At 42.2% G+C, this 141,232-nt stretch overlaps 10 protein-coding genes across 12 annotated transcripts in view; 6 read left to right on the plus strand and 4 right to left on the minus strand.

The window, feature by feature from the left end:
- stra6 (signaling receptor and transporter of retinol STRA6) overlaps window positions 1-15,938 on the plus strand; it is an 18,791-nt gene extending 2,853 nt beyond the window's left edge. Inside the window, exons 3-17 of the mRNA XM_036535556.1 lie at window positions 377-462; window positions 782-921; window positions 2,337-2,503; window positions 3,882-4,007; window positions 5,556-5,620; window positions 7,021-7,100; window positions 7,236-7,297; window positions 7,723-7,885; window positions 8,805-8,880; window positions 10,412-10,545; window positions 11,886-12,003; window positions 12,190-12,291; window positions 12,736-12,899; window positions 13,747-13,884; window positions 15,676-15,938. Coding sequence (XP_036391449.1) covers window positions 377-462; window positions 782-921; window positions 2,337-2,503; window positions 3,882-4,007; window positions 5,556-5,620; window positions 7,021-7,100; window positions 7,236-7,297; window positions 7,723-7,885; window positions 8,805-8,880; window positions 10,412-10,545; window positions 11,886-12,003; window positions 12,190-12,291; window positions 12,736-12,899; window positions 13,747-13,884; window positions 15,676-15,938 — 1,884 coding nt within the window. The remainder of the gene's footprint in view (window positions 1-376; window positions 463-781; window positions 922-2,336; window positions 2,504-3,881; window positions 4,008-5,555; window positions 5,621-7,020; window positions 7,101-7,235; window positions 7,298-7,722; window positions 7,886-8,804; window positions 8,881-10,411; window positions 10,546-11,885; window positions 12,004-12,189; window positions 12,292-12,735; window positions 12,900-13,746; window positions 13,885-15,675) is intronic.
- Window positions 15,939-18,577: 2,639 nt separating this feature from the next.
- LOC118781569 (immunoglobulin superfamily containing leucine-rich repeat protein 2-like) lies at window positions 18,578-22,876 on the minus strand. The gene is made up of 2 exons (XM_036534533.1): window positions 22,668-22,876; window positions 18,578-21,741 (listed from the first exon to the last, which is right to left on the minus strand). Exon 2 carries the CDS (start codon window positions 21,730-21,732, stop codon window positions 19,588-19,590), a length of 2,145 nt encoding a protein of 714 aa, XP_036390426.1. The 5' UTR covers window positions 21,733-21,741; window positions 22,668-22,876; the 3' UTR covers window positions 18,578-19,587.
- A 13,478-nt stretch (window positions 22,877-36,354) lies between these two features.
- sema7a (semaphorin 7A) lies at window positions 36,355-52,757 on the minus strand. Its single transcript, XM_036535793.1, has 14 exons — window positions 52,604-52,757; window positions 51,735-51,871; window positions 49,564-49,605; window positions 48,994-49,089; window positions 48,275-48,377; window positions 47,533-47,643; window positions 46,664-46,806; window positions 45,190-45,368; window positions 44,588-44,696; window positions 43,473-43,668; window positions 39,536-39,651; window positions 38,971-39,116; window positions 37,710-37,768; window positions 36,355-37,378 (listed from the first exon to the last, which is right to left on the minus strand). Exons 1-14 carry the CDS (start codon window positions 52,692-52,694, stop codon window positions 36,984-36,986), a joined length of 1,923 nt encoding a protein of 640 aa, XP_036391686.1. The 5' UTR covers window positions 52,695-52,757; the 3' UTR covers window positions 36,355-36,983.
- Window positions 52,758-54,567: 1,810 nt separating this feature from the next.
- Window positions 54,568-57,481, plus strand: commd4 (COMM domain containing 4). The gene is made up of 8 exons (XM_036535658.1): window positions 54,568-54,635; window positions 54,970-55,041; window positions 55,327-55,392; window positions 55,587-55,626; window positions 55,986-56,105; window positions 56,475-56,555; window positions 56,812-56,988; window positions 57,434-57,481. Exons 1-8 carry the CDS (start codon window positions 54,633-54,635, stop codon window positions 57,472-57,474), a joined length of 600 nt encoding a protein of 199 aa, XP_036391551.1. The 5' UTR covers window positions 54,568-54,632; the 3' UTR covers window positions 57,475-57,481.
- Window positions 57,482-59,111: 1,630 nt separating this feature from the next.
- On the plus strand, window positions 59,112-62,864 carry neil1 (nei-like DNA glycosylase 1). 2 transcript variants are annotated; one of them, XM_036535656.1, is made up of 10 exons: window positions 59,112-59,170; window positions 59,917-60,390; window positions 60,500-60,619; window positions 60,730-60,823; window positions 60,922-60,997; window positions 61,252-61,373; window positions 61,634-61,661; window positions 62,034-62,110; window positions 62,404-62,602; window positions 62,756-62,864. In XM_036535656.1, the coding sequence occupies exons 2-10, from the start codon at window positions 59,939-59,941 to the stop codon at window positions 62,809-62,811; spliced, it is 1,224 nt and encodes a 407-aa protein (XP_036391549.1). In that variant the 5' UTR covers window positions 59,112-59,170; window positions 59,917-59,938; the 3' UTR covers window positions 62,812-62,864. The 2 variants fall into 2 exon arrangements, with proteins under 2 accessions (XP_036391549.1, XP_036391548.1); XM_036535655.1 differs by lacking the exon at window positions 59,112-59,170 and adding an exon at window positions 59,404-59,619.
- A 646-nt stretch (window positions 62,865-63,510) lies between these two features.
- Window positions 63,511-78,187, minus strand: man2c1 (mannosidase, alpha, class 2C, member 1). Its single transcript, XM_036535216.1, has 26 exons — window positions 77,982-78,187; window positions 77,443-77,568; window positions 72,757-72,880; window positions 72,484-72,554; window positions 71,722-71,899; window positions 71,372-71,561; window positions 71,050-71,156; window positions 70,848-70,958; window positions 70,531-70,623; window positions 69,998-70,114; window positions 69,295-69,390; window positions 68,869-69,014; window positions 68,432-68,555; window positions 67,804-67,925; window positions 67,280-67,365; window positions 66,753-66,908; window positions 66,458-66,540; window positions 66,123-66,217; window positions 65,918-66,022; window positions 65,620-65,776; window positions 65,235-65,378; window positions 64,692-64,801; window positions 64,411-64,490; window positions 64,057-64,199; window positions 63,867-63,970; window positions 63,511-63,761 (listed from the first exon to the last, which is right to left on the minus strand). The coding sequence occupies exons 1-26, from the start codon at window positions 78,080-78,082 to the stop codon at window positions 63,647-63,649; spliced, it is 3,084 nt and encodes a 1,027-aa protein (XP_036391109.1). The 5' UTR covers window positions 78,083-78,187; the 3' UTR covers window positions 63,511-63,646.
- A 111-nt stretch (window positions 78,188-78,298) lies between these two features.
- aph1b (APH1B gamma secretase subunit) lies at window positions 78,299-84,156 on the plus strand. Its single transcript, XM_036535218.1, has 6 exons — window positions 78,299-78,639; window positions 79,845-80,015; window positions 80,297-80,370; window positions 80,629-80,751; window positions 81,442-81,569; window positions 82,495-84,156. Exons 1-6 carry the CDS (start codon window positions 78,527-78,529, stop codon window positions 82,660-82,662), a joined length of 777 nt encoding a protein of 258 aa, XP_036391111.1. The 5' UTR covers window positions 78,299-78,526; the 3' UTR covers window positions 82,663-84,156.
- A 5,042-nt stretch (window positions 84,157-89,198) lies between these two features.
- ca12 (carbonic anhydrase XII) lies at window positions 89,199-111,778 on the minus strand. Of its 2 annotated transcripts, XM_036535493.1 has the most exons (11): window positions 111,634-111,773; window positions 110,374-110,394; window positions 104,414-104,593; window positions 102,109-102,251; window positions 98,409-98,504; window positions 98,219-98,282; window positions 97,458-97,615; window positions 96,964-97,090; window positions 93,365-93,388; window positions 91,586-91,670; window positions 89,199-89,468 (listed from the first exon to the last, which is right to left on the minus strand). In XM_036535493.1, the coding sequence occupies exons 1-11, from the start codon at window positions 111,704-111,706 to the stop codon at window positions 89,390-89,392; spliced, it is 1,050 nt and encodes a 349-aa protein (XP_036391386.1). In that variant the 5' UTR covers window positions 111,707-111,773; the 3' UTR covers window positions 89,199-89,389. The 2 variants fall into 2 exon arrangements, with proteins under 2 accessions (XP_036391386.1, XP_036391385.1); XM_036535492.1 differs by lacking the exons at window positions 89,199-89,468; window positions 91,586-91,670; window positions 93,365-93,388 and adding an exon at window positions 93,506-95,783 and having other exon boundaries at window positions 111,634-111,778.
- Window positions 111,779-119,899: 8,121 nt separating this feature from the next.
- si:dkeyp-73b11.8 (BPTI/Kunitz domain-containing protein) lies at window positions 119,900-122,764 on the plus strand. Its single transcript, XM_036535567.1, has 5 exons — window positions 119,900-120,071; window positions 121,325-121,492; window positions 121,596-121,640; window positions 121,766-121,841; window positions 122,686-122,764. Exons 1-5 carry the CDS (start codon window positions 119,900-119,902, stop codon window positions 122,762-122,764), a joined length of 540 nt encoding a protein of 179 aa, XP_036391460.1.
- A 2,701-nt stretch (window positions 122,765-125,465) lies between these two features.
- Window positions 125,466-141,195, plus strand: usp3 (ubiquitin specific peptidase 3). Its single transcript, XM_036535868.1, has 15 exons — window positions 125,466-125,888; window positions 129,031-129,091; window positions 129,899-130,036; window positions 132,522-132,605; window positions 133,750-133,831; window positions 134,458-134,540; window positions 135,156-135,269; window positions 137,061-137,174; window positions 137,813-137,959; window positions 139,006-139,112; window positions 139,204-139,284; window positions 139,449-139,567; window positions 139,912-140,025; window positions 140,126-140,193; window positions 140,824-141,195. The coding sequence occupies exons 1-15, from the start codon at window positions 125,798-125,800 to the stop codon at window positions 140,990-140,992; spliced, it is 1,572 nt and encodes a 523-aa protein (XP_036391761.1). The 5' UTR covers window positions 125,466-125,797; the 3' UTR covers window positions 140,993-141,195.
- The last annotated feature ends 37 nt before the right edge of the window (window positions 141,196-141,232 follow it).

The raw sequence follows: 141,232 nt of genomic DNA on the forward strand, positions 1-141,232 counted from the left end.
ATAAAGATGGGGGGGGGGGGGGGGGGGGGAGAGTTCACATCATTGATTGCAAGTATTTTATATATTTTTATGTGTTACTACATGCCATACCAAATTCTGGGGGCAACAGTGTGGTGTATTGGTAAGCAGGGATTGCCACCAAAAGATTGCTGGTTCAATTCCCCACTGCCATTCTGCTGTTGTACCTGTGAGCAAAGTACCCACAATTGCCTCAGGAAACATTTTCCTGTATAAATAGATATAGTTGTAAGTTTCTCTGGATAGGAACATGTGCTAAATGGCAATAATGTACTGTAATGTAATGTAATTTTAAGCAGGTGGTGGTCAGTAAGAGAGGGTGCCCCACAGGTTAATCTCAATGTCTTCTGTCTCCTAGATTGTTGTCATGCTGGTCCTAGCAGCCTTCACCAAACGCAAAAGGTTATGTCAGGGCTTCCTGAAAGGGGTTCCAGGTTTACTCAGGTAAGACCTATTTCTGACCGCAAACTGCTTGATGTCTCTGTAATATTTGCCCCGTAGCTATGCCATAAACAGGTGGGCTGGGTGAATCAGGGAGTCCACGCAGAACACCTACCCTTATGTTACAGATACAGAAAATAGTAACCCACTGCTACTATAGTTTGACCCTGCAAGAAATGCTATCACCTGTAGCCATAGTAGTTAGTTTTACATTGTACCAGATGTATTTTGTAGAAGGTCACACTCCAGTGATGTTGGTTGGTCAAGCTAACAGTGCAAACTGGTTCATATGGTGGTTGTTGTCTGTCCCCCTTTCCTGCAGTCCAGTGAATTTCCTGGACCACACTCAACACAAGGGCCTAGCTGTGGCAGTGTTTGGAGTCCTCTTCTGCAAGCTCTGTGTTATAGTGCTAGCCCCAATCCCCCTGCCTTTTGTCCAGAACCCTGAATCAGACTACAAAGGTAAGGCGATCACCTGTGCCAGATCAAAGCAATGTTCTGTTGTCTCTGTAAACTACGGTGGCCTGGAAGGTTCTTTTGGGGACCAGGAGCTTGTGCTTTGTTAATCAGTGGTCCCCAGCTGGAGCTATGAGTCATTTTCCACAGAAGGGTGCAGTCTTCTGGAAATGTGCAACAAATAAGACGTTAATTAGTTAGTTTAATTAATGTGCCTCTTAGGGAGAGTAGATAAGTGTCAGATGTTTCTCATGATATTCTGAGTTTGATTAATGATACGGTGCAGTGTTACATGGAGTGTCTAGGCTTTCAATAGCATAGAGGTGGTCCACGAAAAAATTGAAAATAATTGTGAAATAACTGTTTTAGTGCTGCTTTTCTGGATCAATGACATCTGTGAACACACAGATAGAAGAATCTGAGTCTAATTCCATTTGATTTTGCAGCCAATGGCTGCACCAGGACCCTAATCTACACGCTAATCTCTCCCCCTGTCTCTCCTCCAAGGTCAGCATACGACCGAGAACGAAGTTCAGTTCAAGGCAATCAAGTTGAACAGACAGTCATTCACAGATTGCACTTGTTTCCTTTTACTTACATCATAACAGTCATCCCATACTTGATGTGTTATGGAATTTGATTTATTTTGCCATCAGTTTTTTTATAAATCTTTTCAATTTGGGTCTGCAGTGTGGTATTTCCTATAATTAAACTACATAGCACTCTGGCTGGTAATTAAAGATCTGGTTGCAACAGGGCCCATGAATGCTGAGAATTGTGTGCTCAGACTATTAATGAGTAAAAGCTTTTAGCTTGGCTTTAGCTTTAGCTCGGCTGACTGTCTGATAAACGCACATCCCAAAGACCATCGGGTGGTGCTTGCACAGAGCTGAAATCTGGGCTTATAGTGTGCATCCTCTCAGATTGCTCAGTTAATTGTTAGGATCCAGGACTCAGCTGGTCGGTCTGTCTCTCTCTCCTTAGCACAAAACATCACTGACACCCTTGCAGGGGTGCCCCTGACAGGTAGGGCCGAACGAGAGGCCAGGGCTCTGGAAAGGTCCTTTGTGCTTCTTTCCTCTGGGCAGCAGTGGTTTTTCTCCAGCACTTTCCTTTTTTTCATGAGCAAGCAGGGTGTTTTCTGGCATGGTGACCGTCCACTGTCAGCACTCAGACTTGGAGCTCATGCATGGCTGATCGCCTGTCCACACCATCATCCCCAGTCCTGCCATACAGACCGCTCTCCTCCTTCCCATCTCAACAATCACTGTCCTCACTCTTTCATTCTCTGTGTGGTCACTGTCATGTGGTTCTCTGGTAATGTTGTTTCAACATTAATTTCAAAAATGTTTTCAAGTGTAATCCACAGCAAAGATGCATTCTAAACCTATATTCTAACTCCTGTCACCTGTTACCCTCAGAGTACTGGAAGATCCTCTCCCTCTTCTACTACCCCGCTCTGTACTACCCCCTGCTGGCCTGTGGAACGCTGCACAGCCAGGTGGGCTATGTCCTGGGCAGCCTGCTCTCCTGGACACACTTCGGTGTCCTTGTGTGGCAGAAGGTTGACTGCCCCAAGACCCCCCAGGTAAGAGGAAGAACAGTCTTCTCTTCATACATCATCATCTTGAGCTTGTGGGTCCTTCAAGGACACTTCTGGTGTATCTGTTGAGATCTCATTTAGCTGATAACATCCCTTCATTATCATATTGAGTTAACAAAGTCAGTAGTAGACACAAGCAGGAAATTATTGGCTGTGATGTTAGGCAGAATTTAGTTCACTGGTATATATCCCATGGAAGCCTGTACCAGCCATGTTATGACAGACCTTATAACCTTATATGGATTCCAAAATATCTTCAATATGTGCAATGATCACAGTATTACACAGTGTGAAGCAAGTAATTGAAAGCTTCTCTGAATGACTACTTGTGTTTTGAATAGAGTGTTTTGAATAGAGATCATCTAGAGATAATCTAGCTCTTCTTATCCTGTTCTGACTGGAGGTGGATGAATACATTTTTCCTTGTCTCAGAGCAACACACACACACACACACACACACACACAGACACACACACACACTACACACAGAAGTGTAGAGCAAAGTGCACGCAAATACATGCAAACACACACACTGAATTAGCTTGTCTGAACATGATCTTCAGGGACAATGAAAAAGCTACTCCACACGTGCTATCCTCAATTAGCTGATACTGTGGGTATCTGAAAATGCTACCAAACACTCAGTCAAACAGTAGACATACAAGCTACACAGTATACCTATTCAACTACTGCCCTTATGCTCAGAAGTCAAGGGACTGTTTATCTTAGGACCACAATACAGCCTCTGCATGGTAAGATTGGCAGGCTCATTGTACAGTCTGCCTGCTCTACCTCCCTACACAGTTGCTCTGCTATAGTAGAGCTGGTGAAATGAATGGTGGACCGTCGAAAGAAATTTGTTCTGCTGCAGAACCGTCTCAATCAGGAAAACCCTCCCACCTCTCTCTCTCTCTCTCTCTCACTCTCTCTCTCTCTCTCTCTCGCTCTCTCTCTCTGTCTCTCTCTCTCTCTCTCTCTCTCTCTCCCCCCAGTTAATCACTTTATTTGTTTTGTCAGTTAGAGAGTATAAACTTTCAGGTTTCATGTTGTGCAACTTATTTTTTTTATCTCCTTACACTAACCCAGAGGGATCTTGGCACAGGTCACTTGCCCCTTCAGACAAAAAAGCTCGAAGGATCACTGGAAAAGCTTGCTCCATTGTTCTTTTAGTGACAATAAGGTGTGAGTGTATGCCTAATCTGAATAGATTCAAGGGTAGAAGTATAATTATATGTAAGGAACGACAGTAGCCTTGTAGTAGAGTTTTTCTCCTCCCAGCTGATGAGGATTAAAAGCTGGGTCAGAGGAGGTGAAGTGTGTGAGAATGATCCAAGTTTGACTTAAACCTCTGCTCTCATGGCAGATCTACAAGTACTACTCGCTGCTTACCAGCCTGCCGCAGATCGCCTGCCTGGCCTTCCTCAGTTTCCAGTACCCCTTGCTTCTGTTCAAGGGCTTGAAGGGTACAGTGAAGACCAATGCCTCTGAGGTTAGTGGGTTTGAGAGGGCTCTGAGTGGTGGGATGGTTCAGTGAGGAGACCTCTCTGCCATATGTGTATGTGTATGTGTGTGTGGGTGTGTGTGTGTGTGTGTGTGTGTGTGTGTGTGTGTGCGTGGAGGGGGGGGGGTTAATGGATGCCAGTTTTCATGGTGGCACCATGCCTAACTGTAGGGTAACTTTCTGTTAATGTGCTTAGATTCCAGCATTGAAAAAAAATATAATGAAACTAACATAAATAATGAAAACAGAACATTCTTGCATTTGAAGCAGATCAAAAAAAATCTGTATAGTCCTGTTTAAAATGCAACCTAAATAGTCGTTCAGCATTTTGCCCTCTTTCAGCAATTGCTTATGCTTAATGCTTATGATATCAAACAAGCTCAAAGGGGATGTCATTTTAGGTTGTGATAGCCAACAAGCGGGCCGCTTCTATTTCATGTATGTGTATATGGCAGACTGTTATATATACGCATATATGTGTATGTTTCTCTAAAGGAATAGGGCTGAAGCAAAACAAAAAGACAGTAAGTTATTTTTGCTCATACAATCAACATCACATCGACGCACTTACATAATATTGAAATTGCTCTGGAAAAAAATCACACCTAGTTCTCAATGGAAGATTCAGCAAAAGCATTTATGCTAATAATACAGCAACTAATATGGGATAAGACCACTCACCACCCCCTGCCCCTACCAGCACCCATCCCCTCACCCATGAAGTGCACGTGCGGGATAATTACATGTGAGGAAACATCGTGCAAGAGCCACTTAAGAAGAGGCCCACAGTGTTATGTTAATACAATCAAGGCAGGCGAAATATGTAAACTCCGAAAAACAGCATACCAGAGGCCCTAATCATTGTAAGCAGCTTTGATATAATTGGGTTTGCACAATGTTCTTGACCAGATTAAGGGGGGACGTTGTCTCCTCTTTTTTTTTCCCACAGGGAGCGCACAATGCAGTGTTTATTTGATGGTAATCTCTGGGAAAGCTTCGTTATGACGTAGTAGCAGCGCTCCTAGATATCACGCGAGGCTCCTCGTCTCCGTCAGTCCCCCTCATGTGATCCGAGCAATCCTGAATGATGATCCGGGATTGCCGCGTGCAATGTTCCTGATGCTACAGTGTAGACAGTGTGTATATAATATAATATATAATGTCATTTCATGTCCATATTAAATCATACATCAACAACAAAGGCAGAGATAATTGGAGGATAAAATGAAGAGAAACTGGAATTTAAAAATGAATCATTTATTCTTTGCTCATGTTCCAGTAGATGGTCTGCATCTAATGGAAGTTACAAACATGAGGGAAAAGCTGACGCCTATTAATGTAAATTTATTTTTTTAGCCAGAAATGTTTTGACGTGTGGTGTTTTGCAAACACAGTTGTTAGGCACAGTGTGGCCTGGGCGTAATCCGCTTCAGTATTCTTCATACATGGTGGGTTCCTGCAGTATTCATGTTGTATCAGAGATGCTGCATTCTCTTTTATCTGTGGCTCCTCACATTCGGTTTGATTTTGTTCAAGGACCTTGATAGCAGCTACTACAGGGACTATGTGAAGAAGATTCTGAAAAAGCCCTCCAAACCCAGGTGAGGACTCTCAACAAGAAAAGTAAACTTACACATTTTTTTTTCCAATTATTTCAAATTCCTGCAACACACAAACAGAATTGCATTAGACATATTGAATTCGGACGAGTCCTACAAATCTAATGAGGAGGGATTTCATGCAGTTTAAAGCATTGGAACATGTATTGCGCTGGGTCTTCCCTTTTAAACCAATACTAAATAATGTGTATCTCACTTGATTGTTATATTGTTTCATTGTGGAGGAGTTGTGTTGGGGAGGAGAATAATGCACAAAGTTATGTATCCTAGAGCTGCACTCTCAGTAGTACTTTGTTTTGTTTTGGGAATCACTGCTCATCATGTTGCGCTGTCTGATTTTGTATGCACTACCACCACCCACCAATGCCAGTAATCTAAAGACGAAGTGCAATGGTAGAGAGTAATCCACACAAAATAATCTCTAATTATAATCAAAGGGTTAAATGTGGCTCTGCACAGGTGGGGTGTCTACAATTGCCGTCCTTTCACCTCTGTACAGATGAGATAGCACTTGCTGTTAATTGCATGAAAATGCAATGTTTAGGCTTTAAAAATACACATTTCTCTTGGTATCAGTGATTAAGATGGTAGCCCTGCTCTCCCTTGAAAGATTTCCATGTGTTTTTTTCTCTCCACCCAATATCCTGCACGAATGAGAACCTGTCTCCCTGTGGAATTCTATCCTGCTTGTCCTTTCTTTAGCAGATCAACTGAGCTTCTCTGTTTTCTCTCTCTGGTTTCTGTTCCAACCCATTTTCAAAGTCTGGCTAAAATTAGGCTGGGGAAGCCATATTTTAGAAGCTGAAACCCAGCCGTGAACCTTCAGGAAAGATTTATTCAAAGATGAGGCTCCTCTGCATGCAGAGCTCTCTCCCTTTGACATTCCCCGGCGAGATGTTCATCCCTCCAACGCAAACTAGCAGTGAGCAAGCAGAAAGGTCGCTTCCCCATGCTTTTCAAAGCTGCTGTAGCTTCAAGTGACTCATTGGATTTCCAGTAGTATTTCCTGCTGTACGGAAAGGTGTCCTTTATCTGTTGATGAAGTCACAATTGAAAATGACAGTGCTGTACTGGAAAATGTGAGCAGTTTGTACTGTACACTCTGAGGAGGCACATGAGAGGCGATGGCTAAGGTGTTTGGGAGGGAAGAAGATAGTCACATGGGGGCATCATTGTTTGTGTCACCCGGAAACACAGGTTCCACTTCAGATCGCATTACAAAGAAACAAATGAGGTGGAGAGCTACGCGCATTGAAAAGTGGTCTCTTGAAATGTTCCAGGGTGCAATGTCGGTAAAATCTATAACATGGGTGAGAAAGCCGTTTTTAGGAGGTCTTGGAAACTTTATGGCGTTAAGGAGCTCATGGCGTTTCTTTCCCCAGCACCACCAGCACAGCAAAGCCCAAACTGTCTGAGAGAATATATGATGCCGTGAAGTCGTACATCTACACACCAGAGGAAGGTAAGGTGGCTACTAATGCTCTCTCAGCAATGTTAGGGCTATGACCGCTTTGTTGAGGCATGATTGACTTATCTATTTATTTCTTGTAATTTTGACTGGATTGTGATTGTGGATTTTTTTTTTCCCCTTCTCTAGTGTTTCGCTTCCCCTTGAAACTGGCGATCTCTGCTGTAGTGGCGTTCATTGCTGTTTATCAGGTACCACCAGATGACTTGTCTTTTTTGGCATTGCATCATAATACTATGTGCTGTACAGTTGATTATAGACTGAAAACAGTCAGGTCCGTTTTCACGTTTGAAATGAACTTCTGATCTTCGTCTGGAGAATGACTGTAGCCAACATTAGGTTAAATATTACTACTGCGGTGGCAAGTTTTCATGAGATAGCTGTAGTCTGTTTCCATCATGGCTGGATAAAAGTTATGTATTAATACATCAAGTGGGCAATGCATTGGGAAATACATTTAAAAATTTACTTCCAGTTTAATGTGAAAATTAATATATATATTTGTACGAAATTTGGTGGTTGTCATTGTGTTTGTTCAATAACAACATTACTGCCATATACCCCAGCATTTCACAATTTCCCACTAGTTCTAACAACTATGTTTTCTCTCCTCCAGGTGGCGCTCTTACTGATAGTTGGATTGGTACCTACTCTCCAGATTGTTCGTGCCGGAGTCACTGAAGAGATTGCTTTCCTGCTGGCTGGCTTCAAAATCATGTTATCGGAGGATCGTGCAGAGGTTGTCAGAATCGTGGTCCATTACATATGGAGTACGGAGGGTGAGTGTCTTATTCCTCTGTGACTGTCAGAGACAAACCTCTTAAGCCCAGCCTTACATTTGCACGGTTATGTCTTGGAGGATTTATAGATGTATTTCTGGCATTAACTACCAAAGAGCACAGTATAAGTATATAGTATGGTCCACTTTCTGAAATTCACATTAATTAACAATCTCCATCACCATTAAAGACTAATCTGGCATCCCTACAGTTGACTAGTTATGGGTAATTTTCTGTGGGGCATTGTCACAGGAAATTCCTGCAGAACACCAGCAGAAGCTGATGAACGATTACCACTGAGTCTCTCAAGCATCCAGTATTTTCTGTCTGTGGAAGAGCTTTCTGTGCTTGCTGATCTCATTAGAGAAAAGGGGACATTCTAGGAAACATTGCTTTGAGCGATCAAATAAATGCCCTATGTAGTACGCATGGCATCTCTGTCGCACCCACTTAATTCCACATTTGTAGAAAAAACTCCAAACATCACAAAGGGCCAGGAAGGATAGTGGGAACATTGGCACAGTGCACCAATTTAATATCATTGCTCTCATTGTTATATATATTGCTAATGTAATTTTTATTTTCTGAAAAGAGTAAATCTAAATTGCTTTGTTTAATGGTGTCAACCAAGCAAAAACAAAAAATCTTGTTATGTATCATAGATACATAACAAGATCACAGATCATCACAAGATCATAGATCACTGAACGTAGAATGCAAAGACCTAGATTACAGAAAGCATAATGTAAAATACAGGCCATAGGAGACAAGGACTGCAGCATGCGGGCAGGTCTTTGCTCAGAGAAAAGGAGACAAGGCTGGAACAGAGAGAATTGTTGAAGGCTTATGGCAGGCTGGTCCGTGCACCTTAACCTCCTTCAATGCTGATGTGCGTGTCATGCGACTTTGTGTTTTGTAGTGTGTTACATCTCTGCGACGATCCTGTCCTGCTTGGTCACCCTGCTTATGCTAATGAGATCCTTGGTCCTACACAGGTAAGAGCTCTCTCTCTCTCTCTCGCTCTCTCTCTCTCTCTCTACCTGACCTCAACCGCCCACCAGCACCCACCTTGTCCTCAGTCTACCTTCACAGTCACTATCTTCACCATCTCTCTTACCTCTGGCTTAAATTTCCATTGACACCTTCAATAGCTGCCAAGTCTCATGTTCACTATTGGACATACATGATGCTGATCCAAAATAAAAGAGCTTAGTTGAAAGATCTCAGATGAATGTATTTTGTTTATAAATTCTGCATGGAATTCAAGCAAATGCTTCTTTAGAGCATTCTGACAAACCTTCCTGTTTCTTCTCTGTCCTGATAATCATTCGGTAAGGCATGCTTTCTGCTAATATTAAAGCATTGATGAAACACTGTCAGTTTGAATTTATTAATATACCTGCTTTATGCGCAACCCATCCGTTTGTGTCTTGATGTTATCAGTATGCTCAGGAATGTGAGGATGAAAGTAATATATTCGATGCTATTCTGCTGTCTGTACAAGTTCCCTCTCCTGGGGATGTACTTTATTCTAGCCTCATTAATTTATCATTAGCTGAACCCAATAATGGTAATAAGCCATGAGAGCCAGACGTTATTCCATGTGAAATACAATTTGCATTACCTTTGATTGGCTGGAAAGTGTCTATGTTGTTTGGGTGCCTGCTCTCCGAGCATGAATTCGTCTCTGTCTGTCCCTGTCTGCACTGTTTAAGTCAGTCTGCAGCACAGGGATCACTGTGCTTTTAATCACATCCCCATTTCCTTAAGTAAAGCTCTTGCTTTAGCAAATAAAGCTGCAGGGCACCTAGTGTGGGAGGCGAGCAGTGTAATACCGAGGAGGAACCCAAGCAATTGAGATTGGGACTGTTGCATTTTCAGCTCTGCTGCACAAACACCTGTCTGGACTTGAAGGAGTATGTATGCAGTGGAGCTGGCATCCTAATCCCCACTCAGCCAGCCTGCTGTTCCACACACATGCACACGTGCATGCCCGTGCACACACACACACACACACACACACACACACACACACACACACACACACACACACACACACACACACGCACACACACACACTCACACACACACACACACACACACACACACACAAACACACACACACGCACACACACACACTCACACACACACACACACACACACACACACACACACACACACACACACACACACACACACACACACACACACACACACACACACACACAAACACATATACACACATACACACGCCTTCTCTCACACACACAGACATGCACGTACACGCTTTTTCTCTCTCACACACACACACACACACACACACTCTCTGCAGCAGCAGATAATGGAGAATGGAAATGAAGTGGATATAAGACAAAAGAAATTCTTAGGACTGCAGTTTACATTAGCACTGTATGTTACATTACATGTGCGCTATACATGTGCATGCATGCGTCCCACAAATGATCATCACGCAGAGTGTACTGCAATCAGAAGAACATGATTGTAATTCCGAATGTATGTTCTTAGGGCCAACCTGAGAGGCCTGTACAGAGGAGATATCTACAATGTCTACAATCGGCAGAGGAGTGTCCGGCCATCCCGCCCTGCCCTGGTGTGCTGGATGGGGTTCACCAGTTACCAGGCTGCCCTCGTCTGTCTAGGTAACCGTCAGGAGCTTTTCTGGGGAGTGGGGAAGAAGATTATGTGGCAATCCAGGTGGACATGCTCACAGCCACAGCCACTCAGAGCCACTGTATATATCACTGTAGTCAGTGTATATACTATATATACTCTGTGGATACACCAAGGGCTTTTGCTTCAAATACTGCTATCCATCTGTGAAATTCTGAAGAGGAAGCTAAGCCTCTTTTATGGATCACAGCAGTGAATACAGTCATTAACATTTTAACATGACATCGACAAGCATAACATTCCTGCAGCATTCGCTGTTAATCTGTTCCAAAAGCCAGACATGTAAATATTAGTGATAAAATCAAAGGAGCGGCTTTGTATAGTTTAAGGGGAAAATGACACGGGAAGGGAAGATATTTGCTGCTGATGCATTTCTAGAAAGAAGACATTTTCTTTTAATGATGTGTGTTTAAATTTGTGAGAATGTCATTCTGTAGTAGGTTATAGTACAATGTTGTTTTTGTGGGTTTTGATGTATGTTTCAGTATTTCAGTATAGCCAAAATATTTCAGAAAATATGTCCAGATAAAACAAACAAAAAAAAAAGTACCTAAAACATTTGGAGATATCAGAATTTGGTAATTTCCACAAGGTCTTCGGATAAATAGCTCCCATACAAGGGCCTGAGCAACCCACCTCATAAAACAGTGCTACCTATATTATTTTGCTCTTTGTCTTTAGTTGGATCAATGTGAAATTAATGCCACAAAAAGAACAAGTATCTTCCATCCCAGAGAAAGAGGTCTCTTTTTTTATTATTTAAATTCAGGATAGCCTCATCATATAGTGAGAGATATATAGAGAATATTCACCACAAAAAAGAAACACCAAAAGCAAAGAATTTTTAAAGGATTCTGGTTCCATCTCAGTGATATCCATACTGTATTGGGATGTTTTCAACTTTTCAACTATGAATCCTGCAACACTGGAATAAGATGACAGTCATAACACCCTAGCTGTTAGATGCAAAAGAGGATAAAAGGTCTGAGATTGCTTGACCCGTCCAGATTCCTAGTGAAAAGAAAAATATCATCATCTGAAATAAATATTTTTGTGATTGTAATTTCAGAAAAGAAGTAAAAAAAATGAGAATATCTTGGCCAGGGGCCCTAGCCAGCCCCAAACAGTAATCATGAACACAGGCAGTATCAATTAATAACATAGAGTATGTTTCAAGTTAAAACAATGAAAATCAATTAAAAGTCATTGTCTCCTTATTAACCTTTCTAGTATGGCAGGGAATTTTCTTTGCCATTCCAGAGTCCCATAAGTGCTGCTGTAGGTCTTCATCATCTTGCTTTTCCGGCAGGGCTGGTCATCCAGACACTGGTGTTCTTCATCTGCCTCATGTTTGCTGTCTTCCTCGTCATCATCCCCATCCTGTACGGAAGGAACCTCATAATCTTCCACATCATCGGGAACATGTGGTGAGTTGAGTTGAATGGAACCATGCTTCACGTGACATCATCCCTGGTTCTGTCTGCTGGCACGTGACTATGACATCATCAGGCAGAGTCTACTTTGAAATACGGTTTTTCCTCCAGTCTGTGCTTGAGATGTGCTTGTGAATGGTGAGTCATTGAGTTTAACCTCATGTTGCATTTCTATGACAGGCCATTTTGGTTGACACTGTTCTTGGCTGTGCTTATTCAGCACATCACAGCCAAGTTTGCCTTCATCAAAAAGGATGCAGGGACCAGAGACCTGGATAACAGGTATGGTCAACTACATTTTGATATTGCATTATCTGATATTACCTGATATTTACAGTGGTATCGCAGCAGAACATTAAATGACACATGCCACATGAGTACTAAAAATATATTATGTGTTCTTTTAGACCATAACACCTCTATTCAACCTGTTCTATTGAATGTGCTTTGTCTTTAGATTAGGGCATTGAATTGAAGCATGTTTCTTTTTTTGTTACACAACATCATGAATTCAGCAGTAGTTGAATGAAAACTGTTGCTCATGGAAATGAAAAAAATTATAATAAATATCATAAATATAATAAATTAATAACAAGTGGCATGGTGGATAAATGGAGACCACAGCTGGAAAGAAGCGGCACAGTTTACACGCCCTGTTTAGATTATATACAGAAGATGGAGAGTTTTCAATGACAATATAAAAGGTGGCACTCCCTCCATCAACAGGAGCGCTCTGTTCCTGTTGACCTACTTCCTCTTCCCGGTCAACGTCCTGGTGGGGGTGCTGCTGGGGGTGTGGAGGATGGTGATCACAGCTCTCTTTAACATCATCCACCTGGGCCGCCTGGACATCAGCCTGCTGAACCGTGGAGCAGAGGCCTTCGACCCGGGTAAGTCCAACCCTAACCCTCCTGTACACTCCACAGTCAATGGACGGAATGACTAGGATTTCTTCCACAAAGCAACAGGCTGTTTGAACTACAAATGTGCATGACAGAATAGCTGCAATAATGTTTTCACTCTGTCTTTCTCTCTTGGGTGCATCAGTCTTCATTTTTATTTTTTATGTGCAGTTGTTCTACTTTCTCTACATTGATTTTATATTGTGACAAGACTTGGATTTTTTTAATTAGGTAGTTAGTAGCTATATTAACCAAGATAAAAGTGTGTAATGTTTTCAGGGACTTTTTGTTCACCTGATCTCAGACACATTATCTATAAATGAATACTACATAATTGTCCATTTGTGAAATTGCCAAACTAGTTGGAACCTTAGTGTTAATGAATAGCTTAGCTAACTGTGAAAGCTCCATGCTGCCAAGCACTTTCCCTGCATCAATTAAGTAAACGTATCACAGAAATTTACACATACTGTTAAGAAATGTGCCTCATGCCCTCTTTGAAGAAGCTGTTTAAAAATCTAACTCTAAGTGACAATTCCATTTACTCTTTATTAGAGGTCTGTCGTTATCCCATTATACGAGACAGACAGTAATTACGCTGCCCTGAAATGCATGTGGGTGTAATTACAGCAAGCAAAGCTCATGAACCTAAAGTGACGGAAAGCTGGCTGCTGACAAGCAAAGATTGAGAGTTATCATTCAGAGCGGTTTTGCCAGTGTTCTCGTCATAATCTAAATGTATATTGCTTTTCCCCAGTAGGTCTCACATATTTTCCACCTCCCCCCCCCCAACCCCCCAATCTCTCTCTGTCTCTCCTGCTCTCTGGCTCTGCAGGATACCGCTGCTATGCCCATTACCTGAAGATTGAGGTCAGCCAGTCTCACCCAGTGATGAAGGCCTTCTGCGGAATGCTGCTGCAGACTGCCAGTCAAGAGGGCGGCGCCGGGCAAAAGATGCGTGATGTAGAGGAAGGTCAGCCAATACACACACACACACACACACACACAGGCACACACAGGCACACACACACACACACACATACACACACACAGGCACACACACATACACACACACATACACACACACGCACACACACACATACACACACACACAGGCACACACACACATGCACACACAGGCACATATGCACAGGCATGCACAGACACACACACACATATACGCACACACAGACACACAGGCACACACGCATGCGTGCTCGCACACACACACACACATGCACACACACACACACACACACACACACACACACACACACACACACACACAGACACACACACATACATACACGCACACACATGTTCATCTCTCTGAATCAGTGCGCCTGTGCTACATTGCAATACCAGTCAATGAGGTCTCTTTCATTAAGGATTCTATCTCCCAGTGTCTGATTGATCAGTGGTAAATAGATAGTGAGGTTTTCAACTGGACAACCATCGCCAGATACAGGGGGGGAGGGTACGGTGTTCGATGTCTAAGTGCATTAAATAGTGTGGGAGATATTACTTTGCCTGGTCTGTTGATAGCATAATTACATCATTATGCAGTCTGGCGCATAGGAGGACATGTTTCAATCTGAATTATGTTTGACAGAATAAATCTGACACTGATCTAGTATGAAGTGCTGCCGCTTGTTCTACCTTATGTCCATGCTATTCAGGCAATGCTGTCAACACTATCTCAAAAGTAATCAGCTGTGCTGGAAAACGTTACCTCCCGCTGTTTGGTTCCCAAGCATGACAGCTTCCCACTGTTCACTACATAGGACAAAACGTGAGGTGAACTAATGGCCACGACACACTATCAAAGCTGAAAAAGCAACGGGGAGGCCAGCAGCCGTGCGGCCTACATGCAAGCCAAGAGGATACTGCACACTTCCATCGCTGCTGTGATACAGGATAGAGAGGGTGGCCAAAGACTGAGCCATCTGAGATTAAGTGAAATGTACCCTCAGTTATTAAAAAACAAGTTGTTATGTTTGGAACATGTTTTTATAATGAGGGCCATACAGGACCAGTAAGGCACAAACCCTAACTGGATGTGACAGGGTGCTACATTGTAGTACAGTGCGGGCAGAAGTGGCAATTATTTTTGTGTGCAGAATAGTAACTTGTGTAGATGCAAAGGATTCATATTACTGCTGACTGAAAAAGTGAAGCATTGTGTTTAGAGCAAACTCAATTTGTACTGACTGTGCTTGAGGATTGGAATATGATTGATTTCCATTATTACAGCCTATATTAAACACCTGTTTTTCTCTCAGCTGTATATGAAGTTGGAGTATAGGAACACACAATATCATCCATAACTAAATGAAGATAGGAAGTTAATAATCAAAAGGCTGAGCTGCTGGTACAAGATACAAGGGATAGGTCTGCATATGATGGAAGCTCTGTTGAGTATCACTTGGGTCAGCCTCTTCTGAAGCCCGAGACTGTACTTTGGAAGTCAAGGTTGTGGTCTGATGTGGTAAACTGGTTTAGTGAAGGGCTAAACTGCCACCACCGATTCCAAGCTCCATGGAGTATTATGCCAATTAAAAGACTCCTAAATCAGTATCCACCTCCTGAAAATGAGGTAGTGTACCAATTGACACCCGGTGACAGAAAATTTGATTTGGACCTTTTGCCATATGTGTAATCAATTTAGAGCTTGAAGCAGCTCAACCCCCCAGTTTTGGATCTTCCAATTCCATAATACACCTCTCTCTGGCTTTGTTCCTGATGGGGTGATTCATTATTTCAGGCATTCAGCTGGTGGCCCAGGAGAAGAAGCAGAACAAGGTGTCCAACACCAGGCGGGCACAAGCACGCTGGCTGCTCCTCTTCACCCTGGTCAATAATCCCTCCCTGGTGGGCTCCAGAAAGCACTTCCAGCGCCAGAGCTCTGAGAGTTTCCTCAACGGGACGCTCAACCGCACCACCAAGGAGAGCAGCAGGAGAGACGCCAGCCAAAAGGACGAGGGCAAAGAGGCGGGAAAAGAGGCAGACGCTCCCGCCACCAACTGATGGCCGAGACGAGAATGCGAGAATGGGTTATATGTAGAGGTGTGCTATTGCCAGTGAAGACGGTGCGTTTGGTTTAGCCATATTGTTACAACAGTGTTAGTTGTCCATGAAGAGAGAGAGAGAGAGAGAATGCAAGTGTGTGAATAAGTGCATTTACTGGCCAGTGCCTTAGGAAGGTTGAAACACAGTTCTTGTATGCAGAGCAGTTTTTGGCTTGGTTTTTGACTTCTGCTCTGTGTGTGCTGTCTTATATGTTTACTCACATTTTCACTTGGAATTACTAGTTAAGCACGCACCACTGAACCCCTCTCTAACCACACTGCCAGGTTAGAACGTTTGCATATTTATGAGTGTACAGAAAATGCTTTTGTGAGAGACCTAGCGAATGTTACATTTTAAGGTCAATGTACACACTGCTGGTTGTAAGTGACAGAACCAACAGTAACACAATTATAATCCATACATACAGTATATATGGTCTTTTTTAATTTCACATGGTTTAGAATGGTATTTAAATTGTAATGTTAGAAGACGAAACCCTCTTATTTGTTTTGAATTTGTCCGTTTCGGCTCAGAGCAACAGATGTTGTTTTGCTGCCATTACTCTATGTGTTGCCTTGTTTTCCTGTACTGTATCTTAAAAGCATCCCATGTTGCTTTTGAATAACAGAAAGTAATATATTTGTGATTAAAGTTTTAAAAGATTGAAAATGAAACGAGTGGTGTTACATTGGTGTTAGTGTGCAGCACCGTGTGCCATGAGCATTTCCTCTTGGTGTGTCAGGCCAAGCCACGCATGAAAACAAACATCTTTTGAGATGACGCCATTATCCCCAGAATCAACAAATAAACAAACTGAAAATACCTTACTTTTACTCACCAGTGCAAAAATCCATAGTAAATTTTAGAGTTCTATCTTCAGAACCTGCCAATATGGTGCCTTCAGGGTTGTGTAACTTGTTTCCATCCGCCACCGCTGCATAAAATATTACGACGAACATTTAACCCTTATGGTCCTTTATTGGACCTATTCAGCCTTATTTAGACTTTATATTGCTAGTCAATTCCAAAAAGCTTCATTCCGAGTAGAAATGGGCCAAAGGACTTTCTACCTGCCTCATCACTGTGATATTATGATAAAAAAAAAAAAAAAAAATTTGCTTGGAATTAGTTGCCTACGTTCCTGAAAATGTATGAAAACTGAAATATGAAACGTGACGTACATTAAATATTTAGGCTGTGCGAACATGCGGATAGTAACAAAGCATTGAGGTATTCGACTCAACCATAGGTTGCATTTTCATGAAGTCCTTGCAGGCTATTGCCAATGCAACTGGAAACGACACCGTCGGTGGCTCCATACCCTGAAGCACATTTCGCTAAGCATCACGCACGACCTGCGTGAGCGCGCGAACCAGGAGAGCCTGCAAATGCCAGTTACTCCCAGCTATTCCAAATGCACGACGTTACCGTTACTCGCGTGTTACGCAACTCGGAACGCAAATGTTAACCTTGCTTTGAGATGTCTCTTTACATTTTAAAGTTGTTGTAAAATAGGCCTTCTGCATGCACAATGGCTTTTTTTTAGTTCTTGTGTCAGTTTTCCTTTGCCCGCCCGACAAGTGCGAAGAATCCATAACGAACACACAGATGTCTTTGCTCCCTCCGTTCTTTTTAATAGACGTAGAGAAATAATTAAGAAAACAGCCGAGTTACCACGGGTGTTGCAATAGGTACAAGCAAACCAGTGCTTTATTTTAGTGTACATTTTAGCATTGATATTTGTAAACGTTATATATGTAGCAGAGCTAATCATAACGATAATTATGGCCTATACATAAATAACATGTTTATTTCGTAATATTATTTATTTAAAATATTAAAAGGGAAAACAAAACTACAAGTTCCAAATCACTGTACACCAATGGACAGGAACACTGCATATTTAGTTAGTTAGTAAGGGTGGCAATATATATGCCACTAAATTTAAGTATAACCTTTTTCCCTCGTTTGAAAATGGATTGTATTATTAGCCACATATATTTAGAACAAAGAAAAGCCAAACCACTGAGATGTCACGTTTGCTGCCATCGCAGGCGTTATAGTCCTTTTGTGATTGGTAGGGAAATCAGCTCTAGATCTGGAAAAATAATGCAATATCGACAGCCAGACACTGTCATTTCGGGTCGGGCTGTTGCACTGACAATTCTCAACGCAGAGACATCAACAAACTAGAATAGGCTACGCGTTATCAATACCGTATGAACCGATGAAGTAGATTTAAGAACGAAGTAAAAGAAAAGTTTTTCATTCTTTATGTCAGGACTTGTACCGTAGATCCTCTTGATAAAAATGAAATGCATCGCCCACATACAAACCTGCCAGCGACCACCAATAATGACTCTTCATGCATAAGTATTCAACACAGTTGTCTTCTTTGAGATCCAGTAATTGTAATTCTGTATGTCTCTTTTCAAGTAAAACTAAACTACGACGTTACAGCTCAACACTGGACATATAAAAATATAATGAATCAAAAACTTACACTTAAATTGACCAATGAGGACAAATCTGACTGCAAAGATGATTTTCATTAGGTAGTTTATTAACTCCACGTACATAAATCATATCAAAAGAAGTAAAAGGTTTGAGGGAACTTTACAACATCGTTAGACAGTTAGCCACTTAAAATCCACTATGCGTCGATTTACAGGACACTTAACGCCATAAGACGTTCGGAAGAATAACGCTGTTTGCAGACAACGGCCATTCCTTTCATGAAAAAAAACATAGCCTACTTTTAATTTACCGGGCTTACATCACATACTGACATTTAGAATATCTAACGTCCTATACGCTATTAAAAACACACATGAAAATACTTATGTGTGACATGCGATCGACGAGTATCTCTAAAAAGAGAAAGTACAAGTTTAAAATCTTTGAGAAAAGCGAGGACATAAAAGCACCCATTGATGTAAAGAGGTTAAGGTCACACATTTTCAGAACTCAACAGTACATTTAACAACCGTCTGTTGAAAGGGAACTCAATTTTCCAGCACTTATACATACCTGACTACAGTAAAAGTGATTTTCTCTTTAGATCTTAGAAAAAATGAAACAGTCAATGCACAGGCGGATTTGTACGTGCCGCTGTCCAGCAGCTCAACTGCTGAAAAGGACGCGTGAAAACCAAAGTGAGATTATCCTAGCCTACTCCCTGCATGAAGGATTTCTCCATGGCTTCCGCTATTGTTTCGGAGGTTTCTCTTTCCCAGCTGATGAATCGTCAACTACAATAATGCACTGTGAATGACAAAAGTGCTTTTACTTTTTTAAAAGTTAGGCGTAAAAGCTTCTGTGTAGGTGTCTGTCCAGTCCTTTTTGAACAAATAAACATAGTGGTCCTTCAAGGGAACAGAACGCCCACACTATGGCAATGGTCGCAAAAGATGTCTAAATATTTTATTACAATGAAAGTGTACAGATGTGTAATACTTACTTTTATGGTTTTGATTGCATTTTACGGAGGTTAAGAACCTCCATCACCAGGACTCTGGAATCACTTGAAACAATGACCGATTAATAACCTGATTTAAAACCGAGTTGAAAGTAATTATCTTACACAGAACTCCATGGCTCAAGCGACTCAACGCCCTGGCTGTTTGTAGTTGCCATTGATTTCCTCCGAGATATTTACTGCCTCTGCCCCCAATGGTAACCGATCGCTATACTCAGAACCCACTTCGAATTCCTCATGATTTGTTTTGGACTGTGAATTGGGAATAGATTCGGTCACCACGCTGCCCTCCGCCTCACCTTCATCCTCCCCCGCGTCACCCTCAGCCTCGCCTTCCCCATCGCCTAGTTCACTGGGGTTAAAGTTCTTCTCCGATTCGACAAATGAGGCTCTGGGATCGAAATCGGCAGCCATGTGCTTTTCCATCTGATCGGGGTTTTGCGTTTTCATGATCAGCTTGTACGTCTTTCCTTGATATTTATACATTAAATGACAACAGGTGGCGCCCAGCAGCGGGACGGTAGCCAGAGCCAGCAAAAATATGCTAACTACAACAATGATCAGCAACGAAGGGATCCTCTTTCTGGTTGTGAAAACAACTTGGACCTGACAGTCATCCCCCCCATAGGTGAGACAGAGTGTATAATTTGTACCAGGCTGCAGACCCTGGAAGCGATATGCATTGATGCCATCCTCAATCTTGGACCACTGAATTACTGAGTGTCCATTGCCAGTATTCACACACAGATACAACATATCCAGGGGAACCTTCTTAGTCAATGTTTGGTAAAGGTTTATAGGTTCCTTATTAACGGTTTCCACATTCTGTGAGGAGCTGAGGTGCAGGTTGGCCTTGCTGTTGGAAAGCTTGACAGGGTTTAGCTGGACTTTGGCCTCAGTCTCTGACACTTCCAGGGCAATGACTCCGAAATCAAAGGTGTACTGCTTCAGCTGTTCTAAGCTCATGTTGAAAGCATGGTTAGAGATATACTGGGTGCCATCATTTATGCCACACTTGCTGGCAAAAGGCAGGTCCTTGGCATCATGGCCAGCCTGCTCAGTGTCCACGGTGATGTAAGTCGACCCAGTTGGAATGCCCTTGCTCTTCTCCTCAGATTTAGGCCAGCTGATAACACTGTTCTTGGAGGTCTTGGGTCCAGACTGATGTCCAGATGGACGGACCTTTTCCACTGTTGCATCCAGCATAGAATTGACAGCATGCTTCTGGGTGCCAGCGACCGCCACTTTGACTGTGCTCTCTGCTTTGCCCAGGTCGTTGGAGGCCAGGCAACTGTAATTACCATCTTCCTTTTTGCTCATGCGAGGTATGATGAGGGTGCCATTCTGAAACACCAGGAATCGATTGCCAGACTTCTTAGTGTCCACTGGCAAGTTATTTTTTTCATTTGCCGTGTTAGGCAAACTGAATTCGACAGCCTGGTTTCCTGTGTGGATTACCCACTTAACATCTGGCAGAGGGTTCCCCTTGGTTTCACAGTTCAAGATCAACATAAAGCCCTCATAAAGCTCCGTGTTCTCAATGTTGGGTTGGTAGGTTATGCTGACAGTTGGTGCCGTGCAGTCTAACTTGGGCATCGCAATCACTAACGTGCCTTTCAGATGTGCTGGTGCCTCACAGACGATGGATTTCTGTTCAGGGACGGATATCTTAGACCCTGTTATCCAATCTCTCAGCCACTCCAGTGCACAAGAGCAGGTGAAAGGGTTGTTGTATATCTGCAGGTGGGACATGGAGGTCAGTCCGTCGAACGTCCCCTGCACAATCGTAGTGAACCTGTTGTTGTTGATGCGCAGTGACCTCAGGTCTTTGAGGGTGGAGAAGGCATCTTTAGGCAGGTTTATCATTTCGTTGTTGTTCATTTTCAGCAGCTGCAGGGCAGTGAGGTTGTAGAGGTCCTCCCAGGGGAAGTTGACGATCTTGTTGTTGCTGAGATCCAGGTTGCGCAGCTGGATCAAGGGGGCCAGAGTCCCCTTCTCTATGGCCACAATTTCATTGTGGGCGAGCCACAAAGATGTTACCTGGGTGACATTCACGAAGCTTTTGGACTTCAGCGAGGTGATTTTGTTGGCTGAGAGACTCAGAGTCGTCACGTTGGATGGCAGCCCCAGAGGCACCTCTAGCAGTGCTTTGTAGGCGCAATCAGCAAACTGGTGGGCATATCTATCCAGACAGCTGCAAGGCTCTGGGCAGCCCTGCGCAAAGCCAGTTACAGCAGTCCACAAGGCAAGGTAGCCCAGGTACACCAACGCCATTTTCTCCACCTACGAGAAATGAATTCGTCAGTTGACGGACCACTTGCAGAATTGAGTGCTAAACCTAAATCAGAGCATTTCCATTATGGAAAAAAACCTCAAGAACTGCCGTTGGCTCAGGAATAATATCGTGTGACAGCCTGCTATACTGCTGGCTTGAACAGTCTAAACCTTATTGTGTCTGTTGAAATATGGGACACTGGGTGTTGCAAAGATGCACTGTTGCTTATAGCTTAAATAATAATAAAAAAAGTACATATTTCTTAAGCAAATGTTTTCGAGTCAAAATATAATCTAGGTCTGTTTCTAACAAATGTATTAAATTTATAAATAACTTTTTTTTTACTAGAAAACTATCAGAGCTAGATGTGTTACTCTCCCTTGCACGAAATTCTTTTTTAATTTTCTTAAAACATCAAACTGTGTTGGTCTCTACATTATGGTAGATTGCTGACACAAAGACACGATCCGTACAAACAAACCAACACTAACACAATTATCCACACTAAATGGACTACCTTAGACAAATGTATTTTAGAATACCATCAGATGCTGATGGAGCCAACGCTTCAACAGCTTACTACAGTAAATTTTCTATCCTGACTGCGGAATATCACCTCTATTTACCAATTCGTTTTCAATATATTACATTAAACTATCATTTGTTCAAAAACTCGCAATAAACGTCTCAAATTTTTATACTTGAGGGTCTAGGTATAGTCACAAAAAGAATTACATGTAAGGTGTTATTTGAAGTTATTTCAAGAAAAATGATGCTACTGAAAAGTGAATAAAATTTATTATGGTATTCTACAAAAATGAGATAGCATACTTAACTGAATTTTATACAGTTCTCGGTGATTTTCATTGGGTAATTTTACAGTGTATAGCCAGCAATCGTAATACAACACCTGATTTCAAATTAGTGTACTTACCTGTATGATAGTTTTTCCTAATCCTTGGAGTTTTTGTCAGCGTAACCAAATTATCTCTCTCTTTTGTAAATAATGATTAATTGTCAGAAGAAGTATTTTCCCCAACGACAGTGAATCCGGTTACATGGTTTTGGCAGACGTGCAACGCGAGAAGCGCTGGAAGAGACATTTTTCTTCTAGTGTGATGCTCAGCAATACGGAGGACGTTTTCTGCTCTCGGTCGAGTTTGGCAAGGATTCTCTGCGCGTTCCCGCCTTCGCAGGAAAAGGGGAGGGCTTGCGAACGCGCAGCCTCTCCCTCCATTCCCGTATTAAAGCTACAGGGGCTTTGCCGTCCACACAGAGTATTCATTATTTAGAGACAATAATGTTTAATTCATTATTTTGTCTTCGTCGTCATCCTCTCTGACCTCCTTTTTGTTTAATTCCATACCATTCAGAAGGACCGAAAGATTTTCTCTGAGCTGTTTTTTACATGTACAATATCTCAAACAGTGAGACAACAAAGTGTGTAGTTGAAAGTGGGTTTCAACATTACGTTGTGTATTGTTTTTTTTCCGGAAACAAAGAATATCCTTTGAGGCTTTTCTTTACATTAATAAACTCCAGATTAAATGTCTGTAACTTTTTCGTTATGATAGTTTAACCTAATACATTACATGGACATTCATTGAAATTATTGCTTTAAATTCTATTTTCAACCCCATGAAACATGACGATTTAAGATTAATTTAAGATTTAAGATTTCATTATGCAATATTTGGGTTCTTATTTTACAACACTTCGTAGTGCAGCCTACACAATGAATTTATACGTCTAGAAACTAAACTGGCGTCTAACTGAATTATCCTAGATAAACATTAATAAATGTATATTTCACAAGACTACATGATTATAAGACTGTGGCTATCCCATCTTTTCATAAGATGGCTGTATGATTCTTTTGTTTACACTTCCATTCACTGCATATATACATTTTGAAATATTTTGTAAAGGCAAAGACCCCACGAATTCATGTCGCATGCAGAGAAAGAGTTGAAATATCTCTTATTTAAAACAAAACTGCAGCAAACGAAATACAGCGTAGAAGTACCTCTGTCTCTCCGTTTAATACCGACATGTACGAGTGTGTTTTACAGTCAGACTTAGCGGCCCAGAAGATTTGGAGTTCTTGTACCCTAATTCAAGTAATGATGCAAGATGTCTTCTTCGATACCTTATCCTAACAATATGATGACAAGTTTTGTTTTGCATGTTATTTATTTATTTAGTATTTCAAACGCATTTAATTAAGTAGGCCTATACATTTATGTGGGTTTGAATCTGTTCCTTGACCAGTATTGTTCCTTAACCCGTGTTAAACAGCCCAGAAAAAATAAGAACCATAAACAGATGAAAACCCGTTCTAATTTAATCGTGCAGAAATTACATGTACAGTCAATGCAGCGATAGTCATAATAACGATGAAAATTATTTCACAAAAAATGCAAACTTTTAACACAGGCGCATTCTAGGAGCTGTCTCCTGGCTTCCACGACAGTGAAAACAGATAAATTAATTTTAAAACTAATGGAAATGTCACATACACTGGAACTACCAATTTAAACACAAATACAAGCTGTTATCGTTTTTGATCCGAAAACGTAGTCTAATAAATTGATCTATATTACTTGTCAATACTAACATATTTATAAGAACTTTTCCTATTAGTAACGGAAAGGTTCTCGAGGAGAAATTCCATAGCACTGCTATGCTGTCAAGAACTCTTTTCCAGAATAAGTATAATTCATGAAAACGCTGCTTTCAAATACACATGTAAATGTTTTTTTTAAAAGGTTAATTGTTCATTCGTTGATACAGCATGAATTGTGTCTGGGTATATTTAAATCCACTGAAATGCACCAAAGGTAGCCGTGTTATTTGACGTCGAATCACATTCATAGAGCTGTACCGTCACGAGCTGGCAAGTGAAAGTTGAAAAAAAAAGCCATTACAGGGTGCATTTCGGAAGAGGTCTGTCTGGGAATTGAATGTATCTGTCAAAACAGTGTGACTAATAGCAATGGTGCAAGTTCATTGTGACGTTGCATTTGAAAAAATGCACGATTAAAGATTTCATCCTGCCATTTTTTAACAAAGCTTGTTGTGGTAAAGGGCTCACGTTCTCCCCGCTGGAATATCTCTACGACTAATCTTAGGTGCATCTAGAAATTAATAGAGCTAGTTCGATTATTACTTATGCGTATGAGATTTGCTCCCCAGAAGTGAAGGTAGTTACCTTCATGCGTAAAGGGCCTCCACAGAACCCTGTGATTGTTGGAAAGATCTAATAATTGAACAGAACGCATAGTCATCAGAAGATAACGCTGTCATCAGGCCCGGAGCTATGGGGATGCTTAGGGGTGCATTGCACCCCCAGACGGACCTTAGTCTACCCCCACTTGTGTCCTTATATCCTGATGTCTGCAAAGTATTTATGACTCTTTGTGCGCTCCCATGGATTGTAATTGCACCCCTCTGTATTTTCTCCTGGCGCCGAGCCTGGCTGTCATAATTACTCGATTTACATTTTCACAGTATAGTGTTGTTATTGCGACTGGTACCCACCATCTTTCTTGGTACAGTGTTCACAATAGATATATTTCCTCTGATACCACTGGAGCGGAAAAACTGAGAAAGCATCATGCATCTCAATACCAGAGGACAAAAAAGTTATTAATCTACATTCGTTTGGGCCTGTGGATCAACCTATTGCCTGTTATTGCTTTTCTACATGCGTTGCAAACATAAATTCAATATTTTATAGATTGTGTACTGAAGATGTTGTATCCAGACAGTAAATCAGTCTGTGTTTACCGTTTTTACTTTCAATGCATTTCATGAACATTTTGGATATGGTCTGGTCGGTTACAATCGCGCTTCACACAGAAAAAGGCTCTAGTTCATTTACGTTGGCTTTAAATAGAGCCCAAAAAGTGGTCTACTGCTTATGTTTGTTTCTTTTCAATTGCTGCCATCTACTGGTAGTCCTGTAAACCAGATTTAAGAATGAATATTGCTGAGATTGACTAGGCTCCCTCAAATGTCACTATTTACTAAATGCACGACTGCTTACGAATACGCAAAACTCTGAAATTGTTGGAGTTTTAGCCAAGTGATGAAACACTTCCCCACGCTGTGCGTATTGATCAATCTCGCTATGTCTATTAATTGACCAAATTGCTTCACTAGCACTTGTTCCTCAACACCAATGCCGCGTTGACAGAAATCCACGACGGCTTCAGATATTACCTTTCTTTGACCCTCTTTCGTTTTGCTCTAATGGCGGTACAGTCACAACTTTTCATCCCGATTCTTACGTACGTGGCGGTCATTCGCATTCCCCGCCACCACTTTGTTATCCAGTAAATGGAACGGATGTTGACGTTGTTCTGTCGAAGTGAGCGTTAACTCGTTAACACTGACATGAAAGCTGACATTAAAAAAATGTAATGGTTTAACGCACTCGTTTGCTTTACCTACTAGTTTGTACCTTGCCTGGCCAACCTTTGGAACTTTGTCATGCAGTAATTCTGATATTGTTGACTCTGTATGGTTTTTTCACTTGTGTTGTATTGTACGTCACTTGTAAGTCGCTTTGCCAAATGAATAAATGTGTATGTAAATGTAAAGCACATACTGCTGTGTAGTTAAGAATTATCCCTCTGCTCTGGTGTCATAATAAAGACTGAATGCAGACGGCCTTTCTTTCTTTGTCAGGGTCATCAAAGCAGTGATACAGTCTGAACCCTAGAACTACACCCAATGCACTGCCTAATGTTTAGATCTAGCTGCCCGCATATTATTTTTATTTGTTGGGGTAAGACGGCCTCCACTGTTCGAAATGTGTAATTACAGTAACCATCCCTTAGTTCTTTGCTACCCGGGCTTTGTCATGACTGAAAAGTCATAGCCCCAATAGGTACTCATCAAGTGTTGAAAAGTGGTACAGTATAATGATGCATTAATGTTGTTTCCACTCAACAGCAGTATAAAGCACAGTGATTTGAACATTTGATTTCATACAGAGACATGCTATCTTACACATCACATGCTATAAAAATAGGCGTTGTGTGAATTTGTTTTTCCAATTGGATTCATAACAGCCTCTCTATTTCCTGTGTGCTCTCAGAGCTTTTTAGTATTGGGTGTGAATGCCGGCATTTGTGTGAGTTCATCTCTCCTAATGCAAGGTGGGGCCCAGTGGTGCTGGTCTCCAGTTACCAAACCTAAGGGAAAACTTCAACTGGATGTCAGTAACTCATGACTCAAATATGGGGGGGGGGGGGTGTTCTGAGAGTCTGAGAGTGTCTGAGAATGCCAATGACACAGGAACGCTTCTGTAGAAAAGGTACCAGCTTAATGCCACCGTGCCGTGTTGTCTGATAGCCAGAAAGTAAGATGAATTTATTCATACTGCCTTAATTCCTTGGCTCCGGGTTATATGAAGCCACACCATTTACGTCCTTCTGAGAGGAGCTTTCCTATTTCCCTTTCCTATTTCTATATTTTGCTTCCTTATTTGTCAAGATTAATAAGCTCAATAATATTGTTCTCTGTCATCTATGGGGTCCGCCGGTCAATGGTCTAGATCAGAGGTTTTCAACCTTTTTGGGGCTAAGGCACATTAAAGGTCAAACCAGAACATCAAGGCACACCAACTTAAAGTTGGTTATCGATTATGAAGAATGTCACACATATTATGGTATAATATCATTAGCGAGATTTGACCTACATTGCATTACAGCAGACTGTCAAATAATTATCAAACAGATAGTTAAATCAGACAGAATCGTATAATTTATTAAAAATACATTGAAGTGCATCGGAGCAAGAACTTGTCCGACATATTGCGGCATCATGAACAGCAACAGCTTTGAGGAAACAGCGGCTTAACGTAAAAGTATAGCAAATGCGACCTGAAAACAATGAGAAACTTAATAAAGCTGATGGAAAAATAACGAACCATGCAACGTCACACGCGCAGTGTATAGCATAAAAATAAGTTACGTGCGAAAGGGTTAATAGCACAATATAAAACATCAGTCTTTTCACAGTGTGCACGCACTCACCTATATAAAAACGCATCAGGTTCCTCAAAATTCCACGGCACACTTCACTTTGCCTCACGGCACACCGGTTGAGAACCACTGTTCTAGATGACCTGTCCTGTAGTAAAATAAATTGTACTGTGCATGTTTACAAACTCAGTAAGGTTTTTTTTTTTCTGAAAGTATGCAAAACTACAGACGTGGGAATTCGTGAGTGAAAGGAGCTGAAACTCCGTCCAAACCAAAATTGTCACAGGATTGTTTGAACAATTCACCTCATTCATCCTGAGAATTTCTTGCACTTCCATTAACATGTCATTATGTAATTTTATGCATTATAATATGAGAGCCAGTGTTATACTGAAAGTGTTTTCTCAAAAAGAAAAAGCACCAAAAAAAATATTCTGAGTGAACAGATAAAAGAGAGAGAAATATTAGCAATATTCTTTACCTGGAATTAATTGTTTTTTGTTGTTTAAATACATAAATATTTGAAAAGAAATACGTTCGGGGTGGTATAAAGTTACTCGTTTCTGAATATGGCTGAAACATTTATACTATATGGAGGTCAGGAACAAATAATCACTCAGCAGTCTTTCCCAAAAGCTGGATGATCTGTGGAAGGAGTGAACCAATGTCAGCATCCATCACAATGTCAAGTTTTACTGTGTGTGTATAATGTGGAGTGGGATACTAGTGTTACATGTTCCTTGGATCTAGTTCTGCCTTTGCCAAAATGGTTTACTGATTTATTGGTCAAGCCAAGGGAACCAGGTTTAGATTGGGATGGCAGGTATAACAGCTACTAAGTTACAGGTCGGCAGGGCATACCAAATACCTCAACAGTGCCACGACTAAGGTCCTCTTGGCAGTTGGACTATTTTCACTTTTTTCCTTATCTTCTTTTTATTTTTTTTTTCTCCTTAATTTTCCTACCACAGTATGCAGTATATCCCAGCTGAGGACATCCCAACTTGCTTATAATGTGGCTGGGACAAACCAAAGATAAGACACAAACAGAGTAGGGGTGCATGATGAGCAACAGAAGGGGAAATGAGCAACAGAAGGGGAAAATCGTGAAATCATAGCGTCCCAGAAACTGCTGCTGTGGAAGGAAATACCTCGTTTATTCTCTGTTGGTTGTGGCGTCAGTTTTCAAACAAAGGTTTAATTTCAAGCATTCGTGGATGTGCCACAGCGTAGGTCCAGTCAATTAAAGAAAGAGATGATGGTGAAGTCGAGCACTTTCTCGGTTTCGTGTTTACTGTTCTCATTTTACTTGGCCTAAAGTTCGAAAGTGGTCTATAAATATGAAACCCCCACTCCCACACAGAGCATTTATTGTTTTTGAGAGGTAAATTCCACCAAATTAGCAGAAATGGTCATTTCTCAGTTCATCAACACATTTTTCAACTCCAACGTAAGTAGAACGAAACTGCTTCAGAGAGCAGAGAGACCTGTGTCGACCCACAGCTAAGCTAGAAAAAGAAAGAGAAGAGAAACTATGGAAGATGATTGCGACCTAGGTGGGACAACCTAGTAACCTCAAACCCACCCTCGCGCTTTGGAGACACTGTCTGGATCATAGACTTAAGACGGTTTTACCCAGCAAGGGCTCATACTGTAATGGCATTATAGTGGCAGCCTGTCTACCTGGAAGCTGAGATAAAAATAAAAGATCAGTGCTACTTCCCGCAAATCTCTTAGCCATGAGCTTACACAGGACCTCTACCGTAAGCTGGCAGCAGAGTTTTTTGGCACAGTGCACCCCTGTGGCCATGAGTGGCACGTGTAGACAGGAAGGTGCTGCCCAAGAAGTGAAAATACTGAGCAAGAAGGAACTGTTGCTTGTTTATGAAGGAGGTTTGCTTCCCTTCATATGTGCTTACCTTTTAAATAAGCACATATGAAGGGATAATCAATAACACTTGAAAGGGCTCTGGACCTTGTTACAGTTTTCTGATTTTTTGTAGCCTTTCAAAAATTCAAATATTTCAAATATTAAGTATACGAGCTGTTTACCCTCCATGTTTTTCTGGTATCTGCCACACATATGTCTATAATGGTGCAAGTCCGAGAATGATTCTGTTGATCTTTTTCAATGGAGAAGATCATGGAAGGTCAATAAAACTTTGCACGCTGTGGGGGTCTAATTTTCAAGGGAGTACAGCAAATTATCTGCTGAAAAAATGTATTCTCAGGAAATACCATGCCAGTGTCCTCTTACGCCCTCAGACACCACAGGTTTGATTGTATTCAGACTGTACTTCCTTCCACACAGACCTATCACGATTCCTTCAGAAAAATCACATTTCCTTTACTGGATGACAACAATATCTACATATACCACCATCGTTTTTTTAAATGACTAAATTAGCTTCCCACCCTTGGGTTCACAGACACGCTTGCCTCTAACTCTCAACCCATTAACTGACAGCATCGAATTCTTCTCTCACCACAAGAGGAACATGACTATAAAACTTTGGTGAGACAGCCAGAATAAAGTCGTAATGCTCTGATTAATGTTGAGCAACGTCTTCCTAAGTGAAAACAGACACGTAACAGATGGCCGCCTCCTGGGTAACGTATTTCAAAGAGGACAGGAAGTGGTTTGGTGGTCTTGGGCCCCTTGACATGTATATGTGATTTTAGACCAAATAACAGGGCTGTGCCGTTCTCATGAGATTTTATACATACAGACGGGAGAATGTACTGTGTGGGATGATTAAACCTGTGAACCATTCCTTAATTAAACACAGCACTCCCACTGTAAAGACAGCCTGTAATCCTTTAAATGTGGGAGGGATTTACATTGGATTCTGTGGACCATCAATAAAATAACATTTAAATGTTCTATACTTTGGATTCTGTGGGATGTAGATAGATAGATAGATAGATAGATAGATAGATAGATATGAAAAATAACATTTAAATATTCTTATAATAATATTGGTTAGCCCCGTATACATTCCAACTAGACATTATTAGCTGTGTTATTGCGTTTGTACATACGTAGGGGAAGTTCGCAAACCTTTTTCTTTACCCTATCTAGACATGCTGTGTTAGCAGTAGACAGAGTTCTGTCTCTAAAGTGTTGTCTTTGCATATGCTACTATTTAACAGCTAAGAGTTTATAAATCCCAAGAAATGGGTTATACAACAATGTGAATGAATGTGCTATGCTCATAGAGAAGCATTTTGATGACATTGTTGTACAACTGATCCAGTTAGCAGGTGCAGTGAGCAACAAGATTTGTTACTACTAGCAACAAATGCTGTTTTGGTCCTTGTGCAGGAGGGCTGTAAGGCTCACGCCCACTGACGTACGCTTTGGTTGTACAAGCCTAGCTCCAAAACATGTGTTCATCATGAGTACACATTTACATTTATTCATTTAGCAGACGCTTTTATCCAAAGCAACTTACATAGGTCACAGTTCTTTACAATGTTATCCATTTATACAGCTGGATACTTACTGAGGCAATTGTGGGTTAAGTACCTTGCCCAAGGGTACAGCAGCAGAGTCCCAGCGGGGATTGAACCGGCAACCTTTTGGTTACGAGTCCTGCTCCTTAACCACTATGCTACACAGCATAGGGGCAGGCAGATGGAATAAACATACTTTGATTCTATATATCATATCAAGTCATAAATAACAAGGATTGACATGCTGAGATGGTATTATTCATTAACTTGACAGACCCTCTGGGTGCTGATATCGATTTTGCCTGCTGTCCCGCAAAACCTGCAGTTTAAAACAACTGAGCAACTACATAATGAGTTTATAATGTCTACGTAAAAAAAATAACATGTAATGCCTGTGTGAAGGAGGGCTTGCTTGTTCTTTATCAGTAACTTTGTTCTTTAGAGAGTGTATTACTGTCACAGATGGGTGGCCAGTGTAGAATAGTGCAGGGCTTGTAACCAAAATTGCCGGTTTGATTCCCCGCTCGGGCTGCTGCCCCCTTGGGCAAGGTACTTAACCCACAGTTGCCTCAGTAAACATCCAGCTGTACAAATGGGTGATGTAAAAATTGTAACATATGTAAGTTGCTCTGGATAAGAATGTAAATATACTGTAATTACTATCTTCACAAGGCAGTTCTAAGTAAGGGTTTGATCAAGGGCAGTAGCTTGATTATTTTTTCCTTATAAGGGCTGGTTGTGAGAAGAAAGGGTCCAGTCAAGCCGTGTAAACAAAAGCTCTTTTGAACATTGTGAAAGCAAAAGAGTCACCACAATATTTATGGAACCATTGTTTTGTATTGTTCCTGTTTGTCCTGCGTAGGATCAGCCAGGGTGGGGCAGATATTGACTGTATTTCCTCTGAAGTCTTTATAAGGTTTTCTTTTTTTGTGAACATTTTTTTTTTTTATTTTGTGGATACAAAACTGAAACAGAATACAAAAACACGAAACAATCCCGTATCCCCACCCTCCACCCACTTACCCACCCACACACAAACCCTGTGGTAAACATCTGGCAAAAATATATTAACAGTATATATACAATATTCTATGCATACATGTACACATACACAATATGTATACATATGTATACAAATATTACACATATACAATATTATATACACTACAATATACTGTAACATAGTAATTACTTCCCATGTTTGATTAGAAAAAATGTCTTGTGTATCACATTCCAGATCTTTTGACCAAACTGCAACTACTCCAAGAGAGCTGTATGAGGATTTAAGAAGAAAAGAATACATATGGGAGACAGAGCTAGAGCTATGGTTGTTGGAATATATTAAACTGCGGATTGGGGGTAATGGTAGCTGTATCTCTGAGGGGACCCCATAAGCCTGAAGAGCTGATTTGATACGCAAGTACATAAAAAATGAAGTGCCGGGTACACTGTATTGTGCCTTAATATCCTGAAATGTTCCTAGACCTTTTTCATTGAATATAACCCCAAGAACCTTGATGTTGCACTTGGCCTACTGAGAGTATCGGAATGGAGCATTTCCAGATAAAAACTTATCATTATTAAAGAGTGGGAAGTGGTGATCCACATTTCAGTGTGGATCCTGTCTGTCTTTCTAGTGTCCTCCGGTGTCCTCCAGGTGGATATTAAATAGGACCAAAATGGAGACTACATTGTCTAAGAGGAATACTACAAAAAAACAGGTCCTTTAATTCATGGGGAGCCACAATTGATTCTTTGATGGCCCTCCACGCCACTCTGGCATCTGAGCTGAACCAGACTGACATGGGACGTATGATAAATGATTGGGCTTTACAAGGTTTTCTTGAGAGCTTGTGAGCTGAAATTGCAAAATACAACACACAATGAACGATCCCCCTGCCTGGAGCCAGTGGTCTGAGGCGAAGCCTACCAGGGCTGTTTTTACTGCTGGTGATTCAGACATCGGTCTAATCCGAGGAAGGGGCTCTCCTGCAAGACTAAGCCCGATTAGGGTGAAGATCATTCCCTGGCCTCAATTAAACATGCTCACGTTAGTCCACACCTTGAACTACCCCTGCACTTAATACTTTCCATAAATCTGTCCCGTGACGTAGTGACCCCCTTTCTTGGGGCGGAAGTCACAAGTTAAGCAAGGGTACCGACATTTACATGAGACAGCATTTTCTCTAAGTCAGACTGTGGTGCCAGAAGAGGTTGGGTGAATACAGAGGGCTGACGTTCTAGTTGCTGCTGGTGTGTATCACGTTTTATGTTTCCATTTGTTACCTGTGCTGTAACAGTTAGTGTTAATTTGTATATTTCTCCTACATGTTACACCAGATTGGGAATAATAAACATCTGCTGGCCAAATGGACCATCTGGAATCTGTGCCCTTGTCCAATCATCCTCTGGCACTGTGGCCACCACTGTCACCCTGCTACTAAACTAGGCTGAATTTAATAGACCTAATAGATCTAATATTCAATTTCAGAGGACATCCACAAGTATACTGGGTGATTCCAATGGCCCACCAAAAATATTCTTTAAATTCTCTTCATTTTCATGACAATACACAGCAACAGCAACATTCACCACACTGTACCTCTCTCTCCCCCAGTGGTTCAGTCTTTTCAGTGTCATTCATGTGGGTTATGCATCTGCGTGTCTGCTCCCTTTAGGTGAGGGAGGTACAGTTCTAATGGGAAACCTTTCATGTTTTTGGCAAGAATCTGTCCCAGGTAATACCTTGGACTTTTCGGCAGGGTCTGGCAGAGGCATTGCGGCAGTGGTTAAATTCATCTTAATTTGATGCTGTATAGCTCTTTGGCTGCTTGCAAAAGAAAAGAGGAGCACACACTCAGATACATTCACCTGCAGCAACCATTAGCTATCAGACAATATGGTATAGGCGGCAGTACAGCATAGTGGTAAGGAACAGGGCTCGGAACTGAAAGGTTGCCAGTTCAAATACCCGCTGGGGCACTGCTGTTGTACACTTAGGCAAGGTACTTAACCCAGAATTGCCTCAGTAAAAATCTAGCTATGTAAATGGATAAAAACTGTAAGATGCTCCAGATAAGAGCATCTGCTAAATGACAGTAATGTAATGTAGATGCAGTAGTGATATGATAGGAAAGTGAGGCTTGAGAAGGATCCATTTACTTGCTACTCTTTACAAATGCAGTTGTTATCCTCTTCCTGTTCTGGAAAGGAAATGTCAGCTCCAGTATGAGTTATAAATGTACATGATTTATTCAACGGATTTGTTAAATATACAGTAAATGGGCAGCTTATGCAGAATTACCTTTTCAAAGTGACAGAATCATAATGCAAATTATTATCTGAAAACATTAATACAGAAAACACACACAAACTCATTGTAATAAAATAAATCAAATTTAATCTGAATGCAATTTCATAACAAAGTATGGCAATACTGGGCAAGTGTGAGTATAATATACTCTTAAGTGTTAGAAAGCCTTCTGGAACTTTAATTTGCATGATTAGCAACACATTATATTAACATATAGAATTAAATTAAACAAATATATTAAATAATAAATATTCATTAAAATAGTCCAGAAATCTTTATTAAAAGTTAAATACTATGATAAATAATAAAAAAAAAATACTCCTTCATTTCTTTATCATTTCAACATTAACTTGAGCAAGTAGTGCTGCTTTTCTTTCTCTCCCTGTAAGAACATGGTGTAAAGAACATGTCATTCATTTCATCAAGGCTGATAATTCCCGATTACTTCTAGAACAGCATCAAGCTTGGTCTTCAACATTCTATGGATTTCTGCTTCCATTATTGGAAGGTATTCTATGCATTAGTAATAACTGCCTGTGAAAGTGCCTTCTTAGTCTTAGTGTTTTATTAACCATAAACAAATATCTACCTATGTCCTCTAGTTCTTCTCCCAGAACCTATCTTGAGATGGCTTCTACGGTCCTTTACTGGTCCCTTTTAATATATCACTGTACTTCAGTCTGTGAGTCTGCTGAGACTATAAAGATAACACATATCTGAGTCTTTTTTTCATATCAAACATACCTGAAAGATTAGAGCTTGTACACTGCTACATAGTCATTTTGAAATACCCCTCTTCTTAGAATCATTTACAATCTATCTGGATATTATTTGTATGGACTAGCACTGAATTATGACTACAAATGACAGTGTGTGACCTGTATTTTTCGCTCATTCAGCATGCATAAGAATTTGAACTATGGACGTTGTACATAGACACAACCCAGGTTAAGCTTCAATCAGTCAGTCACTCCATTTGAACGCAGATTATGTTGCATCAGAACCTGTCCGAACAAAATTTCACCCTAATGTTCTGCTGATATACACTGTAAAGAGGTTTTGCAACTCTCTGTCCACTATTATATGCACAAAACAATCAGCATCTTTAGCCTTGTACTGCCTGTCAACTTACAGCAGAACTCCCTATCCACATTCTCCATCTGTTGTACTCTCTAATCACTGTTTCTAACCCATACACAAACCATACAATTTACCACAGTACTTTGTTGGTCCCTTTAAAATAAGCTTTCCCTTTTATTTTCCATATAGAAAGACTGGCTAGACTGGCCTGATGCTGATACCCCTGAGGGTTTTAGCCCATGCTTTTCATAAAATTCCATTTCTTAAAATAACAAGTGAAAATTACCGATCGCTCCTCAAAGGCACCGAGCCAATAAAAACCTTAACTTCCATGGTACGAATAGCACAGGCCCTTAGCTTTATGCACGCACCCGTCTTCTGAGTAAACTGATAAATTGCCTTATCTAGCCAAGAAAGGAACAGGATCCAAAAATAAAATCACAGTTCAGTACTGACTGCCGTCCTGTTAGCATAAGCACATATTTTGACTAAAACCAAAACACATTTTGTCATTCAGTCACCCTTCGCGTATCAGATTTTTACAAGCGTTGAATCAGTTCCTTTATTTGAAAGCCTGGTGAGAGGCAGAGACGCAGTAATGCTCTGCTGTCAGCCCAGACTGCGGGCCAATGCCAACGGATCTGAATTTATCTAAAATTATCGCCGCAACTTAAAAGCCTCACATGCGTGTTGGCTACTTATCTGTCACTTACACACAACAAATTTTGTGTGATGCATCTAACAAGTTGGAGGCCAGGACAGCGCAGCTAAAGGGGTGGGGGTGGGGGTCAGCTGAGGTCAGGTTCAGGCCTGAAGACATCTGCACCACAGACAGGTTCACTACCACATGTAAGAAAAATCTGTACCTTCCTGTATACCACGTCTGCTACCCCACTAATTACACTAATTGCACTGTCTTCTGAAGTCTGCATGCAGAATCAGATAAGTATAACCTTCTGTTTGAATGGGTACCTTATGAGGCACACACATCTTTCAGCAATGCTACTTCTTTTCCAAGCCTTTTCTTCAAGTTAAGAAAACACTACCACAGGTAATGTGTACTACCCAACATGTCAGAATCTCTATATATTATACAATGACTCTGTTGCTGGGGGGGACCAAGAAAGAATGCAGTGTACACAGCCTTCATGGTGATAAATGAACTCTGACACTGATCAGGTTGCTGATGATTAAAGTCAAGCTGCTCCTGATAAGCAGTTTTAAGGTGTCTCTGAGCCCTTACAGTGAACAGCCCATACTTAAGTCAGGAGACTTCAGACTTCAGCAGACTTCACTTTCCCCCTAAAGTGCTTACCTTCCCACTCTTCTTTCAGCTGAGTTTGTTACTGGGCTAAAAAAATTGCACGGAAAGCACAGCAGGCAAGAGCGGCAAGGAAAAATGTTAGTTCTAATGGCAGAACACTGCTATAGGTGCTGATACAAGCACAGTCATGACTATACTCTGTGCAGCGACCTGGGTTACGGCATTCTTTTGGTGCTCCACTTCTTGGGTTGGGTTCAGCTCATATGCTTTCACAATCATTGTGTAGTCCTGCTCTCTGGAGACACAACGGTAACTCCCGTAGTCGTCCTCACTCATAGCTGTGATGAGATGCAGGCAGTCAGACTCTGTCTGCCGGCACTGGCTGATGCGGTCATTGTTCTCCCATCGGTAGGAGGCGTGATGGGAGTGTATGGGACAGGACAGGTAAAAAGGGACCCCCAGAGGGACGGAGTAGGCGACTTCAGGAGGGTCCGCTGATGATGAAGGGGTCTGCCGCTTTTTTCTTTTTTCTCCTGTAACTAGAATAGAGAAAGGGGAACAAAGAAGTGTATCTTAGAGTCAGAGTCAACCAATCAGTATGTCCAGTAGATCTCAGTATCTTTCAAGTCCAATGAGCTCCACCATTTTGAGGAGAAGACATTCAACTAGCACATAATGCACACTTATATTAGGTGCGTTCCATCACTCTTGTCTTTAGTTAATGATGAATTACTTGTACTTAAATCCTCACTCCTACTGTATTTTCACAGCCATGCATTACAAGTTAGGTCAAAATATTTTTCATTTGCATAAAAAAAAAACATGATGAAAATTATGCACTCGTGGATATAAATTTAAGCCGTAATTTACCTTCATTATTTTTGTGACAAATGTCTGTTTTGCCTCCGGCAAGATTCTGAATTCCACCCCTGAAAAGAAAAAAAGACGCCGATTTGTCAACATAAAATCAATCTCACAACCGTCACATGACAGGGGAAAAACATCAGCACATGACCATCATCAGCCTACATGCATCATGATGTCCATTACTGATAATTTTCCATTAGAGTTATCATAGATGTGGGGCTCCTCAGGGCAGGCTGAGCCCTATGAAAAGGGTTTTAAACCAACCACATCACCTGCTAGCCTGGAGCCCACAGTGGTGGGACAACATGGCTTTGTTGACTCAGGGGAAATGGGCGGGTCTCTCCACTTTAAGGCATCCTGCAATTCATCAGGAGCCTGTAAGTTGCTCTGATAACATCAGTGGAGCAGTGCCTTTGCTCCGTTTGACAGCCACTTCACTCCGGTGCACTATGTGACTAGTGAAAAATAGCAGTTTAGCTGGGTGTGAGTGAACTGATGGATAGTGTTCAGTAGAGGTGTACAGAGACGTCATTATTTGTATCTGTATCTGTTCAACCAACAGAATCATCTGTCTCTGTATCTGTATTCGGATGGTAGACCGGAAGCGGGCACGGTTTATCCCGGAAGTTGTGTTAAATCGGGCAAATGGTGTATTTCCTTACCTAATATTCATTGGCAATGCAATCTTTCAAAGCATCAAATTTATTAATACAAGGTAAAACAGCGTTTTTTCAATATTTCAAGTGGGTTTTTTAGATTGAGGAAATTAACACATACAGCTAAAAACTACAGGTTCCAGGCTTCATTTTGATGTATAGGTTGCGGGGGTTTGAAAGAAATCCAGCTGCCACACCAGGCTTTTGTCTCGCTAGCTCCCGCACATGACACCTCCTCCTCCTCGAGTTTCCCTGAGTGATAGCCAGGAAAGGTCAGCTCTCAGCCCGCTGCCTGCTGTGCGCTGACTCGGTGGGGGTGACTACAGAATATAGCGATCACTTTTCAATAATGTGTAGTAAATGAAATGACTAGTGAAATCAAAGTCCTATGTTGCAAACAGAATGGGCATTTTTATCTTGTGGCCGTCCACAATGATATGAATCGATTTGAAACATAGTGGCTGAAACATAACGGCTGACGCACAGACATTCAGTAGTATTCAGCACTCTGAATACAGAGTTTGTAGCTTGACAATTCCAAACTGGGGTTGTATGAGGCAGAAAAAAAGCACAAAAAAGAAAGATCACAGGTATGCTGTTTTACTCACTGGCTGACAGGAGTGCATCCAAACTGGCTCCAAGCACAGTATGGGTCACGTGCCAAAATGCAATCTTCACAAGACCTGTTGTAATCTTGGCATCTCTGTAGATCCAACTGAGCAATCTGCTCCGGAAAGCCAACAAAAAGCTTCCTCTGCAAGCAGATCAAAAAGCAGCTGGTCAGAGTTATAGCACAATACTTCAAACTGTGTAAAACATCTTACCCCCACTGCTTGAAGAACTGGCTTGGTTATCTAAAGGATTTCATTCCAAGAATGGGGATTGCCTTTGTTCCCTTGAGCAAGCTAGTTAATCCAAATTATTCCAGAGAATATCCAGCTGTATAAATAAGTTTTGATATGTGAAAAATTCAAGCTATGCATGTTAGAAAATGATAAGACCATCTACGAAGTGAAATAATAATAAATAATAAAAAATGTACCAAAAGCTACTCAGATGTGCGAGTGCATGTTTTTAGTAACTGAAGTATGTCAGATTCAATTGACATTACTCATTTTTATTCTGAGGTGAAGACGTTACCTACTTTACCGAGGCCCATGTGCACAAACTCACCTTTGTGGAGTCCAGTTTCATGGACTGAACAGGGGCACTATGATTAGTGAGGTGCGTCTCTGAGATGATGAAGGGTTTAAAGTCGTCCTCTAAGATTTTGTGGATCATCCCGTGGTCTGTGGGGATTATGAGGAAGCATTAATGATCAGTTAGGATGTCTCGTCTGCCTGCTGCTCGAAAACAGACCTGCTTGTACACTGCAACACAAGGCTGTTACCTATGAACTGCTTCTCTACACAAACTGTTCAGTGAAACTGAACATTAGGATCACGTAGGGCTGGGCGGTATCGGTTTTTTTAAGGTATATCAATATATTTTCAAACAAGATACAGGATGAAACAATACCGTTTATATCGATATAGTTTGATGTTGTGTTACATAACCTGTTTATTCTGTAAAGCCGTGCCAGTGTTTTGCATCTCTCCTCTCTGACACTCTCTGCCCAACCCCGCCCCCATTCTCCCTCTGCTGTGATATCTAGTGATATTTTACAGGATTGTTATCATTTGTTTACTGGTCCCCAGAACAGTGAATTCACAATGGTGAAGCCTAGTCCAGCTTCATCTCTGCAAGAAAACCCAGTTTTTAAAACCTGAGCCAAAGCTTAATTTCAAGCAATGCCGTTTACTAGAGTGATTATGCATATATCAAAGTATATAAAATGTATTCACATAAAATGTGGATTCCTTGAAACAACCATTTTAACATGGTTTAATTTGCGTTCTAAGTGGAGTCAAATGGAAATAAAATTTCGAGCCACAGCGAATGAAATAGCAGCACACAATCTAGAAGTCATACCTCCTGGCCAAACCCATCCCCACTAACAGAATGAAAGCGTAAAATGTTTTTTAATGTATATTTAACCAACAAATACTCCAGCGACTATTGATGTGTTGTCTCTGAAGGATTTATTCTCCAGTGTTTCTGAGGGCATGATGTAGCGAGCCTCCTGTGTTATTGCTGCACTTGTCTCTCTCTCTCTCTCTATCTCTGGCGTTTTTTTTCTTTTTCCTTTTCGCCGTGCGCCTTAAAGGCTCGCCGAGCTTTCGTGCTGGTAGTTTTACAGCTCAGACTCGGGGCCTCTGTCATTTATCATCCATGGATCCTAGCAGGTAGCGCACGCGCGGGGGCTGCCCATGTGCCCCCTTTCCTCGCCCGTAATTGTCGCCTCCCCCCGCGCGCTCGCTGTCTCTCTTGATGTCGCCCGATGGGGCGAAACGTCTCCAAGGTCCCTAGACCGTAAACCGGAAGGTTTTCCAGAGCAGCAGATCCAATTTAGTTGTTGAAAACAACTAAGTAGCATAGATAGAGGTAGCAGAGACAGGCCTATTTTTATTTAACATAGGCTATTTATTTTATATATTTTTTCATTTACATGTTGATATATTGTGCAGCTGTATATTTTCAAACAGGGTAGGCCTGTTGTTATTTTTGTTCTGTTTACATTTTTATTGTTATTTGCACAGCTGTGTGTTTTGTTAAGCAGGAGAGGAAAACCTGTAATTGTACTCTATTTTAATCAGTCCGTTATTGTTGTTGAAACCAACTGAAGGAGCATTCTCAGAGATAGGCCTATTTTTATTTAATATAGGCTATTTATTTTATATAATTTTTCATTTACATGTTTTGCAGCTGTATATTTTCAAACAGGGAAGGAAACCCTGTCTTTGCATTTTATTTTGATCACAGTGTTTTAATAAAAGTGCTTGTGACATCTCACATGTGGCTTTGACTTACAACTGAACATTTATCCCACTTCGTAGAAAATACAGAGATGTATATTGTGCATCGCCATTCAGCCTAAAAATACTGAGATATGATTTTTGGTCCATATTGCCCAGCCCTAGGATCATGTATAGTACACATGGGTTAACAAACAGCTGTTTGGTTATTAATAGACATGGTTTTGGACAAACAATTGCCCATAAATAAACTACTATGATAAGCCAAATTCCCAACACCATAAGGTAGAACAATTATGGGAGCAATTCTTTTTGGGTCTATTCAAGGCATCAAAACAGGGCAAAATAAAACCTTTAATATACAGCTGTATTTTAATACGGTTGCTGCATATTCACTGATACTTTGTTTTTCACTGTCCACAAATAATTAAATAAGATAATCAGGAATTTTATTCACACTTTGGTCACAGATGGCTAGCAGCATTAAGGTGTCATGGCTGTGGAAAATAAACACTTTTCATTTTTCACTGTTGAACTAAACAATTCCTGAGTGGGACTACACAGATACACACTTGAACAAGGCCCTTAAACTTGCTGATTTCAGTTAAGATTCAGTTGTATAAATGGATAATACACTGATGAGCCAAAACATTATGACCACCTGCCTACTATACTGTTGGTCCTCTGTGCGCCGCCAAAGCAGCGTTGACTGTTTGGACTCTACAAGACCCTTGAAGGTGTCCTGTGGTATCTGGCACCAAAACATTAGCAGCAGATCCTTTAAGTCCTGTAAGTTGCGAGGTGGAACTGCCGTGGATTGGACTGGCGGTCCAGCGCATCCCACAGATGTTCAATTGGATTGAGATCTGGAGAATTTGGAGGCCAGGGAAACACCTTGAACACTTCATCATGTTCCTCAAACCATTCCCGAATAATGTGTGCAGTGTGGCAGGGTGCATTATCCTGCTGAAAGAGGCCACTGCCATCAGGGAATACCATTGCCATGAAGGGGTGTACCTGGTCTGCAACGATTTTTAGGTAGGTGGCATGTGTCAAATTGACGTCCACATGAATGGCCGGACCCAGGGTTTCCCAGCAGAACATTGCCCAGAGCATCACACTCCCTCCACTGACTTGTCATCTTCTCACAGTGCATCCTGGTGCCATCAGCCCCCCAGGTAAACGGCGCACACGTACATGGCTGTCCACGTGATCTACAAGAAAACGGGACTCATCGGACCAGGCGACCTTCTTCCACTGCTCCAAGGTCCAGTTCCAACAACCCATTGTAGGCGCTTTCGACGGTGGACAGGGGTCACCATGGGCACTCTGACCGGTCTGCAGCTACACAACCCCATGCGCAGAAGGGTGTGATGCACTCTGTGTTGTGACACATTCCTCCTGTAACCATCATCAAATTTTATGTGACTTGTGCCACAGTAGACCTTCTGTCAGTTCAGAACAGACGGGATAGCCTTCGTTGCCCTCGTGCATCGATGAGCCTTGGGCGCCCGACACCCTGTCGCCGATTTGTGGTTTGTCCGTCCTCAGACCACTGTCGGTAGGTACTCACCACTGCTGACCGGGAGTACCCTACAAGCCTTGCCGTTTCAGAGATGTTCTGACCCAGTCGTCTGGCCATTACAATTTGGCCCTTGTCTAAGTCGCTCAGGTCTTTACTCCTGCCCATTTCTCCTGCATCCAACTTATTGACTATGAGTTGACTATGATTGTTCGCTTACCATCTACCCAGACCTTGACATGTGCCCTTGTTTGGAGAGGATCAATGTTATTCGGTTTACCTGTGAGTGGTCATAATGTTTTGGCTCATCAGTGTATGTCAAATGAAAGCCGTGGTCCACTCTGGATACAACTATCTGCTGTGTAAATAAATAAAGATAACATCTGCAGACCTGCATTTTATCATTAGTGCATCAAGGGTCACAAGTTTAAGAGTGCAACACGTGTGCATCAGAAGGTTTGATGAGTTGTGTGTAGGCTAGCGTTTAAACAGGATGAGGAGATGTTTAAACTGCAGGCTGCCCTTTGGAAGCCACATGCCATTTGTGAACATTAACATTTCATTGCATTACATTCTTTTAGCAGACACTCTCATCCAGAGCGACCTCCAGCACAAAAGAACAGAAGTGTATCCACTCTAGCTGAATGAGCAACAGTGTCAGACCAGGCTAACAACACTCCCAGATCAGTGGAGCGTGAACACAACATTATTGTGAAACACAAGGAAGGCTCACCGGTGGCAAGGAACAGCACGTTGTGAGTGCTTTCATTAGCAGCCCTCACTCTGTCCACGGTGATCTTGGTGTAGTTGTTACTGCTGATGTAGAAGGGGGCCTGGCGATGGATGGGGTGGATCCAGTCACTCATTTCAGGGTGATCCTTTATGACCCTGATGGTGGCCATGGGCATGGCCTTGCTGTTTGGGACACACTGGAAAACACAGGGACAGAGACAGTCTGAACGTACTACAGGAGGAAGACCAGAATTTTACATTCCCAATCTTGTGATGTTTTCTGAAATGTAAACACGATGTCAACACTACCTATTAAGAGTGGAAAAAGACGTACCTGTCCTGAGAATTTCTCTCACTTTTACAATAACTTTGCCCCTATCAAAACATTCATTCTAACAATCTATTACACTGATAGCTGTTCAGCATTGAGCCCCTGAACTGAATCTTGACACTACTCAAACAAACTCATGATAATACACATGTAGGAGCTTTTTTTGGCTGCACTGTTCAAAAGGATTTGCATTGTGTACCTAAAACCACTGTCTTGCTAGTCTGATTCAATGTGAAGACAATGGACACATCCCCTTTTGGATATCAAAAAGGAAGGGTAATCACTGAGAGGTCACAAACTTGCACCAAGTAAACATATTGAGGAAGTCATTCAGGCAAGTAATGAACCAACCTAGTCCTTAGAGGGCAGGACACAATACCACACTGGGGGCGGTGCTATCCGGCCACTTTTTTTGGCATCTGTTAAAAGCCCACACCTCATCCCTCATGTGGTGCATATGGCAGTAACCACAATACATAAACTCTGTACTGAGACACGCTGTTTCACTGCAACAATGTGAGTTATTTTCCAACATTGTGCGTGAACCAAAATAAATCCTAAATGCCCTTCCAGACATTTCCGGAAAGCACTCTTTGTATTTCAGAAACGTAGTAGAAACAACAAGATATGACTCCTTATATTGGCTGCGGTGAAATGAGAAGAATGCATCAAAAGTCTAGACAAAAACAAATAAACACACCCTGTGGTATCCCATTTAACAAGCATTCTCTTTGCCAGCAAAACCCTCTGTATCCAGTAATGATATTTATATGAAAAAGCCTTACTGTTCCAGGCCTTGGCTTTGGAATTTCTTCACTGAAACCTTTGAAGGCGGAATTCTCAAAGACGCTATCAATATCTGCCATTGAGTATATGCAAACAGCAGTGGAGTTCCTGCAGTGGAGACAAGCAACAGCGTTACCTTTGCAAATCCTTCACTCTATGGTAATTCAGACAAACTTTGTCAGGGTACAATTGTGTCTTCTCAGCGTCATGAGAAAGGAGAGAGAAGTAACAGAAGAAGTTTCTGCCAGGTGTGCAGCTTTATTTATTTTCAAGGGTCTACGAAATGTTTGACATTCCAACAAAATGTGAATGTGCGTCACAACGGCGCTATGCAAGTAAACGGTCTCAGGAATGTTCTGGGGAAAATAATCACAAAACGTCCCTGAAGATACCATTTCCCCACACAGGAATCCTCTGCTATTCAGATAAAATGTTATCTCGGGGCTGTGCCCCTGAATTTTCTCTAATACTTCAGTTTACCATGTTTAAGCTTTTGTGAATTTGTGTCATCATATCAAGGAAGTGCCAGACCAATCACATCCCAAAGGAAGCAGTTTCATCAACACTGCTGGGAGTATAAACTGAAAATAGATTTCCCCACCAGCTGCTGGTGAAGAGGGCGTACACCCGGCTGTCTCTCCAGTCATCAGCATGCTGGACAAAGATGTCCTGCAGACGGTTGAAGTACAGAGACTCCTTGGGGATCCCGCACACAAGCCGTGCCTTTAGGAACGATGTCCACATGTTCTGTAAGAATCTCTTGGACCCGCCCTCGTCCACCTGCAGGTGATGAGAAGCAAGTTCTGTGACTAATGCTGGTGGCCCTCAATGTAGGGGGGCAGGGAGTCTCTAAGAGCATATTTGACAACATAGAAAATCAAAGTCTTGTGTGCTCCACCCTCTTGGCATGTGTGTTTGGTATGTCCAAGAAAACACCCTCCCCAACTGTACTTCTCAAATACTACCCGGCATTCATCCCAGAGCTTAAAAATGAATGTTAGGGATCCTTTGCTATGTATGCATATTCCATTTTACCAAGCAGCTGTAGGAGCCCTTTAAATATATGCCAGAGCATACAGCAAGTTTTCTGCTTACAGAAAGGGAGTCTTTCACCCCCTGCCTGCCTCAGCCGAGCTGATAATGTACTGCGGCCAAACCAAACCTTCCACAGAAAAGATAGCGCTTTGAAGGCTACTCTTTGTCTATGTCTTCATATCCTCATTTTGGCTATTTAATATCACTGGATAACAGAACAGTGTTATGTTGTAGCCCTGCCCGAGGGCAAACAGCATAATAACAGCAGCAGCTGTTTTGTAGAATGTGGAAACGCTGAGAGTATGATCAGGGCAGGTGGCTGGGCAGAATTTGCAAGGCATCTAAAACCTATCCACCCAGCAGAATGGGAGTTACAAAAGTGTCAGCGCCAAAGCCCTCTCTGGCATCACTCATTGCCATCACTGCCTAACATAACAACAATCTAAAGTCTGTTATCAATAATGTATTCCTTACCTATAACCACTGATTTATCAAACTCGTTTCATGAGCATATTTGCACACTCATCTTACAATTATGAACCTGTGCAAGTTGAACAGTATGCATCAGATGAATTGCTTATGTTTCCTCCTAAGACAGGATCCAACGTTTGTGCCATTGAAAACAAACCCATTCACAAAGAGCAAATATTACCTAATGAATTACAGGATGTGTTGAGACAGTAATTCTGGCTGGCTGCAAAAGTGAAGTTTGGGTTATGTGTTAAGTGAAACATTCCCTATATTATATCCTATAACAATATTAGCTTTATTTTTAAAATTGTTATTTTAAACAGAGCAGTCTGTGTCTTGTTTCCCATTTCCACACAGTGCTGCAGATACTGACACTGTATTAAATTTCTATGACTGTACAAACACTCTGAAGGTGCAAATATGCATCTCATACAAGGGCAAACACAAAGTCTTTCAGCAGCTGGTTATTTTAGCACTAACTGGAGTTTTAAGCTCTTAAGCCTTAACAAGAGTGTATGCCCTAGTTTCTAATCTAGCTAATGGCCCCCTCTGTCAAAGGCTAGCAGTACCTTGCACACTTGAGCCACTCTTGATATCCAGGGATCCGCTTCTGGGGAGCTGTCTGAGTTCTTCTCCCTGAAGAACATGTAGATCTTCTCCTGCTCTGGATCCTTGTCACGCTTGACCCAACTAGCAGAGATGAAGGTGGGTTCTACAGAGAGTACAGAAGGAAAGGTCACAAATCAGTGGGGCAGGAGTATAGAGTCGTATGTGGGAAACAGAACTGGCATCAGGAAAGTTGTAGCTTTGAATCTGGCCTGGATATTGTAGTTGTACCATTGAGCATGGTACTTTGCCTCATGGGCTTCAGTGCACAGCAAGCTGTATGACTGGAATATGATGTATACAAACAAACACACACATGCACATGCACACACACACACGCGCACACACATACACACAGAGCTATCCCTCTTTTGTCGGTGCATTAGAAAGCTGGGGGCTGGGGGCTGCTTCAGGAAAACCGAGTACTGCACAGTGTGCTTTTTTAAGCATCGTCCCTGATTCTGTCACCTTGAACGGTGACGGCAGCAATCCTGGAACGCAATGCGGTGCCACTGCAGGGGCTGGCGACATTAAAAATTATCCCCGGGGGGGTGGGGGGGGGGGGGGGGGGGGGACTCAGCAATAAAGCTGCTTTCATGCCTGCTGAAGCCAAACAGGGGAAGGGAGAAAGACACAACAAAAGGAGAGTGGCGGATGTTCTGGTCAATGTGAACTCCTCTAATGGCCTTGATTAGAAGGTCAAGATAAGAGGAAAGTGCGTGACGAATAAAATTAGGCCGCTCAAGTGATCTGGATTCTGGATCTGGATCTGTTCACGAGCAGGGTGCGCACGAGAGCTGCCACCCAAGGGAGCGACGCGTTTTCCCCTCACCCGTCACCCATCCGTCGTACATCCAGACGTTGGATCTCAGGCCAGCCTTCCTACGGAACTGCAGCGAGGTGCCGTCGCTATTCAGGGGCACAGCGGCGTAAAGATCCCCCTCTGAGAGAGGCAATCACACATGTCACGATCACCCCAGAGCAGTTACAGCCATTACCAGCTTGCCATTACCAGTTACAGCATTACCACCACCCCCACCCCTCCGGTTTAATGTTCCTGACAATCAGCAACACCTACTAAATTATTGGTCATTACCTGTAATGTTGGAGCAGGTGAAAAAAGATAAGCTTTTTTACTAAAAATAATATGATATGATATGATGTGATATGATACTGGTTATAATGTGAGTATTAAATATTTGTGAAAGATTATACAAATAATCAAGATTTGATGGTGCCAATTAAAAGACTTTTTCCAAAATTATTCCAAATATTTTTGAAGTGTATTGGTTCCATAGGATTTCCTGTTTTCATATCTTTTCAAATAGATTGGTTTCAAAGGAAATTTATTCTGGGCTAAAAGGAAGGACTGCACCAACAGACCATAAAATCTTCAAATATGATCCAATTTTTATTTGGTGCAACTATGATATGCTAGTGTTTCATGACTTTCCTCAGTGATTCAATGCCCTGACACAACAGTTTTTCTAACTGTGACCACAGTCAACCACGACATTTTCTTTTTGCTCTCAGCCACAATCCTCAGTTAGCAACTCAATGTATGAGTTACGTACCTATGGTGAGAGATATGGAGTTCTGTGTGTAAATGTGCGGAGAGATCCCTGTGCCTTCGTAACTCTCAATAATCTCACTTGATCGATTAGCCACCTGGGGATACTTTTTAAAGAAGAAGAAAGAAAACAAAAACATTACATGCTGATACAGTAAACACTTTCCCGAGAATCAAATTGGCAAAGAACAAAGAGACAAAACAGTGTTGGTGTAGTGTGTATTCCATGCTTTAAAAAGGAAAAAATTGCTTCATGGAAAGGTACCACGATAGCATACAGTGCAGTTTTAATGATACCGCACAGCATGCTTCTTTGCTTACTTATGTGGTACCCAAACCAAACCAGTTTTGATGACTGAAGGCAGCTCAGTGGCCTTCTATTCATAAGTATATGAATACAACCTCTTCATACATTACTCAAGTACCTTAATTTTTTCATATAATTGTGACACTATCTATGAGGGTGATAATTTTTAAATTTATTATTATGCCATTACCACCCTATTGTTAATATCTATTATGCTGTTATTATCTGCACTTGGTCACTTAACCACATTTTAGAATTTAGAAATTATGTTACAATTAATGTTCAGAGAATCTTGAATGGACTTTGACCCTGATCCTTTGACCTGATCATAAAGGACACAAAGACTGTAAAACTGTGTCCAGCAATGAGGCACAGTTTAAATACACATGACATACTGTATATAATAAGTCACTCACCAGCTTCCAACACTGTGGCTTGTTTCCATTTGTCCCACATACGAATAGGCTGTCCTGGAATTGCTGAATGACAGTAATGACATTTTCACAGGGATTCTGAAAGAGAGTTGAAACATAAATTTTAAATCGGACAGGAACAAGTTTTCCTCAACTAATTCCAAGGGTAAAATATTGTTTCATTTTACTGTTTTAACAGTTTTAGAGAAGCACGTTTAACATTGACACATTATACAATGAGCAGATCCATGTATACTTTTTGTAGCCGAAAAGTGTAGGCTAGATTCCAGCGTAAGCCTTGACACCAGTGCCAATGCCAGTCCACAGTATATCAAGGCCTGTTACAATCAAGCCTTGAGGTAACAAATGAAAAGTGCACAAGTTCACAAAATGAGAATCACGCACAGCTTGGGGATTTGTTGGTTTTGAAGCCAAACATACAGCAGCCAAAAACTGAAGTAAAAACATCTGAAATGATCTGATAAACATTTTGACCACAGCATCTGGGCAACATTTCAAACTTGATTTGTAACAGCCCAGTCCATTGTTTTCACCCGTGCTTGGGATACTGACCTTTTCACAGTTTTGCGCCCCTGTCGCTGACAGCGAAAAGTTCTGAAAAAAGAACATTACCAGAGTGGGTTGAATGTACAAAGCTTCCTATAAATTGGCCTGGAAGGGCCATTGACTTACTGTATGCCCTGTATTTACACAAACTAAACAAAACATTTTCTAAACACTTTTCCTTGAATTCACTTTCAGGTACTTATTAACTTTTATCAGAAAATCTTAATTTCAAGCTCCAATTTGATATGCAAGACGATAATTGCAAGGTAAGCAGTATGCTTCAGGGAACTGCCCTATGTTCCCGTACAAACATTCAGAATCATTTAAAGTTGCATTGCAATGATCATCGACATGACTCAGACCCATTTCCCATCGTGTCCCTCTGGATCATGAACAGTTAAATGAAATTCCCACACACAAACGATATTCTATAGTTCTGACATCATGACACAAGAATGCAGCAGTATCTTTTTTTTATCACAACCTAAGAGCTTCTAAATTTGGGACTCAGAGGGCACCCTCTTTCGATTATTGTCATAGCTGGATCAAGTGTGTGAGTATTAGAATTTCTAATGTTCTATCAGTCTGATATCTGTACTGAGAAGAGTTTGTGCTGTTGTAACTGTATGTAAAGATTTTATTATTCATTTGCTCAGCAAAAGCCCTCATCCAAGGCGACTTACAGTGCATAGCTTATGGTTCTACCTGCTCAAGACAGCTAGAAATTCACTGAATAAGTATCTTTATCAAATTGTACACCAGCAGTGTCTTACCCTAGATTTCAACTTGCAACCCTTGTGTTGTGCCCCATACTCAATACTGCAACCTTGATTCACCTTTTCTGCCAAAAAATTGAAATTGCCCCACTATCTGTTTTTTAAATCCTCGTAATGTTAGGAATGACATTCATCACATTTTAGTTTTGGTCAAGCAAGGATATCAGGAGACTGCACTAGGATCAGTGCCATCGGCATATAGGCCTAGATCTCATAAAAGTAATAATGTCTTACCACTCATTCACATGAGATAGATCTCCCTTGCCTTTAAAAGCTCCATAAGTGAAGGGAACAATCAATACTATTCCATTGTCCAACTGCAATTCCTCTTCCTAGCCATTGCCCAGAATGGGATTCTGTGGACTTTAGGGGCACTCACACAGACAGCTGCCACTGTGGAGCCTCACCTAGATGAACAGCTGCCTCCTAATTACTGTGTGGCTGGGATCAGTACACTGTCCAAAGAGCATTTATCATAGACAACAATACAGTTAACAGTACAGAGTGTTGACTCAATGAAAACTTTGGGCTGGAGCAAAATAAGGCTTTGCACTTGTGGATCTTCATTTACACATTTAGTACTTTTTTTAAAAGACAATTTTATTGTCATAACAATACATTATTAATTTAGGGGTGGGTGAGCAGAAAATGAAATACTGATTATAGATGCTAGTCATGTTTAACACCAGTTCCCTTAATTGATAGGAGGGAGGCAGCTGGGCTATTAGGAGGGACAAATTGCCATTAAAAAGCAGTGTAGTGACGCAGGAATTAGTGCTGTGGGTTGAAACACTAGGGGGACACGGAGGACTGGCATAAAGTTTAGATAAGCATGGGCAAACCGCTGATGCCAGGCGCTGCAAGTCAGACAGATGGCCATCTGTTCCTCTCAGTCTCAACTGTAAGAGTGGGTAAAGTAACCCTGTGTGGTACAGCACAGTCTGAGAAACACATGGAAACACTCTGGAATGAAAGGAGATTTATCCTAAATCTTGGGGATGAATGTACTGTACATTTGCCCTAAATCCCAATGTTGATGTAAAACCAAATCAAAGCCAAAAAGAAAAAAAAGTACTCTAGATTAGTGTTCATCACTCTTGGACCTGAGAATCTATCCTGTGTGTTGTTTTCATGCCAGCTAAGCTCTCAGTTAATTGGGTATCATGAATCCATTAACTGTATACTGATTTTTATTTGACATCTCTAAATTCACTGTGCCTTAAATTCTATGAGAAAAGAAGTGGTAACATAGGGTGAGTGACATTATGTCTAAGTCCTGCTGCCCTCCTATAGCATAAAAAACATGTATCGCTTCAGTAAGGACCCAGGTATTAGGGTGCTGAGACAAACATAAAAATAAATAAATAAATAAAAACAGAAACATCAGTAGGCGTTGCTTACCTCTACCAAAAGGCCATTATCTACATTAAATCTGTACACCAAGTCAGTTCCACCAACATACAGTTCATCAGACCCTTCTGGATGAAAGAATACTGTGTGTTTCTGAATCTGGCTGTATAACAGTTTGTTCCCACCACCTGGAAAATAAGTGAGGAAAGGTTAGTCCACTGGCTGGACAATCTCTGTCCTCTTTAAGTCCCTCAATATATTCTAGTAAAACATCATCTACCCATGTAAAATGAAGGTTCACAAATGAACTGTTCACTTAGCAATCCATTCCACTTAGAAATTGAAATCAAATTCAATTTCATACGTCAATGTTAACTATTTTAGACAACAACAACAGCAAAAAAATAATAAAAAATTATAAAATAAAATAAAAGGTAAACACCAAGAAACGTCGGACCACTTTCACGGAATCACGCTCTCAGTGTTTTGAAAACTACTAAGTATTTGTACCGAGAAAGAATTTATTCCTGAATGTCTAAATGAAACCCCCATTGACTTGTCTTAAAGCTTTTATTGGCTGCATTGACAATTCAGCTACATCCCTTAAATTTTCCTGTTAAAACAATTCCTTGCATTCTTTTAACAGCCGAGCTCTGCAATGAGAACTTCGCGAATATCGGGGTATCGAATTCACATGTTATTATATGTACAGACTCAGAACCGTCTCTATTAAAACAGTTCTTTTCTAGTGTTGATTTAAAACGATTACATTTCTGAAGGAATGCGAATGTATAGCTCCCATTCACGTTTTGATCCTCAGAGTTGTATCTTGAGACAATATATTAGACTACTTCAGAAAAACCCATACGACACGCCAAGGTAAAACACAAGAATATATTGCATCTACTTGTATATCTTACCCTGATGGAGGGTCAGCCTCGGAATATGATCCAGTGAACACACAGAAAACAGAATATTCCATATAAAAAACAACGCAAATTTTACTTTCATTTTGATTTAAATAAAAAAAGGCGCAGAGCAAATGTTAGACGGTTATCATTGCCATGGCATCACTATCAGTTCGAAGCTTATGTTTGGCTGCGCCTAGAGGAGAGCCGTTAAAAAGCGGTCCTGCACACAACGCCCCCACGATGAGTCGGATCCCATCGTAAAGGAGCCGGCTCCCGTCTGAGAGCCGATTTCTTTTTCTTTTTCTTTTCTTTTCTTTTATCAATACAAGACAGAATAATAGGATGGTCTTTTCGCCACACTGCTCGGCCACAGGTACTCCATGCACTGACTCAATGTTAGAATTGTAACATGATCTATGCACGAGGACCAGATGCACTGTGTTTAGTGTTTGTAGCGAAGCGCTAATTTACAACGTGCAATATAAATAAAACGTCCAATACACACGTGTAACAGTGTTTGATGTTTTTACATTAATGTTTTTGTACCAAACTTAATGTAAAATAATGGTATTCTGGAAATTATAAGGTTTAGCATAATTACACCGAATAATTTAAGTGATATACGTGCACACATACCAATCATAGGTCAAAACATTGCTAAATTTGGCTGAATTATAAAAGCCTGAAGTGGTACTAAATGAAGAGCCGTTTAGGGAGCCGAAAGAGCCGGCTCTTATTGCTGAGCTGAGCCAAATGATCCGGCTCACTAAAAAGAGCTGGAATTCCCATCACTGTCGCGAACACTGCAGTATAAGTAGCTTTCTTATGTCAGAAGTAGAAGGGTAGGCTATTTGGTTAAGCTTCTCGCATCACAGTCAACACTAAATCAAATGATACTGCATGATAGGTTTATATGTAAAGTATCATAGTGTTATATGTAAATTATTTATAGGCAACGAATATTTGTAACATAACATGAATGAGGAGTTCAATTTCAACTGGATGTCAACACAATCTAAATGTAATGCTTTAATGTACCCATCTTGCAGGTCGCTCTGGATAAGAGCGTCTCCTGATCGAGAAACTGTAAATGTAATGCAAATGATTAGCCTTCATATATAACCTACTATTCTAAAGATGACATCCAAGCAATTTCGTGCTTTTTAAAACAGTCTGAATTGGTGGATTGCTTAAAAACAATAATTAAATCAAGCTCCTAAAATGTCAATATATTTGTAAATGCACTGCTTTGGCTGTAATATGCATTAATTGCACATCCATGTAATGCGTTCATGTAAGTGGGTGATAGTCACAGAAAAAACTTTCACTTGTTTCAATGTTCAATTGTATGTTCAATTGGTTTATAACTTACAACCGCAAAAGTCATAATAGAGGATAGAACATACAGATTTCAGAAATTTACTGAAATTGTAGAGTTTACGACATTGTTACGCTTTTAACCATTTATTTTGAAAGGCCCAAATGCTGTCAGTGTTCATTTTGTTATCCATGTTGTTGTTCATTCGGTTTTTTATTGCCACAGTGGGGACAACTGTAATGGCAATGGCCGATGTAACAGGAGGTAGGTGCTGTTGCAGAATATCTTCAGTCTGTGGACTCTTTAATTGCATTTCCGGAGAAATGCCTGCCCGTAGGGCTTTGATATAATACAGCCGTTCAATTTCCCGTTTTAACATTTAGAATGGGCTGTTAAAGTTGGAATATGATAGCCACCATCTTCGACTGATAAAGCAAACAAAATTACTGAAGGAAACAATTACCCACCAAATCTGAAGTGCGACAGACAAACATATCAGAATTTAATGCGAATTACGAGCACTGGATTTTGTGTATCTAAAACTCAAAAAATCTGAGGTGTTATTAGAATCCACCTCGCCTGACGTTGCATACTCACGTTTGCCTACGACCGTGTCCAAAGGTAGCAAAAAAACTCCGCGCAAGACATTGGTTGCCCACAACATCAGCTGACTTCGCTTATAAGTCTCCGTGTCAGACTTCTACTAGCTAGCCAGCAAAAATGGTAAATATATTTTCTTTCTGGCAATGAATTATTTCAACTAACGTACATTGAAGCATCTCAAATTACTATGAATATAGGTAACTACCTAGCAATGTTAGCTAACGTGCCGTCAAATCAAAAGCTTTCATAGCATATGCATCTCCGGCAATTACCCATAAAGCTAGCTCATTTGTGCGATTACTGTATTCCTTGTTATTAGCTAACGTTAGCTAGCTAGCTTCTTTGCTTTAGCTGTCTTATGTTAGCTAAAGGACTGTTTTGTTGCGTTGCTATATGTAGCGTATCGAGAATATCTGCCAGTTTAACGAACCCTTTCTTTTCTTTTCTTTTTCAGCGATTCCGGTTTTGTGGAGATTTGGATTGTCCAGATTGGGTTCTCGCCGAAATCAGCACATTAGCTAAAATAGTATGTCTTCTACTTTGTCAGTTCTCCCCAGCAGATAGATAGCTATTGTGGTTTACATTCAGTGGACTGTTCACAGTGTTGTTTTCAGATGAATATTATTGACGGCTAAGCAACGTATGTCTTCAGTAAGATAACTGTTAGCCAACCTAGCATCTTGGTTCTAAACTGGCCGTACGTTTGAAGCGTTAAGTCATTTAAAACAATGAATCCCAGGCAAGAACGGCCTGAGCTTTAAGTGCACGAAGACCCGTGGTATTAATATAAACGGTGCTGTTTCTCTTGCAGTCAAGTGTCAAGATGAAACTCCTGTGTGCGCAAGTGCTGAAGGATCTTCTCGGAGAAGGCATTGATGTAAGTGCTGGACGAACAGTGCTGTGCATGTCCTACAGCTGATATATACTAATGAGCACAGTACCATGCTCTCATCTGGTTTACGCACAAACTTGAGAACAGAATGTGTGGACTATCGAAGCAACAACAACAACAAAAAACAATGCTCGCCGTATTACTATTGTTGATGCAGCTTAGTATTTCCTTTTTTTCAGTATGACAAAGTTGCAAAGTTAACTGCAGATGCAAAGTTCGGTAAGTTTAATTATTTTTCAGAACAATTTTGTTATTGATCATGGCACAGTGAGCAGTTGATTCTGAAATACCATACAACATACGATTTACTTAGCAGATGCTCTTATCTAGACTGCCGTCTGTAGCTTGCAAATCTTGACACGTTACCCATGTGCACAGCTGCGTATTTTACTGAATCAGTTGGAGATATGTAAAGGGCATAACAAGAGCACGTGTTGGGATTCGAGCTGCTTACTGTTACCAGTGTGGAATCCCTTTAATCAGTAAATGAACAGAGAATGTCAACCATTAGTATCCTGTTCTGATGTCCTGTCATTTTTCTTCCCCCGGATGCACTGATCGACTATTTGCCTGTCCAGAGAGCGGTGATATAAAAGCCAGCATTGCTGTACTGAGCTTCATTTTGTCCAGTGCGGCAAAACATGACCTGGACAGTGAGTCCCTCTCTAGCGAGCTGCAGCAGCTTGGCCTGCCCAAAGGTATTGTGAGTGCGCCAGTGCACATTGATCCCTCAGCATCTTACATTTACATTTGCATGCATTCATTTTGCTGACGCTTTTATCCAAAGCAACTTACAAGTGAGGCAGAGTACCACACAAGCAGAAAGCCAATATATGAAAATCCCTTTGTCCATTATGAGGATGTAAGATATGCACAGTCATCAGTGTGGTTGTGTATACTCAGGAATTAATTGCCAAATGGTAAAGTGAATACATTTTTTGCTTCTGAAATTTCATTTGGGTGTGGGTGGTGATTTCAGCTTTGCTTTTGACGATGGAGCCCCATATGTCTGCGTTGAAATGGCAGGGAGTGCTCATTCCTGTAACAGCTCTTGTTGTCCCCTTTAGAGCACACCACTGGGCTGTGTAAATCATATGAAGACAAACATCCTGCCCTGCAAGACAAATTGAGGGAGAGCAGTCTGCGCTGTGAGTGTTCGGCACATGCCACTTTTCATCACTTCATGTTAAAGGGGAACCACAGAGTATTTAAACAGATTTACAAAGGTCTGCCACAGCAAAAATGGGAATCCATATGGATGCTTTGGGCCACAGCTCCTACCCAAGGAACACCCAAGAGTGTTACCTCTACAGGACATGCTTTTGTGGGCGCGAGTGTGCAAGCCTCCACTTTGATCCCAGTATCTGATATGAGAGGGGTGGCGGTGTTTGTCCTGTGTTTCAGTGGGCCGTCTGGAAGGTGTGTCTTGGCGGGTGGACTACACGTTGAGCTCCAGTGAGCTGAAGGAGGTGAACGAACCTACAGTGCAGCTGCGGCTCCAGGCACAGGGCCCAGAGTCAGGTTCCACAGAGACCACTGTCGTCTCCATTACAGCAGACAAGTTCAGGGTCCTCCTGATGGGTGAGTCTTGAGTGGGAATATATCAGGACAGATGTGATAAATAGTCGTTTTTCCACATTGTTCTACACCAGGAGGTTGTATGTTTGAATCCTGGCTGGGACATTGCTGTTGCAACCTTGATCAAGGTAGCTAATCTGCATAATGTGCATCTTTATAAATGGAAAAACAGAGAAAAATATATGTTGTGTTAAATGTCCTCAAATAGGGCATCTACTTACTAAATAAACACCAAAATGTATAAAATTTCCATACTATTAAACAATATGCATGCATAACGATATACTAAGTGGTATTATTTTTGATATGCAACTGCAAAGACAAATATGCTAACATAATGTATGCTATTTAATTGTTAGCAATGTCTTATGTTCTGGCAACTGTTTCATTGTAAGGGGAAGTCTGGCTCCGTTTGAACACTAATTCAGTGTCTTTTTCTTTGTTTCAGAACTCAAGCAAGCTCAGGCCATGATGAATGCATTACACTGAGGGGAACAATGATTGTGTATACATATTTAATAAATGATTTTTTTTCATATGTTTGATTATATAAGCAGATTCTTCTATGTTTAATGTTTCTTCAAAACTAAGGTTCAGGTTTAAAAGACTGTGTCCATATCTGCAAATTATCACTTCAGCATAAAATGTTGTTGAAAGTCTTCTAAAACATTTTAGAAATGTACAGGGAGGACCTGAACTGCTGTGGAGCTGCTTTATGCTCTCTCAGATGCCTTGATCTACATGTGAAATTGGACTTTGTTAAGTGCAACAGTGGTAGCTCTGTTATGGGTTTTGAAATATGGCCCTCGAAGTTTGCATGGCACAACAGATAAGATGAACTTGTTGGGATGTGGGGCTAAAATTAGCCAGGGAGTCACTGATGTACAGAAACCCATCATCAATAGCAAGACAGACCAAGCAATATCAGTTGAAAGCACATCTGGGTTAAATGATCTGTAGTGTTACCTGTTTGGCCTGATTATATGCTCCATTGTACCTTGCTGCCAAAATATAAGTAAATATAAATGTGATAAATGCGGTAAATATAAATGTGAAATTACAGCTACTGTATTTAGCCTTCTGTATCCAAATACTGCTAACGGAAAAACATTTCTTGCTCTTGATAACTTTATAACTGGTCAGCTCATGTTTTGTTTAGTTGAGTTTTATTTAGTTGTTTAGTTCATTGGTCATGAACTGAAATCTGAAATGTAATGGTAATGTTATGGGATTGCCATGATGTTTAGTGATTGGTCATTAACTGAAATCTGAAATGTAATGGTAATGTTATGGGACAGTTTTTTTCTTTGCACATGACATATAGCTAGATGTAGTTAGCAAAAGACAACACATGACCTGTAACTAAAATGCTAACTCAGCTTTCTTTAAACATAGGTACAGACAACAGTTTTGCTTTTGTTATAAACTTTATGCATACACATGTAACTGTTGGAGATGGAATTTTCTGTTGCATCAAACAAAATACAAAACCAGACAGGAGGTGGGCCACTTCGGGTTTAGTTTCAGGCCAGTCAGTATTAACCCCCAGTTACAAGTGCCATTTGAATTGATGGATGGTAGATATGATATGTAGATAAAAGTAAAGTGAAGTATTTGTGCAGCGGTTTCGATCAGGAGTCCTTTTTTGCATAGGCTGGATGAATTGATTTTGATCTTTCAACGATGCAGTGCAAGGTGAGTGCGGAGTGCACGTGTTCCTGTAAAAGATGGAAAGGGTTGCTTTACCCAAGTAATAAGTCATGAAGATGCAACGTTCTTTGGACGCTAAATGTAATGCACTTACTGTATTGGCATTCTTGAGAATTCGATAAGAATACTAGTGTGGAGCTCAGAACATGAGAACTGTGGACAGATAGCGTGCTTCTTATGAACGAAGTTTTTAACGTTATGTTCATAATCTGTCCTTTCACTTGGACTTTCCCGTTATCTGCACAGTTAAAGCATACCTACAAATTCAAACTTAACAAGGAAACAACACTTGTTATGTTCTCGAAAAGAGGAAGCCCTTTTCTTTTAGTCGGTTTTAGACTGTTAGGTCATTGCAGGATACGTCAGAGATAAACTACAGCTCCCATCAGCCACCTTGTATACGGCGTCAAAGTTGCTGCTGGCCGACCAAGCACAGAAATCGACCAGTTCGCAGTTCAGGTCCCACGCATTACAGGTAAAGTGTCCAGCAAATGATATTCAATTGCAAAACAAATCAGATCGGCGCTTTATTTTTTGTCACACGTTGTTAAAATTGGGTTACGGTCTAATGTCACGAAATAGCAAAGTGACTGCCGTGAGTACCACTGTAGTAGCGAACGAGTTACCTAAGGAGCCGGATGAATGTTACACAATTAAGTTTTGTAACACCCTTGCAGCTGCATGTACTAAACAGCGACTCATTTCAGACGGCAGGCAAAGGTCTGCCAGCGTCGTGTGGATTTTGAAGTCGCATCGTTTAGTGAAATCAGGATTAGCCCACCGTTCACGACATTATCATCTTGGGCTGTGTTTGGTGGATTGTTTTGATAGCCGTCTTGCCTCTTCGCGTGAGTGCGTTCGTTTCCTGCTACGTATCTGTGCTGGCCAGTCGGTCATATCACAGCTCTTAAGGAAAGCTGCGAGGTTTGTAGAGCGAGTCCGCCGAACAGATTCCTGCTCTTGCATGTGCATTGTCTGTACACTGTAGGCCTACCCAAGCTGCACATTAGTAGCTGCAATAGTTTATGTAAGGACAACATAATCACCAGTGTGTTTCTTAATGTATGCAAGCAATTTTTCGCCTTCATTTATACTTGTTTGGAAAGTTTTATGTCTTGTATTATTGGATGGAAATTTTAATGCACAGCTTGTTTGCATTTGTGAAATGCTCCAAAAAATGAACCACCCTGTAGCAAACACCATCCTTCCTCCCTTCAACAGGTTCCTTCCTCATCCTCCAGCCATGCCTGAGGGACCAGAGCTGCACCTGGCCAGTCTGTTTGTGAACCGGGTGTGTGAGGGGGTCGTGTTCACGGGTGCTGTGGAGAAGTCGGAGGTCAGCAAGTGTCCAGAGGTGCCCTTCGCCTGCAATACCTACCGCATCAGTGCCACCTCCCGTGGGAAGGAGGTACGGCTCACCCTCACACCCTTCAAGGGTGAGGAAGGCAAGGGCAGGGCTAAGGCTGGGGTACCCCAGCCCATGGATGTGGTCTTTCGCTTTGGGATGTCGGGTTACTTCCGTTTCACGACCATCAAGGAGCTCCCCAAACACGCGCACCTGCGATTTTACACCAATGAGAAGCCATGCCAAGTGCTGAGCTACGTGGACCCCCGCAGGTTTGGCAGCTGGGTGCCCAATGGGACGTGGCAGACAGACAGGGGGCCCTGTGTCATGTCTGAATATCAGATCTTCAGGTGAGGGCCAGGTCAGGTCAGGATGGCTTATCCAGATCATTGGTCATACATTCACAGTAGCGTTGGGGTTTTAAAGGATGTGTTAATAGGTGTATAATGAACCTTGCAGGGACAACGTGCTGTCACACCTCTCAGATCGTGCCTTTGATAAGCCAATCTGCGAAGCTTTACTCAACCAGAAATACTTTAATGGGATTGGCAACTACCTACGGGCAGAGATTCTTTACAGGTAAGCCTTGACATGCACCCACTTCCATGTCTTACATGTACAAAAGAGCTACTTCCATTTGTTAAAGACTGACACAAAAAAATTGGTTTCACCATTTTTTCCTTTTGTAGGTCAAACATCCCACCTTTTGTTATGGCAAGAACAGTGCTAGAAGTACTTCAGCCCAGTGAACAGTCTGATTTGGACAAGAAGCCAACCAAAGAGGTGATAAAAGCCACAGAAGTCAGAGAATTGATGTTTTTGTCATTTCTGTGTAGCACTCTATTTGCCCTCTTGACATCCCTGTTTGCTGTTCTACGTAGAGGGTGAAGGTGAAGTCGGAAAGTCCAGATCTCCTGAGTTTGTGCCACACGGTTCCTCTGGAGGTGGTGAAGTTGGGTACAGTATAGCTGCTTTCTTTGACTGCATGAAATTGGTATAACCCTTCATGTAAGAATATCCCTGACATTCTTTGTCTTTAAAATTTGAATTTGCTCCATCCACATCATCATATAACAGGATGAGTATTAGTGTAGCCATTTACAAAGGGATTAGTCATCTGCTAGCTTTGGCTAAACCGCAAGCGCTTTTATTTTACTAATGGGGCAGACTCATTGCTCATGTCTCCCTCTCTGTCTTATTAACTGTGGTAGGTGGGAAAGGCTATGATCCTGAGAAGGCGGATTACTCAGTTTTAGTAGCATGGATGAAGTGTTATAATGTGGAGGGGATGAAGTCAGTGAGAGACCACAACGGGAGAACAATGTGGTTCAAGGTGAGAGAGTCTGTCACAGTTCTCCTGCTTCCAGATTCACTGCACCTGTTTCAATTAAAGCCCTTTTCTGTAAACTAAAGGAGGGGATCTGTCTCAGCTCACAAAAGAAAATGTATTGAAAACATATGGCATGACTTGATGTTTTTTTTTAAATTCTGTTAATTTTATTATAAGTGCAAAGACAAATTCCTAGCAGCTGTGCTTGGTATGGAAATGAAGTTGGTTGATTGTTGATAGCCCTCTATGGCATTTCATTTTAGGGAGATCCTGGCCCCATGGTCCCGAAAGGTAAGAAATATAAATTTCTCATCCCAAATAGATGGTTTTGAATGCAACAACAGCTGAATTAATAACTCTCGCATGTGTACAGAAGACCCTCTCTGTTCAGAGGGAGTATACTCTAGAAATCTCCATGAGTCGGAAATATTGTACTACACTCATAATAAAGAAGTGTGCCAAATGCGGATTTGTTCCACATACAAAACAATCACATAAAGTGATTAATTTGTCTGTTTCTGCAATGATACTGTACACATGAAATATGAAAATATATATATACTTTGTATTTTTTCATATATTGAGGCCCTTTGTGTGACCCAGGGATGATAAACCTAGTGAACAATATGTTGGGTATTATGAAATGTTTCCATTTCTGCACAGGTTCTAAATCTCCTAAAGCAAAGAAAGCAAAGAAGAGAATTAAGAAAGAGGAGGATGATGAGATTGACCACAAAAAGGTGAGAGGGGCAACTGTAGGTCCCAACTCTAAATTTCGACAACACTATCTGAAACGAGGTCTGACATCTTTGATCGTAACCTACACATGAAAAATCATCTGTGGGCAAGCAGAATAAGTCATGCAAGCCCAAGATAATTGTGTATGAGTTCATAATAAATGTCCAATTCCATTTGTAATGCTGTTGGATTTAATTGTATAAGCTGTCCTAGAGTAAGGTGTTGGCTGAATAACTATCATAATAATGACAGTCATTAATCATAATGGTGACATAAATGACTCTCTCTCTCATAGGTGTCGAAAAAGAAGCGAGCAGAAACGAAAAATAAAAAAGTGAAACAGGAAAATGGGGTCAAAAAGGAAAAGGAGGGGACCGGGAAGAGGACGGGACGAAAAAAAGGGCGAGGTGGACAGAACAAGCAAACAGTGACCCAGAGAGGGGCGAGTAAGAGGTCGAGCGCAGGCAGGAAGAGCACTGCAGCTGGAGCTGTAGGTGAGAACCCCTCCCCTTTGCAGCCCAAAGAGTGCAACAAGATATCTGCCAACAATGAAGTTACAGTCCAGCTCATTAACAGCCGGCACCTGCGTTTGTTTGCGTTTGTATGCTTACACATACAGTTAATTCAGGTTTATTTCTTTATTACAGTGCCTCGGAGGCAGAGTGGGCGAGTAACCAGGGGGAGCACCAAGCGGAACAGCTGAAGAGCGTGCCCACAGTGACAGCTTCAGAACGCAGACCAGATCTACAGCTACTACTTGCACCATTTTAATACTGTTTTGTTATATTTGTTATTGGTCTCTTTTTCTTAAAAAGACTTTTATAAAAAAAAAAAAAATGAACTCTGCGTTGTCTGCCTGCATTTCATGCACATTTACATTTTATATGGTTATTTGACTCTCTTATCAAAATAAATTACAAACTAGGAGTACAAAGTGCATATAATAAACTGGCAGGAACTTACAGAACACACCCAACCACATCCAAGCAGACACCTGTCCCCCACACAGTGCAGTGAATACTGCTACTGCAAACACATACATGTTATGTGAAATACACAAGTGCATAAGTTCATATGTGCAATACAGCAATACAAAATACTCTACAGTACTGGAGTAGAAGGACTACACAACTAATGGGATAATGAGTTAAGACTGGAGAGAGGAGCCAATATGCAATGTGAATAGGTGGGTCTTCAGCCTTTAAGAAGATGGCCAGTGATTCTGCTGTCCTGATCACCATGTGCAGCTTATTTTAAATTTTTGTTAATTGGGATAAAAAAAGGAAGTAACAATTGTTTGCTTAAGTTTTCATTATATTTTATTAAAATGCCAAAAGTACAGATTTTATTAAATTCAAAATAATTACTGGAAAAACACATTGCTGACAAAGTCAGGTCAGTTCACACATGTCAACTTGCTGGAATTTTTCCTCACAATTGATGCACCGGGTCCCATAACTATAACCGATTTCGTCATGACTTCTGGAGAGAAGGCTTCTAAACTCTGCTGAGACATGCTGAGGTTATGCTAATGGACTTCATTTTAGAATCAGCAGAAGGGACACAATTTGGAAGGGTGTGAAATTCAGATGAATCCCAGATTCTCCGACGGGTACAAGACGAGACAAATCAGGTCGCTCCAGAAGATCGCAGCTGAAAAGAGAGGGAGGCAAAGAGTTGTTGTTTTAAGATTTGCCTAGTTCCAAATACTGCTGGATTATATTTTCAGATTGCAGTTCTGTGGTGGACTGTACTCACTGCAAAGCCTCCCTAACTGGCAGTGAGGTAGTGAGGGTCACAGACACGCTGCTTCCGTGAGACTCATACAGTCGAGCGAGGAGTGCATCCTTCCGATCCTCCGCCTGTGGGACATGGACAACAGCATCACGTGCTGAGAAAGGAACTCTTATCGCTGGGTTATCAAAGGGGGTCGCTTCCTGTGACGCACCTGTTTGACGGTCTCTAGCACGACAGCGGGGGAGCTGACTGAGAACGCGCTCCATGAGAGGTCGAGGGGTGTGTCGGGGATCAGCCGCAGGGGGTAGTTGAGGTTGTACGCACACTGGATGACAGATGCATCCTGGAAGGAACCTGCAGGGCCGCACAGTGAGAGGAAAGCACTCCCAGTGACTCCAAATGCGGTCGTCAGCCACTCGGTTAAACGTCTCTAAATTTAGACTTACATTTATTCATTTGGCAGATGCTTTTATCCAAATGGACTTACAAGTGAGGCAGAGTACAACACAGGCAAAAAAAATAAGGAGTCTAAATACAACACAGTTCAAAACACCTGAAGGCCTACCTGTATGCGGCATCACTGCGTAGGTAAATTGATGATGCCCCATGTCAGCATTAGCATCAGGGGACTTTGGGGAACGAAGCCTTTGGGAGAAAACAGGGCACAGAAGTCACGGTTCCGTAGAGACGGTCTCACTGTTTTTAACGATCAAATCTATTATTGGGTAAAAATTGAAATACAATGGCAAGCAAGCTGCTTGACGTCACTGTGGTGAGCTTTAATGTAGTGCCGGTATCCCTGTGAGTCACGCTGCTGGGTGTGAGTAACCGCACCGGGAGACTCACAAAGACAGGGTCATGGTGTTCCCGAAAGTGAAGTAGCCATATTTGCAGTTGTTCAGAATGGCCACTCCAAAGCCATGCTCAGACAGATCCGCCCATTTGTGACCCCAAACCTGGGCAATGAAAATAAAGCACTCCTGTGTTACATAATCCTAGGATTTTACCCGGTTTTCCCATGATTAACATAGTGAATTCTCTGTTTGCTGCCTCTGACATTATGCTATGCTAGCAGCAACATGATGGTTTAAACCACTTAAGAGGTGATGAGCCATATTCTAGTTCAACACTATTGTTTCCCTTACTCATACACTGCCATAACATAACCATATAAGACCTTGCACTGCAAGTAAACTGAGTCATATCCTTCTCACACAATTACAGTACTTTTACATCTGTAACTGAGTCTAAATTGTCCCGGCTGTTAAACTTGTTGACATTGGTTTAAGTCTTTCAGTATTTCCCTTCAAACCCTTCCCTGTGTCACGAAAGGTACCCCTGTGCTGAGCGCTGCAGCTGCCCCTGACCCCTTTTTCCTGTGCCATGTACCTCGAAGCGGGCCCAGTCCCAGGAGGTGTTCCTGTGGGTGGGTCTCTGCAGGTGGCCAAACTGGATCTCGTAGGTGGCATTGGGACTGCGTACCCGCACAGGAAACTCCACCTTGAGGAACTTGTGCGATTCCGCCCAATCCACCTGGGGGTGAGGGTGTGGGGGGTAGCAAAACCAGCTCTTATTGTCAGACAGTGACCTTCAGGCTATTTATGAGATCTTATTTTAGAGACAGTTGTACCTTGTCCCATGCCCATGGATATTAGTTACTACTACTGCATACTGCTACAAAAATTGCTACACAACTTGGCAAGAGTAATTGTCTGGTGTTTTGCACTCAAGACTACTATCAAGTGACACACTGCCCTCACAGCCAGGTACTTACCTGTGTGGTGAACTTGAGGAAAGGACACATGGCATCCAGAATGATTTCCTGGGTGAGAGAGCTATTCCCACTGATCGACAGAGAGAACTTCACGCTGCCTCGCAGTCCCCCGCTGCTCACCACCTTGACAGGGCTTGCCACCTTAACCACGGGTTTCCTGCCAAGAGTGAGCCCAGCCCAAGCACTCAATCCCAGAGCCACACCAGAGCACATCCACCCCCGGCACAAGCCCCATCAGTAGCCTGCAGCATCTGCCTCAATGGCAGATAGCGGTCTCAATGCTCACTGCTGCCCTCACCTGGTCTGGAGGTGGTAGTCCATCACATCCCACGCGTCCCAGAACAGGGGGATGTCATCAAACAAAACAAACTGGTTCCCGCTGCAGCCGTCAGCAATGGCCTCTCTGACACCAACAGGAACGTACAGACAGAGATACAATTTTGTATGGAGTACCTATACACGCCCTTATGTAAATGAGAAATATTGCAGCAGGATGGCCTTACCTGTTTGCCTCCACCAAGCACAGGGAGACCAGGCGGCCTGTCGTATCTATAACCACACGCAGAATCCCGTTCTCCATGACGACGGTGCCATCAGCCTGCCAGCACACAACACAAGGATACAGCTCAGCCAATCAGCACAGAGCATAACGCCATATGCAATCGGTCTGTGAGCATGCACTGCCGCTACAGCACTGAGGCCATCTCCTGAATGCAGCGTGATTTCTCATTAAAGCTATTTGTAATATTATCAATATTCTTTTCTTTATTATTATTATTATTATTATTATTATTAATAAAATATAATGCAATATTACTAATACAACAGTACTGAATACCTGAACTGTGACAGACACCGGATGCACAGGCTGTGCAGAGTCATCGACCGGAGCAACACCAATACTGGGGACTTTAACAAAGGCTGGAAAAACAAAAAGAGCAATGTGGCTACACTATAAGACATATTCAAAAGCAAATTTCATATTCCATAAGACCAATACGAACAACTAATTTTAAAAAGACACAACTGCTGCGGACGCAACTTTGCCCTTCAAATACATTTTTTTTCCCAATCATCCACAAAGTGTCAATTTTTTCCAGCAGTGTCAAAAGCCACAGCACTGGTTCCCGTACCTAGCTGTGACTCAGCAGTGCCCCCTGGCAGTGAGATGACCTCACTGCGCTCCCATGGAAGGGTGTTCAGTGCAGCAGTAGTCCCACCCTCCTGCGCTTCTGCCCACAGTGCTCCACACGCCTCCTGCAGGAGCTTGCCCCCAGCTTGCCGGATGTCTGCAGCACAGAGACAACCAGACCGGACCTCAGACTAAGCATAACTTCTTGTCACTCTCATGCTTCTACTCCTTGCCAATCTTCAGAGAGGACACATGCCCTCTATGGGACATTTCATGTTTACAAACATATATTTTGTATATAAAATATTCAAACCGACTAGAGAGCACTGGTGCCTGGCTCGCCACTCCTGATTTTCACAGACTTCACAAATAAAATATCCCAGTTTAATTTGTTTGTTTCTTTGTCTTCATATAAACTGACAGCCCCAGTGTCTTCTCATCTCAACAAAAGTCTGCAAGTGAACATATAAATGGCTGAAAAATATATTACAGTGCATTGACTGGCTACCCTCTGGCCCAATCGGTTACCCTGGTAGTATTTCAAAGCATCTTGCACCACCAGCTCGATGCAGCTGCCTGGGAGCACATCATGGAACTGGTTGAGAAGTAGCAGCCTTCAACACAAAACACACAAAGCAGAGACAGAGATAACCAGGTATAAATAAAGCGGACCGCTTCAGGTAACATAAAACAAGATGAAGAAGTCAACATCAGTTTGTTTGCGGTGAGCGAATGTCAGTTTTCCTAAGGCTTTTGTTTGAGTTCAGCACTCAGACCACTGGCAGACTCTTAGTGAAGCGCACAAAACTATTACCCTGGTATACATAAGGACCTTGACTGTGTTACAGAGCTGCAAGGACAGCTATGTACCATCATTTGAGAATATTACAGTGCTGGTCAAAAACTGGCACAAGCCATTTCAGCGCCCAGTTTTCAATGCTCACTTTTGGCAAAATTAATGAATACATGGGGGGGGGGGGGGTGCTCAACAGATGCTTGTGGTTGAAGCTTGTCTGTCTCTCTGCCACCATGGTGCAGCCCCACACATATACCTCCACAGCTCCTGCAGTTTGCTGGATGGATACTGGAAGGTCTGGCTTCGGCACAGTGCCAGACTGCTGACCACCTCAATGTCATGAAGCAAGGCCTGGCATTGACGGTTGCCCAGCTTAATCTGCAGACAGACAGACACAGAGTCTGACAGGCGCTGTTTTTTGTAGTTGTTATGGCTAGCTAGTGACTGTTTCCAAGGACTTCTGTAGTGATAGTAAAAGTTCCCGTCGAATGCATATTATGTCAAGCACCACAACATTTTTTTTTTAAGTTAAATGGCTTTGAATGACCAGGGCACACAATGCTGCTACTATTAAAATAAGATTTAAAAACTACATTTGGTGAAAACTGTACAGTACAGCCAGTATAAACTTTGGGTACAATGTTACGTTTTTCTTAATGACATCTAGTCACATGCTATATAAGTGTGATTTGTAGTTAACAATGAAACTCAAACGCATATTCATCCAATTTGCTAAATGTGCTTCCCACAGTACTTTATCATGACTGTAAGAGGACATCACAGTAACACCAGTGCCATTTCTAAAATAAGCACCTGAAGACACAAACATTTCAACCCTTGGAGCCTCCTTCAGCAGGTGCCTGTTAGCAACTTTTAGCCCACACCTGTGCCTGAGTAGTGTAGGTGCCGTTGTGAAGTTCTAGGAAGAGCTCTCCAGTCCAGGAGCAGAGAAGATCCTTGTTAGCCTCAAGCTCGGAGAAAAGTCTGTCAGGACTGGACATCTGAACCCTGAGGGACAGAGCAGCAGCCTGAGTGTAGGGGTCTATTGTTGTACCCAGACAAAAGCAAAGCTAAATGCATTTGGCTGACAACCTCCAGGATGTGAGGTAACTGCATATGTGTATGACAAAGGTTAAAAACACACCATTTTATTATTTAACTCTCCCAAGTGTTCTATTACATTATGTTAGTCATTCGGAGTCTCAGATAACCCCTGCCCGAGCTGGCTCATTATATCATATGCTGAAGTTTGTACTGGCTGGGACATATATTGTAGATAGGTGATGAGTCACTTTCATTCAACCGTCACTCAGGAACTCACTTGGGCAGGCCATCTGTGTCCTGGACTCGCTGGAGTCGGTCCAGCATAAGTTGGGTGGGGCCTCCACCCCCATCCCCGAAACCAAACAGGAGTGCGCTGTGATTGGCTCTTCCTTTGTCCTTATTGTTTTTCAAAGTGTTGATCAGCTGTGGACAGAAGGCAAAGGGGCACAAGAACATTACTGCCATTCACTCAAGCAGTCACATTCTCTCCTGAGGGATTCAAACAAACACATCCATCACCATCTACACTAGATGTGCACCACCAAGTGACCGTAAGGGCCACATCCGTATACTGGGTTCAGGTCCGCATTTGTGCTTATTGCTGTTTTTTTTTTTTAGCTCAATAATTTCATTAACTGATTGTATGAACTAAGACAGAGTCTCTTCATGGACCGCGTCTGTCAGAACAGGAAAAGTCACTCACATCCTCCACTTTGCCCTTCATCTCGTAGGAGTTCCCAGGGGGGAAGTGGGTAAGGACCCGAGAGCCATCCAGCCCTTCCCAGAAGAAGGTGTTATGCTTGTATTACAAAAAAAAAATCACACACATTGCGTACAGAGCTGTAATGGTCATTCTGTGAGGAATACCTAAAACACAGAGATCCCAGCTAAAAGTCTACCAAACTACCACATGTGAAAACCTCAACTACATCAGTTGCATACATTATTTTATCCCCTCACAATCTAGAAATGTTCACACAATGACTATTCAATAAGATCTGTAATGTGTTATTGTTCAATTTTGATTGAGCAGATGGACATATGGCAAAACAGCCGTTGTAGATACATCTTGCGAAGTGTCTGAGCGTAGGGTGGCAGTGTAGCATAGTGGTTAAGGAGCAGGACTCGTAACCGAAAGGTTGCCGGTTCGATCCCCGCTGGGACACTGCTGCTGTACCCTTGGGCAAGGTACTTAATCCACAGTTGCCTCAGTAAATATCCAGCTGTATAAATGGATAACATTGTAAAGAACTGTAACCTATGTAAGTCGCTTTGGATAAAAGTGTCTGCTAAATGAATAAATGTAAATGTAAAACCCATCGAGGCTGTGCTTTATTAGATGGCGTGGGGGCATTTTTTGCCAAACCACGACCCACCTGCCCTGCTTGCCGAAGGACAGTTCTTACCGGGAAGGTGTTGACCAGATTCCAGCTGAGTTTCTGGGTCAGAAACCGTGTGATCCCACAGCCCTGCATGATCTGAGGGAGCTGCGCAGAGTAGCCAAATGTGTCCGGCAACCAGAACTACAAGACAGCGTAGACAGGGGTGCTGAAATAATTACGGTTTACACACTATTTTACCTTTTACAGACTTACTGTCTCAAGAGATAAACACAGGCATTAGAGCTTGGAGGAATTCTGCAGAGAGCTCAATCTCCTCAATGAGCTTGATGACTGATGGCAAGCCAAGAAACCCAAGTTGATTCATGTTTTAAATTCAGATAAGTTCAGCCAGACTTCTTCCAACTGTGGTATGAGAAATACCACATTCAGCATTTTTTAATATGTGTATGAGTAAATGAAGAAGTATGGCTCAACTTGTCATCAGGGGAACATGATGTTCAAAAATATACATTAAATTCTGGCAAGCCTATTCACAGACGTTAGATGGAAGGAGAAGACAAAATTATCTCTCTGGTCAGAATGCATGCAGCCTGTACCTCTTTGCAGTAGCTCCCAAACTCTTTATGGAAGAAACGCTGCCCTTCTAAAAACTGTCTGACCATTGCCTCCCCTGAGGGCAGATTTCCATCCTGCAAGAGAGAAACAGATGGGACAGCTCTCATTTTATGCATAAAGACAACATGACTTCAGAACACCCTAATGATAAAGAAAAAAAAAACAGATCTATGATATTGCAAGAATCTACGAAAACCCTTCCAATTTTACACTTAACATTCACTGTCAAAATATTCCAGGGTATTATGAAATGGTACCAACAAGTTATATGATGTCAAATTATGTGTAATTTTGTTACCATTTCCACCCAAGTGCCGCCAACTGGGATAAACTGCCCCCTTTGCACAAAGCTCTGGATTTGTGTGAAAAGGCCTGGGTAATGGCTCTTCACCCACTCAAATTGCTGAGCCTGTAGGCAAAACACTGGGAGGTCAGGCATCCAAGCACAAAACGTGAGTGCCAAGAGGCTCCGTGCAGGTGAGATTAGGGTTCTGTTATACCTGGGAACAGGTGAAAACAAACTCTGGGTTCTTCTCCATGAGGCGAATCACAGTCACCCAGCTGCGAGCACACTTCCGGATTGTCTCCTCGTAAGGCCAAAGCCAGGCTGTGAGGATGCAGGAGTTACAAGTGCTGTTAGGGCACGGGGCTGGAATTGGCTGGAATACAATATATGAAATCATGAAGTACTAGTAACTAGTGTTTAGTGGCAGAAAATATCCATAATGGGTCTTTACCAAAGACCTCAGCTATGGCATATGAGTATAATGTTTGTGGGGGGGGGGGGGGGGGGTATCACGGGTGTGAGATATCTGTGCAGACCTGAGTCAATGTGACAGTGGCCCATGGCGTGGACAATGTGCTGGCTCTGGCCGTTCCGCTGGCTGAAGAACCTCTGGGCCAGACTGCGGGAAGCAGGGAAGGAGCCGGGCTCGGCAGGGTTGCACAGGTTCACCATCTCGTTTACCGTAAACAACGCCTGGTACCCACGCTGATTATCCTCACCCAGGCACTGACAGCACAGAATTTTTTTTTTTTTTAAAAATCAATCAGGGGAACAGCTGGAGTCACATACACATGCCTGATACTGCTTCCCCTGAAAACACTGTACGAGATAGCTTTTATGACAGAGGTATATGAAGGGAAAACATTTTCTTGACCGTTTGTCATACCTTTACAATATCCACAAGCATCTCGATGTCGGTCGTAAGATCTCGAACATCCTGGTTGAAGACAACAAGTTCTGCCTTTTGAATGGTGTACTTCCGGTTAGGGTCTGGGGGCCCTATCGAGGTGCCCTGCCCTGCCCCGAACAGCCCATTACAGGCCATCTCCACATAGAGGGTGACACTGTGACACAATAAAAGATAGAACAGCACCAGTCAATTCCCCAATGGCTCTTTCACTATGCAGATAGCCATCTCATCACAAACAGCAAAATATGCTCTTCGGCAGGGACATATCATTATCTTTGTGATCTAGCCTGTTCTTACATAAAAGATTATTATTCACTTATGAAACCTGACCATGGCAAGGCAGTGTTTGATGTCACAGAGCACAGAATTCCTAAATCAATGCTATAACACTATCTCATCAACAGCTGCAATATGTCAACATTATTCATTTTATTTAGTTTATGTGGCAGATCGACTTAACTTGAATGACTTACAAGGCATGCATATTGCATGACATGACAATATAAAACACACAGCACAGGTGACACAAATAGCAATAGCACACAGAACATCCAGAATTAAAGTAAAAAGGAGTCAAGTTGAAAAACAACTAAATGCATGTACAGTAATAACTGTAACCAGACAGTGCTCAGCAAATATCCTGAAGAGCAGTATATGTCATGCTAAAGGGAAAAAGAACTGAATATAGCAAAAGGGAGCTCAGATAACTACTCACAAACCCTGCGCCATTTACTGTACCTGTGTGGTTCATCATCCTGCAGACACTCTGTCAGGACATAACTGGTCTTCTCACCCTCTTTTGTTAACCCCTGCGAATAAGAGACAACTACACATGTCCTCACAGTAATAAAAACACGGGGAGATGCACTTCTCGACAGAGTGCAGACCTGTCATTAATGCTCCCTGCTCTTCTGACAGAACAGGCCTGTAACTCAACTAACACATACCAATGTTCACTGGGGACCAGTCATGCCAACCCAACATTTGTTAGCTTGCTTTTTCTAACCTTACCTGTACTGGCAGTCCATCTCTCCAGACCAAGCCTTCTGCATCACTCTCCCATCTGAGATGTACCTGTCTCCCTCTCCAGGCATCAGGGATGGTCAACGACACCTTAAACCAGCATGTCCACCACCTGTCAAAGGAAAGATGCTTCTGTTTCCCTGATTGGTGCAGGCACAGTTATGAATAAATTAATCTTTTTCACTCTGCTAGTAAACTCTGAAACCTGTACGATTTATTTTTTACTTGAAATAAAAGTGAGAGCATTTTTTCTCATTTCTGTACTTGTCTTTGTGCCAACTCAGGTCAATGTATTGCGTGATATAAAAATCAGAGTTTAAAATGTGCTGTTAACATCAGAACCAGCAAGGCCTGCGGGCCTGCGGAATTACCACAATTAGTTATTGCAGTCAGTAGTGGAGCGACCGGGGGGCAGAGGGTGCGGCTGCCCCGGGGCCATGGTTCTGCCCATTAACAAAGGGGCCCACCTTGGGCCCAATCTGCCTGACTGAACATGCATTTTTATTGTTTAGTTTAATATTTTGAATAAAGTTTGTTCGTGTGTCTTGATTGCTGCAAAAAAAAAGTCATGGCGTAATGGTTTCGACTGACCTCTAGCTAACTTTCTCGCCGCAATATTTATTTTGAATGAACAGAGACACAATAAAGTTACAGAAAACTTTATTCGCTGTCCAGTATCCTTGTGTAAGTGTACAAACAGAAAAATTACGCCCCCTGTTCGAGTCCCAAAGTAGGAACTAGGCGATCGCCAGCTGTCTTATTTCTTTCTGCCACTCAGTGGGTGTAACCCGCAGTGTTGTACTCTGCCTCACTTGTAAGTCGCTTTGGATAAAAGCGTCTGCTAAATGAATAAATGTACATGTAAATGTGCATATTATTGCTTGGCTTTTATTTACTTTATGTTACACTGTAAATGTGATGGCTGAGTCTCCTCCCTCCCTCTGTGGGTACAATCTCCGCTGAGATTCATACAACACACTCCCCCGAGAAAGCTGAAAACTCATCTCGTCAAGCTTTATCTTTAGTCTACCTTCCTCTCTATCTATAGTATATATATCCCTTTTTTCTATTAAAAAAACACTCTACACTAGTTTAGCACTTAACACAGTATCTTACTGACCTCTTGTAGTAGTAGTTTTCGATAACTTTTCTTACATTACATTACAATATTGGCATTGAGCAGACGCTCTTATCAAAAATGACTTTCATCAATTACAGGTTTTTACAATGTTATCCATGTATACAGCTGGATATTTACTGAGGCAACTGTGGATTAAGTACCTTGCGCAAGGGTACAGCAGCAGTACCCCTGTTGGGGAATCGAACCACCAACCTTTTGGTTATGAGTCCTACTCCTTAACCACTATGCTACACTACTCTTAGCATTGTGATGCACGTATTTGGAAATCGCTCTGGGCAAGAACAACACTACAGGAACAGTTGGGGTCCCTAATATGGAGAGCTCTGGAACGCCAAGGATGAGGGGCCCTTTGACTGTGAAACCACCTATGAATCAATGGATGAGCAACCACAACACCATGGCAAAGGGTGCAGCTGGAGGAACAGGAAGGGTGTGCCTTTGTCCCACTTTTCTCAGACCAAGGAAAGACAGACCAAGGCCAGATAGGGAGATAGGAGCCCAGCGGTTCAGCATGCACACACAGGAGACCAGCCTGACCACGGTTGCGAATGCAGACCACACATACATGTTTACTCAATTCATATTTGTACTCATACATAATAATTCACATGTTGCATATTTATTTCTCCAAAGCTAACCAAGTAACCAATGAAGCTCATATGAATCACGTTACAGCAAAGGCTGTCCAATGATTATTCGGGGGCGGGATGGACGCCTCCTGAATAAGATCTTTGTAACCTCTTGCCCCCTCAGAAAGCCTACGAGAAACTACTGAGTTGGTGTCAGTGTATCTCTGTGTTTTGTCTCAAGCTTAGACCTCAACCTCTGCCATCCCTGAGGGCGCTTCAACTACTCTGAGGGAGAAAAAGAACACTGAAGGCTTCAATATGGTGTCAGCAGTGGGATTGTTACAGGGAAAAGGTGTGAAATTATATTTTATCATTTTGTATGCACTTTTCTATTGGGGAGGTGCTTTATGCGGTAGTGCCTGCTTCATTAACCCGTGTGATAACATAGCCCAAAAATTCTAAAGGCGAGTCAGTCAAGCCGTGCTGTTGTGGGAGGGAGAGAAGACATTATGAGTATTGAATACAGTGAATTTATGTGAGTATTAATTCTAATAAGCAGCTATTATCAAATAACACAATTTGTGCATGTATCAATTCTAATTGGCATTTAATGGTAACCTGGTGCCTCACTGTCCCTGCTTGTCACTCTGTGCTTTTCTGTATTTTGTGTCATGTAGCTAAATAGGTATGGAGCAAGGCTAAGAAAAGGTCTAATGGTTATGAGGAAGGAGAGTAAGGTAGGCCAAAAGCTCTTCAGGCTGCTGAAGGATTGACAGCAAGGACCAAACTTGGTTCCCGTGGCACCTTTTTCACATCTCCAGCTGTCTCTTTTTATTAGGGATGGCTGGAGACAGATGCCCGAGCTTTTATCCTGGCCCTGTGAGACATGTTTCACATGGAAAGCACAGTGTAGAGAACACAAAGCTTCAGAATCTAATAACAGAGGGTTAATGGGACCACTTTGACAACTTTTACCTGGAACTGCAATGCCTCCTGGGTTTGAGGACCGTAACATGGAATTCTGTGCAGGTGAGAACCCAAAAAACCTGATGTAACCCCCTGGGTATTACACGGACCGCAAGTGGGTCGGCATGGAGAAACAGACTGAGTGCAATGGGACCCTGTACCCTGAAGAAGAGGATCCACAATATAGGGAGGAGGCGGGCCGGAGACTCTCTCAGTCACTCCAGACTCCTAACCAGTGGGAGTGACACTGGGAAACACCATCCGACACGAGCAACACTTGGCCAACCAACTGCGTCATCTCTGGCTAATCCAGGAGACAACAACATGTGGAGCAAAGGCCAGGAAAACTGCTCCAGCAGACAAGGGGTACTTCACTTGTGGTAGGGAGGTCTATGACATTTCCAAATGATGCACCACCAGCTGAAACCAGACTTCTCCTGTGACTTTCAGAAAAAGCTTAGGAGGTGCAGTCAAGACTACACAGAAAGGGAACTTAAAGCTCCAAAGCAATCTGAATTGCATGAAATATGGACATTGGTAATGTTTAAAATAAAAAAAAAAAAGTTGTGGGGGCACTGGAGGGGAGGTGGCAAGGACAATATGAGGTACTGGTTGCTACTGAGATGTTTGTGTGCAAAAAAGAAACTGTTGAGGGGGCCCAAAGTGGAGACAGAGGTCCCAGATTAAGACTGTGAAAATAAGGCCCACACAATAGGCCCACTCTCTGTACCCCAAGGCCGGGGACAGCGACAATGTGACAGCTACAGAGGCCGCGGTGGCTAGAGGCAACTGAAACGTTAACTACTGTTGTTTACCTCCACAGGGAAGGCTGATGAAGACTGTGTGAAAGTTGAGATAGAGGAGACGCTCCTGTGCGAAAGTAAGTCCCTAATTCAATCTCTTCAAGATGGAACCTAGTAGCATCCGGACCAGAGGCTGAACTAATTGGGCACCTGTGGGGAGAGCCCACCAGCCCCCCCCCCGCAGGGCCAAAACAACCAGGGAACAAACAGAAACACTACATTTTAGATGCATGCTTTTAAATTGACAGGACATCAGGATGTGTTACAAAGTCTAAAGAAGTTTAGCATGATTGGTAATGCTACACTTAAAAGAGTAGAGTCTAGAAAGTGACTGGGGTAGTGGTCTTAATAAAATAAAACATTCTTTTCAAATCCCTGGTTGCAATCTTTTCCTCCAACATTAAACAACTGCAAAACACTCCTGGAGGAGTTTATTTTAGATGTGGCCATACTAGTTGCTTGTTGAAGTGGACCATGTTTCGGTGCCCCGTTCAGTGAGCCACAAAGGATTCTGGACTTTACTGTGTTAAAATAGCGATGCTGCATCTGCTCTGCTAATGCAAATCGTTCTACTCTGACCAAATGCTTGCCACTTGAAACCAAGCATCCTAACAACCCCGCGTAACAGTCGATCCATTTCCCATTTTAGAGGGATATTCACCAACTGTAAACATCCCACTTATCTTCCTACAAGCTGAAGAGAAGCTGGATGACGAGGAGACGGAGATCGAAGGTCATCAGCTCGGCGCCGACCAGCAGGAGGCCGTCCTGTTTATGGTGTTCTCACACACCACGTATGGATGTTTGCTCATACTCATATTCATACTCATGATAATCCACATGCTGCACATTTACTAAAGATTCCAAGCACCCAATGAAGATCACACAGCTCACATTACAAGGTTAGCCAATGACTGTTAGGGGGTGGGGTGTATCCCTTCCCAAGAAGACCGATGTAAGCTCTTGCCCCTTTCAGGGTCCTGTGAAACTAATGAGCTGTCACTTATGAGAACTAATCAATAAACAATAATCAATAAACTAATCAATTGTGATCGGAATAAACCAGCTTTTGTCTCAAGCTAAAACCTCAGCCTCTGCTGTCCCTGACTGTGCGTCAACAATTATAAGGGAGAAAAATTATTTTTAAGTTGCAAATGTAGCTTACTCTACGGACACTCAAGGATGCTATACTTACGTAGGTCCAAAGCTGTCGCCAATGCTGCATGGCTGAAACTTCTGTTGCACGGCTTCTGAGAATGGAATACGTTTTGCAGACAGGAAGCAAGAAATTGATTCTAAGGGGCATGTTTCTCCGTACAGCCTGAGAAGAAAAAGATATTAAAATTATATCGACATAAGAGGTCACGGATTCAGGTGCACGTGCAAAAACAATAAATAGTGTAATGGTTGGTCTCCATTAAGGCAATACTGCAGCATTAGAATACGCATCTCAGTCGCTATAAGAATAACAGCCTTCCTATATACTGGCTTCCTACCTGTGCCTGCATCAGGTGCAAAGGTCTGAGACTGAGACCGAGTTTCGAATGTGACTTTCGAATTTAACATATTTAACTAGCCGTAAGCGCTCGTGCTGCACGAACCTGCACGCATTTGCCATTTTTGACGGCGATGTCTGACAGTTCTAAGTCATTACTTTGCTTTGGTTAATTAAAGCTTAATGGTTTGGTGAGCTTAATGCAGGAAGCAAAGATAATGAGAGCTTTCTAAGTTTACCTTCCTCTGAGATTGCAATCGGTGAAATAAACTTCAGAAACAAACTTCTCAGCTCGTTCCAAAAGGGTGCGCCGGTTTTTCAATACCGGTTGGTGGTACATGGTGAATACCACTGATTTCAAGAGATAAGGTAACTACCCTTAGAATTAACACACAATCAATGCACAGTAGTAGGCAGCTTCTTTTGCTACGGCAGTACACGGCTGACGTTGACTTACCCGGAAATACTATGTTTATTTTATGCCGTTTCTGCAGTCATCCAAACTTTGGGTGTCGCTGTTGTTATAACGGATACGATTACAGTGGTTTGAGTCATGTGTCAGTTGCGGTAAGACAGGAAGAGCATTAGTTACTTGTTTGCGTTGCATTAGGTAATGATTAAATCGAATTGAGAAAGGAATAATGAAAACGATTCCAATTTCACACTGAAAGAGAAGCGTTTTAAATGAAGGTAGCCAGTTTTACTGCCCGGGTACTCTGCTGAATCATATGCCGAGTCATAAGAGGAGTGATTTAAGTAACTTCACTTCGGACCCAGCCCCAAAATGACAACATCGGTGTTTTTCGGCTGTACGTTCATCGCGTTCGGCCCGGCAATCGCATTGTTCATTTTTACAATCGCCCGAGACCCGCTACGAGTTATCTTTCTCATCGCCGGGTAAGTTAACTCTGTGTATCCTTTCGATCGCATAGCTAGCGAAGTGTCGTTCATACAGCCAGCCAAGTGTTGAATACGATGGCGGTGTGGCGCTACTGGATAGGAAAAGTGATTGGCTGTGTCATAAAGTACATTTTCGATCCAGACTAGCTAGTTTGCGGACGGGAACTGTATCAATAGGGCATCGGATCGTTTTTTCATAACAGAAAGCTGCTAGTCGGTTACACAGATTTTTCAGTTACCAATATGATTCTGTTTTTCAAAGAATTGCAAAAAAAATCCATATCCGTGCTAGTTCATTCAAACTCAAATTTGTGACAGTAAATTAAGGATTGGTGCGATATAGCAACGTGGTTACAGTGAGACTAGTTTACCTGCTAGATGCCTGCTAAGAGTGCTCTAATCTGACATAGCTAGCATCATTTCAGATGACATCATTCATCTGTAGCGGGCCAAGGCTGCAAGCGCCCCATTTAGCTGGACCGGAGGGGCGCGCAGATTCCCTGCAGATAATCCCTAGCTCTGAGCCACGCGCCATAAAACACAGATAACTCGTGGCAACTCTATTGGCTGGACTGCCGGTCATCAGAGATGACCAGTTTTTCTTGCGTGCTGACGATCGTTTAATAATATAATGGGACGTGAGTTTAGCTTACATTATACACAGTGTGTGTGAATCAGGAAAATAATGAATTGAAAGAGGTATAGGACCATTCTCTCCATTTTAATAATAGAAATTGAATTGAATTTCATATTTGTGGAACGTTTTGGGTCAGATAATAAACATTATTACATTATTGGTATTTAGCAGACGCTCTTATCCAGAGCGACTTACATCAGTTACAGTATTTTTTTTAACAATGTTATCCATGTATACAGCTGGATATTTGCTGCGGCAGTTGTGGGTTAAGTACCTTGTCCAAGGGTACAGCAGCAGTGGCCCAGTTATGGGTCCTGTTCCTTAACCACTATGCTACACTGTTACGAAATTATGGGTTTGTATACTCTCTCTGGCAAATAGTGAAAATGTGACTTAATTAAGTTCCAAGAAGAGACCATCTTTTCAGGACAAATTCCCTCCCTTTCGGGGCTGGTTAGGAATTTACCACATGCTCCATTCCCCTCAGCATGTAAATTGAATGAATGACCAGTGACATCAGCAATACTGTGGGGGTGGCTGAAGCCATGTGCTGTGTGCGTTACAGGGCCTTCTTCTGGCTTGTGTCTGTGCTGCTGTCGTCTCTGGTGTGGTTCATCGCCGTTCAGATCAGTGACAAAAACAGCGCCTCCCAGCAGAAGGGCCTGCTCGTGTTCGGGGTGGTGCTTTCTGTCCTGCTGCAGGAAGCCTTCCGTTTTGGATACTACAAACTGCTGAAGTAAGTCTGTCCCCCTTATGAAGTGTGTCACAGTACAGCGCAGTCTTTGTGAGTGGCTGAAATATGAGTCCAGGATCTTTCCAGGGGAAATATAGCAGCTCTCTGTCCCTGAGAGCTGGACCTCCCATTACTCTTTGTAGTACAGTGTGCAACAGGTTTGGATAATTGGCACAACTGTCATTTTCGTATAAGTGAATTTGTGTCCAATTCCTGTGGCTCTTTTTCTGATTTTATAATTAATCGCTTATGGTAGCAATTAAAAATGTTTCTTTGATTTCCAGGAAAGCAAATGAAGGCCTTCTGGCTCTCAGTCAAGAAGACACCATGCCCATCTCTATGCGTCAGCTGGCCTACGGTATGTACAATAAAGTTACGCAAAACATTCAAACAAGACTCAGAGTTAGCACAGCTGGCTCTGAAATTAATCTCTGTTTGGCAACTGGGCAGATTTAAAGGATTTATAAAGAGTTATGCTCTGGATTACAGTACATGGTGCTGTTCCATTTAGTCAGAATAAAGATATAAATTTCTGATGAGTTGTCAGAGGCAGTTGTGTGTGTGTGTGTGTGAGAGAGAGAGAGGCAGTATATCTGACCTTGTTTGTATCTTCTAGTGTCTGGATTGGGGTTTGGGTTTATGAGTGGAGCATTTTCGGTGGTCAACATTCTGGCAGACTCCCTGGGCCCTGGCACTGTGGGTATCCATGGCGACTCCCAGCATTACTTCATATCTTCAGGTAATTTCCCATGCTTCCATTCTGACTCTGCACTTCCCGCTTGAGGTGTTGTTTCATTGGTCAGTACTGTGTACCTTTCATGTGAGCCCACTATTCATTAACATGAAAAACAGCACTCCTCAACCAGGTCTTGTATGGATTTTTTTTGAGGCATATCATAAATACACATAATTTGACAGTGAAAACCAGTTTTGCTTTTGCATTTAATAGCAATGTCTCTTTTGGTTAGATTTATATGCCTGTGATTGCACACTGTATCAGTATCCAAGCGGAGCTACAAACAGGTTCTTCTGCATTCCTCCAAAGGCTTATGCATGTGAAATTTGTCCAGCAGAGGTGGCAGTTATAAAAATTATAGTTCATGTAATTTGCAGTACACAAATTTACAGGTTTACAATAATGTATTGCAAGTTTGTAGACTGTCTGCTTATTTCCATATTAACTGCCAGTTTCAAAATCATAGACTTGGAAAAAAAAAAAAAGTAGACTTGAAGTGCCACAAGCCTGCAGTTAGATGGAGCAGTGGTTACAGAAATGAGCATTATTTAAAAATCCCAGCACAGCAAAGATCCAAAGTTGGACCAAACACCAGGTGGCATGCTTGCCAGCGAGACAGTGTGAGGTTTACTAGGCTGTGTAGAGGGTACGGTGGAATCAGGAGCCGCTGACTGGCTGATGTTGTGTCTACAGCCTTCATGACCATGGCCATCATCCTGCTGCACATGTGCTGGGGGGTGGTGTTCTTTGAGGCCTGCGAGAAGCAGAGGTGGCTCTCCCTGGCCGCCGTGGTTGTCAGTCACCTGCTTGTGTCCTGTCTGGTAAGCAGCGCCACACCCTCCTGTGTCTCGTACCTTAGGCACATTGCTCCCTCCCTCACTCGAGTGATCCTGTGATCCCAGGTCTCTTGGCCACACAGGCAGATAGTGCAACACCATGCGTTTACAGGGGTGGAAATCAGTGCTTTGTAGGTTGAGCCCTAGCGGGCTTTAATAGAAGCAGGTGAGTGTTGCTGGCTTTTGGTTTGTGCTTTTGCGTTGTACCCCCGCCGTCGCTTCGACGCCGTCGTGAACCTTTCGAAGTTCTGCGTCGGGGTTGAATACGTTGCTCTGCGTCGCTGTGCAGTTCACCGCCATAACGCTAGGGGATGTGTGGTTTCTGAAGGGTCAATCACGAAACTCATTGATCGTTTAGCTTCCCGCTTTGTTTTTCCGCTCACAGTGAACAATGGCGACCGAAAGGGAAATAGTGTTCCGATACGAGCACTTTAAAAATAGCAGTATAGCAGGAGGGAGAAACCGGAAAAGCTAAATACCGGAAATGATGTATTGAGCGGACCAATCACAGCCCTTGCGGTCTGCATCACCTCGATGCAAAGTCACAATTTTTTGGAGGTGCACGTCAGGTGACGGCGGAGGGGTACGCAGTGACGCAGAGGGCTCTGCGGGGGTATGTCGTCGATTTGACGCAGAAGCATAAATCAGGCTTTAAGCCTCCCGGCTTAAGCCTCCTTTAGGTGACCTTCAATCATTACACTCAACTGAAGCTAATAAATTTAAAAATATAAATGTGAAACATGTTTTTCCACACACCTTGTTGAATGAGGTTTAGTTTCAGGAGAGAATATGTAGCTTTTTTCCAGTCATAACCAATAATTTAAATGTACATCCATTCTTACAGATTTTAATCATGTATCGTGTGCAGTGAGGAATTTGTAAAAACCTCCTGTTCTTTCCTGCCCCCCAGACATTCCTCAACCCTCAATACGAAGGCAGCCTTATACCAGCATACATGATAATGTTCCTGATGGGCGCGTGGGCCTTCTCCTGTGCTGGGGGATCTCTCCGTAACCTCAAACTCTGCCTCACCTGCAAAGACAAGGATTTCCTCCTGGCCAATCACCGGCCCAGATAACACCAGAGAGCAGCACGGGGAACTCTTTCTAAACACAAAACAAGAAGAAAAGGACTGTTTCATACAAAGTCAAGAATGCTCTGGTACAATGTAATCTAGTTCTTTTGGTTTATATACATATATATACAAAGTTTTAGTAGTTTTGTTGGTGGTGAGGTTCTGTGTAGGTAGATAGGCACTGGAAGCTGTGGTGTGCTGGGTAGTGTCCGATTGGGTGAGGACCCCAGGTGAATCCCATTGCTGACCCTTTATCTTCTTGATGTGATGGGATCTCCTGTGTCTCATACCTCTTTTCCATGGAGGAGCAGGGATCAGGCAAGCTTGATCTGGATTCATAGTTGGCTGACCCAGTATGGCACAGTTGCTTTTTTAAAATTGCATTACTTGCTTCCAGAGCAATGAATACTGGGGACTCTTCAGGTTGAGGTGACTACCTGTTCTTCATCTGCAGTGCAAGGCTGAGGTTTTCCTGAGTTAAAATTAAGGCTCTTTATGACTTATATCTACCTCTAGTTGTTTGCTGTGATCAGCGATGGTGGTGTGCTCTTTTCTTCCTCTTCAGGTTTCTGTTACCAGTTTTTAACACTAATGCTGACAGAAGCAAATTAGATCTGCAGCTTGCTTGTCCGTGGGTCTTTCGTTAAGCCTGAAAAGGAGGGGGCGGTGCCAGTAACGCTGAGCAGACATGGGTCAGAAAGATTAGAGAGATCTTGGATAACCATGCAGAGGTTGAAGCAAGCAAGCCTGGTTCCAGCTCTGTGGTGGAAAGGGGGTATTGGGGACCTCTCCCTTTCACCTTTCATTTCCTCAATGGGACACTCCCTTCGGAGGTGGCGCTAGTGGTGCTTACCCAGCTGCCTGAGTGAGGGGTTTGGTAGGCCTGTGTCTGATTGCTTTACAGGCACTTACAAGTGCATGTGGAGCTGCTCTGGGCTACAGTAACACCTGGGTTAGCCCTCCAAATTTCCATAGTTTTAGTCATCATTTTACAGTTTAATCATGAGCTGTTCCCCCATCTCAGATCATCACTTTCATCTCGCATTTGTGATAGGAGCCCGTCCCTGGGCCAGTGTGTGTCAGGGCGGCTCATTTTAGAAATTTAGGTCGATTTTCCTGTGGAAATGGTATTTCGTTAATACCACTTTGAGTTGAGTCTTGTTCTTTCTCTCTCTTTCTGTGCCTTCTTTCTGCATTAAATAGGTTCATGGCTTAGTGTTTTCACGTTTGCTTCCTAATTGTACACGACTGTCCCTAGTGACCGATCTCTAATACAGAGTACCTCAGATAACTTAAGTTACACTTTCCCCCCGTGTGCCCCCATCCAGTCCCCCACCTCATTAGTCCAGTGACTTCTCCATTCTCCTGCTGTCTGACAGGGTGTACACTCAATGTTTTGTTTGCATATGGACTAAAATTTGCATCCTATTTGTTAATGTTTGACTTTTACTGTCATTCTTCTTTGTAAAAATATGTTATATTTTTTTTTTTCATAAGCTCCCACTTAATTTGATCAATCAAAATAAAGTGTAACCTGTTAGTTATAGTTACCAAATTGTTAGAAGATCATTCATTCTTGACTTTGTTGAGTTTACATCATGAATAATATGGGCTGTTTTAACACAGGTGGATGCATTGAGCTATCCTCTGATTTAGGTAAAAAAAAAAAAACTTCTGAAATTGTATACTCCAGAGGAATGTGGCTCAGTGTGATTTTAATTCTCTCATTAATTATTATATGCTTAAAGGATTAGTGCTGCTAATCTATACTATAGGAAACCAGTTTAATCACATTACCTCAAGGGTTGTTTTTTTTTTTTTGATCAATTGGGAAGTGCTGCTGTTGTGATTCCAAAACTCCATGCACTGGCTGGCAGTGAAAATGAGCATGTGGATAGATTTTTAAGTTGTCCTTTTTGATTATCGCGGGGTTAAATTGGTAAGAAGCTGGTGTGGATAAACTAAGGTCCAGATTCAATCTAACCGCAGTGCACATTGTCTTTAATAAACTTAAGCATGCGTTACTTCTTTGTGAACCGCCAAATGCAGAGAATGACATAAGAAAATGAAGTTTCATATGCAAACTTGAAATAGTAATAATTAGTAATTAGAGATTGCATTTATATAGCAGCTTTCATGGATCTCGGTGTGATTTACGTTGCGGTGAGGTGATGAGAGGAACATGCCTCAACCACCGTCAGTGTGTGTCAGCCATGTGGGTGATGCACGGCCGTGATTTTGTGCCAGAACATCAATTGAGGTAGCGAGCGAATATATAAATTTCCTGATTTATTTTCAAAACTGTAGACAAAGTGCATTGTGATTAAATTGAAAAGGGTCCAAATTTTTCAGTTCATTTTCACTTCTTTTTAACTTTCTGACCATTGTGGATGTACCTGTGCAGCCAAGGTAGCAACTTTCTTTGTGTCTTATCCTAATTTTAGTTGTAGGACAAAAAAAAATCATAGATTGAAAATAACTTGTCAAGTCTTTTTTTTCTGTATTTATTTGTTGAGCAGGGCTGATTCGCTCTTTGTGTTTTGAATTTAAATGCCTTTTTACTGTAAAAATGTAGATGCAATGTTGATCTGTTGTTTTTAAAGTGTACATAGAAACCATTCAAGAACTTAATCCAGGCTTGGGCTTGGTCACACTACAAACAGAGTTTAACCCCACTTTATGTATCCCGGTATCGCAGACAGTTAAAAGCCTGGAAAATGAATACCCTGCTAACAATGTCTGACTGACCTCCAGTATCTGATGGGAGCTGTGCACCTGACCAGAGGGACTCAAATTCATTCGCTGGCCCTTGGACAGTCCGGATCACAGAGGGGGGGCTTTCCTGTGAGGTTTTTTTCTTGTGAGGAACTACAGGGTGTTGAAACGAAGACACCTACATAAGATCATTAGCGTCTTTTCTCATGGCTGAGTTCTCACGGACTTATTCTCACGGATTTATTCCTTGCAGTAAATGCCAATGTCAATGCAACATGAACTCTAAAATTCAGCAATATATCACTCAGGCAAATATTTCAAACTCGTCTTCTACTGTCTTGCCTTCGGGAAGCCCTCCGAAGCCGCGGGGATCACTTAAAGCTTTCAGGGTACATCAGTGAGGCAGAAGCAGGGGGAAAGTGGTGGCTGACAAGTAGGCAGGGTTTGTTTTCAGCACAGGCTGCAGTCTTGTGACATCAGAGTTTTTACAGCAGGACGAGCGGAAAGAACAAAGATCAATGTATCGTGTGCTTCTCTAACATTTGATTTCTCAAAATATGTGAATGCTACTCAACTGATTTCTGCGAACCCGTCTTGAGACGATTCTCTCATCGAATGTATATTTCCGGTGCTTAGAGACTCCTGCTTTAGCAGAATTTTTAATGAGTGTTTAAAACCAAACGCACACCCTCTGGGTGTCCCTGTTCTTTGATGATCCACTGTCACTTACTCTTTCTCATAAGAATAGTTTGTACTTGTGTATATGCTGGGAGGACTGGTGTGTACTGGGAATAATAACACGAACACCCATTAAACTGAGCTTGACTATATGCATCTGTGGTGTGGACACGGACTGTTTTTCTTCTGCGGAAAGCAAAAAAAAAAAGTGCAATGAAAAGCATTGTCTTGCAGCTAGTGATCTTGTTATACTCGAAGCCTCACATTAAGGGGGGTGATCTGTGGAACTTGAATGTACTCCATTACTTTGAATCAGTTTAATTGCTGTCAGAGAATATTCTTGTGGAAACTCCACAGCACGGGCTGCACAAATGTATTGCTCAATCAATTAGGATAATGAGGAAGCTTATGACAATGATTAAGAGTGTCAAACTAGAGCGACTGCCGTGTGCGTGCGGCACGACTCGGCCTCTGTCTCCTCTCCACAACTCTGCCTCTGTGATCCCTTTCATTGACCTTTCATCTTTCAGAGAAGCCAAGGACACCTATGATTAAACAGTACAGTTTTTCACATCACAGATAGACAGTGCTCCTCACAAATTAACCTTAACATTTGGTGCTGCTGGTTCTGGCAACTTGTAATAACCTGTCAGTTGCATCTGAACATGGTATAGGCACAAGGAGTGTTTTGAAAGCCTCAAGGGATGTAGTGTACAGCCCCATGTGAACTTTGCCAGTCCTTGGTGTTGCTGAGGCTGCTAAATTCACTTAGACAAATGTGGAGGCTTGTTTACAAGATGTTCCTACTATCCAGATAGGATGCTATACAGAGGGACAACTACTCACCCCCTGGAGACGGTTTTAACTTCCTCTGGCAAATGCCATTGTATTAATTCAATTCTCGATGGGGCATGTCAGGGGCCATAGGGTGTCACTTTCCAAGTTTTTCAGGAGAGACGTGATTGTTTTTGTTGACTTTAGTTTCCCGTTTTGCTACAGGGCTGATAAAACATTGATATGTTTAATGTGAACTGTTTCTAGTCAACAAAAGGCCCTGAGAATGTTTAGTACTGGAGTGGAAATGTATGAGATTGCTGCAGATCAAAAGACAGATTCAGGTCACTTTTTTGTTGCAATACATACAGCTATTTTACTCATTTTACTTATTTTTGTAAGAAATGAAATACCCCTGAATATCAGTAAACAATAATTGCACAGTGAAAAGTCAAAGAAGAGAATCAACGTGTTGTGTGTATACTTTAGTCATTTAACCAAAACGGCAAAACAATTGATTCATTGTGTTTATTGAGGATACGACAAACCGAATCACAGAAAGAAATCTGGAAAATATCTTTGACACCAGACATAAAACTGAGTAACACAACAGAATCATGTCGAGCATAACGTTCAAGCTTCAAGAAATACATTTTGAAGGGAAAAGACGACCTACTCAGAAAAGAGTTTCACTTCAATCCATGTGCCTGCTGTAGGACTTATGCTATCCCAACTTCAGTGCTTAAACAAGACCACAGAAACCAGTCATCCAAGGTGGAATCCAACAGAAGGCACAGCCAGATCTCTAAAACGCCACTTCTAAGACCAAAGTCTGGGGAAGAAAACACCAAGTTTCTGAGTCATTCCTGGTTTTAAACAGATTTAACAAAAAAGTTAAAAAAAAAATGTTTCTGAAATAAACACACACACACAGTTCATTTGTGTTCACAGTTTATATGTTTGCCTGCCTACATTCTGGATTCCCTCACACCTATCTTCTAAATCCTTTTTAGGGCTCCTTGGCTTATATGTCCATGGAAATACACAAAAAAAAAAAAACAGCATTGAAGCCTTTCTTGTGATTGCCATGTTTCAGAAAGGTCTTCTCATACATCAAAAGTTCTGTGCACAACATCACTTTTTTGCCCCAACAGCAGCATTCTTTGAACTGTATAGTACCTCAATTATGTGCCTGCCCCTCTCAATTGCCCGTGCCTCAAGTGTTTTAGACATTGTTTCACTTCTGAAGAAAGGGTGTCAGTCTCTCTGTATTACACAAGGAACCAGACAAGGGCATTAAGAGCAATAGTCACATCTCAGTTACAGTAATAATACAGTATATGCACAAGAGGGAGAATAGCAGTCTTAAAACGTACCCTGTATATACCAAAAGGTGAAATGAATAATGCTTAGGAAAATAATTCTTTGGGGCTCCAGTGGTTCTTTAGGCCTGAAAATTCAGTGGTAAACAACGCAAGACATCAACAAAGTAATACAATAATACAGATAGGAAGAACATATTGTACACATAAATATGCATATTGCATTTATACTGCATTTCAAGTAGATGTACACATAGTCAGACTATTCAGAAAAATAAACTGGATTAGCTAGCAATTAATGTTTGCAGAAAAAAAAAAATCAAATGGATTCAGTTGGAGGCATTTGGCGCGATCTGAGGGTCGTTATTTAAAGCTTATTCTCTGCTGGTGTTGCAGCGGCCTTGAAGGCGAGTGGATCCTCTCGGATACTCCTCAGAGTGAAGCCAGAACTTGGGCGTCAGTCTCATGACTGCTGAGAAAGAGCGGGGTCAAGGGCAATCCCACAGTGAGCTTTGGAGAACAAAAGCCCCGTCTATGCATTATTCCAACCAGCCAGGCACACAGCATCACTGGCATGAAACTCTCAAATGCGCGGAATCCACCGAGTATTCCGGGGTGGTTTGGAACAAGGCACAGGGCAACTCTTTCAGGGCCATCCTGGCGAAGGACTGAGCCACTGCCACTGACCACATGCACACTGCGTTCTGTCCCCAGCTTCCACCAGGATCTGCCTTTACAAAACATTTCAGCTCAGGCTCTACGCTTATCTTGCTCTGCTGCCCTTTGGGGCTTTTGAGTGGCTGCAGTGACTCATGGCAATAAAAGATCTCTGCTAACCAACTGCAGCAGTTCTCCCTGCCCAGCGGAAGTATATACTGTGTGAAAGAAAAAATCCCTCTTCTCCTACCCACACCCCATTAGTACCCACAGTACTCTCCAGTTTCGCCAGCCTCTGTCAACAGCACATCAAATGAAAGTCCAAGTGGAACATTGGCCAGAGAAAAACATCCCTTCCCTTCCAAAGCACAAGAGCTATGTGCCCCCCCCCCCCCGCCTCCTTCCTTCTCTGATCTAAATATACATATTCATTCTAGGATGTCAAAAGGGATCGATGTGTCGAGTTCAAAAATGTAAAACGGGCTGATTTATGCAGCACAGTTGGGGGGTTGAGCTGGATGGTTTGAGTTGTGAAGATTGTACATCACTCGTGTTACTTCAAGTGTTGGCTTTGGGATGAGTAGTTACACCTTTGAAATGTTTTCTTCTTTCTCCCCTGGCTTGTAAATGACATCCTTTGTGCTCTGCTGGTTTCTCTCAGCCCTGGAATGACAGAGGACAGTTCAGGGAAGTGTTTCATGCCAGGATACATGCAGATTTTCCTGTGCACCAAGTACCGACAAGTGCTGACACTAGTACAGTTATGGGGACCTGAGGACACTGTTCTGTAGGAGATGCTTTCCCTTCAGGTGACACATTAAACTATGGTTATTAAAGGTCATGGCATTCTTCCAAGAGAGTAAGTGGCTCCCCTGTGTTCTGGCCAAAATCCAACTTGATCTCTTTCAATGTGGCCACCAGTTTCACTGACTCTCAGTCCCTATACCTACACACAGGTGAGTTTCATGGCACAAAATAGCTGACATCCACCACCCTGATGGGTACATCACCTCTCCTCGGCATGATGGGAAGTCCTCGAAAGGTGCTAAATGCATGCAATACATCATTAGTAGAAGCAGCAGTAGTAATAGTAGACTATTTTAAGACACTATCACACAAAAGGCAGAATGATGCTGGACACATGCCCTAGTGAATATTAGGACATCCATTTGAGAGTGAGCGTCTGCCCACCATTCACTATTGGAATAATCAGAGCTCAACTGATTAAGTAGAAGGCTGCCCCTCATTGGCTCTTTCTGTACAGCAGTGTAATCAGAGCGCGCTTTGTGGAGAGATCCTCCTCCTGTCCAGTTGCATCACATTCGCACATCATGTCCAACAGCACAGCTTCCTGAAAATGTCGAGCTGGCCTATTTGTCACAACGACACAAACTACATTTCGAAACCGGAGATGTCCAACGCTCCTCGTCGCTGTGACATTTTCCGTGACGCTGCTTACCCGATGACGTCCAGCTAAACTGATGCTCATTTTTTTTTTCTTTTGCATGCGGAGTGAAATGGACTCAGTGTGCTTTGGTTTGGACATATGAAAAGGAAAACAAAAGCACCTGTCAATCAATATACTGCTGAGATCTCATGTTCAGCCCTGCTGCTTATATATTAAATCAGATTTGAATGTCTCGACCAGACAGCGTGTGCGCATCATCATGTAAATCACTGCATGGCACCTGTCGGATTGTCACAGAACATGCTCGCTGATAGGTAGGTGCGTTTCTGCTGACAGGGTGTTTATGTGTAAGAAAAAGCCCTCAGCAGACTTTTGGGCTCTTTACCTCCAGTAACCTGAAATGAAGAACTGCACAAAGTATTCTCCCTGACAGTGACAATTGACTGCAGTTCCACAGTTCAAAACCATTTAACCTCCTGGATCTCCGTGGCTTCACCTGCTTTTTTTCACCTCATAAATAAAGACTCTAAGCTTTGCTGAGCTTAGCTAAGATCTTTTGCTGACTTTGAGCTTTGCTGACTTTGACAACATTCATGAGAAATTCCAAAAATACAGTACATTCTCGATCGAATGCACCTTCAATGAAGGCTGTTGGACACAAAATAAAGTTGCACAATATCTGTGCAAATGTCCTGGTTTAAGGGATTTATGTTTTGCCATGTACTCCAAGTCTGTGATCACCATCACGTGACTTTCTCTGGATTTAGAAAAATCTTTGCATCACTTGAGATGGAAACTACAGCTGTCTCAGTAACTGCAATTTTATACAGAAAGTGAGATTCAATGTGCAGCAACTGTTCCCTTAAGCACTGCAGAAAGAAACTGAAAAAGAATCATTTGCACTAGGAAGCAAACAATTTTTGCATAAACCACAGCATGAGTTAGAGCTTACTGCTTAGTACAACGCAAAGCCCTGTGCCTTGTCAGTGCTACAGAAAGGTTCTAAAATTTCTTACTTTTGATTATGGTTGCAAGGAGACATTTTACTCAAATCTTCTGAAGAAACTTAAAGCCAAGAAAAAGTGCATCCCCACGCTGCATAATAGAGGAGATCTGGGCCAAATACAAGGCATCTGATTTGACAAGGAAATTGGATGATTTATTTCTGGACAGCAGGAAGCAGGTGTGCTTGGAGGGGAACGCCATCACTTTCCCAAATGCAATTAATGGACATGACATTAATATTCATTTCAGTCTCCTTCTATTGCCTCTGATTTTTTGTGTTCATGTAAAGTTAGTACCTAATGTGTCTAAACTAAATCTAAAGTATCTGGTATGTCAGAGTGTAGTATTCATTCTGTCGATGTCTTACCTCTTCTTCCTCAACAGACACCAGACAAGAGTCACAATGAGTACAAGTCCCATCACCGAGGCCACCACAATGGACACCAGTACACCTGCAGGGAAATGGAGGAGTGGGATACTAAACATATGCCACTGTGAATATTTACAAATATGCAGGTTTATAGCATCCCATTAATGTGTGTTATCCAGCTACAGATTCTTTATGCTTTCTATCTCATCTTACAAACTTAATCTGATACTTTTATGGATTTATTCAAGTTTACCTGTATACATTAGTTACTCACCTTTTAATATAAACACATAGTTGAAGTGCATTCAGTTCGATCCTTAAAATCATGTTTGATCGACTATTGAACTTACCAAAATGTATCACAGACACATGGACGAGCGAACTAAATTGTATATTCGCCACAGTAAAATATGATAAGTAATGTTAGCATTGAGTATTAATTCCTTGAACATTATTTGTCCCACAGAAACAAAAAGGTGGGTTGGTGCTGATAACAAAACCAGTTAAAAACCAAACCATGCCACACAAAGTATAAAGTGATGAAAGCAAAATGAGGGTTTTTTGGTTCAACACACATATGGGCATTGCACAATTTGACACAATGGTGAACTGCTGTACACTGAGCTGATGTTTATATCCTGTGGAATTTTAGATCCTGTGGAATTTATATTTATATTTTTATATTTTTTAAACCTACTATGTGCCTTGATGCCCTTGTTGTAAATATTTGTAGCTTGTTTCTGTCACAAATGTCACACATTTTTATTTATGTCTGTGTTATTGAGCCATTTGTGTTTATTGTACATCTGTGAAAATTCTTGTTCTTGTCTCTCAGTGTCACTGTGTTACGTCTAACTGTTGTATTGTCACCGTGGGCCTGAGAGAAACGCAATTTCAATCCTCTGTATGTCCTGTGCATATTGGAGAATTGACAATAAAGTTGACTATATTCTGAATCCTTCCTGTGCCAAATCAGGCCTGAGGATGAGGGATCCATCTGAGGGATCACATGCTACTCTTTCATAAATGCCTATCACTGACCTGAGGTCAGTCAATGGACTCAATTTTGCAAGATCTACATATAGAAACATCAACAGCACCAACATCAACAGTACCAATGATCTACATCTCCACCAGTTAATCCAAGTCTGTGCATTTTCATTTTAATTCAAATTTAAAATTTAAATACACACTTTAAAAGTACTAGAAATATGTAAAACAGTCTGCATGTAAGAATACTGTTTGCTGCAAATTTTTGTGACAGGCCAAATATGACTTGTCACCATGAGTATATATGATCAGCAGGTATAATTTAAAAGGCCTAAAACAAAATATCAAATGTTTGCAAATACACAATTTGCTTACCTACATTTTATTAATATATGCACAAAATAAAATTGTCAGCTAAGTAATTATGATAGTAAGGTATAAATATTTATTCCGAAGCATTGATTTGAGGTCTGAGTTGACGACATGGGATCTAAGAGGCAAGGTAATGCATTTTTCCTCTTGAATAAATGAGCAAATGTGACAGTATAATTTGCTGAACCCAAGGCTGATCACGACGGGAGAGAAAGAACATCCTGACGTATCTGTGGCTCAGACCTCAGTCAGTGCACTTACTCATTCCTGAACGTCAGAAGGCTTGTATAGCAATGTTAGAGCATGGGGTGTCCGGTTAGATGTAGCTCAGAGGGACACAAAGTGAGAGCGCAGACACACACACACACACGGACACAGACACAAGCACTGCTGATGTCACAGATACGGACATACCCAAACTCATCCCAAGCAGCAGCCCTTGGCCATGGAAAAAGAGAAAAGAGAAGAGAACAAGTCTGAGCCAAAGAGACACAGAGAGGTCAGAGGTCAGAGCCAGGGGTCCAAAGACAAAAGTGGGGAAAAGAAAAAAAAAAAATACAACTAAGACTAGACAGTGCTTCTGTTGAGGAAAAAGGGCCAAACCAGGTCCTCTCTGAGGCAGTCCTAATTGTCTTTACCGTCATAACTCCATTCTTACTTGTTTAACCCCACATTTCCTTTTTGGTCATGATCAAGGTCATTTTTGGAGGTCATTGTTAATATGCAATCAACCTCTAAACCACAAAATCAGCAGAATAATATGCTTCCTTAGCACCAGGAATAGCACTTTTTAATTATTTGCAATTTTGATCATTTGGCTATAACCGCTGACAATACAAATGCCGCATATATGCACGGAATTGACTTCTGAACTGGCATTGTGCATTATAAACAGGAAGGCCCCTTCAGCTTGAGATTGTGTGGCTCCCTGTATTAATGCAGTTTTACCTGACCAATTAATTTAGGATGCCCATTTCTACTGGACCTTGAAATCAGTTTAACTTCCCAGAAAAAAAAGCCAATGCACATTGGAAAATGTACCAAAGGAAAATGGTTGGTTGCATGTACCAATACCAAGCACAAATGCGACAGATGGCCCTACAAGCCATATGGGTAATTTCATCTTACATCCAGACACTTACATGGGTTTCTTTCTGTAAAAAAATCCACCATCTGTGCCCGTGCGAAGACAAAAAGCCAAACTACAAATGCATTTTGTACTATATGTGCTGTCATTTATTTTACAAACCATGATCCAAAGATTCCACATAAAACTAGGTCAATGAATTGTGGTTTCCTTCCATTTCAAATCGCACCCAAAGCGGCAGCACAAGTTGTTAAAAAAGAGGAATGTTTAAAGACTTAAATGCTTGCTATTTTTTTTCTGTTCGACTACCCTGTTCCTTTGTGCGTGACTCTAACCACTTCAGTATATAATAATTGCTACACAGAAGTCAACTTTTCCCAATTAAATTCAAAAACATGCCATACTCAAAAGCTTCCCTTCTTTACATTCAGCACATGAAATAGAGAAGCGCTTAAAGGCTTCCCATGCAATGCAGTGAGCAGATCTGCACTAGTCATGATATATATCACCGTCTGAGATTTACTGGACTGGAACGAACCGAGGCATGATATCCCTACAGAGAGAGCTCCTATTGTGATTTTGTCCATTTTTCTATCCACTTACAAAGGAGTAACTGTACATTTTGTACACCCCCCCCCCTGAAAATTGATGTACACTCAAATGCAGTATAATTTTAATACCTCTACTTTTGGTCTTTTCTTTAAGCCTAATCACATGCTATATATGGTTCACTGTAAATAAGTGCTTCAGGTAACCATTCGATTCCTTTAATGTAGTACGATTGCCTTTGGTCATTGACCTACAGTTTTAGATGGCTAGTTAAACCTGGTCCAAAGAGGAAGGGAAAGAATAAGTCCATTCTGAGGAAAGCGTGGCTGTATCCAGCCAGTTTGTCCATTACCTTGAGAATGCTGACACTTCTGAGTCCTGCTGTGATAAATTATATAATGAACCTGAGAGCCTACTTCTAGAATGTGCGTAACTTGCCACTTATTATTCTGCCTGTGTCACATAGCAGATTATGCGCTGGCTGGGTGAGGGGCTGACCCTGGCCCTAGTCCTCCCACTCCCACCCCAGGGGCAGAGGGTATGGCCGAGCCACGCTGGGGGTGTTCTTCTGGGCTGTGGCTTGGTGGCGGTGGTGGCCTGTTTGTTTTGTGACGGTTGGGTCCAGCTGGTGAAGGGCAGGACCTTGCTCTTGCCTATACAGGGCTTTCATCAAAAAACGATCCACCTCCGTGGTCTCGTCAATGGGATGGCCGCCGAGGAGGAACCTGACGGTGGGCAGAGCCAGGTCGGACCTGCAGGCCAGGTAGCTCCTCAGGTTCAGCTTGGGAAAGACCACCTCCCAGAGGGCCTCCACCAGCTGGTCCTGGGCATGAGCTTTCTTCAGCTGGCGAGACACTTTCTGCTGCAGAGAGCTGTAGCATAGCCTGCCCTCGAAAAGACCGGATTTCCCCACATGGCTGGCGATTTGGGAGTTCTTCCAGAGGGTGGGGCCGAAGCTGGCACCATCTGCCGCCTTCAGTCTCGGCCACTTCTGTTTTGGAACAGCCTGCCCCCCACTGTTCTGGCTGTTGTGGTTGGCCCACTTCTTGCCGGCCCCTGGCCCGCGGCCGAGTATGGGCGGGACTCGGGACAGCCCGCCATCGTCCAGGTCGAATAGGTCGCCGGTCAGCAGCCGCTGAACGATTTGCCTTCTCAGGAAAGGTGGCGTCACTGTTATGGTACCATGCAGTCCTCTGCCTACACCGGACACAGAGCCAGTCACTGGTTTGACACAAGTGGCAGAAGCTCAGCGGGGTGGCGGTATGTGCACCGTGCACAGCGGCCTCACCAGGACTGGTGCTTGAGAACCACTGTCTGCTCCCATTGGACAGAGCCCAGTATCAAATCAAAACTGATTGACCCATCCACTGATAAAACTGAAATTAAGTCTCTGGTCTCCTCTCACAGGTGGCTGCCTGGCACAACCAAGACTGAACTGCATCTCTCATCTACCCCCCCCCCCCCCCCATGAAAAGTGGGTGGGTCTCAGTGTTTGATTCAATGTTGCATTTTGCTGCTCTCCATGCAGAGCTCTGTCCTGCTAAAATGATAGCCATAGCCATAGCCATAAATTTAGTGCCATGCTAAAGCTGAAAAACAGGCACATTCCTGTGTTTTTCACTGGAGATGGGCGCAGCGTGCAGAAGGTCATTACAGCAAACTAAAGCGTTCAGGGACAGTGAAGCCAGAGCTCACCTCAGACAGACAGCCATGTATGGGTACTTCGCTGTGTTGCTTGCATGAGTGCAAGTGGTACATCTGTGGTGAGTAACTAATTTTGACACAAATGTCATTGTCGTTATGCTGAGACGCCTGCTGTTTGTTTTTGTTTTTTTTAATGACACTAAATTTCCTTAGCAGATGCTCTAATACTTCCATGGCATACATCTTTATATGTTATCCATTTATGCAGCTGGATACGTATGGTGGCAACCTGGGTGAAAGACCCTACCCCAAGCGTACAATAGGCACACCACCGGTGAAATGTACCAATAGACCTGCTGCTTACCACTACCAAACACTACTACCCCAGTGTTCTTTCCCATGTGCATGAGGTATGACCAAAGAGCCACAATGCTACTGGCAGAATATGGAGCCGTTTAATTGCCAGACACATTTCCCCAATCATGGGCCAGTTCACACATAGAGACACAAGCAGGAAATGCAAGCGCAAGGCAGCTTGAAAGCCCGTCCCCAGCAGGAACCGCAAAGCACCAATTCTTGCCACACGTTGTGCTCTGATAGCTCCAGTTAGCCTGGCAGCTTCACTCCATTAAGGCACCCAACTGAGTCGCTGAAAGCTGAAGATAACATTGCCATAACTGTAGTAATACAGTACAATGGAGTCGCTTGATGCCATACTGCTGTTCAAACTCACCCTCCTGGAAGGAGACCAAGACAATCCTGTCCTCTGGGTTCTGTGGATTCCTGTAGTTTCTGTTGAGAGGCACAGGGACGGACTCTTGCTCGCTGGAGGAGAACACACCTGCTGCCAGGGCCATGAACTGGTGAGAGACCAATACTGCCGTTACGCACATATGGTGTTCCTCGGTTTCACAGTGGTGCATATAATAATCCTCAACACCTCCTGTGACTGAGTAGCACAAGCAGTACATATGCATGTGCTGTTAATCAGTTCACTTCTGACTGGTACTGTATCACTTGTGTATATGAGCTGAAGTTGACACGCCTACTCATTCTAAAATTTCAAGCATTTAAGCATTAAATGTCTTTGAATGCACGTTCCCATCATCTTAATCAGGTGTCCATACTTTTGACAGATACTGTTCATCTTCCCACAATGATAAAGTGTGTTGACACCAGAGATTGGGGTATGTCACTGGGGAAAGGGTGAGGGGAGCAGCACCATACCTGTTTCTGAGAGATGGAAATGGGGTTCCTGAACACAGTCCACAGCACACTGGGGTAGCATGGGGGGGTGGTTAGGGAGCCGTCATAGCGGTAGTACTCATCCAAGCGAGCTGGCAGCAAATCCCGGATGTTAAAGGCCGGAACCTGGATTCTCTGATCTACGTAACACCAACACAGAGCGGCGTTACTCAGTGAGGAATAATCACAGGAAAAGGCTGAGAAGCCATACATCACTGCCCTAGGCCTAGGTCTAGGTAGGCTGCCTCAAAACCCACACATTACATTATTGTCATTTAGCAGACTCCCTTATCCAGGTCGACTTACATAGGCTACAATTTTACCCATTTATACAGCTGGATATTTACTGAGGCAGTTGTGGTTTAAGTACTTTTCCCAAGGATACTAGAGCAGTGCCCCAGCAGGCAATCGAACCAGCAACCTTTGATACACGCCCTGCTCCTTACCACTACGCTACACTGCCACCCCATGCATATCTACAGAATACATCTAATTTGCAGTGGTTAAAGTCTAAAGTTCAACTTTTGGTGAAAGTTTCCATTTGTGAATGTGCCACATGCACACTGGGACTTTCCCTGTGCTTGTGAGCACTAAACCGCACGTGTGATTGATCTCAAAGCAGCCTGTGTGTTGTGCGGAAGATGTTGTGATTGAGTGCTAATAGGCATGCTGTGATTTCTGAAGTGTGCTGTGCAATATCTCAGAGCTCAATAAATTACCAATTTCAAATCATAAAATCTTACCCTTATATTTGATGCCATTGAGGTATTTCAGAAGCTGGTTGAAGGTTGGGTGGAACTCTCCGATCTGTAAAAGAAACATTGGGGGGGTTGGGGGGGGGGGGGGGGGGGGAGAAAGAGAAAGACTTAGATGAAGGTATAGAAATGATAGAAGAAATGATGGTCCTTACCCTTCTTGTCCTCTGGGCCTCACCTCAATCAGTATGCCCAGTACAGCCAGCCCGTCTGACTTGTCCACTGCCATGGAGACGTTGGGATACTTGTCCGAATTAAAATGCACCACATGCATCTGGAGAGAGAGGCTCAGTTAAGTCACACACTTGCTCACATGGAACCAAACATGGGTACAGATGTTGAAAAAAATATTTGTCATGGGTTTAGGATTTTAATCCACAGCAAAGCTGTATGCGCTTGTCACATTGTTAGCAATTGTCTAATATAGCAGTAACAACTCTTCTGCATAATATGGAAGTCAGGGACTGAACTTCTCCTGAAAGGTGTAAATTGACTAAAAAAAAGCAGGTGCTTTCCATATATAAAACTGAGAATCCTTCTCTATATGATGTAGTGGCACAGAGATACATAGGGAGCATTAAGCAGCTTAGTTACAAACAATATGCTTTCCAGCTGTATCTAAAAGTTTTGTTATGCCGGAGCAGCTCTACAAGGGTGTATTTGGTGATGGCGTCTATTGCTATAATCAGCAACTGATACAGTAATGTGACAGACAGATATTTGTAGCCTGGGTACGGACCTGTTGTGTCAGATGGGGACAGTTTCATACATTTTGCATGGTGTACATGGAGGCAATAAAAACTCTCATTTGTCTTTCTGTAATCATGTAATTACATCTGCTTTCTGTCAACACAGACACACACACACACACATTCTCCTTCTATTCTTATATCCACCTTGCTCACCAGATGCTCACACATAAATCTCTATACATAAATCCTAAGCAACAACCATTCTTCTCTCACCATGAGCGAACAGATAGCCTTAAACCCCAATTATAAGTTGTGCTATAATTCTCCAAGGCCATTAAGGCTTGGGGCCATCGGTTGGCCATAATACAGATTAGGCAGGAGGCAGGGCCCTTCACAAACAAGATCAAATTTTATACTGATAGTGCATGGCAAACCTGAAGGCGCAAAAACAGATTAGGTCCTGTCTTGAAGATCAAAGTGCTTGAAACACCTGATATCCTATCTCCTGGCCTTGACCCAGTGATAACACAGACAGTTTATGCCATCACCTCACAAAATGTAACACATGAGTATTTGCAGCATTTGTACCACACAGGGAATTTTTTTTGATTGGCTCATAACCATGCAAATATTGTTGGACATAAGAGGGCAAAGAGGTGATTTCATTTTCTCTTTACTCAGTCTTCACACAAGCAATAGACAATGCTGTTTGACAAAATCCATCTGGAGTGAACACTCATACTTCACAAGAAGCATCAAAATATAAACATATAAAGCGTTTGCATCTCAATGATGTGTTTACTAGGCAAACAGCTAAGTGAAGTGTGACCAACTTGCCCCACAGAGAACGCCGCCGCATTCCTAGAAAGGTGGTTATAGCGAAACATTATAGTCTATGCCCCTCAAGCCCTTTGAGAGGCGCACAACCCAGACTAACTGCTGGGGTTCAGACTAATTATCTCTTTCCATTTTTGTTGCTTGTAAATATATGACTGATTATGCAAATCAGGTGGCGACTATTATAGAGGCCGTCAAGAAAATCTACACGCAACCAGCAAAGGTCTCATTTTCATCTGAACATTGTGGTGCGATATAATATAAAAATCCCCGTTGGCTACTTCTTGTCACATTCTTGGATCAGACACGTCTTTTAATGATTTCTGTTTTTGCGCATCTACCGTTAACAGCATTCCCAACATATAATCTGCAGAAGTTATAGTTTGCTTCAGGACGGCCTTGTACCAGGGATCCAGAGCGCGGTGCCATTTCTGCTCCTTTTATGTCCGCGAACCCACCAGAACCATGTTATTACTAACACTTACTTTCACATACAAATTCTGGCAAATAAATGAACAGAACATTTCACTTCTTCCTACTGGCGGCTGCCCTTATTCAGGAGCTTCTGTGTATCTTACATTGTGTACACAACGCCCAGTAGGTGATTTGTTAATTTTTAACAGGGGGGGATGGCAGATGCATCTCAGTTACATTTCCCTCACTTCCAATGAATACTTCATTGTGTGGTATGTTTACTAAACAGCTTGCAAAATTACAACATCACATAATACCCAGCATCATTTACTAAGCCATTACTTGTGGCTTTGTTAAGACCATCGTTAAGGCTTTCAAAATGGGTTGGGAGTTAGCCAGCAACAGTGTGCTAGCAAGTTGCGATGTCAGCTACGTCTAATGTTAACTATACCTACATTAAAAAGAGTTCTGATCTTTGGAGCAACACTTCTGTACAATTTACACATTTAATTCTGTCCATACATCATGGAAGAAGAAGTGAAAAGTGAGGTTACCTGGAAAAGACATTTAAATACATAACTGTACACAGTAGGCGATTTGTTAATTTTTAACAGGGGGGATAGCAGATGCATATGCAGCACACTCTCTGCTACTAACTAGGGGATGGAGAGGGGGGATGTCAGGTTAACAGGGGGGATGCATTTTGGTCATTTTGCTAACAAGGGGGATAGCATCCTCCCTCACCCCCCCCTCAGATTGCCTACTGATTATGCCGATACACAGGAACAGCCGGATATTTATTGAAGTCGTTTGTTTTGAGAAGCTTTGGCAAACATACAACAGCAGTGCCCCACCTTGAATATGAATCTGCCAGTTGGATACAAGCCCATTTTAATACTGAGTCTGTATCACACAGTGTAATAATCAAAAGATGCCTGTACTATCAATGGCTTTCACTGAGTAGATTTTCAAAGACATGTTGCAGAATGATGCGTGATCTAAGATCCATGATACAATCTTCTGACTGAGTGATTCTGCCTGAGATATTTGATTAGTCTGTCTGATTGGTGAAGACAAATGAGCTGTCCGTTTGGGCATGTAACGTGCGTGGCACATTCTGGCTTTCCATGTATATACATATACATACATATACATATATATACACACATACACACACACATATATATATACACACATATATATACACACACACACACATATATACACATATATATATATATATATATATATATATATATATTTTTTTTTTTTTTATTATGGAATAAATTATCCTAATTCTTAACACTACCTCTAAAACCCAGCTGGTAAAGCTATTGAATTCCCTCACGACATCTCATAGCAACTGTGACTAATGGCGCAGACAGCAGAGGGAACATTTATAATGGTTCCTACTCAAGAGCAAGCATTATGGACATTTCCATCACACTCTGGAGTGAGGGCACTGTGAATGGAGGGGGCAAGATGGCACCATTACCGCAAGCAGCTGCTGTTCCCGCCTTAATGACCCGCTTTTGTTCACGTTTTTTTCTGCTAAAAAAGGACTAAAATGCTGAGGTACCGAAAGAGGACCAAAAGGAGCTTCTTAAACAGCCCCACACAGCTCTCTCAAATGCACAATGGCAGTAAGTATGGACTCACCTGCAGCATAGAATGAGGTTTAACTATAGACTAAGGGTGTAGGCAACATCACTGAGCCACTGCTCAGTCTGTCTGTGAAAGAGAGCAATCAGAAAGTGGAGATTGCCCACACTGAGTTTGCTGCATACTTTTTCAGTCACTCATGACGTGAACAAGCAGAGGACCTGTTTGTGTGTGTTTATGTGTGGATGTGTGGGTGTGTGGAGGCGGTATGAGGGGAGGGGTGTAGAGGGAGAGGTAGCAGGGGTTTGGGGTGAGGATTTGGGACCAACATACCTCAGCTGTGAACCGCTTGCCGTTGATGGTGTGCTCGGAGCCCTCAGGCTGGCTGGGGGACCCCCAGTGGAGGTGGAGCTGGGCTGCGGAGTAGTGGTGCGGCAGGCTGGAGATGTGCATTCTGGGAGGCAGGGACAGTTGCACTGTGGAGGGGGGGGGGGGGAACACACACCTGACCATGAGCATGTGACACTGTGGGGAAAGTCTTCAGATGCCCAAGCAAAGCTGGGAAAATGCCCCACTTAGAGAGGGAAGACCTGTTTAAATATGCACTCATAATAAAGTCATCTTTCACAATGAAGCGGCACGCTAACCTAAACAAAGTTCCAAGTCTGCACATCAAAGATTAACAACGAGAAGTGGGAAACGATTCCCCTTTAGCTGCAGGGGGATTAAAAGTCTTTCTTCATATTGGAAAGAAATGTCAGCATCCAATAAAAGGGGATTTTGACAGAGGGGTGTTTAAGCTGTCTGGTGTTAGGGATAAGACAGGAGAGCCCAGGTTTGAGGAACTCTTTGATTGGGGAACATAAGGAGATCACAGCAAATGCTGCATGCAAGGCGTTTCAAATCCTTCTCTTCCCCTGATATCTTCACAGCCCTTCCAATCTCTGCTGCCGCAGCCAAACTGAGTGTGGAGTCACAGGCACGCTTTGTGACAGGTGCAGTGACACACCTGACGCCCGTCCGCCATGTACCGCTAAGCCGCCGCGGTTGTTTAGGGGAGAGAACCATGTCAGCAGCGCACAGCCAAAGAAATGCCCTGCAAGTCTCAGATATACTTATTCACAAAGTAAAATGGGGCCTTGACTGGTGTTTAAACTCAAGCAGCCGGCTGGTTTAAGCTCAGGATGGAGAGTCATTGTGGTTGTGCATTATCTGCAGGCAACATTTTCATGCTTAGAATTCTGTAACTGATGAGATACCCAGACCAAGGTAAGTCCTAAATGTGGAACACAAACGCACTCATCTCCCACTTTAATTGTAATAGAACACAGTATAATTTTTAAAAAGGAACATAATTTCAAAATGCAAAACTTGAAATTATGTAAATGCAGAAATATATTCATTGCAAAATTTCTCACTTTTTTCAATTGAATTAAGTTGTATGATTAATGATTAAGCAATCATATTACAATTCATATTTTTTTCTGTCCAGGATCTTGTACCATGTAGCACTATGGTGGATTTATTGTTATGTGAACTAAATCATTTTATAGTCTTGTTTAACATACCATATTACAGTAAACAAAATATAAAAACCCTTAACATTGTCCTAGTGCAGGGGTGGCCAACCCTCTCCTGGAGAGCCACATGTCCTGCATGTTTTAGATCTCTCCCTGCTCCAACACAGCTGATTCAAATGATCAGTTTGTTATTCAGCAGCTTCAGGAGTTCATAACGAGTTGATCATTTGAATCAGCTGTGTTGGAGCAGGGAGAGATCTAAAACATGCAGGACATGTGGCTCTCCAGGAGAGGGTTGGCCACCCCTGTCCTAGTGAAATCTTCCAAAACCTTTATTCTAAATTTTACTCTAAACACTATTTACTCTGAACAGACTATACAAAATTTTAGCTGTTGCTTTTGCCTAGGCTGACACACATTATAATAAGAGGTGCTTGGGAAAACAACCTGATGTCAGAACACCCAGTCAACATTGATGTAATGTTTCTGCTGGACTAGGAATGACTGCACAAAGCACCAAACCCCCAAATCATAAAGGACCAACAGATCCCTGCTAATGTGCATGTGTTCGGCTGCAAAGGTGAGTCATGTGGGTAATCCTTTAGTGCGGTCCATCACCGCACAAACATATTTTCACTCATGAGCAATGATGTTCCAGGGCAACTGCAAAGGTTTTGAAACGTAAACAATTTTCAATGTTCCATCAACTAATTAAGTGGTTATGCAAAATCCTCGTTTTTTTTCTGACAACTGAGGAAACATTGCAGTTATGCATACTGTAGTGTTCTACTTTTGGGAAATTACATGGAATGGAATGCATGAATTCAATCACCTCAGTGAACAGTGACTTCTGTCTGACCCCTATATTACCACACTTTGGGTAATAACTGGAGACTATGTCATGCAAACATCACTATTTAGAGGCACACGACCATTTGGGAAACATCCCCTTAAAAAGGTCAGAATTAATGTGATTAAAAAGCTGTTGGGCCATCATTACCTCTCCCTAAGGGATCCTGTATTCAGTCAAAAGGTTTAGATGTGAAACCGTACCACAAGTTGATAAACTGTATACACAACCCCAGTGATTGTGCACTGATCAGACGAGTGGTGCTCACCTGAGTGTCCGTTGTTGGAAAGGGTCAGCTGCTCATGTGTGGACAGGTTGTAGTTTCGCACCTCGATGGGCTCCAAGGTCGGGTCGTACCTCAGCAGCTCCGTTTCAAAGTCAATGGGTGACTGGAATGTGCCACCACAGTAGGGGTAGTGCTTTGACCAGTGGTGCTCTCCTTCCGGCCCTGCAAGGCAGGCAAAAGTGGTGAGGTCCACATTACTGTCTTCGGGTTCCTCAAAAAAGCTTTTAAGCCTTTTACAAATATGCAGATGGGTCTACTGCAACTCAAACTATCTTGACGCAGCTAAGCAGACAATCATTAAGGCCCTTTGATCCACAGCACGGTTCAGTAACTTCAATGGCATGTTTTCAGGGAACACTTACACATCCAGAGATAAAGACCCATAGGGTTGGCATAAGGCATTTGACCTCCTGCTATGTCAAGTTAGCCTAATTAGGTAACTGAGAACAAAGCCATGACCTACAGTGGAGTGCACCACTTGCAAGACTTCAAAAGGCCACCAGGGCAGCTTCCTGGCTTTTTAATTGTTTTATCAGCGACTGTAGGGAGGCGCCATACTCAGCATGAGGTAAGAAAAGGAAAGTGAATGCCACATGCCAGTCTACAGTCTGCAGCTCGCCTGCACTCAGCACCGTGGATGATAATGTTGTGGAACAAATGGTGAAGCATGGGCAGAAGGCACCCGTCCTGTTTAAAATGACAGACTTCTGTAAATCGAAGGCTTCCAAATAAAGTCCACGTTGGCAGGCAGCCCTATCGAGTTTTCAGCGTGGCTTACATGGTTGTTTTTATGGCTGGGGAAAAAAAAAAACGGTAATGAGTGACAACTTGTTCAAATAAACCCTGCACATGAGAAGGTAGCAATTGACTGGGGGTGGGAATGAAATATAATATTCTTTAGATGGGAGAGAACTGTCATAAATGTATTCTCTGAAACACGCCACGTACAACTCCCTGGAAAACTCAATTGCCAAGTACATCCATTGCAAAGTGTCCCTTCAGAAAGCTAGTAATACATAATACAATCACACAGCTTTAATCACACAGAGCTTCACAAACAATGTTGTTTATGTTCTCAGAATGTCAGTGATCAGGCATAGGTTAAAAGGCAGACCTCTGAAAATGAAGCTCTTCAGGAAACTGGTTGCAAAGGGTGTAGTACAGTACAGGGACCCGAGTGAAAGGGCATTGTGAATGGAACACAGGGGGGGTGGAACTGCCATGCGCCAAGACACAGGGCCTCATTGATATGGCCTGACATTGTGAAGTCCACTCGCTGTGCATGTGTTTAAAAAGCACAAAGCCATCCCTGTTTTATTGATACCGTTTAGGATGGGAAATTCATTTTGTGCCGATGTTTATTCAGCAATCCAAAAGATCTCACGCCGAGATGAATTGCTGCACATCAAAATAGATGCCGTTACTGAAACTGACTTGATCGACTTAACGCTCCTGCACACTGCCCCAGGCTGACTGTAACAGAGATGCTTGATTCCATCAAGAAAGAAATAAATCTTAATTCTGAGGAAATGAGTTGGCAGCCAGTGCTAGTGAAAGCAGCACTGTCACTTGCTGAGGAATCAGTCTCACTTTGCAGAGCAAAATTTACACACGAGCAAAGATGAAATAACATTTCCGAGGAAAAACACGCTACTAATTAACAGCAGTAAAACAATACTGTGAACACTTCCAAAGCCCAATGCAACTGTACAGTATGCTAGAGGAACCAAGACACTAACAGACTCAGAGTTGGAGGTCAGGGTGGGGTGCAAGGGGAGCCTTGATGTTGTCACCATACCAAGGCAATTAGAGACATAATGTTGAATTCAATTATAGCAAGTGGTGCCTTTCACATAATCCTGATCTTCATGCGACTCGCTCTGCTCTGTAATCCTCCATCTTGGTTAGTTTTCAGTGGCATCATTTAATGGTTTCACCACTAACCACCACCATTCACCACTCACGGACAACCTGTCACACACCCGCCACACAGTCACACACATCAAGCTGCACTTTGCTGGTGTGGACAGTTCATTTATGATAACACGGTGCGACAACCATGGCAACCATAAATGAGCTATCACCAGTGAACTTTGCCTCGGGAGGCACGTGAAACCACATCTCCATCCTCCGGTCAGTGGGGTGTGATCCAAGCAGCACTAGGACCCAAAGGGCCTGCCGCCTCCAGGCGGTGCATTTCATACAAGAGCTGACAGCGCAGCACTGCACAGGCCAGAATGAGTTACACACTGCAACCCAATGGCGCATGAAACCACAACAGATATGGAGCCTCTTTGGTAGCTCCCCTGAAATTACAAGCATCATATCAACAGCTCTTCCGTTCTGCAGTATGGAGGGAGGGAGCTGACAGTCTGCCCTTCTAATGGCAAGACACAAGACAATGGAGCGGTGGTCATTAGGAAGGTTTTCTTCTCAATCCTTCAAACCTTTCAGCTGCAATCCAGTCTATTTTCTATGATATTGTGCTTATTAATTATGGCAATATTTTATCAGCACTCCTACACCAGTACTCTAAGCTGTACCCATTAGAAAATTTCTGAGCTGCTATGAAATGACTGAACTCACAGTCTTAAGTTATTTAGTCATATGACAGTTGGCAGTCTTCCAGCTTTCTTCCGAGGCCTTTTGAAATACAAAACTGGAATATTTATCATGGCAGCTGCCCCTCCCCCACAGTAGTTTTGCATAAGAGTCAGTTTTATAAAATAGGCTTCAACATGGCTCATTTTATGCAAAAAAAAAAAATTCTTGAACAAAAAAATAAAAAAAAAACTTGTGTGTGGACTCCCAATTATCTTATTTTGAAATAATAGTCTTCCCAAACTTTTCATTTAGGGTTACCAAGGGTGTGCGTAAGTGTTTATGCTGCAACTGCCCCTGTGTACAGTCATAGGGATGCGAATCTTCTGTGTATGTGAGCTGAGAAATGTCACTGACTCAGGTCTATTCAGCCACAACAAAGCTCTCCTTATTGTGGGGGAAGAACACTCCATGCCGGGTACAGTGAAAAGTGTGCCTATAATAAGAAATGCAAACTCTCTCTCTTTCACCCATAATTACTTACTTTCCAGTTCATTTAAAGGCAATTTTCACTCCTATAATCAGGTCAGTTCCCTTTTTGCAAGTCCTCACAGTTGCCCTCTGAATAACTTGACCCTTTGTAACCTCTCCACTTTGACGTTTTTCACAGATGAGAAATGCTGTTGTCTTTTTCTCCTCTCTACAGAGGATGAGTGTTCTGAAACTGATGGCTACAGGGCTATAGAAGGAGAACACTTCAAGGGACATCATTTACGATTGGAAACCCAATTGTACAGCCACCATGTCTCCAGCTGTAGAGGATCCGCCAACTGAGACATGGTCAACCCATTATCCAGTCTGCGCACATGTGCATGATTAGTCTGTTGCCAGCCTCTGTAACTTCGGCCCCCGAAATGCCCTTTGTCACCCTGTCAACGCAGGAGAAGCAGCGGTTTGACTCAAATCTGAAGCATCTCTGAATCAGTAGCGGAACCAGCGAGACTGCCATCACCCAGAGCGGAGGACGTCTAGGCGCATCTGCCTGCAGTTTTCACAAGTGCAGACGATGGCCACTAAACTGCGTCACACTATGCAAAGCGTGGGGCTGCTCTGACGTCATCCATGTCTATCCGGAGCCAGTCACACTCACTAACCCTCCACTCAGCCCTGTCATTTCTTTGCATGCCTGCAAAACCAAAAGTTTGCCCGCAACAACCTATGCATGACAGGGGATACTGACGCATAATGTTACCGCACCATAATCTTAGTAGGTGATGGGATTTTGGGGATAAGTCTGTGGGCTGGTCTGCAAGGTTATGGATTCCTGTCATGTTAGGATTGAAGACGCCAAGTGACAAGACAGAAATTAGCAAACCAGGTTTGACTGCATAGCAGGGAGAGTGTTACCTGGTGACATCAGGGGTGGTGCAGAAGGGAGGATTGTCCAAAATGGAGCATCACTATACTTCTATCCATTTAATTGTCATGGATGAAATGTCATGGACACCTGAGCAACTTAACCTATATCGCTTGAATGTCTGGCCTCTCATGTCTCAAGCTAGTACTGACAGATCCAAACAGCACCTTTCTGAAGGTATCCTGAGTTAACTGTAATTGGCAAAAACAGAAGATGATCTCTTTGGTTAAAGCTACTGTACCACCAATCATACATGAACAGATTTGTGCCCAATTTCATTTTGATAGTATCTTATGATGTCTAGTCTTTAGGAAAACAAGGTGTAGGCCAATTAATTGCACTAGACAGTGACAGCAAACAAGGTTTTGCAAGGCACTGCATTAATTGTAGCTCAGAATGTGCAGGGTGGGCCAGCCAAGAACCACCAAGCACAGCAAGAGACATTTCATATCTATAAATGAGCTCCTTACATACAAAACTTCCTTTGTTTGAATTGAATTTTTGCATTTACACCAGTAAGTACACCGGTATTGACACCAGCAGCCTGCAATTTATGAAATGTGTCCCTAAAAATCATAAACTCATTAGTGACAGGGTACAGTGTGACTGCCACCCATGATTCAGAGAAACATTCGTGAGGCAGGTGAAAACCACCCGTTTAATTTGCCTCATGCATAGCCAGTACAATTTTTAAATTATGCAGACTTAAGTCTGAACTAGCTAACACCAAATCAATAGTTTGGACCAATGAAAACATTTCTTCAAAAACTGGACAATTTATTACCCAGACACTTCCAAGGGTTTTAGCACAAATCACCTACTGACATAAATTAAGAGCTTAACATTTGCCATTTTTTCCAGTGATATTACTGATAAACAGACCAAGAATGATTGATCATTAAAGACCTTCACTGCAAAATAATTCCTTGATAAAGATGGTTAAAGCTGATGCTTTCCATTAAGCAGAGCCCCATTACACTTTTCTGCACATCAATTAGTCCATGCTTTCAAAGTGATCCTTTAACAGGTTAAGGAATACAATTTAAAAAGGGGGAGCTTGACGTGATGAAATGCTTTGTTAATTATGGCCCAAGTGGCATTCACGTCAAGCATTGACATAGAAGAGAAAGGCAAGAGCCAGCGGCAGTTTATCACCTCGCCTCACAGGGGGTTACTGCGTGCCACTTTTAGCAGCACTGAGGAGAGGCACATGGTGCCGGAGAGAGATGACAGGGATGTTGTGGATGCTTTTCAGTTCAGGGAAGAATGGGGGGGGGGGGGGGGGGGGGGGTCAAAACAAGGTCGGACGCTGGGTTACGTTCAATCCCCCTCCCCTCTTCCCCCCCAGGCACCATTGATCTTTTCATATCCTTACCTTGGCAAGCAACCCGGCATGAGTGCCCGAACTGGTATGGCGTTTCGGCATAATGCTAAAGAGTCCATCCTGGAATAGGTCTGACTCACGAGCAAAGCAATCAGACTTCCAAGTAGCCCCCCCACCCACCCCCACCTTTATTGGACCAAGGGCAACAGAACAAACTAGTGAAAATAATTATGTGTTGAAATTTTCCAAGTATCTGTCTCATCACGCTTTCATTTTGTCAATAAAAAAAAGGTTAGATGCTCTCCTGGCCTGGCCCAAATAAAGCAGGACAGTAATGTGAGGGTGAATTTCCTCAACACATAAAATTTGGTTAATAGAAAAGCAACTAGAGAGCAAAATGGAGCAGCACTGCATTGTCACAGTACTTACAAATGCTGTTTTGTTACCTCTACCTGCCCAGCACTCGACACCTCTGAAAGCCAAATTTAATTGCTTAGGTGAGATGACACTACCTCATGGTGTGCTGTGTACACTTGGAAATTATGGGGAGTGCATATACCTTACTTGTGGCCCGTAATCTAACGCTGCCTTCATGTGTGTATGTAACACACAAATTCACAATATCGCATCACGCAAACACCACAACCAAAAATGACTCACCCATATATGTCCATTTTGCACCTGGGGAAAAAAAAGCAAGAGGGAAAAAAACGTCAGTATGATAGAGGCCATCCTCGGTTTACAATCTGTTAAGAATCTGATTTCCCCAAATTAAACGCTTATGTTTCTGTATCTGTCTCCTCTGCCATTGACACACTCCAGCTCTACTAGTCAATATCAGCAAGTTTCAGTCAGCACAAGCACTGTGCAGACAGCCTGCATAACATGGGTACAAATTGAGAGTTATTTAACACGTTAAAGCCTTTAAACAGAAGGGACACTGAGTCAACACCGCATATTCTCGGTCATGGAGTAGGATCCTACTGGGAGGACATCACTAATGACAGAGGCAACAATGGGCAACAACAAAACACAACACCTTCTCAGCTAACAGTTCATCCAAATGGCAGAATGTCTGCGGCAGAGAGCAACACTCCATTCTGGATAAGCCCTATAGGAATGAATCCTGGCACTCTGACGCTAAAACATGGGGACTTTTAATTCCATTTTATAAATAGATTCAAATTTCACAGCTAAGGTTGCACCTGGGTACTGAATTCAAACATATGCATGCACACAATACACTTCTCATCTTCAGTCAACTTTTTCGTAAAAGAGACAAGAAAAAAGCCCTGAAGATCAAAAGGAGGAAGCAATGGATTTGCTGGATTCCATACAATTCAACACAAACCACTTTAGCGAAATCCATCATCCCGGAAATTGGCGATTCGCTATCAGTTCATTAGCATAGTCATCTAAATTTGATTAGAACCATTTGCGCCAGTTTGTTTCCATGGATACTATAGGTATGCTAATTTGAGGGGATATCACGATCACCAAGGATAATACAACGAACAATCAACCATTCATTTTCAGTAAGTTTACAATTCTACCCAGATTTATGTTGCCATTTATATCAAAACATTAGCTTGACATTTCGAATGAATACCACAATACCATGTTTCATTTATACATGAATCCATGCCATTCTTTGGCAATAATCATTCAAAGTTCTTTCGAAAAAAAAGTTAAAGGGACTTAGTGATGTCTTAATGAATTGGGCGACGGTAAAAGTACCAGTATTTCTCTGAATACGGTTCGTTATCAATGCATATCTCTCAAAAACTGAATGATAACGACTAAAAGTTGTTGCTTAGTTTTAACATGCACGCTCCGTTGTAGGTATATGCTACCACGCCGTGCAATGTTGCCGCTTGCGGTGAATCAATCTCAAACTTAAATAAGAAAAAAAAATCTTACCATGAGAAGCGGTGACAGTCATAAAATATAGAACCTGGAGTAACGTCGAGGCTTGCAGGTGGAGGATGCGCATGTTTGTTCTTCAAAACGTTGAAATCGACCGTAAAAACCACTGCAAGAGACTGACTTACTAGCAACGTCTCCCAAACCGGCTTTTATAGTATTCATGCCAGCTTCATTCTTGCGCCCCATGACGTCAGATCAATAACAAACCAACCCTCGGCGTCTTTGCGAGTTTAGGTGTAATGAGCACGCTTACAATTGTCTCCAAAATTATCTGTTCCCGCCTGATGACCAGAAAAAAGGAGACAATGCTGTGGCACTACCATAGCACTGCATCATGAAAGTAAGAAGGAAAATATAACAATTTCCTTGTCTGCCCCCCGGCACGTTTATGTGTGGAAGTCGCAAGGGATTTTCAATTGCTTGCGATTCCTCACACAGTTTCAATGCATAATTTAATTAAATAGGCTAAGTAATTATTGAATAAGCGATAGTCAATTGAATTAATTAAATAAGCAATTAACTACGTATTAAAACAGCACCCGCTTCAACCAAAACTTTAAAAGAGACATATCTCTTTTTTTTTAAATGCCAGTAATATAATACCTCTTCACGGGGAATGGGTTTTCACACGAGTCAACATTATAATGCATTATTAGAGTAACTTCTAAATGTGAAATTCCTGCATTCAAAGGATTCGATGTAAAGGCATAACTTACAGTGTAGCCATTCGTTTATAGTTAATGCATATAAAAACATTCATCCAGAAACTAATTTCATTATTTCTCTTGTTTGTAAAGTGTTGAATTTGTTGAGGCCAGTAAATTAGAGACTAATAACTGAAGGGGCAGGTAGTGTAGGCTGAAATTTAAATTGTGTTTGTTTATGGATCTGTTTCTGGATGTCTGCCTCTCAGCACACAAGAACAAAAGCACAGAAAACAAATGGCCCACTCCTTGTAGAAAAAAAAGACAGACTTTGTGGGTAATGTCATTGTCACCTGATAAACCCCCATCACCCCCCCCCCCCCCCCCCCCCCCCCCCCACACACACACACACACACACACCCAGCAGGTATCACCCACCATGCAGGAAGAAGCACATACACTCTCCCCAAACATAGGTCCTAGGTGTGAATGTTTTGCTTCCTGTAAGCCATTATCCTTAGCCTTCTTTTGATCAATATGTTGTCTATAGACAATTGAGTGCACTGAGGTACCTATGTTATTACTTCCGATCATCATAACAATAACTTGGATTCATGTGGTGGTATCTGTCTTATCTGGGTCAATTTGTTTTATGTTTTATAGAGTGTATCTGTTAACAAGTAGAAGTAATCATCTGTCACAATTTCTTCTGTTTCTGTCTCCTGTCTCCCGTGATGCCATTTTATTAGTTTGATGTGTATGTTTTTTTTAAGTAATATGAACTTTGCCTCATATATGGTATGCTGACATGACTAGAAAAGGTGTTGGATGATGGATGTGTGTACAATAATGTGAACCTTTTTCATGATCATTTCAAGAGCCAATGGTAAAATGAAGTATTTACAGCTAAAATATTTACAGGCCACCTGCATGCCCGACTTTCCCTTGGTTTCCCCTTCAGTTCCAATAATTTGTAGGAGCATCTGAATGTGGGATTAATAGTGGTGACTCATATTTCAGGGGGACTTTGATCATCAAATAACCATCTGGTTCTATATGTGTATAATTATTTTGTGAAAACAATAAAATGTGACTTCTTTCTGATCTTGCCATTTCTGTTGTGCCAGCTGTTTTGCCCTTATTATTAATCAAGAACTGCCATTTGTAGCCACTGCAAACAGGGAATCTGCACCTCATATTTAACCCAATGAAATTAAGGTCAAACACATGTATATGGTCAGGGGTCCCATTTATTAGTCAGAGTAACTTGTATATTAAAAATATAATATATTTAAAATAGTCCCAGTACAGGGGCACAGCTGTTGCATAATCATTGATAATCCTGATATCTCTATGACCAGTTTTGGTCACAGAGATATCAGGATAGCTAGACACAGCATGTCTGGAATATGCCTGCTCGCATGGTCTTTCCTGGTGGTGTGCATCCCAGTTAAAGCATGGTGCATACAGGGGGTCTGTGATAAACCCACACATGAAAACATGTGGCTCTGTTTCACAGGACAGGTCATTTCACAGCCTGGACGAGTTGACTAAACCGCTAAAGGTCAGATTATCTTGGACATACTCTCCTATGAATGGGCCAGGTCCCTGTTACGAGGTGTACTGTGTATCTTAGAGCAGGTTAAAATTAATGACGGGGGTGGTGGGGGGGAGGGGTATTTTTAGATGTTGCGCCATTTTGGGACAGCAGGCATCATTTAGCACGCAGACAGCTGTGATGTGCATGTGCCCAGGCTGCTGGGCCAGTTTTGTGACCCTCAGGCCGATGTGCCACCCATATCTCCTCACCCCTCCTCCTTCGATTTACATCATTACTGAGGTTCACTGCTATCAGTATCTTTGGGTGAGATTATTATTCTAACAGTCTTCTAGGACAAAGATATTCAAAGTACTATATCTCAATATTTCTTCTCAGACATACAAAGAAAGGTTTTGCTGTTAGGCTGCTGAATAGGTTTGCGAACGACCCCAAATGTGTGGAAATATACAGAGATCCACTGTGATTGGCCTGTCGTGGCCTGTAAGATGCAAGAGCAGATGGTGATTCACAATCATTAGTGAGGCACTGCTTTTTCTCTTGAAGTCTCTCACATGAGGTCAGGACTTTATAGTGCTGAATTGTTGCAATGGAAATATTTTGTTGTGATTTATATTTCCACTCTGCTGTCTGGTTAAATGATTGCAGCTCCCTGACAACACTATCCAGAGACTCTAACTCATGCATCACGCTGCTGCCTCCTTTCACTCCCCAAATACAGTATTCATGTGCTACCCCTCTGCTGGTGTACCCCCACTGCCTGCATTCACATCAAACCATAATACTGACATACAGTACCAGTCAAACGTTTGGACACAATTTTTATTCTTTATTTTTTACCCTCTTCCACATTTTTGAGTAATAGTATAGACATCAAAGCTATGAAATAACACAAATGGATTATGCAGATAACCAAAAAGTGTTAAACAATTCAAAATTATCAGCAACTTCACTATTTATATTTGTCTGAAAAACAAATTTCAAGCATTTAAGCTTTAAGTCTTTGGGTCAAAATGTCTTTGAATGCGTGCTTCCCATTATCTTAATCAGGTGTGTCCAAACTTTTGACGGGTACTGTACCTTGGCACTCGGCCTATCATCTTCATATTCTTACAGCCTCTAATATTTACATGAGGGCCTACTTATACCCTAAGCTATTCCACTGTCATCTGTCCGTCACTCCTTTCTCAGTTACCATGGCAACGGCTGATTCTATCTCAGCCCCCCAGTGGTGGAATGAACTACTTAGCACAATCAGAGTAACAGAGTTAGACACCCTCAACTTCTGCCCCGTACTGTAGGCTGACTTTTCTTGACTGTCTTGAGGTCATACTACTCAGATCTGTACTTCAGTCTACATCATATTTGAGATGAAACTACCTCTAAAATAAGTTTTTTTTTTTCCTGAATTGACTTGTTAGAGTTTTGTACCTTATTTATTTTATGGAATAAACTTTTTACTCATGAAGTATGTATTGATTTGCTGTCTTTGTTAACTTGTAAATTGTTTTTCAGTTGCAGCTTTTGCTTTGAGCTGCTTTTAGCACATTGAAGTTTACACCTTGTGTCTGTGAGTCTTTGCTGTCGGTTGTAATCACTTCGGTAAATTGTTATTTGCATTTTTCACTTTGTTTAGTACTCCACACATCGCTTGCATCTTCTCATTTTCCGTGAGTCACCCTGGATAAAGGCCGTCAGCCAAATAAATGATAATAACATCAATGATAATAATTTATTTTTCCAAGCACAGGACCTTATTTAAATTACTATCAATAACAATGTTAACGTGCTTCATAAACAGATCTTGCCAGTCTGTGTGTCCACCATGTTTTATTAAACAGTGTGACTGAAAATAAGTGTCAGCTGCTGAAAAACAGTTCACTTGTCTCAATCCTGATGCCATATACAGTTGATGCCATAGGCAGATGGCTAACAGTGAAACTGTCAGAGGAGAGACACTGACTTTCAAGGCTTAATTACTCTTATCAAAAGTAAGTACAAAGGTTACACCGTGTATGTGTTCCATCCCACTCCCATTGTAGTTTACAACCCCGCATTCATTTCTGGAGTGTTTGACGTGAGCGGAGCAACATGAGGCAACTCATCCTTTTCGTGTTAATTTTTGTTAAATTCTGCATTGTCCTGGTTGAAGCTTCAGGTGAGTGAAATTGTTATTTTTGTCCACTGTTGAATTATCACAGCTGTGGGTCAGTGGTGTGTCAGAAACTCTCAAAGGTTTTGTTTAAATAACTAGTCGTCCTTCTTTGTCTGCAAAGCAGCCACAATGAGGAAGTCTCAAAAAGTATACCTTTAAGATCATATGAAGATCATACGAAGCACACAGTGCTGATTGCACTCTACAATTCAGCATATTGTCTAGATGTGTTGAATGGCTTGTGTTCCTTATCAAATGTTCTTGTTGGTGTTCTTCTTGTTTGTTGAATATCTGCTTGTGTAATGCTCACTGTGATACAATCCTTTCAACGAGCACATCTTAGCAGGTGATTGGTCTCATAGGTGGGTGTGAAGCTAAAGATATTGTTGAAAGATTGAAGCCCAAAAAAAAAAAAAACACAAAAATTATTATCTTTGGACTTGCCAGTAAATGGCTGCTAGTAATGGCGCTTATTAGAGAAGAGCATGGTAGGAACTGTACCAGTGGGTACAAAGGTTATTATTTAAAAATTTTATGGTACCAGTGACGCTATAGCAACACAGCAGTTTCAGTGGACTGTTGTACAAAGTTTCTGTATGAATGGACCAAGTTTTTCGTTCATATTTTGCTGTAACCTTATGGGCCTAAAAGCAGGATATTCTTAACAAACAGAAACATACCATAATTTAATTCAAAGAGTTCCTGTGAAACATAACCTAAATATATACAATGTGAAAGGGCTTCACTGCACACTGGGGGAAGGCAATCACAAAGACAAACAGAGAGAGGAAGAGAGACAGTTCATCATAAATAAATACATAAAGACGCTGCTACGTTTTTTATGTCTTACTTCTGCCAGATATAACAACAGGTAGTCTAAATGATCTGACAAGGGAGTCTTGTGGGTGCAGTGAGACTAAGAACGGAGATGTCCGTGGTGAATGAGTGTGTGTGAACGACCATCTCCTTGGTGGCAAAAGCACAAGTTACAAAAGGCCTGACTAAGGACATTGACGTACAGTAAATCATCATAAGACTGATTTATATCAGAATTACAAGGCAAATTAAAGTCTCTACACTGTATGGAAAAACAGCAGTAAATTCTTTGCTGAAATAATTTAGTGGTTTTTTTTTTCAAGCTTGTAAACATCCTGTCACTGTGGTCACTTTTAGATGCGGAAGTTGAACTCAGGCTTTCTGTAGTATTCTGACAAAAACTATTTAACAATGTCAGTAAATCATATGGATCATCTTTTCTTCGCTCTAGCATTAAATTGTCATACTGGACTAAAAGTCATCTGGGATAACAAGTTGTGCTAAGTAAACATAATATGTGAAGTAAATGTAAATCACATGTTTGAGAATCTGACATTTTAAACCGTCCTGACTAACCCATGGATCCACAGAAGTGTCACGCCTTGATATCGCAACCTCAGACACATTGGGTAGTATGCCACAGTGGTAAAGGAATGTTATTTGTTGTCAGAAGGACAGGTGTGAATCCAGGGTTGGACACTGTTGTTGTATCATTGAAGAAGGTTCTTATTCTGCACTGTGTCAGTAGGGTGGGTATAAAGGTATAAAGATACCTTGACCTTGTGTCAGTAGGGTGTTCAACCCTATAAATGGAAAATGAGCAAATGTAAATTATGAAGGTAGCCCTGAATAAGGGTGTCTGGAAAGCAAATAAATTAACAATCATAGAGAGATAAAGATGGGAATGCAGCTATACATAAATAGAGTGAAGCCACCACCCTTAGCCCTGATGCACCCAGTGTGACGTTGGAGGGATTGAAGGCTTGGACACCTCTTTTTCTGCCGGCGCTACCTAGTTTATGTGCCTCTCGTTAGCTAGGGCTGTGAGATGCATGGGGTTTCTACAGGACACAGGACGATTGAACCGTGCCAAACACACAGCTATGGCATGGAACCAGACAAGCATGTGGACTAGTGCCCGCCTGCCAGGGCAAGCCTGGGCTGACCCCCTACCACATTGTGCCAGAAGGCTCTCAAGTCGGCAGTGTGGCACAGTGGGGAGAAGCAGGGCTCATAATTGAAAGGTTGCTGGTTTGATTCCTCGCCTGGGCACTGCTGCTGTACCCTTGGGCAGGGTGGTTAACCCACTGCCTCAGTAAATATCCAGCTGTATAAATGGATTATGTTAAAACTGCAACCTATGTAGGTTGCTCTGGGTAAGAGCATCTGCTAAATGTCAATAATGTAACTAACATTGACCATGGGACAGTGACACATTGTAAGATGAGGAAAAGGTCAAACAGAATTCAACACGTAGTACTATACCCCTTCAAAACTTTTCATGTTGAATACAGGCATTACACTGTGCATCTGTATAAGAGGAAAAACGCAAGTGAGAAAAGTATGTAATCAAAAATTATAGTTGTTTGTTAACAACAGTGAGATAACAATGTGGTCTGTATCACTGAAGGGAATTGAGCTCTACTCGGGATCACAGAATGATTTCATCAAGTTGTTTTATGCGCTAGTCTGAGCCATTTTAGTCTGAATACAATTTTCTTATCAATGTCTAAATCTACTTGACTATGATACACTTGAGATTATATGGATGGGTGTGGCATTTTTTGTAGCTTGTGCACTACATATGATTACAGTGGTCCTGTCCAATGATTGGTGTATTGGGGTGGTGTAGTGGTAAGGTGCAGGGATTGTAACTCAAAGGTTGCCACTTCAGTTCCCAGTTGGACCACTGTTGTTGCACCCTTGGGCTTAACCCAAACTGGCGCAGTAAATATCCAGACATATAAATGGTAAACTGATGTAAAAACTATCAGCACTCTACCTTGCTTCGGGTAAGATTAACTTAGCATTAGAATTATATTTAACTACTGGACATCAAAATAGAAATATGGAGAAATACAAATGAATTTGTTAAATTAAAATGAATCAAAATGACTTTTTTGACAATTGTATCATCTGATAAATAAAATACTGTACAAGTAAAGTACAAGTACATCATACAAGTATCAAAAACAAAGAATACAGGTAGTATCAACAACAGATACAACTTGATTGAAAATACGTTTAAAAGCTAATTTGTGCAACTTCAAGTGCTAAAATGGATACAATAGCCTTAAGGAAGCTGGTGCGACAGAGCTCTCTTAGTTTTAACTGAAGATGCTAAAAACCCGCTCTGATAGTAGAAGAATACAGAAATTATTTAGAAAATGTCTTCGGTTGGAAACAGCATCATCCAACTATTCATATATAAAATAATGCATAGCTTGGAAATTCTGCATATGTCTTTTTTACCTCAGTTAACGGCATTTCCGGGTAAACAGCTTCATCACATGCAGTAATAAATGTCTGAATTTACAGCAGTCATAAAAACAAGGTGTGGGGCTCTGATGTGTGGGTAATCTGAAACTTGTTAGCCATTTCTTGCATGTCCTGACCTCACCAGAACACATAACATATTGCTTTGGGCGTTTTCTGAGTTTACTGAACATTCGGACTATGTGGTGAGCAATATGGGTGAACAAACAGGGAAAAGGTGTGAATGGAAAAAAAATATTTCATTATTTCTGAATAATGTCAGCCTTTCTCAACACACAATTAGAATGGTTTTTTTCTCTCCCTTATTGCAAAACCAGAAACACACCGACACCTCCTACATGGTTCAGGAGAGAGGTGGATTTTGGCTCACATTATATGCTGTTCAGAGGGAATGCTGGTAAAGACTAGCACCTTGCCTTGACTAACATCAAAATATATACCCTGTCAGTCTGTGCATAGTTCATGTGCAGCAAATCAGGGCTACAAAGATGCCTTCCCCTTCTCCCTCTCTTTTGTGGGGAAAACATGAAAGAACCTGTGCTGCTTCCTCATGACCTCTCTTATTTTGCAGATATCTGCCATCTGCCGCCAATGCCGGGAACAGGTGAAGAAAATCAAGTCTGGCTTTCCTACGACAAGACAACGGACAAGTGTACCCCGTTCGTATATAAAGGAGAGGGAGGCAATGAAAACCGTTTCAGAAATGACAGGGAGTGCATGGGTAACTGCTCCTTAAGGGGACCGCAACTCTACCCTTCAGACGGTGAGTAAAAGGCAGCTCTCCTAGCTTTCTCAATTACACAACTGTGATTAAGTTTATTGATCAGTTTTACAATCATTAACAAAACAAATCACCAAGTAAATGTTTGAAATAGATGGTGCAAATACATAGAATACACATAAAACAACTAATGTCTTTTTTGTTTTCATGTCATATACTTAAGTTATCAATTTCAATCAACAAAACAAATCACATTCCTGAAGATGTCTAAAATAAATGGTGTGTGGACATATAATGTATTTTGACATATGAAAGCATCGTTGGTTCTCCATCATACATGTAAAGGGGACATTGCTAAGAGTAACGTGGCCCTTCCATATGACCAACGGCACTCTGAAACAGGAAATATAAGGACTGTAATAGGCGGACTGTTACAGTTTTTGTTTTACTAGGCTTATAAACTCTGGACTTTGAAAAATTACTTCTGGCAGTAGAATGTAAAAGTAAGCATGGCAAAACAAATGACCCCTTTGCAAAGCTATTACATCACTCTTTGACTATCCTTTTCCTGTATCATTCTGGGATTGACTAGGGCGAAAGGGCTACTATGACTATGAATGTCACACTATGAATTTCATTTGCCAAGTTATTGTTTTTCTGAATGTTGGTGGATTACATACAAGGAAGGCCTGGTGGATTACATACGGGAAGGCCTGAGAAGACCACAAAATTATAGTCTGCCATCTTGTGGTGTATTGACAGACCAACAACCTCTGTACCCATCTACAGACTTATAGGGCTCTTGGGCATAGTTAGTAATTCATATGAGAGTTGTTTAAATTATGTTTGTTGTCAGGCAGAGTGTTTATCACAGAAGTAGTTGTTTATGAAACTACATTAGACAGATATAATTAAATTTCATATCAATACAAAGACAGTAGAACTAAAAACGAAATAAGATTGTGTTCTTTATTGTGTCCTTTCTCTCTCTCCCTTTGCGTCTGTATCGTGCCCTCTTGCCTCAATTCAGTGTTACAATACACTCTGCTTTTGTATTCACATTACACTGCTCTTTTTTCTAATGTCTGTAAAACACACATACACTTTGAAATGTATCAAATGTGCTACAGACAGTTGTTGTTATGATGATGATGATGATGATGATGATAATTATTATTATAACAACTAAGGGTAACTAAAATATGTATGGCTGTACATTTATGACAATGAAAGATAATTGTGTTTTACCAATTACAAATCTATTTTTTGTATTTTTTCTTGTTTCCTTTGCTCAGCAACGGAGACCTGTAAACTGAAGAAGGAGTTTGGGGATTGCTTTAGCCATTATTTACTGTGGTATTATGATGCAGCTCATATAAAATGCATATCGTTCTATTATTCTGGCTGTGGAGGCAATGGGAACCGATTTAGGACTCAACAGGATTGCAACACCACTTGCATGGGTATTTTTGGTGGGTTACAGTACCATCTAACACCAATATTACTGATGAGAATACAGTATGCCAAGGTAAAAAATAAAGCAAAATGTTACATTTTCTCTTTTAGATGAGGAAGATGCACCTGAGGAATTTGAAGCAGACACACCTGCTGGTAAGAAGCCTTTAACAGAAACTGCCCCACAGAAGTAGTAACTTTGGTATGAAATGTAATATTGTTTGCTATTCTTTCTTAGTACTATGAATAACAGCTGCATTTTTCTTCCTCTGTTTCTGAAGGGTTGATCATAGGGATCGTGTTGGGCATTCTTGGGGCAATAATACTTATTGTAGCAATTGTCCTGAGAGTGAAAACGTAAGTACAAATGGGAATTCAGATATTTGCCTGTTGGTGCACAGATTTGACTGGATAGGAAACTATTACAGAAAAATGTATTTTGATAACATGTTTGTGGGCTCCTGAGTGGTTCAAATGGGTGTTTGTCTTGAATAAATGGCAATAACAATGGGCTGGGTTTGATCCCAGCCATGACAGATAATCCACAGTGGAGCAAATTGCCTTTATATTCTGCTGGGAAAAGAGGTGGGTACGCTGGCAGGGATTTCTGTGCCACCCCGATCATCAGGTGTCTGCAGATTAGCACCATGGTCATCCTCCAGCTGGCCTTTCCTTTGCCGTAATGTGCTGGGTGGCTTGTAGTGTGAAAAATAATCACTTTCATTGATGAATTGCATTTGCTAAACTAAGCACCACATTTTGAGTACTAGGGGTGCCATGGTGAGATGAATCTGGAATGCATTTGGTGATCCCAAACCGAGATGAAAAAGGGAGAAAGAAAAAGCATAATGTAAAATAAAATGAGCATAAAATATGCTTATACTCATGCCACTGCTCTCAGTACACACACAAAAAAAACATGCAATAAGAATCTTCCTGAATATTTTGGGCTGAAACTATGGAGAGGCCTTTACACTGAACCCCAGTTAATCCCACTTTATCCCTGAAATGATCTCTCAAATACAGTATTGACTGGGCAGCCCCCCAAAGTAATGGCAGCACCCTAGTTCTACCACTAGAATTACACAGTAAACGATCAACCAAAGACACAGTCCCAGAATGCACACCTGTTCATGCTCTCATCTGATGCCATAGCACATCATGAGTGAAACTGATTATGTCATGTGACATTCAAATGCAGATCTAAGACCAAATCAGGAAAAAAGACGGCAAACGACACAGATGCACCGCTCCAAGATGTGGGAATAGAAATGAAATAGAGTCAACACTGGATGGAGAAACCAATATTCCACGCTGTTTCCCCTTGATACAATGATACAGCTGTTAAAAGTGCAGCATGATTTTTTTTCAACACAGGTATTCTAATTTTATGCATTGAATGATTAGCATAGTATAAATATGATTGAAACAGGATTATGTGGTACATAGTGGTAAAAATTTCAGGGATAATCTTTTGGGAGAAGTTGTGCATTATTAAATATAAGTAGTTATTGTAGGCAGCAGAGTATTAGTATACTAGTTTTGTACTTTTTTACCAATAAAGGTTTTTTTTTTAACTTGTTTTACATAATGCTTAGGATGGCAGTTAGTGGTTCAGGCATGAATCTTAGCCATGACATACATACCGATCATGTGTTCAAACACCCTGCTGTTGAAATCTAAGAAGAATCTGAGTCTATACTGTAAAGATGTTACAGAATAAGTAAAACTATAAATTGTATAAAGTTGGAAAAGGGTATTCAATAAATGATGCCATATTGGAATTTCACTTTAAAATATGAAACATTTGGAGAATAAAAGCAAAATGGTTTATACAAAAATATTACTTTTCTTTTTTTGTGCCTTTAAAGTATATTACAGAAATCTCAATGAGTCCCACATTAATTTATTTATAAATACACTTATTTCATATGTTGCTTTTTTGCATTTCAAAAACAGCCAGGCTCTCTGTACCAGATTTTTGTTAGTGGGTGCAACTTTAAAACACATTTTATATAATTTTATTCAGTCAAAACAAAACAAAACAAAAAAATCAGTGACAAAACATCCAATGCCAATACAGCAGTCTGCTGGTTCATATTATCATGTTTAACTTCACATTGGCTTTAGCCAGTTGTTATCATTTTAAGATATTTTAATATGAATATAAAAGATATATTTTTCTTTACATTGTTAAGTACACTCTAAAGTTCTTGTGGAGAATATCTATATAAAACACAACGACTGGATGAGAACTACATTATGCAACGTAACTACATCCAGGCCTGGGTATTACGGGGGTGCTTAGGGGTGCACCCCCAGTTGTGTCCTTATATCCCAACATCTACAATATTTATGACTTTTTGTGCACCCCCATGGATTGTAATTGCACCCCTCTGTATTTTCCCCATGGCACCTAACCTGACTACACCTACAGACCTCATCTAATGGGAATACAGGAAAAACGGACCCTGTCTGTTCTCTCTTACCCTACAGACCTCACTGACCTCATCTCCTTCTGCCACACCCTTCTACCATTGTTGTCTTCAGCCACACCCTTGCCACCCCTTCTCTTCAGTCCCCTGCACTCTCTCCTGTGTTACTCCTTTTCCTGTCTCCCCAAAGCGCCCCTTCCGTCATCACAGCTACTTCACTCTTATGTCCATCTGCCCTTCTTGACCACTGATTTCGATTCCTGCCTCTCTTTTGGGACCCACCCAAACCCTCACATTGGTTTCTTTTTCTCTGCTCAGTTTACCCCAATACTGATATTACATTACAGGCATTTAACAGATCCTCTTATCCAGAGCGACTTACATAGATTACAGTTTTTTTTTACATGTTACCCATTTATACAGCTGGGTATTTACTGAGACAATTCTGGTTTAAGTACCTTGCCAAAGGGTACAGCAACAGTGCCATAGTGATGATACAAACCGGCAACCTTTAGGTTACAAGGCCTGCAGTTTACCACTATGCTACACTGCCACCCCCAATATAAATATATACATTTTTTTCTTTACAATTTGCTACATACCATTACACTAACATTAACCTCAGGATGCCCTGGGCATGTTGGTATTGTGTTAGAATGGTGTACTCCATTCGGATATATTGTGTTGCTCTTGCGTGCTGGGCTAGGTGCACATTTGTGATCTCAGCCTTATGTGTTTGACACTGGCTCTTGTTCGTATATGGATGGTGGTCTCCTTGTTTGTGTAACTTTTTGTGTCATTCTGCTGGAGGCTTGACTTCTGGGGTTGCTCTGGTTAAGAGCATCTACTATCAACAATGTAAATGTTGTATGTACCCATCTTGCACATTGCTCTGGATAAGCAACAAAATGCAGATGTAAACATACAGTATATGCCTCACTGTAATGGATCTTCCAGCTAGACCAGGGAGATACCTGACATCATCATCACCTTCCCACACAATGAAGTATCACTAAATCACATCAGCTGGATCTTCTTGGAAAACAACAGGACAATCAAAACACAACTCTCCTCCTTCTCCACACAGCTGTCCATGGCCCTGTGTTCAAAAGACTATGGCAGTTGAAGCTCCTTCTGTACTCTCCCACCACATGTTGTTGCTTAAGAACAGATATTCACCTAGTCCTGGCAAGGAGCAAAAGGTTTAAGCTCTCCTCCAAACAGTACCTAGTGAGCTAATATCAGAATACTGCAGCCTCACTCTGAAACCACAATCAAGTGCTTCTGTAGTAGTTCTGTAGTAGTGCACTACTACTGTAGTAGTATAGTAGTGTTTCACACTGCAACAAAACATCACGAAAAAATTATATACATACATTTAATATATGCATATATGTGCACTTTATTCTGCATTTTTTTTACAGAGTCATGCGCTTTTTTACTTTATACAATTAACGCTCATAACAGTTCTGTAGTTCCTTTCCTGAAAGGATTTGCGTCATTTCCTCATCCGCCGTTTATATACTGCCGCTTCTTACTTTCGGCACTGGATCACTTGAACGTGGATGGGATCGTCTTGTGTCAGATGAAATACGTGGCTTCGGCTTTTTCTGGGGAGCTGGCATGATTTGTTAAATTTCGGATGACACGCTGTAAAAATGGAGGAAGAGTACGGCGTCTGAGCTGAATTGGCTATATGGCTAGCTAGCGACCATAAAATATCACATAAGTCGAGCGGAGGCAGGCGAAAGCTGAACTTGTTAACGTTGGCTTTGCGCCGAACTAGTAAAGACCACGGTGTGGCTAGCTAATTTAGTACGTTAGCAATACCAAACAATTTAGAAAAATCAAAACCATCACCTGACTTTAGAGGTTGTGATGGAGTGCCCTCACCTAAACTCCAGTGTATGTCTCACCGTGGATTCATCCAGGTTCCCAAACGGTTCTCCGTCTTCCTGGTGTTGCAGCGGTGAGTTTCGGACCCCGGTGCGGGGAAAGGAGCGGCTGGAAGAGACACATTAGCTAGCCAGATAGGTGTCTGATAGGGGCCTGTGTAAAGGCGAGAAATTGCAATTTCATGTTGTTTTTGTGATCCCCTGTATCTAACGATTGTGATGAAGTTCGCCCGGGGTTTAGTGCATTTCAGTCCTCCTGATTGGGCTTGATAACGTTACCTAGTCTAGCTACATTCAGTGTAGAAAAGCCAAGCTAAAGAGTTAACTTTTCTTTAGTAGGTAATGTTTGCAAAGTTTTCTATGTTTTTGGCTGAAACTGCTTCTGAAGGTGTCTACCTAGCGAGCTGGAAGCGAAAACTGGAAACGCGTGAAGCCTCGGCCACATGTGCTTTTTTTCCTTGTTTGATAGCTAGCTAACGTTAGCTAACTTAGGTACAAGCAACAAAGGCTTGTTGGCTCAGCTCGAAACTTGGAGGCAAAACAGTGGAGCCCTCAGTCCACTTGGACCAACTTTTGAATAGCTAACCAAACAAACTGTTAGGTGGGCACTTATTCAAAAGTTCCCTTATATGAAATTGGTTTGCTAGATAATTGATGGTGAGTGGCAGACAGATAACTGCGTGTTCGACTATTTAAACGTTTCCTGACTTTGCCAAGTAGCTAACGTTAGGCAGGAGCTGCACCAGCACCCTAATATACACGTTATCTGATCATGTAGCTTGGTATGAGAAACAAAATACAATGTTAGCTCGCCGGGAAGGCAATATTGATGTTAGCTAGCAGGCTGGGTGCGGAGACTTGCCGCCTTGTTTTTTTTTTTTTTTTTCAGAAATTAGTTATGATGGTGTGTAAAACCCTCTTTGGAAACGTTTTGTGTGGATTGCTAGTAGGTACATGCCCATAGTCTATCGAAATTGACGCAGTCGAATGAGCTAACGTTACACCTAAATTGTCTGTATCATAATCGGATTGTTTATTTAAAAATCCTGCTAGGCCCTTGTCCATTGTAGCCGACTTGACTGTCCCCATCGCTGTTGGGATGGGGTCTGGGAGGAGGCTTGTGTCTCATTTGAATGTGTGTTTGTATGATTTCATGTGAACTGCAGTTGGTAAGTAAAATAATATATAAAGTGGGTTACGGCTCAGTCCGCTCTTTAGTCAGACCCTTTGTAGATTTAAAACTGTGGTTCCCTTTAACTATTGGGTAGCATCTCTCTCATCAGAGGTGGTTTTATTTGATATAATATCCAGACCCTTTATGAAAGGAGTATGATATGGTATGAATTGTTGTTCATGTTTAAATTGTTGCAAAATCTGGTGTGATAACACTGAGAAATGAATAATGACGCAAAATATGTACCAGTGGGTGCTCTTGCTCCTGAAATCTTGCTCCTCTTAAGCCATGGGCAACCTTTCAATAAGTGCATGTTTCAATAAGCTTATTTTAAATTTGAGCAGCAGGTGCTCAGTCGTTGTGTTGCAGCCTTGTGTTGAAAACGTGGTTCTCTTTTCCTGTTGTGAATCTTCAGTTGAATGCGTGCGTCTCCTTTCTCGGCCTTACCCCTTGTGATATGGAGTGGTGCACTGGAGTATCGATCGCTTGGTTTTTCTTTATTCCTGCGTTCTTCGTGCGTTTCATGGGAGAATGGGGATGGATAAAAATGTGGGCATGTACACATTTGTTGTTGATATGGCCGTTACTGTTTGCTGAAGCTTTTTAGTTCAGTTTCTATAGCAAGGCATAAATGTGAATCTCCTATTGAGTCCCTGCTTGGGAACTGTAATAGCAGTTTAGAAGTGATCACCGTGCCTGTTCTCTTGTGCTAACCGAAGCTGATTGAGAGGGTATTTTTAAAATGTGTCACTTAGTGTTCTTAGTAGCAATTTTGATAAGTGTGTAAATCTTTGTTAGTCTTACACTAGTGACACTATTTTAGCCTGGATTAGTAAAACATGTAGGCCTCCCAGTACAGAGCTCAGTAGTATTCTCACTCTTTGCAATAAATATGAGTATTCTGCTCTGCAGGTACTGTAAGAGTAGCTGTGTGCCACATTGACTTTATCCACATTTATGCACCATTACATAGAAGCCAGCATTCATGAGAATCAACCGTTCCTTAGCAACAGCTAATTCAGATGCTAGTAGTGTTGCTGTTGGAAAAGGTGATCATGGTAATTAGCACAAAGCCTCTCTCCTCCTGCACACAATGAAAAGATTACAATACAACAAGGGCAGCCAGTTGTTGGGGCAGAAGGATTTCCACACTGAAGTTGGTACAAAACCCAGGTATCTGGGTGTTTGTGCCTGAACACTGTTAGAAGTATTGTGTGCCTGGGATGTATCATTTAATAATGAGGAAGGCTTTGCAATGCTCTCGCATTGAGTGACAGGCTTTGTTGATGTGGCAGTGCCCAGTATGTGGCGCTCTGGGTTGACTCTGTACCTCAAGGGCAGGCTATCTCAGTACCATACATGTCAGTTGCAGCTGAGAGGAAAACATCCAGTTTAGGTGCAGCACCCCCCCCCCCAAGCTCCAGTGGTCTCCTCTCGGTCTATCCCAGACTGGTTGTAGATGGTGCATTCTGTGCATTATTCATGTGGGTGCCATGTGTCAGTGCCTCACTGCTACATCAGAACCGCAGATGGCGAGGCCCAAGTGTTGCAGTCATTTATGTTGATTTTGGGTTGTTGGGCCACCTATCTCCATGACGACATTCAGCCTTCCCTCAGGCTCCCAATTGAGCTGCTGGTCTAATAGGCCCTAATAGCCTGCTCTGATAGATTCATATAGGGCTGCTGAATCACCTCAAAGATCAACAGTCCTTAAATTAACAAACTAACGTATAAGATTCCAATTAAATGTAATTTGGTTCAAATGAAAACAATTTAGCTAGAAACTGTATAACTCGTATTTGGTTTATTTTGTATTTTTTTTTAAAGATAACCTCGTTTTGATGCCATGAGATTTAGGGCAGCTGGTCAAAGCTGATGAATTTGCAGTGATTAGCAAATATGTATAATGATTGAATCCTAAAATGTGTTCCTGTTGTATCAAACGGTTTTGATGTACAGCTTACTGTGTCCCTGTTTGGCCCAGGAAGTCTTCTCTGGATTTGGCCACAAAAATTCTAATTGCACCATGTTCTGTTTTTCAGTTTGCCGGTCAAACAAAAGCCCATGGGTGTGTCTTACCTGTTTGAATGTGCATTGTGGAAGGTAAGGATTGCTTCATGATTGTTGTATGTAGGTCTACGAATGACTGCTTTCAATAAATTGTCGGTAGGCTAAGCATGTGCAGATATGGGTTAATTTACTGTTGGAGTTAGAACTACAGTAACTGCTGATGTAATCACTTACCATTCACATGACACAATATCTGGGCCTATTCCATTTAATAATCGCTTATTGTAATGATATGACCGCAATGTCCAGTGACATTGACATTTTGATCTTTTTGGTTACTTTCGAAACCAGATTTTGTCTTTTCTGTATGTTTTATTATTCTTCAGAATAGTTTAAAACATCAGCTAGATACAGGATGTGGAGCTGGAAGTGAAGTCTAATTTTCATAGATAATCCCAGATATGCTTTTGTCTATGTGTACCCTTTAACTCATTTCTAGCTGAAGTGTGGTCACAGCTGTTTCCAAGACATAGCCTCCTGTTCTTCCTTGGTTTTGGAAAATTGCAGGCCAAGTGATAAGACCCCTTTTTCCGCAATTATCAGAAATGCTGTTTCAGACATTCTTTTTTCAGACAGTTCTTTCAGTGTCTAGCTTTGAATCTGTGAAGAGCCCAGCAAATCAAAATATAGCCGGGTTGTCTCAGGGTGAAACTTCTTGCCATTTTCATCATCCAGTAAACTCAGTTGTTGTTGTTGACCCTCTTAAAAAAACCTCAGTGCTTGTACATTTATACTGAATTGTGGAATGAACAGAAAAATGGCATGGTAGCTTCTCCTCAGCTGAACAATAACGATGGTGGTTTGCTCCTCCAGTGACATTTTTTTTCCCTTGTTTGAAAGGTATGTGAATGGCCATGCAAAGAAGCACTTTGAGGACACCCAGAGCCCTGGCGGCAGTCAGAGGAGATGCGACAAGCAGGAGAAGGAGAGGACCCAGCACTCGGTGTGCATGGACTGCAGCAGCTACAGCACGTACTGGTGAGTGCAGGCCCTCAACTGCCCTCTGTGGCCTCTGCCGAGGACGTGATCTGCCGTCCAGCCTCGGTCTTCTGGAAAATTCCATCCTCTCTTATGCTCTGTCAGGCGCTGAGCTCCATCAGGCCCTGAGTCATCCATTAGCCACTAATTAAACAATTGCAGTGGACCAATTAGTTGGTGCCATTATAGAAAACATGTTGCAAAAGCAGTAGTTTTTTTTTCTCCCCTGGCTTAATAGGTTCGTTGTCAGATTCTATCTATAGTGCAAGGGCTTCTGATTTTATTTTAGAAAGTAAAGTTTCATGTATGTTTTGTATAGTTTTGGTTATGAAATGGAGCGCAGGGCAGTCACCTCCTGAAAAATGTAAAGCAGGGAATGGAATGTGACCTTGGAGATAACGATCATCAGTTCGGTCAAAACCCCCCTTCCATCTTTTCTTTAAGACTGTTATTTTTTCCTCTCATGGATTTCAGCCAGAGTTGTGTCGCTCTCCCGAAAGAAGATACGCCTTTAAAAAATAAACACCTCAGACTCTTTTTTTTAAATCACACTGTCATAGCCTCTTGAAGGCATTGTGTGAATTTGTGGGGGATCCTGATGTGTAGGAAGATCAGAGAGAAACAAACGTCTCCTCTCTAGTGTCTAACAATCTTTTATCATGTGACTTTCCAAAGGGCTAGTGTTAGATTGTGCGAAAGGCATTAACTGCGGAACACAAGATCCCTTGATTATCAGGTGACGCCTTTCTCCGTCGCCGAAAAAGACAGGACGGTCAATTATATGGAACCGGCGTGCAGACGCCATATCCCGCTATAACCCTTTCTTGAGTCTGGCTTCAGTATCTGCCAGTCCCCCATCTCCCATTTGGGGGAGTCCAGTTACAGTCTACCGGTTTACCGACTGTAACATTGTGCTTTTTTTTAATCCTGTCTGTACCTAGGTGACACAGTAGATTCACATACCGCTCCCTGTGTGTGAGCTAGTGTTTTGGCCGTTCAGAGACGGGTTTCCAGACAATGTGTGTTTCTGCAGTAGTCTGGGGATTCTCTTGAACTGACACCAAGAACAATCTTTTATCAGCATAAAAAAATGCTTTCAGCATACAAAAATGGCAGGTTACTCACATGTACTCAGTACTTGTTGTCAGTTGCTTAGGTCTTTTAAAGCTGGAAAGCAGTATTTCTGTGTTTCTAAACTCTTTGGTGTAGCTTGGTCCATAACTTGGTCCACTGTTTCATGTCTAATTTTTTTTTAAAAATTCCAGCTATGAAATGACACCTGCCATACTGCATATGTAGTGGTTTTGCTGAAAGCTTTCTTTATCAAAGTAATTTATTTTGCTACCGCATGTAATGTGTTAGAAAGATGGTAAGTGTGTAAATTGAATTAGTCTGATAGAGGAGGATGGGGGCAATATTGCTGGTCAGTCAGGGTGTGTAGTCATAATATCATAGTCTTAATTTCATAACGTCATATCTTCGTAGTCTATAAATGGTGAGTCTTTGCATATCAAGGCAGGGATGCAGGGTATTTTTTTACGTTACTCTCTAGCTTGCTAGCTAATTAACAATTTGTCTGGCTGGATGAAAATAGATTTACTTACCTCGAAAGGAAACAAGTAATCAACTGTCAGCCTTATTTCAAAATATGCTTAGAGTTCAGTCAAATTTCAGTATTTTATGTAGGTAACTTGGGAAGCTACCTTATTAAGGGTGCTAGCTAACTGGCCGAACATTAAATAAACTTCCTAGGTAGCAAACAAGAGTAATCTGTTGTCAACCTTGTTTTCTAGCTAGCTGGCTAGTAAATGTAGTGGATTTTCAAGCTTCTTAGCCTACTAACTAAGGGGCTACCTAATTGGCCAAAAATAAGAAAATGATTTAGCTGGCTTGTAAAATGCAATACTATTAAATGGCTTTACTTTGTAAGGGAAACCACCATGGTAAGTATGAAGTTACTGTTATCCGGTGTGCAGAAAACAGTACTTAGTTTTGTCCCATTTTGAGCTGTAAAGTGAACAAAAATCAAGCAATGCAGGTGATAGCTGGCACTCACCCCCATGTCTTTGATTAGTCAGCAAAATCCACTATTTTGGGAAGAAATAAAAATCATAATAGCTATTTTAGCAGTAAAGCGGGATTTACACCTCCTGTGTTCAGATATCAGAATCTTTTCCCAGATGCTTTGACCACTAAGTAGCTTCTTAGATGAGAAGTACAGTGTCACTTGTTATTTACGTGTGCAAACCTGCTGACTTAGGGAGCTGTCCTGCAAGTGAGTTAGCTACCTAGCCAGTGGCATGACTAACTTTTTTCACTCCATCTCTTCTGGTTTTAAATGGAGACCGTATCTCTCTACGATGACCTTGTATGTTTCTTGCAATTAGAGTGTGCTCCGAATGTAGGGGAAAGAAAATGCTGACGGATGCTGCTTCTGGCCGCTATACTTTAGTTAGACTAATGCGGCTGTGCTCTTTGTTTTCAGCTACAGGTGTGATGACTTTGTTGTGAATGACAGCAAGCTGGGCCTGGTACAGAAGGTGAGGGAACATCTTCAGAGCTTGGAAAAGTGAGTAAGGGAGACAGTGTTTTTAAAATGGGTATTCTTCCTGGTCTTCACAATGTGTTCCATGTGTGGTTCCACTCAGCTTAAACAGAATTTGTCAACAAATAAGCCTGTTTGCAGGTGGTATCTGCATGGTGTCCTTGCAACAATCCAAGCCTTCCAAGGCTGCTGTGTGCTTGTTGTCATTTTATTCTTTGTATTCCCTATTGAGTCATGCATTTCAAAAAGACCTTGTCATTCTGCAAACATGATAGCAAACTGAGAACAGACATGCCTGCGCAAAGCCTGTTGGATCTTAAAAAAACATTTTCTCTCTCCTCTCCTACTCTGTCTGTCTCTGTCTCTGTCTCTGTCTCTCTCTCTCTCTCTCTCTCTCTCTCTCTCTCTGTCCCTCTCCCTCTCTCTCTCTCTCTCTCTCTCTCTCTCTCTCTCTCTCTCTCTCTCTCTCTCTCTCTCTCTCTCTCCCTCTCTCTCTCTCTCTCTCTCTCTCTCTCTCTCTCTCTCTCTTCTCTATGCTATTTTGTGACTCAGTAATTGTCTTAACAGTTTGGTCCCGGTGCCTTTTCACAGAGCTATTAGAAGCACGGCTAACAAAGAAAGCACATTCAAGTGAAAGAGAGCAGTAGGAAAATATGCCTGGAACATGTGTAAAAAATCCCAGACTGAATGATATCATGTTCTGTTTTCTTGTGAATGGCATCTCTTGAATGATGGACCTGAAGTACCGATGTCCATTTCCATCTTTCAAACAAATGATGATATCAGACACCTTTACAGGAAAATTGTCACAGAGTGTAATACACAAAAGACAGTTTGAATTCAGCAGAAAATTATGTAGCCCATCCCTGATTAGCCCATTATTGATCAAAATATGACAGGATAGATATATAAGCACACACAAAAAAAGAAAATAAGCGAACTTGTGTTCGCATGATGTTCCTACTAATAAATGTAAGGACTTGTACAGATTTACCTCCAGTTCCAGTAGCCAACAAATTGCGTAAATTGTTAGCATTTAAAAAAAAAAGAGGCACAGATATCATGTGACAAAGGTACAAGTTCAGCACTTCATCTGGATGAAAAGTGCTACACTTTATTTGCTGTGTTGAGTGATTTTGTTTTTTTTTTTTCCCCCACTCATTGACAGCTCTGTCTTTTCTGTCGATCGGCAGAGGAAACGAAAGCTGCTGGAAAGCTCATCTCACAACAGTAAGCTGCTAAAAGACAGTGTAAGTACAGTCTGCCGAGGCAGCCGCATATGGTGTGCTCATTTACCCCTATGAGTCTGCAGTCCTGCAGAACACTGCCCTAGTGTTATTGCCTCTGACAATAAGTCAGTTGCTTAGCCCTTGAGAGTTCAAAGTAGCTACGTTTGTAAGATCACCAAATTCAAAGGCTGTAATTACTGCCTGTGGGTGGATGTGGCCATAAACCACTCAAATTTAGTGTATATTCCCAAAAAGCAAGTTACATTACTGGTGTTTAATTAAGTTCACATGTCTCAATATTGTATTTGCCAATGAAATGTCTTGGGCATTTAGCGCTCTGGTAAAAACAGTAAGAATTGTTTTATCTTACTGTGAGTAGGTTTCTTCCCTGATGTTCACACACACACTCACAGCACCCATGTCTGTGAGTTGCATAACAGCACAGCGCAAAACCCCTGTGGGATGGCCTAATTCTGTTATCTTCAAACACTCAGGCAAGTCAGCTGAAAGCCCCTCTCCGTCTGGGGAGATGGGAGGCTGCACCAAATCGAATGCGGTTCCACCCACTGACGGGAAAGGTGAATTAAGGGTGGCTGTAGGAAACATTGTGATCTTTTCTCTTTCTCTCCCACTTTTTCTCCCTAAAGGGCGGGGCCCCTGCTCTCTGTGCCACAGGCCTTCGGAACCTGGGCAACACGTGCTTCATGAATGCCATCCTGCAGTCCCTCAGGTAAGGGGCCGAGGCCACGCTGTGCCATGCAGCCTGTGGCCGCAAATTGGGTGGCCTGGCATGTCTGGGATGCCTTGCTGTGCCCAGCCCTCCAGCCAGGCAGACTGCAGCCCCTCTGGAGCCAATCATCCTTCAGTGATTGTGCCTGGGGTGAAGCCAGGGGATTATACTTTATGCCTGGGAATACAAGGGGTGGGGGGGTGGATGGAGGGGGGCACCTCATGCCAGATTTCACCCCTCTCCACCCCTGTACAACCTGTTTTCCTGGTTTTGCTGGAGACCCTTTTCTCTGCAGCATTGCATGTGCAGTATCTCTTTCCCCTTTTTCTGGCCTTTGTTTCCTGTGCCAACCTGTTAAAAGCTATAAAAAGTGTAGGGTGTGTTTTGCAGAGTGCCAGAGCGTGTTTTGGCCACGTCGGATCTGTATAAAAATGGCACTTTTCCACGGCAGCTGTGCAGTTTGTCTGGAATGCCGTCTAATGTTCACTCTCGTGAAGAGGGTTGGAACAGGTGCGAAGGTTGGGAACGGGGGGCGGTCGACGTCGCTGTAGCCTCAGCTTGCACGTGCCCTCCGCCCCGTCGGTAAACGGGAGTTGTCTCGTCTGTCTGTTCCAGCAACATTCAACAGTTCAGCTGCTATTTCAAGGAGATGCCTGCAGTGGAGCTACGCAGCGGGAAAACGGCAGGCAGGAGAATGTACCACACGAGGAGCCAGGGGGACACCAGTGTGTAAGGTCCACTTGAGTCTCCTTAAACGGAGAGGGGGAGCACTCCACTTGGTTTCATCCACATAATTCAAGCATAATTCGAGAACAGTTTCTCAGAGTCAGACTAAGATGTTTGACTTGTTTTCAGCTGTAGTGAGTCATTGACGCTTAATAGCCGTTTTATTTAAATCAAGTACTCTCAGTCCTTACAGTGGATATCTGTACTCCAGTCCAGCGCCTGCATCAGTGTCACAGTTGCTTTGTGTGTCCCAGGCCATTCAGTTATTCTGATTGGTGTGTGTGTGTGTGTGTGTGTGTGTGTGTGTGTATGTATGTATGTATGTATGTATGTGTGTGTATATATATATATTAAAGATGTAACGATATATTGAATTTCGCGATATCACGATAAAAAATGTCTCGATACCGTTGTGGGACTGTGACGAAATCGGGGAATTTTTCTATCACATTCTACCACAGTGTTACTGTAGCTGTGAATGTTCTAGACAGTTTGTCCTGCCTCTGAATATCATAGTCCAATCAACGTCAAGTCGTGTTCCGTGGAGTACCGCCCCTTTGGGGCAATTTCAGTATGGTTGAAAATCGCCCAGATCTCTCTAATAGACACTCATGTTAAGGCAGTTTTTTCCAAACTGCAGGCACTGCAGTGCAATCTGTATGGGTTTTGGGTGGGCTTGCTGTTACGTCCTGGGACGTAGACGTAGACTACCGTTTGTGTGTCTGCTCCCGCTCTCGCGCTGTTCCACCCTCCGTTTTTTTTTTCCCTAACGTGCTTTCGTCATACGTAACCTGGTGTAGGGATTGCCGGGGCAGCCAGCGATCTTGTCACGTTCAAGGTCAACATGGCTAATGTTACCTCAACTCAGAGCAACTAGATGGTGTCATTAAGAGAAATACTGTTCAGTCATCGTAGTAATCAGGATAAATTGGCAACTGAAGAATTAGGACCACCCAGACCAAATTTAAACATCAAGCAAGTATCTACAAGGGGGGAGTCGTATAACCGGGGATTTTTGCGGAGCTGGTATGAGCGGAAAACGTGGCTAGCAGGCTGCAAAGTAGCTAATGCTTTGTTTGCAGTGTGACAATGTCAAGTTAGCTAGCTGTTAATTTACCCATTGAACGGGTCACCTTAGCCATCATTGCAGCAATTGCCCCTCCTGAGAGATTTGGCAGGAGCCGCCACTGAATTGTACATACACGGACCTAGTTCAATCATTCATTGCCAAAGACAATTCATGCCAGTTTTTGCACATGCTGGCTACTTTTATTTTATTAAAGAAGGAAAGCAGAATCACTTTAAGTTAAAAGGAAAAACAAACTTTATACGAATAAAAAAATGCAGATTTATTATTTAATAAAGGACATTTTTTAAACATTTTTCTTCATTTTTTAATATCACGATAAATATCATACCGGGGACTTTTTATCGTGGCATTGTCGTACCGTGAGTTTTTGGTATTGTTACATCCCTAATATATATGTAATTAGATATAGAGAAATGTGTATGTGAAATTAACCCTGATATTATTATTATTATTATTAAGTCTCAGAACGTGGAAGTGATATCATTGTGTTATGTTATTATATTGAGTCATAGTGCGTGTAAGTATGCTGTGAGGAGTTGTTCTGGCTGAGGGGCAGAGGGAGGCTGTGTTTCCACTGGCCCGGCACAGCGGCGCAGCTGACTGTGTGTGACGGTGCCAAGCGGTGGATGAATGAGACCTAATGCGCAGGGCAGCTGTCTCTGCGGGCCCACTGACGCCGCTCTGTCCTCCCCTCCCCCGGCCAGCTCCCTGGTGGAGGAGTTCCGGAAGACTCTTTGTTCCCTGTGGCAGGGGAGCCAAACTGCCTTCAGCCCCGAGTCCCTGTTCTACGTTGTGTGGAAAATCATGCCAAATTTCAGGTAACGCCTCTAATTATTCATCACACTGCTGTTTTTTTTTCCCCCCCCTTTGGAGTTTGCATGATATTTTTGCATCATGGACATTTTGAAGTATTACATAGTTTGTAAGATTATTTCAGGTGTAAACATGGTCTTGCCAAATTTTATTCAGAGAATTCTGTCCAACAAAAATGCTTTTGCACCTGGATGGCAGGGGCTTCAAGAGTTGAAATAAAGGTCATAGATGGCAGCATAACATGAACAATTAACAGGGTATAAACGAAATGAAGCACTCAGTCCATGGTAAAGTAAGACTGAAAAAACATCCTCTGAGTTCTATGACTGAGTGCAATCATTTGGAAAAACAGTGTTCCCACTTGAAGAAAACAAACAGCACCAAAATAACAAATTAGACTAAACATCAGGAGTTATTGTCTGCCAAGACCCCAACGTCCTTTAAGTCAGCCAATTGAATTACTTTTTGACATTTTACATAATCCATGTAAACCTTGAGGTTGGTCTTTGGAACTAACCGAAACATCTCAATGTTCCCCTTTTGTCAGAGATTAATTCCAAACAGAAACATAGGTATTTTGGCTACATTTCCCATGGACGACGACACAGCGGCGTTTGATGTCTTTGTTCTGGGCTCTCCACAGGGGCTACCAGCAGCAGGATGCCCATGAGTTCATGCGCTACCTGCTGGACCACCTCCACCTGGAGCTGCAGGGGGAGCGCAACGGAATGGCCCGCTCCAGCCTCCCCCAGGAGGGGGTCAAGCTCTCCACAGGAGGCAAATGCTGCATGTAGGGGACACTCCGGCTCTGCCCCCTCCCTCCTTCATAGGCACAGGCTGTAGGCAGTGCAGACTATGCTTCTGAGCTAGTGATTGTGGCTTTGCTGTTAAAAAGATGTGTGTGTGTGTGTGCATGTGTGTGTGTGTGTGTGTGTGCACGTGTCTTTTCACAGGGATACATATACAGTTTAAACTTCACATGTTCATGGGATGGCTGGGAAATAATCGTAACGCTAAGCTTGAAGACTCAGTGCTATGGGATTTCAAAGCACAGGGACCTGTAATGGAAAAGAAATTTTGAAACATAAGCATCGGGCAGCCAGATTGCTGTATGCGTGCATACAGCATTTAACAGTGTGGCAGGGAGCCGTCACTCACTGCCCTTTCCAGGCCCTGACAGAGTCACTCTTTAATCTTGCGGCTGTGCTTGCCTGTGCGCAGTTCACCCCGAGCCCAGTTACATCTGTTGTAATAATAGGACATGGTGCAGAGAGGCCTTCCAGTGCGGTGTCAGAGAGGACGTGGAGCCTGCTGTCACAACACAGCCAGGCTGTTTAACAGAGGGCCTGGCCTGGGCCTGGCTGAATGAAGGATTCTGCACTAGACACCAAGTAAAGCCTTTTGAAAGCAGAAATGCAGCCTAAGTGGATTTGAAGGGGTATTGAAAACATGGCTCTTTGTTGAGACGTGCTCATTGGATCGTGGTTTTGGGGGAGGGGGGGCGGGAGAGATGGGCAGGGTAATCCCGCTGTGAATGTAAATTGCTCAGGCCCCCACAGGGGGGAGGTTGGATAGTCGGTGACTTTACAAAGTGCCATGTTGGTTGAAATGTCTGACTGAATGTGTGTGTGTCTGGTTGCACTGCAATCGGGTAACGGTGGTTAACCCCGCTGTCCTACATATATGCCTGTGCACAGAGAAAGCTGGCGAGAGTAATCATGTGCAGATCCTTTATGTATCAGACAGAATCACAATTGCTTTTCATTTCTTTAAAACCATCTCGTGACAATGCGGTGAGTTGTTCTGAAGTAGTCTCTTCTGTTACTCTGTTGGCAGAAATGGGACCTCCACTGTTGTCACTTCGATATTTGGTGGTGTGCTGCAGAACGAGGTCAACTGTTTGATATGTGGGACAGAATCCAGAAAATTTGATCCATTCCTTGGTGAGATTATCTTCTCCCCTCCTCTTACAATTGTAGCTCTAAATGTGTGTCACTCGCTTGCCTCTCATTTTCTGTTGTGTTTCTTCTTTAGACCTTTCTTTAGACATTCCAAGCCAGTTCAGAAACAAGCGAACAAAGAACCAAGAGAGTGGACCAACTTGCACCTTACGTGGTAAGTCCTTCTAAGCAGTCCTGAGGTTATACTGAATCTTACAGAAGGAACCATACTACTTTCTTAATTGTGAGGCTGTGCGGTAACACTGAAACTGTCTTACCAAAGGTAAGAGCAGCAGTGTAGTGTGGGTCAGTGAGTGTCCATCTCTCCGTGCATTTCAGACTGCCTGCGCAGTTTCACAGACCTGGAGGAACTTGACGAAACCGAGCTCTACGTTTGCCACAAATGTAAAAAGAGACAGAAGTCAACAAAGAAATTCTGGATCCAAAAATTGCCAAAGGTTAGAGATGAAAATGTTGATTTTTAGTAGAAGGTAAAATGTGTACCCATGTCAAGCAGTTGACTGAATTTGTCAAGGTTTAGTGGGCATGTCTTGTAGGTTAAAGCAAGAGCTTGTATTATTTATATATGTGTTTACATTTTGCCTGATTTGTGTGGCACTTGGTGCTTAAAAAGGTATAGCTGGTTGCTTTGTGCCATAGACATCTCATGAGTACGAATGGAAAAACAAAGTGTGAATGATCACAGTTAGATGCCGTGGAGATGAAAGTATAGTTCGTGCATCACGGTATCACATTTAGCTGTAAGTTACCCTGACCTCTGACCTCACATTCCTTGATGCAGGTCCTATGCTTGCACCTGAAGCGATTCCACTGGACAGCCTACCTTCGGAATAAAGTAGACACCTATGTGGAGTTTCCAGTGCGAGGCCTAGACATGAAGTGCTACTTGCTGGAGGTAAGCTCTTTCCCCTTTGGCATTCTCTCTGGCTGTGGAAGAAAGGTGGCATATCGGAAAATAACCATGACTCTTCACTCCATCTCCCCCTGATGGCCAGCCTGAGAACAGCGGGCCGGAGAGCTGCTTGTATGACCTTGCTGCTGTGGTTGTGCATCATGGGTCTGGGTAAGTGCATCAAAGTCGCCATCACCCAGCGTATGTTGCTGAACCAGCTGCACCAATTGGCAGCACTCCCCCAAGCAACCAAAGCACACTTTGCCCACCTGTATAAGAAGTCATGTAAGATAATGTAAAAGCGAAGGGTATGTATATTTATCACCGCTGAGTATAAATATTTTTACAATATCAATTTACCCAAGAGCGGTATGTACGATGTTCGGTAAAAACAGGGCATTGTGTCTAAACTGCGCCATCCAGATTGTGCTGTCTTCAAGAGATGATCATCAGTGTGGCAAGTGATTTTGAGTAGTATTCACCAAAAACGTTTCCACGTCTCAGCCGTGGAAGTGAAGGAGGGAACATTGCTGGATGCACACGGTCTGAGGAACCCCACCCATGTCCCTTTCCCTGCTCCGTCTATAAATGGCTTTTGTTTCTTATTTTTTGTCTTGGCCAGTAGGTGGCAGTATTGTTTAATAATACCAGCATTGCTGGTAAAGCTATAGCCACTGTATCAGTGCCATTCGGTGCCCATTGTAAATTGTGTAAGGGTAAGACTCTGAAGTAAAAAGCCGTTGTGACCTTCTTCTGCCGAAGATGTTAAATGGCATGCTGTGACTGTGATTGTGTTGGCAGGGTGGGATCGGGGCACTACACCGCCTACGCCTGTCACGAGGGCCGCTGGTTTCACTTCAACGACAGCACGGTGACGCCGACCGACGAGGACACTGTGGTCAAGGCCAAGGCCTACATCCTCTTCTATGTGGAGCGGCCGGCCAAGTCCGGCGGCGACCCCAAGCTTTAACATTGCCACACGCTGAGCCCCTTTTTATGGACGGAGCAGGACGACCGCACACCTGTACCCTGTCACTGTCATCTTCACCTCACCCAGATGGCTTACCTCCATTCACCGTGCACTTTTTTTTCCCAGGTTGCTCTTGTGAATTATGTTTGTTCTTATTAGTGCAAATTTTGTTGTTTTTTTTCCCATCAGTGAACCTAGGCAAAGGTTAATTGCTGCTTTTATTATTTTTTCGAACTGTTT

The sequence above is a fragment of the Megalops cyprinoides genome, chromosome 8, assembly GCF_013368585.1.
Source record: "Megalops cyprinoides isolate fMegCyp1 chromosome 8, fMegCyp1.pri, whole genome shotgun sequence".
NCBI lineage: Eukaryota > Metazoa > Chordata > Actinopteri > Elopiformes > Megalopidae > Megalops > Megalops cyprinoides.

What these genes read in the sequence shown, in the direction of transcription:
- neil1 (XM_036535656.1), top strand. Translation starts at nt 59,939, where the DNA reads ATGCCTGAGGGACCAGAGCTGCACCTGGCCAGTCTGTTTGTGAACCGG. An exon ending in ATGAGATTGACCACAAAAAG is followed by an intron (nt 62,111 to 62,403) that starts GTGAGAGGGGCA and finishes TCTCTCTCATAG; the next exon opens with GTGTCGAAAAAGAAGCGAGC. An exon ending in CACTGCAGCTGGAGCTGTAG is followed by an intron (nt 62,603 to 62,755) that starts GTGAGAACCCCT and finishes TCTTTATTACAG; the next exon opens with TGCCTCGGAGGCAGAGTGGG.
- ca12 (XM_036535492.1), bottom strand. Translation starts at nt 111,706, where the DNA reads ATGCGCATCCTCCACCTGCAAGCCTCGACGTTACTCCAGGTTCTATAT. An exon ending in GACTGTCACCGCTTCTCATG is followed by an intron (nt 110,395 to 111,633) that starts GTAAGATTTTTT and finishes TTTTTTCCCCAG; the next exon opens with GTGCAAAATGGACATATATG. An exon ending in TTTCCATCTCTCAGAAACAG is followed by an intron (nt 97,091 to 97,457) that starts GTATGGTGCTGC and finishes GTCTCTCACCAG; the next exon opens with TTCATGGCCCTGGCAGCAGG.
- si:dkeyp-73b11.8 (XM_036535567.1), top strand. Translation starts at nt 119,900, where the DNA reads ATGCCGGGAACAGGTGAAGAAAATCAAGTCTGGCTTTCCTACGACAAG. An exon ending in TTGCAACACCACTTGCATGG is followed by an intron (nt 121,493 to 121,595) that starts GTATTTTTGGTG and finishes TTTCTCTTTTAG; the next exon opens with ATGAGGAAGATGCACCTGAG. An exon ending in TGAAGCAGACACACCTGCTG is followed by an intron (nt 121,641 to 121,765) that starts GTAAGAAGCCTT and finishes CTGTTTCTGAAG; the next exon opens with GGTTGATCATAGGGATCGTG.
- commd4 (XM_036535658.1), top strand. An exon ending in TCAGCACATTAGCTAAAATA is followed by an intron (nt 55,042 to 55,326) that starts GTATGTCTTCTA and finishes TTTCTCTTGCAG; the next exon opens with TCAAGTGTCAAGATGAAACT. An exon ending in TTCTCGGAGAAGGCATTGAT is followed by an intron (nt 55,393 to 55,586) that starts GTAAGTGCTGGA and finishes CCTTTTTTTCAG; the next exon opens with TATGACAAAGTTGCAAAGTT.
- LOC118781569 (XM_036534533.1), bottom strand. Translation starts at nt 21,732, where the DNA reads ATGGCGTTGGTGTACCTGGGCTACCTTGCCTTGTGGACTGCTGTAACT.
- aph1b (XM_036535218.1), top strand. Translation starts at nt 78,527, where the DNA reads ATGACAACATCGGTGTTTTTCGGCTGTACGTTCATCGCGTTCGGCCCG. An exon ending in GTTATCTTTCTCATCGCCGG is followed by an intron (nt 78,640 to 79,844) that starts GTAAGTTAACTC and finishes TGTGCGTTACAG; the next exon opens with GGCCTTCTTCTGGCTTGTGT. An exon ending in ACCTGCTTGTGTCCTGTCTG is followed by an intron (nt 81,570 to 82,494) that starts GTAAGCAGCGCC and finishes CCTGCCCCCCAG; the next exon opens with ACATTCCTCAACCCTCAATA.
- man2c1 (XM_036535216.1), bottom strand. Translation starts at nt 78,082, where the DNA reads ATGTACCACCAACCGGTATTGAAAAACCGGCGCACCCTTTTGGAACGA. An exon ending in TGCTTGTGGATATTGTAAAG is followed by an intron (nt 71,562 to 71,721) that starts GTATGACAAACG and finishes CTGTGCTGTCAG; the next exon opens with TGCCTGGGTGAGGATAATCA. An exon ending in GACACAGATGGCCTGCCCAA is followed by an intron (nt 68,556 to 68,868) that starts GTGAGTTCCTGA and finishes TCTGTCCCTCAG; the next exon opens with GGTTCAGATGTCCAGTCCTG.
- sema7a (XM_036535793.1), bottom strand. Translation starts at nt 52,694, where the DNA reads ATGAAAGTAAAATTTGCGTTGTTTTTTATATGGAATATTCTGTTTTCT. An exon ending in GAGGCTGACCCTCCATCAGG is followed by an intron (nt 51,872 to 52,603) that starts GTAAGATATACA and finishes CTTATTTTCCAG; the next exon opens with GTGGTGGGAACAAACTGTTA. An exon ending in TTGTCACAAAAATAATGAAG is followed by an intron (nt 37,379 to 37,709) that starts GTAAATTACGGC and finishes TCTCTATTCTAG; the next exon opens with TTACAGGAGAAAAAAGAAAA.
- usp3 (XM_036535868.1), top strand. Translation starts at nt 125,798, where the DNA reads ATGGAGTGCCCTCACCTAAACTCCAGTGTATGTCTCACCGTGGATTCA. An exon ending in GTCTTCCTGGTGTTGCAGCG is followed by an intron (nt 125,889 to 129,030) that starts GTGAGTTTCGGA and finishes TCTGTTTTTCAG; the next exon opens with TTTGCCGGTCAAACAAAAGC. An exon ending in TTGAATGTGCATTGTGGAAG is followed by an intron (nt 129,092 to 129,898) that starts GTAAGGATTGCT and finishes CTTGTTTGAAAG; the next exon opens with GTATGTGAATGGCCATGCAA.